The 120,500-nt window shown below is 43.5% G+C and overlaps 1 protein-coding gene across 2 annotated transcripts; it reads right to left on the bottom strand.

Annotated features, from left to right (window-relative positions):
• Nucleotides 1-18,765: 18,765 nt before the first annotated feature.
• On the bottom strand, nucleotides 18,766-114,731 carry C1qtnf7 (C1q and TNF related 7). 2 transcript variants are annotated; one of them, XM_041636542.1, is made up of 3 exons: nucleotides 114,577-114,731; nucleotides 26,031-26,276; nucleotides 18,766-19,710 (listed from the first exon to the last, which is right to left on the bottom strand). In XM_041636542.1, exons 1-3 carry the CDS (start codon nucleotides 114,587-114,589, stop codon nucleotides 19,079-19,081), a joined length of 891 nt encoding a protein of 296 aa, XP_041492476.1. In that variant the 5' UTR covers nucleotides 114,590-114,731; the 3' UTR covers nucleotides 18,766-19,078. The 2 variants fall into 2 exon arrangements, with proteins under 2 accessions (XP_041492476.1, XP_041492477.1); XM_041636543.1 differs by lacking the exon at nucleotides 114,577-114,731 and adding an exon at nucleotides 32,027-32,056.
• Between the last annotated feature and the right edge of the window lie 5,769 nt (nucleotides 114,732-120,500).

Raw genomic sequence — 120,500 nt, 5'->3', positions numbered from 1 at the left:
ATGTCCCCCCACACACAAGGAGAAGGGAAATAGATTTCATTTCTTGGTGAGAGGAATGCCAAAGACTCTGGAGATTTTTGTGTGTAGTTCCACGGTAGGGGCCTTGCCAAGATGGAGCAGGAGAGGTTTGCAATCAGGAGTAATAAAGAATCTAATTAAAGTATATCAGTTTTAAAGTCATTTTTTTTAAGATTAAAGAAAAGTTCATGCCAATTTAAAAATCAAATAAAAGGAAATTTCCTTAACCTATATAACACACTAAAACTGAAATTCGGAGCACTGTAACTAACGTGACTAACTGTGTAAGCATTAAAGCATTGAATCTGTGGCCATAAGTTATGTTACTGGTGTACAGGACCTGGGTCAGGTTTTTCCAAGCTCCTGGTGTCTTATTCAAGCATAAAATAAATGGGTGCATTGGTTGCAGAGTAGTAGAGAAACCTTATTTGAAGCAAAGCAGTAATATATGTTAAAAAGGAATACGCTGTCAAGACTGACAGCAGATCACAGGGGTAAATACATTCAAGGGCCCCATTGACTGCTTAGGGCTTATTTTCATGGGGTTCAGGAGAAAGAAGGGGTTTGGTTACTAGGAGTTTAGTTTGGACAGATGGTTCTCTATTTTGATTGACAGGTTTGGATTATCTAGGCTTTTGCTCACTGTGTATGTCCCTTCCCACGTGCATCTGATTTTAATAATATTCACACCCAAGCATGCATAGGTATGAGATGGTAAATAGAGGATTTTCTCTAAAAGCCCTCTTTGAGGATACAGTCTGCTTTAGTATACATGCACCCCAAAGTCAGATGGTCACATTGCCTGTCTTCCCAGATTGTGTTCCAGGAGGTATTTGAGTAGCGGTAGAGTGCCATCAAATGGCTAAGGGAAGTACCTTATTTCCATTGCTTAAAGCAGGCAAAGGTGCTGCTCAATGCAAATAGGGGATCCTAGGTTGCTAACAGGTTGCTAGGCGCATTGTTTAGAGAAGCGTGTGCATAAAGCCCAACCCAAGAGGTTGCTAAGGTCTTCCCTGTGCTGTCTGCCTCAGTGACAGCCACCGACCTACCACCAATGTCCAGCAGACTCACTCTCCAGAGTAACACTCTCCAAAGAAGAGATACAAATTACAAAACACACAATGAGAAGAGAATTAAGTTCATCACTCTGATGCTGATTAACTTTTGGAGTATGGTCTCTCTGGGCTTTTAAACTAAACCAGCTCTTTAGAGAACGTCTCCTCAGAATAGTTCTCCTGGTTGCTGTGAGAAAATACCTTTATTATTCACCTAACAGTTCCAGGTTGCAGTCCATTGTTTCGGGGAATCCAAGGTCACAGGAACCTAAAACAGCTAGTCACATCCCATCTATAACAAAGGCAGAGAGACATGCATGCACCATGCTTACCTGCTCACTTGTGCTCAGTTTGATTGATTTCTCACTCTGTAGCACTTAGGGGATACCTGGTTAGGGAATGGTACTGCCCACAGTGGACTGGGTCTTCCCACATCAGTGAATTCAACTGAGGCAATCCCCCACAGACATGCCTACAGACCAACTCAAACCAGACAGTTCCTCACTGAGACTCGCTTCTCCAGTGATTCTAGGCTATGTCAAGGTGACAATTAAAGCTATCCATCACAGTATAAAACCAGGAGGAGGTGCTCAGGATATTTGAGTCCAGCCTGGTCTACATGAGACATAGAGACTTTTCTGCTTTCTTCTCTTTTCTTTCTCAGACACAATGTAGCCTTATTTAGGTCAGTGTAGGCTCAGATATCCTCACCTGGGCATGGACAACACAATTTCCTCTTCAGATGGTGGTGTCGTTTGCACATGGGCCTTTGAACTTTACAATACTGATGTTTTGTATTCATTCGTCCCCACAAGCGAGAAATGCATCATAATGGGAAACATGTTACTAAGATGGGGTGCAGGTTGAAAGCGGAAGAATTACCTTCGGGTTATAAATTCTGTTAAACTGTGTTCTTCAACTGTAAGTTTATGTTTTCCAATTTACTGAATTTTATAGTTCTTCCCTTGAAATATAGCTCAGATGCCAGCAAGTTGGAACCTCTTGTTTCTATGGTCAATGGAGAGAAACGCTTCCTGACTCAGATCTATTGGCTGTGTGGCCTGTTTTTATTGTGTAGATATCAAAGCATTTAATTTCCTTTCTGCAGCTCTGTGATTCTCAACCTGTTTTGAATTACAAGGCTTTCCAGTCATTTGCTTCATTTCACAACCTTCTCCCTTCCCCAGAGAACTGTCAGAACTACTGAGAATCAAACCCCTTAGATTTGTTTTTTTTCTGAGACTTGGGCTGGGCTTGACAGAAGGGGAGAAACTGCTGCCCACGTATGAATGTTGAACTTAACGACTATTTTTTTTTCCTGAAAAGGTTAATTCCTGCAATTTTCAAAACATTCTCATCAGCTGTTTCCTTTACACCCATCTCTTTGGTACCAGATCAGTACACGCATAGGACCACAACTTTCATTTCCCACCGGTAGCTTGAAGACATGCTTGCCCTTTCTGCAGGACACCCAGTGTCTTCTTGAAGGCTCTTTGCACCTTGAATTGTTTGTTTATCTGGAGGGGCTTATTTGGTTCAAAAGGATCACCCTTTGCTAAAGGTCAATGAAGAAGAGCAGCATCTGGCTGGAGAGTCTGGAGGCAGGCGTGCTAATGACACCCTGTGAATAGAAACCGGGGGTTGGTGCTGAACAGCCTACAGTGGATAGGACAGTCCCTCGCTTGCAGCTTCAGTACTGAAAGCAATTATCTGACCCCACACGTCAGCAGTGCTGGCTGACAACTCTTTCTCCAGTGCGGCTTACCGTAGCATGACCACTTCTGCTTCCAGCATTGAGAGTGGTTAGACCTCGGCCCTAGGCTGCAGTGCCCACATCACTTCAGGTCTCCCAAGTCCCTAGGTCACAACATCCTTTTTTCTCATGTCAGAATTCTTTCTATGGTATCAAGCATCTGTTTGGCTGATCTGGCTCATCATGGGCCACCCAGGTAGTCTCTGAGGTCCTGATGATGCCCATCAACCCAGAGGCCAGTCTCTGGTTCTCCTGTCTCCTCAGGAGGTTCCTGACATCCTTTGCATACTTCCTCAGCATGTGTCAAGGACAACATAAGTCCTTGGATATTTGGGGAGTAATAATTATGTCACAGACAATTCTGTGATGTCTCAATTTCCTCAAGTATCTGGGCATACAACATAGTCAAGATAGTTGCTTGAAGGAATCTTTATTAAAACAAGATCATATCCAATGACACTAGGGGATTAGTAGGCAGAGGAATGGCGGAGAAGCCCTCTTGATTTAAAAAATGTGTCCCAGTTTTCTGAGCATTCTGATCTATTTATTGTTTTCTCATGTCCTGTGATGCTACTAACTGTATTGTATTTTTTCCCAGGGTGCCAAAGTCCTAAAATGTTCAAGAATCAGGCTAGAGTTGGTTTAAGAAGGGTCTCTTACTGTTTCTAGAACTTTGCTGTTGCAACCACAGCTCCTTGTGAGGCAAAGTGCTCGTAGACTTCCATACTTTGGGCCCTAAACCGACATATAGTGTAAGTACACGGAAGAATCCACACTTCCTGATTTCTGTTAAGCTGGGAAGTTGAGTTGAACACCCTTAGGTGGGGATACATGTGAGGTCCATGTGAGTTACACACACACCTCTGATGAAGATCCTGATGATACTATTGAAAACCATGGCAGATTTTGAGGAACTGGCCAGCAGGCACAGAGCTGGGCTAAAAGGCACCTGTCAGTTTTTATCTGTTTGTTTTCTAGATAGACATTTGGGCAGAAGGCGGCAAAGTATTAACTACCAATCTCTGTGTAGCAGTATGCTCCCTTGGGCTTGAATTCCAAAAGGAGTATCCTTGAGATGGTTTCTCAAAGGAAGAGGAAAATATAGGCACTGTTATATGTTACCCATCCAGGAGTAGATAGTCATGGAGTCCTAGACAGCTTCGTGTGGGTAGGCAGAGCTAACTAATGGACTTCTAGATTCATAATATCTAGCTGTAAGCTATTAACTCTCTGTGCTATAATTCCTCTCTTTCATTTGAGACTTCAACAAAATCTTTTCAGCATCGTCCCATCTGTGAGTTGGGAGAATTACAGGAAGTGTTTGGACCATGGTCAAGGAAGGGCAGTTTCAAGCATCGGAGTGCATGCGTGTGTGAAGATGACTGAAATCCTCATGGGCAAGCTGGTTCCTAAATAATATAAATGTGGTGGCGGCGGCATGAGATTTCACCCTCGTTTATAGAGTTTCTATCTCTCCGTCGATAACCTGGGTTATCTTAGCATGGCATCGCGAGTTCACTCATCCATTCTTCAGGATACTGGTGGAGCCACACCATTGGAGTGCTCTCCTAACTCAAGCCTGCTCTAATGCTGGGAAGGAGTTACATCGGAAACCAGGCTTCCTTCTCTACCCCTCTTGTTTGTTCCAAGTACACTGCAGTTGCCATGTTATTTGTCTTCCCCCAGGCTCTCATGACTCGGGGAATTTCCTGGCATAGCGTTGAACACTCCATGAAAATACTGGATGGTGAAGAAACAAATCAATTCATGATAAAAAATAAATCCTCATTAGGCCCTTATTTGAGAATATAATCCCATGACTGAAAGTCTGAAAAATAATATGCACTTAGGTGTGTTGACCTGGAGAGATATGAAGGTTATCTCCAGTAGGAGGGGGTCCCTGGGACAAGTGTGGGGTCTTTAGCAGATGGTAGCTTTTGAGATAACACTGCTCTAGCTTCAAGACTAAGATCTTCTATTTGATAATTTAATGAAAAAATAGTTTTTTAAATTTTTGAATTAAAGTTTATCTGTGCACCTGCCAGTCCTCCCACCTGACGTTTATTTCGTACTTGGTCTGTGTCAGATAGGATGTAAAGTATTGGAGATTTAAAGGGGACTCAGATAAAACCTGGTTTACCATCGAGCAGATGCTGAGGCCTTTCTCCACCTTTATCTGATCATGTTTTGTGGTAAGTCACTCTGAAATTGTGATGCTGTCACTATTAATTATTTCTTAATTGTAGTAATTTCAGGGAAAGTGCCTTTTAGACGTGTGCCAGGCGGTGGGAGAGAAGAACCAAACGTAAGTCAGAAGACCTTGACTCCAGTCCCTTGTGAGAGACTGTCGGTTAACACCCCGCCCACGGTCTGGTGTAGGCAGAGAAAGATGAGCTACAGAGTTTATGGAATCTAAGAAACCGCGTTCTGCAGTCATGTAGTTACCCTTACCAGCCACTAGAGGACAGCACGTTAAAAAGTAAACCAGCCACATTCCATTCTATTCCCCTCAAAGTAAACCTTGAAGTGAAAGCAAAATAACCGTTTTTTTTTCTTTTAAATTCCTTTTAGGTTAGAAAGAAACATTCCCAAAGAAACAGAGATATCTTTTTTAAAATATATATACATATATATGTATATGTATGTATATATATGTGTGTATATACATATATATGTATATATGTGTATATGTGTGTGTATAATATATTATATATATTATATACACATTATATATATATATATATAATGTGTGTGTGTGTGTGTGTGTATGTGCCCTGTACACCTAAATGCCAGAATAGAACATCAGATCCTATTACAGATGGTTGTGAGCCACCATGTGGTTGCTGAGGATTGAACTCAGGACCTCTGGAAGAGCATCTGTGCTCTTAACCACTAAGCCATCTCTTCAGCCCGAAATGGGGTTATCTTTGACATGGTGGAGCCTTAGATTTGACTTCTTTCTACTCCTTTTGCTGGCCAGGTGCTCTTGTAGAGTGCTCACTGTGGTTGACTCCAGTCTCCATGTGAAAGCCAAACAGAAGGTACAGTCCTTGCCGCTGGGGGACTTAGGCTGTCTTTACATCTGATGCATTTACATCTGAGTGATGGAGTGGAGACGGATTGAAAATGACTCCCGTAGAGCCAATTTCTAACTTCTTTAGCCCATCACTGAGAGTCAAAGGGTAACTGGTATTCAGAAGAGCCGTTTTCTCATTAGATGCAATGCAAAACCCATCATTCCTCCCACCCCCTCACCTGGGATGCTACCACTTAAAAAAACCAAGGATCTAGGGGGCTTGAGAGATGGCTCAGTTGTTGAGAGTGCCTGATATTCCTCCAGAGGACCAGAATTTGGTTCCAAGCATCCATAATGGGATCCTTACAACTCCAGATCCAAGGGAGTAACTCCAGCAACAACCTCTGTGGGCAACTTCACACACATGGAATTCACACACACACACACATACACACACACACACACACACACATAGCACACACACAGCACACAAATACACACAGTACGACAGCACATACATGCACACACAGCACACACACAGGGCACACAGCACACAAATACACACAGTACACAAACACATAATGCACACACACAACATTAACTCTCCCAAACAGTGCAGGCTGCAATATTTAAGAAATCCTAGCTGAGATGTTCTGTATAGCTCTGGGGCTCTACATATACATACATACATACACACATACATGCATACATACATACATACATACATACAACATACACACACATATATGAAGTTGGTGTGAAAGATTAAGTGATTTTTTTTTTTTTAGAAGAAACTTTTAGCAGTTGCCTCCAGGTCTAGGTCCCATTTGCCCTCATCTAGCTTCTGAGAGGACAAAGGTCTCCTTCCCCTCAGGTCAAGCTCATAGCCCACAGGACACACCACCCTTGCAGGTGACTCTTTAAACATAGCTCATTCTGAACAGCAACCCGAAACCAAGTGATGCTGGACTCTTGCCCCTTTGCCAATGGCAGAGAGGACTCCGACTCTCTCCATTGGAAGGAGCCATTGAAAGGCAGAGTCACTGGCAACTTAGAGTCAGAACCTGGAGTGGAATTTCTTTATTATTATTATTGGTGTGTATGTGTGCTGTGTTTCTGTGTGTGTGTTGTGTTGTGTGTGTGCTGTGCTGTGTATTTTCTGTGTTTGTGTGTGCTGTGCTGTGCTATGTTTGTGTGTGTGCTGTGTTTGTGTGTATACTGTACTGTGTGTATGGTATGTGTGTGTGTTGTGCTGTGTGTGTGCTGTGTTTGTGTGTATACTGTACTGTGTGTATGGTATGTGTGTGTGTTGTGCTGTGTGTGTGCTGTGTTTGTGTGTATGTATGTTATACTGTGTGTGCTGTGTTTGTGTGTGCTGTGTTGTACTGTGTGTGTGCTGTGTTTGTGTGAATATGCTGTGCTGTGTTTGTGTGTATGTATTGTGTTGTGTGTATGTACGTGTTGTGTTTGTGTGTGTGTGCTGTGTTTATGTGTATGTATGTTGTACTGTGTGTGTGTTGTGTTTGTGTGTGTGCTGTGCTGTGTGTGTGTTAGCCCAGTCCCCACTGGCTGCTTTTTGGGGTAAACATCAGTCACCACTGGCTCTCCTAACACAAGTATTTCCTGAACCTCCTAAATAAACTACTTACACGCTGATCCTTGCCTCAAGCTCTGGGTTTAGGAGAAATTAGTGAAAATGGTCGCTTTAACATACATCAACACATTTGGTCCTTGGAAGGAGTAACTGTGAAATTTTGAGCCTACAACTGTGATGTCTGCCCAGTGAGTTCACATATGAAAAGACAGTCACATCCTGTTTACCCTTAGTTAAAGAATGTGAGTACCTTGTCCAAAAGTCACACGATGATGGCTGAAATTTCATCTATGTTTCTACGCAGTTCCTCCTGCGTCCTTCTAATCCCACTAACTTTGGGAGCTTGAAAATTCTCTTGGGGCTGGGGACACACCTCAGTGGGCAAACGACTTGCAGCACAATCACAAGAATGAGAGTTGAATTCCTAGAACCTGTGTAAACGCGAGGTGTGACACTGCCTGCCTGTGTCCCCAGAGCTTGGGAAGGGAGCACCGGGGACAAGTGGGTCCCAGAGATTTGCTGGCCAGCCAGCCTAGCCGAAAATGAGAGGTCTAGGCACAGTGGGAAACTCTATCTCAAAAGGTAAGGTGGTGAGAAATTGAGGAAGAAACCCATGTCAACCCACAGACTCCACCTCCACACCGGCATGGACAGGTTTACCTGCACCATGGAACAAACACTCATCACACATAGTTTTTTATGTAAAATTATGACTTCTTATTAGATGTTATATGCACCGAGCTCCCGCAGGGTACCTGTATTCCCATTCTATCTTTGCAGGTGAGATCTAGGAGAATACCGTGATTAGATTAGGCAAAGAATAATACTGGACACCCAGGAAAATAATTGGAGGTAACGTAAGCTGAATGATTACCGTTGTGGAATCTGAAATCCACAATGAGTTTCTTGAGTTTTTGTTGGGAATCCTAAGGGGAGCTGGGTGGGCAGTGACTTCCTGTACCTGAATCTTGATGTACAAATGCATATTCCATGGGTCCTGAGCATCTCTCACTCCAGCCTTCTTATTATTTGGCAGTAGTCTGACCCCCAAGAGTGCTCTTAAGCTACACCTCTGGTTTTGAACACAGTAAAACCTGGATGTTTTCTAGAAAGCCTTTGCAATTCCCTATGATCGTCCCAGCGTGATTTCCTCATCAACAGCTGAGGTGCTGTGGGGCTGGGTGGGTTAGATGAGACAGCCTTTACTTGTCCAGTTCAGCCACAGAGCACAAAGAGTCTTGAGAAAGACGTTGGTAACCTTCATTCAGCTTCATTCAGCTACAACTTCCCTCCCCCTGTAGAGTTTATGGTTTTTCTGCCCCTACAGCTCTCAGAGCTCTTTTCCTGGGATTTTGATGAGACTGGGCAGGCTTTTATTTTTAGAAATTCTACCATCCCCACGATGGCAGTGGAGCGCAGCCACAGACTCTCTCTTCCTGCCGTGGCTCGGCTCGTAAACCCTTTGCCATCTGACAAACGCATTGGTTCTGAGTTCTAAGTGACTTCATGCTATGGCTAACCCGCTGGGTTTATGGTTCCGGACCAATAAAAAGAAAAAAAAAGAATAAGATGATGCCAACTCAAGGCTAATTTTCTTTTCCGTTCAAGTTAGAGTGGGATAATTTTAAAAAGACACTTACAAACGCAAATTTTGTGGCCTTCTTCTTTCTTTGAAGAATCCCCTGGGGGTAGAAATCCAGATATGTCATCAGGAAGTTTTAAGGTGATGTCATTTCACACTTTAAGGCACGGTTTAAGGAGTTTGTTTTCTTCTCCTCCTCAGAGCGTTTCCTCTGCAGTTCTTTGGAAGTAAAAGAGCTTGCAATTACCTTTCGTCCCAGCAATTTATGCAAAAGTATTATATAAGAGAAATGAAGCGGTTTTATTATAATACATTGAAAATAAAGGTTGGAAGGCAGAAATAGAGCTTTTGGATTACTTACTTTCATACAGGCTTTCTCTATGTGCATAAGCTTATTTTAGCATGGGATAATTACGGAATATATCACCCAGTAGCCATTGCTCTGTTAACGTTTCACGATCACCCGTGGTGCTGATGCTTTTCCATCCTCCTTTTAACACCTGTCCCCCACTGGAGGACTCACAGTGCATTTAATACTTGTTCTATCTTCAGACACACAGGCTGTTTCTCACATTTTCATTTGACAGGTTTTGCTGTTGTAAGACTCCACAATTAAACCTTTGCAAATATTAATGACGTTTTTGGGGGTAAGTTCTTAGAAACAGGAAGCTTTGCAGTTTGTGTATTTTAGACAAAAATAATCTGTCTGTAGTGACAGGGAATTGGGGTGAAAGCAGTTTTCTTGTTGCTGCTTAGACAGTTTCAGGGTGGGTCTCTTCTACTGGAGAACTGATGCCCAACCGTGCGAATATGCCTATAAAAATGCCACTTAGGAGTGGGTTACAGGCTAACAGGAAGACCGTGGGTACCCAGCAGTCTTCATCATCATGCCAGCATTGTGGAGAATCGATTCTTAACTGGGGGCGGTTTCTTACCACTCAGGGACATTTGGCTGAAAGACCCTACAGACCCCCTCCTCAAAACCCGCAGCTAGCATGCTCCCGGAGGAACGTCCTGTTTGTTTTAAACAAATCTCCGGATCAGCAGCCAGCCTGCTCCCGTTAGAACATCCCAGGTGCCTGAGAGAACAGGAGATAGAGATAGGAAGACTGCAAGGCAAGATGTCAATAAGATAGGATGTCAACAAAGCAGGTTAGCTATAAGATAGGAACAGGATGATTGTTGCCAGGCATCCATGCTGAGAGAGGAAACCTTTCATGCCCCCCGCCGCATTCCGATAACCACGCTTTTGCTTCTGTAAACTTGCTTCTTGCTGACACCCATGCTGAGAGGGGAAACCATTCATGCCCCCACCTCATTCCAGTCGATCGATAACCACGCTTTTGCTTCTGTAAACTTGCTTTTTGCTCTTCCCTATAAAAAGCCCGCCCTCCAGTTGGCAGGTGCGCAAATCTTCCGAGAGATCTTGCTGCCCACAGGTACCTGTGTCTACTCAATAAACCTCTTGCGATTTGCATCCGTGCGGTCTCGGCCTGTTCCTTGGCGTTGGGGAGGTCTCCTCCCGAAAAGAGGTCCTCGTCGAGGGTCTTTCATTGGCAATGTATGGAGACACTGCTGATTGTTATGACTAAGGAGATGCTCTGCCATCTCTATGGGTAGAAACTGGAGGCTGTTGCTAGGTGTCCTATGATGTGCAGAATATCCCCTCACAACAGCAATGATCTATCTCAGAACCATCAGTGCCAAGGTTGAGAAACTCCAACACAGGGAAAAGAACATGTCCTTAGCATGGCAATGAAAATTTCCTAAGGTTTTTCTTCCCAAATGATACTTCACTTCTATAATACACTTGATGTGTCTTGGATCTGATTGTCAAATGCCATCGGGTGCACTCTGTAGAAAGAACATTCCTATCTGCTCCTTTCTTCTGTCAGGAATAAATCTGAGAAGAGCATACAAATGTATGCTTGCTCTAGATGGGGCTGTCTTGTGAGAGAATTCGAAATACGTGTCTTTTTACAGCTATAATGATAAAATGTCACTAAGCACTTTTCTAGATGCTCCTTGGCAGAGCTAGATAACAACTCCAAGGGTCTACACAGGGATTAGGGCCCAGTCTTGGTTCTTTGCATAGAAAAAAAAGAGGTGTTAGGTTGATTCCCCTAGAGTTTTCAGAGCAGTGTGGTCTGGCCACACTGAGGGTTTTAGTCATGAAGGAGCCAGTCCCAAAGGCAACAGATCTGCATTCTGGCCAAGCAGAGGATATTCAAGCTTACTATGGTCAAAAAACAGGAGTGAGGATGAACGATTCCCCCCAAGAATCACGACATGCCTGTGAAACTACAGTAAAGCAAAGCACTGGGGAGGTGGAGTTGGCAAGTGTGCGGGCTGGTGACAGCACCGGAGCATGCAGGCCAATGGTCAGGAGTTAGAACCTCGGTCACTAAGGTCTGGCAGAGGGCACATTGTTGAGCCTTGGATTTCCTGTCTCTGACGGATGAGGAAGGTCATATATGTGCTCTGGGAAGCTACAATTCTCCCTCTACTTCAGTGATTCTCGATCTTCTTAATGCTGCTACCCCTTAATACAGTTCCTCAAGTTGGGGTGACCTCAAACCATTTGGTGTGGGAGGTCCTTCTGTCTATGTGCTGCTTTTATTGGTTAATGAATAAAGAAACTGCCTTGGCCTGTTGATAGGGCAGAACTTAGGTAGGCGGGGAAGATGGAACTGAGTGCTGGTAGGAAGAAGGCAGAGTCAGAGAGATGCCATGGAGCTACCAGAGACAGACACAGAACTTGCCGGTAAGCCACAACCACATGGTGATACACAGATTAGTAGAATGGGTTAAATTAAGATGGAAAAGTTAGCCAATAAGAACCTAGAGCTAATGGGCCAAACAGTGATTTAATGGATACAGTTTCTGTGTGATTATTTCGGGGCTAAGCAGCTGGGACAAACAAGTGCCCCCCTACAACTATTCATCTATTTTTGTTGCTACCTCATAACTAATTTTGATAACATAAATATTTTATATGTAGGATATCTGACATGCCACCCCTGTGAAAAGGTCGCTTGACCTACATGTTGAGAACCTCTGGTCTACTGCTTGTTGCTGCTGTGACTTTAAAACAGGCTTTCCAGAGGGGATACTGGCAAAGTTTTCTGTCTCCATAAGAGCTGTAACTCAACATGCTCATACAAATTCCTGGTAAGTAGAGCTGAATTGCTTTTGGGGCTTGAGGGCTGCTGATTGCATATTATGGGCAGCCTTGGGCAACAGTGGATGGGGTGTCTGCTCACTGCAGGGCATTTTAGGAACTTTGGAGTTGGGAGTGATCTAATTGTGATGGATGGCCACTCACTCTAACTCACTCTCCTGACTTCTCTGCCCATTCTTTACCTCTCACAGTTCTACAGTGTTGAGGAGGCACATTTCTGCAGACCATGTCACTCAGAATCCTTTGTCTCCTGGAGTTGTTGAGTTGATCAATGGGGACACAAGCGAGAGATGGGGAACAGAAGAATAGATGGAAAGATTCTTGCTCCCAGTTTCTGTGTGGTTGTTGTATACCTCCTGTAGCATGGTCCCTCTTCCAAATATTCAATGTTTTGCATGCTCAGCTCAGTGATACTTTTGTCTTTCAGTCCCTTCCAGGCTTCTGAGGTGCCTGGTATTGCTTAGGCTGAAACCTCAAGGATGTTACCTGATTCTTTTCACTCGGCCTGCACCTCTGAATACAATTCTCTCATTCAAGACTCCATAGAGAAATACTTCAGACTGAGCCCTGCAGCTTCCTGCTTGGTATCCAATTAACATGTTCAGCACTGTTGCCTACATAGTCCAGATGTGGTGATATCTTGTTTGTACTCTAACAAATAAAGCTTGCCTGAAGATCAGGGAGTAGAGATAGTCACTAGTTAATCAAAGAGGTGTGGAGGTCTGTACAGACAGACAGGAAGTGATATGGATAGGTGAAGAGAGAAATATAAGGCAGGAGGAGACAGTCACTCAGTCCCTTTTCAGGCTGGGGATTTCATAGAGGTAAGAACTCTAGTGGCTGGCTGTTCTGTTTCTCTGATCTTTCAGCTTTCACCCCCTAATATCTGACTCCAAATTTTTATTTTTAAGACCAATTAAAATTCATGCTACATCCAGATGAGGATGACAGTTACCCTGGAGCTAGATATGGTAGTTTGAATGTAATTGGTCCCCATAATCCCCCAAAAAGTGGCACTATTAGAAGGTATGGCTTTGTTGAAGTAGCTATGGCCTTGTTGTAGGAAGTGTGTCACTCTTGAGGTGAACTTGGAGGTCTCCTTTGTTTAAACTTCGCTCAGTATCACAGTTGACTTCCTGTTGTCTGCAAGATGTAGGACTCTCAGCTACTACTCCAGCACCCCCTCTGCCTGCACACTGTCATGCTCCCCATCATGATGATAATGGACTGGACCTCTGAAATTGGAAGCAAGTCACCCCAATTAAATGTTTCCTTTAAAGTCAGGACCACGAGGGGTGCACCCACCCACTGTGACAATGGAACTGATCTATTGGGAGCTCACCAAGGCCAGCGGGACTGGGACTGAATAAGCATGGGATGAAACTGAATTTTCTGAACATGGCAGACAATGAAGGCTGATGAGAAGCCAAGGACAATGGCAGTAGGTTTTGATCCTAATACATGAACTGGCTTTGTGGGAGCCTAGCCTGTTTGGATGCTCACCCTCCTGGACCTGGATAGAAGTGGGAGGACCTTGGACTTCCCACAGGGCAGGGAATCTGTACTGCTCTTCATTCTCAAGAGGGAGAGGGAATGGAGGGGGGGGAGGGGGAGAGGGGGAGGGGAGTGAGGGGAGGGGGCAATGTGTGGGAGGAGGGAGAGGGAAATGGGAAATGGGGAGGAGGCGGAATTCTTTTTCTCAACAACTAACAAAATAAAAAAAAAAAGAAGTCAGAGATGTTGGGATGCTGCCTCAAGGGACGTTGACCTCATGCATTCTCAGGCACCAACTGCCTAATGTGTCCTTGTCATTTTCCCTCTTTTAATGATGGATGTGGGTGTGGTACTCAGTTTTCTCTAGGAGTTAGAACATATGTCACTAACATCCCCCCCCCTCATAAAATGAGGTATATATTACAAACACCCAGTATGACACCATCTACAAAGGGTACATTCAGTAAGTGGTTACAGTTGGTATCTGTAGGCAGTTGTTTGCTTTTTCTGGCCAGCCAGCATGGTAGTTCCTGACCTAGGCTGGTTCTTCAGTGCTGGTGTTATGTTCTCCAAGGAACAAACTGAATTTACTGGTCCTTCTGATTCTATAAAGAGATTTTTAAAAATACTCTCTTGATTCTTTGGGAATCACCTCCCAGTTCCTCCATATCCTCCCCTCATCCCTTCATCATCTTCTCCCAAAGAACCCCCCAAATCAATTAAAAATAAACAAAACAAACAAACAACAAACAAACGAAACCCTACCTTGTTCCTCTATTTTTTCAACACCTCTTAATTCATCTTAGTGACATTAGGTACTGCAGTGTGACACACAGCATACCCTTTGTCCAATCAGCCCCACCCAAAAAATGTTCATTGCTATGAGTTATTGGTTTGGTTCAAGGCCTCAGGCACACCATCACTAGACCCTCACCAAAACTCCTCTCGGATAGCCTGCTGCTGCCCCGAATCATGGGGCACCTGCAGCTCTCATTCTATAGGACCCGTCCCTTCAGGTGCTTCAGCGGGCCACAGACGGGTTAGATGTTAGGGTGAGCTAACCCAAGGCCTAGGATGTGGGTCTGGGTGGTAGCTGAACTGGTCAGTCTGGGCCGCTGGGACCACCCACCTCAGGCGAGGGGCAGAACCAGCTATCGTAGGCCCTTGCCAGCTTTCCCATACCTGTGGTGAGGGCTGGGGCCACCTCTCCTTGAGTGCTGGGGAGCAGCTCTCCCTTGAGGGCAGGGCCAGCTCTCCTCCTGCAGTCCAGTGAGAGGCAGGGCCAGATCCAGAGCCAGTGAGGGGGTGGTACTGGTTCTGCATGGCCCTCAGATTTCAACATAACATGGTTGTTATGACCCCCTGTGGCAACATGGGCCGTGGACATCACTGCAGACCTCAGCTGTAGCAGGAACACAGATCCAGACATGACCCTTGGCCCACATTCAGCTCTGACCTGGACATTAACATGGCCCTGGTGGCAGTATAGGCCACCCAAATCAGTATGGCCCTGGTGGCAGCAAGGCCCTGAGACACCAACGTGGTCTCAGGTGACTGTTCAGACTCTTGGCATCACACAGCCCTTGGTGGTAACAGGAGCTATGGACAGCAGCTCAGACCCTGTTTACTGCTTGGCCATGAACCCAGACACGGTCCGAGGCAGCAGTAGGGGCCCAGATGACAACATGACCCCATGTGGCAGTGCAGGCCATCCAGATCGGCATGACCTCGGCGGTAGCATGGCCCTTAGACACTTCCATGGTCACAGGATATGCCCTAGATCCTGAACATCTGTAGGCTATGGCAACATCTGTGCCTGTCTGTGCTAAGGACTATGTGCAGGTCCCTGCTCCTACCCCAGACAGGGGCCATGTTGATGTCCATGGCCTGCGGTGTCATCAAAGGCCACATGATTAACCTGGGCTTACTCTGCACATATGATTTATTCCACATATTTCTGATCCTCTCAGTCCCCTTGTTTCTCCATTTGTACAATGAGGGCATAGTTGCTGTCAGGACTGTCTTAGTCCAACGGGGCTTCTCTAACAAAGACCCCAAACAAAGTACCTATTAACAACCAGATTTATTTCTTACACATCTGAAGCCAGCGATGTCCAAGGTCAGTTGCTGACAGATCCAATGTCTGCTGAGGGCTCATTACATTCTAGAATGAGGAAGTATATAAAGTAGCAATGTGTCTTGATAATGAGGAAGTATATAAAGTAGCAATGTGTCTTGATACGTTCTCATTACAAGGTATCCTTACCAAGAATGATAGGAATGAGCCATGGATTGTTTTTAGAAACAAGCCAGTCTTCTCCTTCTTTACAAAAATATCCACAGATGTAGAAAAATGATGCCCAAGAGTTTTTTAAGGACTAAAAGACAAAAGTATTTCCTGAAAGTTTTTTTTTATTTTATCATTTTAATATGAAATCTGCTTTTCATTTCCCCCAGCGGATGTCTAACCCTCATCATCACCCTGCTGATAATTTAAAAATAAATTCATCTTGGGCAGAAGACCAATGAAGGAAAACTACTTTAAAAATCTACTTGAAATAGATTCTGTAATGAAGAACCGCTTAAAAGACAAGGTTGAAAAAATGCTTCGCTAGGGTGGGACTATGCTTAGCGGGTAGAATGCTTGCCCGGCATACACGAAGCCCTGGGTTTATCCCCTGTGCCACCTGCGCTGGGCAGGGTGCTGCATGCTGTAATTGCAACACTTGGGAAGTAGTGACTCAGGTGTTCAACTTTATCTTCAGCTGTTTAACAAGACCTTGCTCAAAGCTGCATCAGTAGACCACAGCCAGATTAAAGTTTTAACTATATAACAACCTGTGGGTCAAGACAGTCTGCATAGTATCTCCATTTCGATTTCTCCATCAAGTTCATCTGCTATCAAGTAAGCTATGTTTTATTGCCTATTTCTGTATAAGTACTGCACGCTGATTGTGACACTGGAGAATCCTTCCTGCCTATTTCTGTTGGCTGGTTTGTACACTATATTTCCTGGGTTTCTAGCAGTGGCTGTTATCTACGGACCAGTGACTATCTCAAACTAACCGTTTCTTCTTCTTCTTCTTCTTCTTCTTCTTCTTCTTCTTCTTCTTCTTCCTCTTCCTCCTCCTCCTCTTCCTCCTCCTCCTCCTCCTCCTTCTTCTTCTTGTCTATTCTTGATGCTGTTAGCCCTCGGGCCTATGAATTAACTCAGGAGAGAAAGAAGTAGACAGATTTCAGCAGGCAGAATACAATGGACTCAAGGTAGGAGTAGAAAACTGACTTCATACACACAGGTCATGTGATCATCACGTCACCTTTGATGAAGCTAGTGCCCCACTTTGATACCTCTTCCATAAATACAGTACCCATCCTGGGACTGATCCACTGATTTCTCTTCCTGACCTCAGTTCTCATTTTATCCATCCACATTGCTACAAGTCTGTGTGATTATTCCCCATGTGGGCCACTCCAAATCCTTTTGTCATTTAAGATATGCTGGGCAAAAATTTCTTCCGCTCTCTTCTATCACCTCAGAACTTGGAAATAAACATGGAACACTTCACATATTTTAGCATGCCCGTGTCCAGAGCACAGGGACTTGTGCATGGGTGTGTGGATGTGCATGTAATGTCTTCTCTTCTTAGGAATCTGATGCTTGAGACGAGACTACGTTCACTTTGGGGTTCTCTCATTGTCACAGACCACAGTATGGTGCTTCATGTATAGCGACTAAAATACCTAATGAGCAGGGAGAAGGATGCATGGAAAACATAGGGAGGGAAAGCAAAGAGTATATCATTACTGTAGACCTAAGGAGTGGTACACAAGACAGAACCAGGGCTGAGATTGAGCCTGGAATCTCAGTGGACAGCAAGTGCCAACAAGGAAGTGAGAGGCTTGGAAGACTACCAGTTTGTTCTGACGCTCAGCCTCCCTCCTCCCTGTCCATTCTCCACTCTGGCTCATTCATAAGTCTGGGGACGTGTGTGTTTGCTGCATTCTAAACCTGGGTAGTCTGAAGAAACCCGTTTTGTACTTAGGTTAAAGCATTGGGTTAATGCCTATCTCTCTCCGGTCATTACTCCTCTTTCCCTTCTCAGGCTTCCCCTATTTCTCACCCATTCTCAACTGAAATAACAATGGCATGTTAGGTGGGACAAGGAGAGTGCAGAGGCAGATCCTTTCTTTCCTCTGCATCAGTTGTACCCATAGAACATACCATATTTCTATTTAGAGTCTTCCTGTGTGTGACGCCTTTGGCTCCCAACCTCAGAAGTCATTGGGTCCTGTGCATCCGTAGCATTGAATCAGTCCGTTTGCTATGGTGCTCATAACATACAACAGGGGCAGAGTGCTCACCACACGCTAGCCTGCCGGAAATAAGGCAGTAACTGTCCCTGATCCCTCGGGTCTGATCAGCACTTAGTGTCTGTCCTGAACTTAGTGTCCCCTCCACACAGTCTCAATAAAGAGCTGCCGAGGGCTGCCTTGATAATAGTCAGTAAAGTGCATGCTTTGTAAGCCTGAGGGCCTGAGTTTGAGCCCTCAGAACCCATGTAAAAAGAAGCCAGGTGTGGTGGCATGTGCTTGTAATCCTTGAGCTGGAGAGATGAGAACAGAGAGTCTTTGGGGCTCACTAACCAGCCAGGCTACCCAGATTAAGTGAGCTCCAGGTTCAGTGAACTCTCTGGCTCAAAGAAAAAGTGGAAGGTGATTGAGGAATGACAGCTGATGTTGTCTTATGGCTTATACACACATGCAGGCATGTGCACGCATGCGCGCGCACACACACGGATGCACACGAACGCATGCACACACACATATACACACATATACACACACTCACATGCACGTGCACACACATGCATGCATACACACACAGAGTTGGTGAGTGTACATAAAAAATCATAAAGAAATAAAGAGACTTATCACTCCGTTTTAAATTTGTTAGAAAATTCTTAGCATCTCTTACTTTTCTTTGACTCTTAAGAATTGTCAAAGAATTCGTCTATAATGTTATGGTTATCTTGAATAACGAACAAAATTTTATGAGTTTTATGAATGTTTAATGAGGCAGTGTCACTACCAGCTGGTTGGATCTCCAAGGGCATTCAAATTTGTTAATATTATCTTTAAATTCTTAAATATTTGCCATCATTACTTTCAAGGGGTTCATGTCTGGGGTTATTTTATATCGTTCATTTTGTTGTGATTTCAGCTGGTCGGTGGTTTGTCTTAGTTTGATAAATTCTGCCGGAGCTGTCTGTAAAAGGAGTTTTTGAATCCTTTTGTCCCTTGCTCCACCTTCCAGCACCCCCAGATTAACTCAAAATGTAAGCCACTGTGGTATTCATATTACCACAGTCAGGTCTGTAGTCCGGGTCACAGTTCATCATCTTCTGATAAAGAATCTAGGTAATCTGTGTCAACATAGAGGAGAAATCCAGAGAATAAGCTGTCTGCCCAGCCTGGGTCTGAGAAGAGGCCGTTCTGGTCATTGAAGAAGATCTCCAGCCAGACCTCATCTTCTGGCTGCAGGTAGATGACTGTGGACCCTGAAGCCACGTCATGGTTCCCTGTGTTGGCATCAAAGGTCCTTATTCGGTACTGCCCATTGTGTACCAGCCCAATTGCTAGATGCTTATTGGCCAAAGTGATATCGTAAGAAAAGTAATAGATCCCTGGGAAAGCACAAATGAACTTCCCCGTGGCAGGGTTGTAGTGTTCCCCCTCATTGAAGAGGACCTTGTTAAATATGATGGGGATCCTTTCTTCTGGGTAGCTGGTTGTGATGCCAACTGAAAAGGCCGATTTAAGCACAATGCTTCCACATCTGCATACTCCAGGCAGCCCTGGGTCCCCTTGATCTCCTCGGTCTCCCTTTGGCCCAGGAGGCCCTGCTGGGCCGACTTCTCCTTTCTCACCCTCTGGTCCCATGGGTCCTTTCTTCCCAGTCTCTCCTTGGTCTCCTTTTTCACCAGCAAGGCCCAGGGGTCCAGTTTTACCTTTTAGACCTTTAAAAACAGTTAATAGATAAATCAATAGTTCTTCTAGAGAGTCACAAACAACATGCCTACATGCCCTAATCATATCTTTTCGGCTGACTATCAATAGCTTCCTGCTAATTAAAAAGCCTTTTTAAAAAAAAATCACTGATATACTAAAAATGAAAATAGAAAAACTTCACATAGATTTTTCTCCAGTATTTGAGATGTCAACTAGACTCTGATTAATTAAACTAATAAGCTATTATTTTGAAGACAAATTACCTGGTGCTTATTAGCCATATCCAGGCACTTGTCACTATGAAAAGACTTCAGGAAGCTTGCTGGTATTTTTCCCAGAGTGAGTACCGAGAAGAGACAGAACCAGATGCTTTGGAGACATCTTAGTCTTTGTCTTATTCTATCCCTGTTAGTGTTAATAATAAAATAATTAATCAAAATCAAATTCACTATTTATCATCTATTTAAATGTTTTATTTTCATGCATTAACTTATTTAAATCTCACAACAACTTAAAAACCAAGAATTATTAGCTTCATTGCAGATGAAGAAACTGAATCAGGAGAACAGAGCTACTGAGTGATGGAGCTGTGATCTACACAGCTGCCTGTCCAACTCTGGAGCCTGAGCACCCATCCTCTAGGGAAATGCATTGTGTTGATCCTGTAAACCTCAAGTAAACCTGGAACGTTGGGGCACCATGTGCTACTATAACTAAAAAATGTTGACTGCTTTCATGACTCTACAGTCCTGCTTTTTCAGGAGGAAACTGAGTCCTGAGGAGGCCAAGGGACTTGACGATGTATCAGGATTAGGAGGACCCGAAGCTTTCCCAGCCTCACGGTGTCTTTCTCCGCTCGGTCTAAATGCCTCTTACCTTGCTGCTGGCTCTGCCACTTAAGGTCTCACTTTCGACTTGTCTCCTAACCTCTCTGGGTCCCCTTACATATAGAAAAAACAATGGATGTGAAAGAATTCCAACCAAGTCTAAGCCACTGTATAGGATTATTTTCTGCATGTCCAAAGCTTTACATCTGCAGGCTAACTACAGGGAAAAAATGATCTGGATTAAAAGCCATCAGCAAAAGTGACTTTTTTCTTTTATAAAACAGTAATAATTAGTATAATAAAAAGTTTTAATTCTGCAATCAAACCCATGTCATAAATAGTACTGAGACAATAGTATTTCTATCCAAAGTATCCAAACAGTGGGTCTCCAGTTGTATATTTTTTTGTCATTCAGGAAACTGTACTGTTAAAACATGCTTTCGCTTGTAACCATGACTTTTTCTCGGGGACTCTTATTGAGCTATGCCATTTATCTTGCTGGTACGTTGATATCAATTATTGGAGTGCTGTATATACTTCAGGTTAAATGTGATAACTCTATTCTTTTTCCCTGTTAATTGACAAAATGAACAAAGGCCTATCTTGGTAATGTAAAGTTTAGGAGAATTAAAGCTTTACGCTGAAACTGTCAAGCACAGTGCTTTAATCCTCATGAAAAGGCTGTTTACCAATTCATGATGCAGGGAGGTTATTGTCAACAAACGTCCCCGCTATTGGTGAGACAAAATCAGCACTCTTATCCACTACAGTTGTATCCCCTTAATGCAGAGGGTCCTGTTAAGTTAAAACTCTACTGGATGAAGCAGAACACAGCTGACAGGAGTTTCTGAGCTCCTACACTGCTTGGTTCTCTGGGGGTAGAAATGGAACATAAACTTTCTTTTGTTTTTCTTGAGTCAAAGACTACAAAGTCTGAAATTTGTATTTGGGCTTCAACAGTAGCTTAAACTAATCTTCACCATTGTTCCTCAATACAATAATAAAATCATTTGTGTGTCAGTAAAAATTTTAATCATAGGATTTTGTTACAAATTCAAATCATGCTGCTTATAAGATTTCAGGTTAGTTCCTCCCTTTCTGGCTTCAAGGGCTCCATTTGTAATACAGAGACATTAGATATAAGTCTACGCCAACTCAGTGGGCGGCACAGTCAACAGTGACTCAGCATGTCTGAGATAGAACCCACTTCAGCTGTGGGCTGGGTAGTGAATCTGATGAAGGGGTAAGGTCCTTTTGGCTTAGAGCCTGTGGTGGGATTCTCCACTGTATGCTGTGAACACCAATGGTTAAGAAAGAAATTATCTTGGCCTTTGATAGGGCAAAAGAGTAGAGCTAGGCAGGGAAAACTAAACTGAATGCTGGGAAGAAGACAGAGTTGGGAGAAGCCATAGAGCTGCCACCAGAGAAAGACATGTTGAGACTTTGCCAGTAAGCCACTGCCATGTGGTGATGCACAGATTAATAGAAATGGGTTAAATAAATATATAAGAGATAGCCAATAATAAGAGAGAACTAATAGGCCAATCAGTAATTTAATTAATAAAGTTTCTGTGTGATTATTTAAGGAATCTGGGTGGCCAGGAAATAAACAAGCAGCCTTCCTACTACAAGAACCCACTTCAGCTGTGGACGGGGCAGTGAATCTGAAGAAGGAGTGAGATCCTCCTGGCTTAGGCTTCCCATTTGCATTCACTGAAATGTATTATAAATATGAGGAATTCTTTACAACCTCAGTGCTTAAATTTTCTATTGTAATACATATTTAATACCCCAAATTGTCAGCTATACTAGTCATGGAGTATATATAATAATAAAAATAATATATAGGACCTCTTTTTTTATATGGAGAATTTTCCCATCTACTAGGAGATTATACTCTCAGGAGAATAATTCATTATGCATTAAGGATTAAACTCTGTGGACGCATTGAAGCTTGACCATATAGTTACTTTTCAGTTCTCCCTCAAAGAGAAAAATCTACTTAGATTTTCTCTTTAGAATTATTTTATCCTTCCTTTCATCCACGCATCTTCTGTCTAGTCTTCCTTCCTTCCTTCTTTCCTTCCTTCCTTCCTTATGTGATAGTGGCTCAGTGTGATCGACTTATGCATACTAAAATCTTTATAATAAACTGGAATGAAAAGAGCTTCTTGAGGGCTTGACAGATGGATCCACTGTTACAGATTAGACTCACAACCAAAAAATATAACAACAACACTTTGTGGGATAGTTCCAGAAATATTTGAATGAGCATGCATTTGGATTTAATTGAATGTGATTAATATATTATGATGATTGCTACAGAGCAGTGAGATATGTTTTAGCGGAGAATTTATAATTTGGTGTAATAATCTTTTCATTTCTAGTTTAGGGTAACAGAGTTGGAAGAAGAATACAATTAGTTTTGCTTGGACTTGGTGAGGTGAAGGCAATATGGTATCCAAGGAGGGTGCAGGAATGAAAAGACCTGGTGCTGTCACTGGAGAGGGAGCACTGGGCAGCACTTCCCAGGCTTTAACCCATTTGCCAGCCACTTTCCAAATGTGGTTTCTGAGTAATGTCTGCATCCTTTCACAATGACAGGTCTGTCTTTCCTCTCTGAGCCATATTTAGACTTAGGTGTGTCTGTTGGATTTACATAATCTTCAGTTGGAAAAGTCTCTTTGTTTTTTGAATCCCAATAGTTTCATTTGTAGCATTATTTTATTGTATGTTATGGTTACTGCAGATTAGAATGGTGGATGTTAACATAAACAAGTTCCCAACACATTGTCAGTATCTGGAGCTACTACAAAGCTGTACTTAGATGGTCCTTTCCCTTCACTCCCTGACAAATGCGAGTGTTTCCAGTGACTAGAACAGGTTCTCAAGCAGCTGTGTCCCCGGGGCCAGCGTGCAATGTCTAGAGCAGTGGTTCTCTGTAGTGAGATTTTGTTTGTGATCTAACAAGTAAAGCTTGCCTGAAGATCAGAGGGCAGAACTAAGCCCCTTAGAGGCCAGGGAGTGGTGACACACACCTTTAATACCAGGACTCGGGAGAGAGAGGCAGAGGAATCTCTGTTAGTTCAAGCCCATTCTGGGCTACACGCAATTGAATCTGTCTAGAAGAGAAACAGCTCACACAAAGGTGATCCCAGTACTTGGGATCACACACCTTTAATCTCAGAACTAGGGAGGTGGAGACAGGAATGATATGACTGTGTGGAGAAAGGAATATAAGGCGGGAGGAGACAGGAGCTCGGTGCAGTCTGAGGTTTTGGTGGAGATGCAGTTTGAGGATGCAGACAGAGGATGCAGTCTGAGGAAAGGATTGCACATTTGGTCTGAGCATTGGTAGAGGTAAGAACTCTCTAGCGGCTGGCTGCTCTGCTTCTCTGATCTTCAGCATTAACCCCTATACCTCACTCTGAGTTTTTATTAAGGACAATTAGAATTGGTGCTATGGTTCTTGACCTACCTAATGCTGCAACCCTTTTTAATACAGTTCCTCACATTGTGGTGACCCTCAGCCATAAAATTATTTTTGTTGCTATTCCATAATTAAAAATTTTGCCACTGTTATGAATCATAATGCAAATATCTGATATGCATGATATCTGATATTAGACCCCCGTGAAAGGGTCGCTTGATTTCCAAAGCAGTTGCAATGCACAGGATGAGAACCAATGGTCTAGAGCCATTTGTGGTTGCTACAGCTGGGAAAGGTGTGCCACTGATATCCGGCGACACGCTGTCAAACACCATACCTAAAACTTCACCCTACCATGACAACTATGCAGCACTACATGGCGTTAGTGTGGAGTCTGAAAACTAGTCTCCACAAATGAGAGTTGCTAGCTAGAGGCACACAAAAATGTTTCTGAGCAAACAGTGCACAGATACGTAGAGGGATGAATAGACTGATGTATGCAGGACTATCCCTAACCTCATAGAGCTAAAACTGTAGCATTTAAGGACATTAAATCCTATCTGAAATAGCAGTGGAACTACCTTATGGTTATATTAATCATTTTTGTTTACTCTGTGACTTTGAGTGGCCACAGACTTATCTTTGGCCTGTGCATCACAATTTAATAAGTAACAATATGTGACATTTACAAGTACTTAGCACAAGCAGTTATTCTACAGGACATTCTGTATATATGACTACCCTTAAACTTCACAATGGCCCTTACTGTTGCCAACTTTCAAACGAGGCTCAAAGACGCTATTTGCCCGAGGATGCTAAGTAAAGTAACTGAAAGAGCCAAGATTTGAGTCTGTTTTTCTGGTGCCAACGCTTGTGTGATAAACCACTACTTTCTTTCTTCCAGACACAGCAAGCTTCAAGGGTCGGTCACAGAGAACAATAATCTGTGTGCCATAGAATTGTAAGAATATTTGTAATCGTGGCTCAGGGATAATTTATAGTCACATGAGCTACCTTATAGACAGTTGCCTTGGAACAACTACATTTAAACTCCAAATTCAAAGTTTACCTGACATTGAATCTTTACATAAGGTTCTTTATTATTGAACAATGCTCACACATCTGACAGCTCTCGGTTTGCCCCATGTGTTCTGCATGGAGCATTTGGAAATGACACTTAGCCAATAATCGGGATATATACTGTGGCCCTATCTCTCAGAACCCCAGTAAATCAGGTGTGGTGATCGGGTAGAGGTATATTTCTTAGATCTATGCATTTTTTCCCTTCTTGTCTTTTGTCTCACTTGTACACGAAAGAGAGCATTTTCAAAGATGGATTTCAAATTCCTGCCTCTTGTGGAGTTAACACAGCCTCTGGAGAATTTCAGTTTGGTTTTCTCTGAAGGACTGGGGGGTCTGGCAAGCTTCCCAGGCTGACTTATCTGTAAGATGGGAAGCCTGAAGATGACGGAGGACGAGAGGACAAGTGTACTCTCGCGGAGAGCGATGCAACAGGACAGGTGGGAGAGTGCCGCGTGAGGAAAGGCTGGCTATGTGACACCGCTGTCCTTCTAGCTGTCTGCATGCAATAATAGAGAAGAGCTTGAGGAATACTTGTTTAGAACATTAGCTCTGTGCAGGGTGGGAAACTGAGTTTCTGAATCCCAATTCTTTCTCTGCTTTGGCCCATCTCTTTGTTTATTAAAACCTCCACGCTTTCAGCTGTTGTCCGGCCATCGGGCATCAGTTGTTGGGAGTCCAGCTCCAGCAGTTATGCACAGTGCATGCCCATCTGTGTCCCTCTCCTGCAGTGCCTTTAACCAGGCTCAGGTTTCTTACCTTCCCAATGTTACAGTGTACACCCAAGAGAGTTGTCACTGCAGCCAGCTAAGGCTGGAAAGAGCTAAAGAGCATTTGAAGCATGATCAGGGAAAAGGACATTGTTAAGATCACGGAACGTGAAGCAGAGGATTGATTGCTTGAAGGGGCAGTTTCCACAGAGAAGAAGCAACAAAGGGAGGAGTCTGAGGAAGGGTGGAGGGGGTGTTTGCAGAACCTCATGGTTCCTTACCTGCCGTGCCCTTTTCTCCTTTCTCTCCTTTCCTGCCATCTCTACCATCCCTTCCAGGAAGGCCGATGCGACCATGGGGCCCAGGGGAGCCATTTGCTCCAGGAGGGCCTGGGGGACCCGGTAAGCCGGGAATGCTGCAGATGTACCTTGGAGAGTAGCTCTCTCCCTTGGCCTGATTGCCCCGAGGTTGTCCACTCGCACAGATGGCAAGACTTGTCACGTAGAGCAGGACAATCATTGTGGGCTCTAGAAGAGAAGGACAGACATCAGTGCACTCTCCAGGGAGGGGCCTTGGCACAACGGAGTTGGTGTGAACTGAAGACTGGGCGTGTGCACCAGCCTCCTCCAAATCTGATTTTCCTTGCGTCTAGAACCCTGCTTTTCCTCTCAAGATGTAAAGATCTGTCAATTTGTTATTGACACGGAATCCTCAGTGCCTAATACGGAGACTGATAGAGATGAAGGATGAAAACATTCTAAACGCGCCTCTTTGCTGCATTTATTCTGCAAGAATGCATGGATTTAGCGCAAAGACCTTTGCTTTTTGTGTGCTATGAAGCACTCAAAGCACTCAAAATGACTCAGATAAACGCCAGCACTGCTGCCACTACTCAGCAATAATTGTTCTTTATTGTTTAGTATATACATATCTCCAGTCTTCCTGTGGGCGTCTGTGCTGTGGAGCAAAGTGACAGTGTGCCAATCCTGTGATTCAGGACTTTGTTCTTCACTTAACATTGATGTAAGCTCTCAGAGGACCAATTATCTGTAGCATTAATTATTTTCTTTCTCTCTCCTCTCTTGCATGTATAGACGTGGCTTGCAGAGCTGCGCCAACGTACACTCGCTGGGAATAATCCTCCTCGTCTTTGCATGCATCCGTCAGGTTCTTAGGATTCATGGGAGAAAAGAAACAGTTTCGGAAAAACCACGTTTTCACTTGTTAATCATGTGTAATGCCAATTAGTGGTAATTACAGCACTGTGCAGGTCCTGGGGGAGTCTGACACGTTAATTTAAAATCCTCAAGATATGATGCCTCTGTGTCCCATAAGCTGTTAGCACTAGGGGTCAATTAAAGAGCTGGGTGAACTTAAACTGTGCATAGCGCCACGTGCACCGTGGAAAGCAGATCCAGGTCTCTTTGCGTCTAACCCAATAGGACTTGGCGTCTTGCTCCACAGAGCCTGGATGCAGAGTGTAACGGAGGATTTATTAGTATGACATTCTGGTGTGCAGGCTAAACACGTGATGTGGGGTGGTGACATAAGCTGGGGAGACCTGATTTTTCAGACTATGCCATCCTTAGGGATGAGCAGTTTCTTCAATGAGAGAATGCACACACGTGTTTCTGTGGGTTGTGAACATGAATCGTCTTTGGATGGCTGGGCCTGTGTTTTCGTACAGAATCTTCATAGTGCTTGATCTGGATAATTCTCACGGAAGGAGGATAATAATAAAATATGGGAAAAGTGATCAGATGTTATTTTTGATTGCCACCCCAGGAAATTTAAAAGGCACACTACTTTTACGGTACCCATGGGGAGAATGCAACCTCTTGGAATTATACCCCAAATTTTTGCCCCACCTCAGGATTAATAACCTAAGAAATATGCTTGAGATTTTGGAATAATCTCAAGTCTTAGAGATCTTATCACAAAAAATGTTTAAGCAATGTTTTCAGTGTTACTAGACCCTCCTATCAAAGGATGAAAATGCATTTGCCGTGTTCTATGGACTGGACCTGCCATACACTATTATATCAGGCTGTGTTCTGCTACATAATGAAATACCTGAGGCAAGAGCCTCACAAGGGAAAGAGGTTTATTTAGTTAGTGTAACACCCGATTTTGTGTTACACCCTCGGTACAGTTCCCGCGCCACTGTACCAAACGCGAGTCCAGCAAGGGCCTGGAGATTGAAAAGAACACACAGAGAGACAAGGGTCATTCAAAAGGAGATCAGCCGAACGCCTGCCCTGCCCGTTTATTCAGCATTGGGGGAGTCCTTATCTACCTAACTGCAGCACAAGGATCTCCGCCCAGGCAGGTGGGAAATTACCATATTAACAATGGAGTAAATGCCCTGCAGCTAACCACCAGGTGGGGTAGGGAGAGCACAGAAACACACAGGAAGCTTAGTTAGCTGATCATAAACTGTCCCCGCGAATGCACCCCAGGAATAAGGGAGACCAGGGCCCTACAAGTTAGCAGTCTGGAGGCTGAAACTCCAAAGACCAAAATTGCCAAATGGCATAGGCTCTCTCAAAGGTCAATGTGAGTGCATCTTACTGTGGCAGGTAGTATCAAGGTAGGAGAGAGAGGGGGACAGGAAGCAGGACAAAGGAGAGTACCTATTTCGTGACTTTGCTCTGGGCTCCACCCCTTAGTTTTCCCATTGCCTCTCAAAACCACCACAGTGGGATCAAGCCTCTAACGTGGGAATCATTGTGTTAAATCACACCCCAAACAGGACAAGTTCCTAGTGTTCCACTAGGATCAAACCACTGATCCTAGTGTTCAAATGGGATTAAGTTACTTTCTGATATTCCCTGGAGTTCTGATAGCAATATGAGCCCTTCAGGGGACTTCATGAAGAGGGACTGGAAAGATGCTAAGAGCCAAGGGACCTGGAGGGCTGCTGCAAAAGAGTTTCAGCTGGATGTGGCAGGGATGCTGCTTCCATAAACTCCCAACACCTCTAGCTGCCTGCCAAGACCTCCACAACAGCACACCAAACAACATCCCAGTGTGGTTGGGATAAGGCTCACAGTATCCCCTGCTCCCCTCAGTGGGGAAGCTATGATTCCCCATGGAGAAAATCAGTTTTCTGAAGATACAGGCCCCATGTTGTTTAAACTCTGATGTTCAGCCCTAAACTCCTGTATGTACAGACACACTAATACATACATACACACACACACACACATATAAATTTTCTATCTCTATATAATATTCAATTATCTCTATATGAGAGAGGGAGGGGGGAGAGAAAACATGAATTGGAAAATGAGATGTGGGGGTCATGGCAGGATTTGGAATGGCTATGATCAAAATGTATTGTACTTGTGCAAAATTTTCTTTTAGAAAAACAAGACATGAACTATTTTGAAAAAAACACAGATAAAAAATAATAGAAGGAGCATTTTATGCACAATCTTTGGTATCATTAAACTGGATGCACTGATTAAAGTATCAGTTCCGCGAGTTCCAGGACAGGCTCCAAAGCCACAGAGAAACCCTGTCTCGAAAATCCAAAAAAAAAAAAAAAAAGTATCAGTTCCTCTTTGTAGAACACACTTGAGGAGGCTCAGGAGGAGGAGGCTCAGGAGGAGGAGGCTCAGGAGTAGGAGGCTCTAGAGGAGGAGGCTCAGGAGGAGGAGGCTCAGGAGGAGGAGGCTCTAGAGAAGGAGGCTCTGGAGGAGGAGGCTCAAGAGGAGGAGGCTCAGGAGGAGGAGGAGGCTCAGGAGGAGGAGGATCAGGAGGAGGGTTTAAACCATATGCATACAGAGTACCAATGACTTAAGACTGAGGTCAAGAGGTATTTCTGGGAAAGACTTAAGAATATTGGGAGAAAAAGAGCTTTGGGAAGTCCGGGCACCGGTGGTGGTGTGAAAGTCCTCATGGGAATGCTATGAAAAAGGAATGGGCTGGGATCTGGTTAGTGGTAGACAAAGGTAGCAGGTCATTTGGAATGTGCTTGGAAGTTTGACATGGGTGCTATAAACAAAACCCAGATCTTCTGAAAGAGCAGCAAGTACGCCTAAGTAATGAGCCATCTCTCCAGCTCCTGTTTTTACATACATTTAAAAATTTGTATTAATAAAACCTTTTATAAAGTCTAATTTATTATGCTTAGAATATTTCCCACACTTCAAGTTACTAAATATAATTTTATATTTATTTCAATTCTCACATTTTATCTTATCACCTATAAAGAATTGCTCCACCAGACTTTTCCTGATTAAAGACGTCGAGGCAGCAATACAATTGCATATTTCCAGCATCATTTCCCGAACAACTCATTCTCATCAACTGCCCAGAATTTAATGCATCACACGGAATTTGGTTGTTTTGACTGAGAATAAACCACATGAGTCAAAACTTTACATTATAATGACTTTGGACAGCTTGGAAAGACATAATTTGCACAGCATAAAACTAATCAAAGTATACGGCTCAGAACACATGATAAGCCAACCTTAGGATATGTTTAAAATCCTCAGGAGAAAACATCTCCATTAGCAGTCTCCTCTCTTGCAATATGCTCTCAAGCATTGGCTTGAATTATGTAAATTTATGTAGAATATGTACCGGCATGTATTTTATTTCCACTTTTATGCTTCTTTGGACTTAGAAAATCAAAGCTTTGGATATAATGCTAATCTCAGACAGGCCTTGAATGCTGAATGTAAAAGGCTTTCTACCCTAACTTTTTCTTTAGGGATAGCAAAGTGACAGATCTTTTTAGATCTTAAAACATACATTTAAAAACATATGTATATTCTAGACTTTTCATGTAAATATGTATTCTGAATCTTTAAGGGAGGATGTAGCATTTTATTTATTTATTTATTTATTTATTTTTTATTTCATAGAATCCTTTCTTGCCAAACTAGCCATAAGAAACACTTGGGGAAGCATTGATTAAGTCAATGCAAAGACTGAGCCTTTAGAAAATATATGTGTAGCTAGAGTACATATATATTCTTAGTAAATAGCGTGATTGTTGTTCTAAGACTAGAAGATGTTATTCATGAGAACACAAATGCTGGAGAACACTTCAAAGACTCAAACATGGTGAAGTAGGCCCACTTCTGGGAGCATACCACAAAGAATTAAACACAGGGACTCACACTGATATTTGTATCCTCATGTTCACGGCAACAGCACTCACAGCTGCTGAAAGGGGCAACCTGAGTGTTCACTAACAGATAAACTGTAACAAGCCTATGCAACAGCTTGAAAAATCACAAGACATGTTGATGAATGCCACAACACGGATGGGCTTTCAAGGCTTTATGCTCACAAAAGACTCAAGTCAGAAAAACAACAGATCCTATAATACTCCTTTCATTCAACTCGCCTAGACAAGTCAGAGTCATACAGAGACAAAATTTTTAAAATTCACAGAATGGCACAGCTAGGATTTGAACTGACATCTTGTCGCAAGCACTGAGTGTTCGTCTATTACCTCATGACAGAAGACTGGATTTGATTAATTCAAGTTCAAAATACGCTTTGCCTGGAAATCATTAGGAAGAGGAGAGGTTATTGAGGAGGGCCAAAATGTGACCTCTCCTTGGCTTCTGAGGTAGGCATTGCTCAATATCAGAATCTGTTCTTCTAGCTCCACTGGGAGGGACTATGTGCTAGGGACAGGAACCCCAGTTTCTTCTCTGATGAGCCCCCTTGCTTCATGCAGCTCCCATTTTCCTACGTGGAACTGATTTTCTGATTTAAATGAAATCACTTCTCCTGGACCTCTGCAGGTCCCTTCAAGGCCACACAACTGGTTTTTATAGTATTTGCTTGTTCATTTTCATATCAAAACGTAAACTTCCTATTGCTGACATATATGACAGGCTGAGCTACAGCAGAGGCTCAACAATTTGAATGAGAAAATACATGTTTATTAGGATTTTGTACAACAGCTCATGATTTATAGTCTTGGCTCCTTTGTGTAAAGCACTATGATGGAAGAACAGTGAAAAAAGAAACCTGGATATTTGCAAAATTCTTATAATCTATAGACTAACCCCTAGTTCATATCACCCACTCAACGACCCCTTTGTGATGGGTCACAAGGCAGCCAAGGGCCAGAGACCATTGTCCAAGGCCAAGAAGCCAGTGCCTGATAGATTCAGAGCTAGGTCTTTACTTCCTGGACCCTTCCTAAAGAGCTACCTGCTTACTGAGCTAAAGACTCCATCATAACGGAGATGGGCCATGATCTCTACATTTGCCAAAGTTCTGAAAAAGAGAATAAACACCGTACCGTGCTCTGGGAGGGCGGGTTGCTGCAGGATCCCCAATGTACAAAAGTCAGGATCTTTCCTAAGAGCTCAGTGAGAAACTTGCTTTGGTACCAGACAGAATAGCAGGTCCAAATTCTCAAAGATTTCCAAATAGTTGCGCTAAAAATAATCTTCTCGCTTAGTCCCAAAGAGCCAGAGGCCCTGGAAGTCATTCATCCAGCGAGGCTCAACTCAGGGATCAGTTAAAATTATGGTTTTGTTTGGGACCAGCTGTAAGTGCCGGCTTTTCTTGACTGGTACGTTTGGAAGCTTACCATCTCTCTTGCTGTGGCCTCTTTTAAAGATTTGCTTATTTAATTTTTTTTCCTCTTTTCACTGATTTTCCAATAGGATGGTTCCGGGAAAGAAATTACTCACTGACTGGAAATTGGTTATTAGCTTAGAGAAAAGTATCATTTACTACGTGGGGGCTTTTAGGTGGGGACCAAGAAGCATCATCCTCACTCTTGGCAAACATGGCAGGAAGCAGGCCTTTCATTCTCTGTATTGCAAATGAGAGGGCTATGAGCACAGTATTGATGTTTTCTTTGTTCTTAGCTGAATAGACAAATGATTGCATGTGTCGGGAGATGGATATATAGGCTCCACTGTTGCTTGACAACATTTCCTAACAAGTCCAAAGGTATGGTGTATCTCTAAAGCCCAAGCAGTTCACTGTTACAGCAATCAGCATCCTTGTTGCCATCTGACATGTCTTTCTTATATCTCCTTGGCAACAGCCATCTGTAATACATGATGTCAGTTATGGAAATCAGGTGATTTAAAAAAAAAAGACTCATTTTATCCTCCTAATTCTTCCCAACAGTAAGAATTCTAATTGAAACAGGTTTTCATTTTTGTTTTCTGTTATGTTTCCCTAGAGTCTTGGAATTGAATACTGATCGCAGATTTGACCAAAACCAGGAATGGATCTTCATTCTGATGAGATTTACATTACGTCTAAGTACCCGTCCTCCAGGCTGGAGGGTAGATCCTTTAAATTTGTTGACTTTCAGAACTTGAACACCATCATGGCATGTACAAAGTCTTAAACATCAGACAGCTAATTTATTTTCTAAATCAGTGTCGACTCCTCCAAAGAGTCTCTAGTTTTACTTCTCAGCCTCAAATAAAATGCTCGTGCTTCATTATTTCTGGGTTGTCTTACGATTCTTGACACGCACTAATAAAGTGCATCAAGTTTCAGCCATGGAAAGCTTAATTTTAGGTGGTGCAGCTTCATAATTGATTAATTAATTATTCTGTTTTTTATGACGACTTCTTTGATGTTTTTTCCTCACTGGAATAGAATGATCTCTGAGGTTAACACACAGTAATGTGTGCATTAAATGATGTTCCATGTGGTATTTTCACACGTCTACATCTTTCTCTGATCAAATCCAGTTGTTGTTTTTCCATCTTCCCGATACTACAGAACTCAGCCTGTATTAGCTGCTGCTACTCTATACTGTGTTTACTGTCATGTAGCCCTGGTTGTCCGGAAACTCACTCTGTAGACCAGCCTGGCTTTGAACTCACAAATATTGGCCTGTCTGTCTTCCAAGTGCTAGGATTAAAGGCATGCACCAATATACCCTGGCTGTAAACCAAATATTTGTAAACAAAATATGTTCACCATATTTTATGTGCAAATATTTCTCATGTATTTAAAGGATCATAGTATTTTATGCCGTTTAATATTTGATTTTTGCCCTTTCTAAAATCACTTTTCATTTCACATAATTTAACACAATCTGTCTTCCTTGAACTTTTCTCTCCAGAGAAATGAATGTTTGGAATACCTTCTTAACATGCTCAGAGCTCAGATGTAGACAATACTTTTAGTTCTATTTCATGCAGTTATTTTCACACTTATTTCAGAAGCACTGGTAAAAAGTTATGGGAAGAAAACAGGCTGAAGGGAGCCTTGGCTTAGATTAACACCTCAGATTCCATTTTTATTGGCTACTTGCCTCAAGGCCAAGGTCTTACTGTGGTTTTTTTCCCCCCTAAACTTATAATTTTCTCTCTCAGTTCATACTATTACTTTCTTAAAGTTTTGATTTACTTTTCAAATTAATTCAGTTCAACTCATTCAAATCCATCCAGTGTTGAGAGAACATCAAAAGCATTCTGGTAACCCAAGCTCTCAAAAAAGAGAAAAATGAAGTCCATAACTGTAGTTGCTACAATTTCCTCCAGTCGCCAATTTGAAGCTACAGCATGACATTCACAAAATACAAAATTGGTAAGTTGCGTGCAGAAGGTGGTTCATTATACCACTGGACACACACAAATGTACACACATACACGTTATTTTGCTAGTAACAGAATTGCTTTTAAAAGATGGTTCCAGATGATAGTTATTGAGCAGATGACAAGCATTAGGTCTTTCAATCCTCACTATATCCTCTTGTTTTTCTTTAAGTACCACAGGGATCCTGATCCGTAGTTAACATGTCCCAACATGGTACCTATTTTCTTCCTAGGATGTGGCTAACTGTATGAAACCACGTTTCTGCACCCAACAGTTTACAGAGTTGTGGGCCTCACAAATTTGTTCTTTTCCTCCTCTCCCCAGGAACACTGAGCTTGAAATCAAATCTTGTTATTCTAGCCTTAGAGTTTTGCTTATATTTCTTGTCCGAATGACCCAAATCCTCTCCAGCCCCTTTCTCCATCTGTTTATCTTCATCTTCCTTATCACTCTCTCCACCAGAATCTCTCTATGATACTTTCAAACATTTATGAGACTCTCTCTTGAAGTCTCCTAACATGTTATTCAGACGTTTCTATGAATCCTACTTCTGTGGTTCTACACCAGATCTACTAAACTAGCATATCAATGGATAAGGATAAGATATTTTCTTCAAAGGTCTCTGGGTGATTCTGATGGGTAGCCTGGCATTGGGAACTTTCAGCTGTCACTCAACTTATTCTCTGAATCACAGCTTCGTCTTGTCCTCATACTCTCTGGTAGTCAGGGGCTGAACGCTTGGCTTTCAGCAAACACAGAGAATGCCTATAGAGTCAAAATTGAATGGAGAAGACAGCCATCCATCCAAGAGTTCCAGAACTATGCTTGACAGGACCTTAAGGATGCCCATCATCCCCATCATCCTGGAATTCCAGTTGAGAACCAAAGACAGAAAAAAATGGACCATTACTGCCTAAGTACCTCCTGAAAGCTGACTGAAAATCAGAAGTTTCTGCCATCCTCTCTCATCTATTTTCAATGTATGATTGACAAGAAGCCAAAGGAAATCACTGGACAGATTAGGGGGAGCCAGCAGGAAGAGGGCTGCTGCTGGTTCCTTCTTCATATTGGGTGATACCTGAACAGTAGCTGAGAAGCTGGCAGGGGTCTCCTCAGAGAGAGCACGAAGTTCTTCTCCCAGCCTGGGAGTCTTCCTTGATTCCAGACACTAAACATTTAGAAGATGAAGGTTGCTTTAGAAGAGAGGGCAGAGCAGGCCTAGCTATGCAGAGGGTAGTATTCCAGGGCGTGAAAGCACTGAGAAGTTAGATGGAGCTAGACTACCTACACTAGGTCTTTGGCTACAATGGGGAGTTTCCCCAGGACATAGACACTGAGCTGGTCCGGTGACCTCACTGGACATCAGTTTGGAAGTAAATTGTCCATATCGGGATGTTGTGAAGAATGGGGTTCCAAGGATATCTTTGGTGACCTGCTAAAGTACTTCACTTAACAGAGTCAACATTTAAATACATGGGGCAGGTAGCAGGAGTGTGTATAAGTGCCACTTAGGTAATCTGATCATTTTCTTCTAACTCTCTTCTCTTCTGAGCTGACTGTAGAGGTGCCAATAGTGGGAAGGACTTGTGACAGGAACCAGGTGGTGGAAGAGCATTCCATATTGAATTGAAGCTATGAAGAAAGACCAGGTTTTGTATTGGGTTGAAATAGATGTTTTTACAATTAGTATTTGAAGGTGAATCAAACAGACTGACTGAAATGTTCATGTGGTTAATATTAGCAGGAAGCTGAAGAATTTGCTTGTTAGATCAAGAAAAGGCAGGCAGGGTTCAAACAATGAGTGGGAGAAAGATGAGCTTGTTTCTTATTTATTTTGTGTGAAGAACAGAATTTTAATCAATTCATAAACTTTGGAGAGCGTTCAGAAAGCACAGAGAAGGGATCGCCCGGTGTTTGTGAAACACAGGTAACACATTTGAGTGTATGGACCAAAGGATCTCGTTCTAAGGGAATGAGATGATCTAAATATGAAACAGGAGTAGGAGAAGCAGGAAAACACTGCCAGACTGAGAAAACACTACATATGAGTGTCTGGTGCAAAAGAAGATGAATACGAAGAGCCAATGAGCATGGTGGTGATCCTGGACCATGTAGGCTCTGCTCACATGGAAGGTTCTGCTTCTTATCTTGGGTTAGGTAGAAGTTCCTGAAGGGCAGTGAGCAGGCACTAGGGGAGGATTGCTGACTTTCCTTCCATGCTGCTGATGAAGAAGGCAGAGCCCGTGGCTGTGCCACTCTCTGGCTTTATAAAGTGACCTAAAATAATGAAAGGTGTCAGCTGGCTTTGAGCTGGACCTACTTTCATTGTAGGGAAGAGTAGGTTCAGAGGAGTAAAGCGGTTTTTGAAAAGGCAACACCCTGGGTCAGCAAAGGAACAAGTGTAATTGCCCCCTCCTATGTACTACGCATTGCCCTATGTTCTGAGCATACAGGTTTGAGAGGAAAAAGCGAAGACCAGGCTTGAATCCAGTGGGGGTTTTTATATATAAAAATTCCTGTATTTAAATTTTGAAAGTGTTTGTATGTAAATCTCTTGCAGGAATGGAGAAAACTATTGGGAGCCGCAATACAATACAAGTGAGAAAACCAGCTTCTACTTTGAAAGGATTTGCAGGCAAGTATGGGAAGCCAGATTTTTGTGCCTTAAGTTTTACCAGCTATAGATCCAGGTGAAACATGTACACCTACAAAAGGGAGTCTTGAAAAAATATTCCTCTCTCTCCCTCTTTCTCACTGTGTGTGTGTGTGTGTGTGTGTGTGTGTGTGTGTGTGTGTGTGTGTGTGTGGTGTAAGCATATATGTGCAGGTGCACAAAGAGACCAGAATAGGGTGGTGGATCTTCTTGGGCTGGAATTGCAGGTGATTAGGAGCCACCCAGACACAGGTGTTAGGAATTAAACTCTGGTTTTCTGCAAGAGCACCAAGTACTCTTACTTACTGAGTCATCTTTCCAGTCCCTCACAGAGCACCTTTAAATAATAATCCTGATTTATTCATTCTTGCACCACCCATATACAGCCAAAGACTAGAGTTCAGAAATTCTCAATACATGTTTACTGAGTTAACAGCCAATTCTAATAAAATGTGATAATACAACAGAAAAACTGGTTGGTTTCTGGACAACCACTGATAAGCATGGGTCAAGAATCAAAGAAATAATTTCTTGCCGGGCGATGGTGGCGCACGCCTTTAATCCCAGCACTCGGAAGGCAGAGGCAGGCGGATCTCTGCGAGTTCGAGACCAGCCTGGTCTACAGAGCTAGTTCCAGGACAGGCTCCAAAGCCACAGAGAAACCCTGTCTCGAAAAAACAAAAAACAAACAAACAAAAAAGAAATAATTTCTTTTTTTGCTATAAAACTGCCTGTTATCTCTCACCTGATGCTTCTGCACTGTGTTCTCCATCTTGGCAAGAGTTTTCTTACTGTGACACAATGGTCTTGTACCTTGTAAAGATTTGTCACTTGTATTGGTTTAATAGAATGCTGATTGGCCAGTAGCCAGGCAGGAAGTATAGATGGGTGACCAGAACAGGAGAATTCTGGGAAGAGGAAAGACTCAGTCTGCAGTTGTTACTCAGACCAAGAGGAAGCAAGATGAGAATGCCTCACTGATAAAAGATACCAAGCCACATGGCTAACACAGACAAGAATTACAGGCTAATTAGTTACTAAGAAGCCTGAGCTAATAGGGCCAATCAGTTTATAATTAATGTAAGCCTCTGTGTGTTTCTTTGGGACTGGAGGCTGTGGGACAGGGTAGGACAGAAACCTCGGTCAACATTTTCCTTCAAGTCTGTGGCTAAAGTGAAGCTAATAATAAATTAACAATATCACTTGCCTGTTTAAAAACTATTCTAATGATTAAATACACTCCATCCCTTTTGACTCAAAGAAAATGCAAATCAATGATGGCAAAGAACACACGGTGGGCAAAGGTATTGAGTATATAACATTTGGTAGGCATCTACCTACGTTATAAGTGGGTTTAGAACTTGCTAGGCAATGGCAGTGCTGATGTTCTGGTTGAAACCAGGTACTTGATTTGAAAACATTTTGACTGGAACTTCAGTTACATTCTAGGGGGAAAAGTCATTCACAGTGAGGCCGACAGCAGCCATGTGTGACAATGAAGGCGACAGCTTTCTTGTATTGAGGGCTTGTTAGGTGCCAGGCGCTGGACCCAGGACATGCCCTTTGTTTATTTTCCTAAAAGCTGGATTTTTGTATCTCATTTCAACCTTCATGAGGACAAGGAAAGAGGACAGGAAGCTGCCCAAGAGTAAGCCACAAGTGAATATTATAATCCCCATTGCACATCCACGTAAGCTGTAGCTTCAGGGGGGTAAGTGTTGGAGCCCAGATGAAGAGCTGAGCTTCAAGGGAAACATCTTCCAGTCCCAAGTTTCCATCGTAATTGCCTCTCCATGTCCAGCTAGATGGTGGGTGGGACACAGGCAGCCAAGAAACGCTTCTGGGATTTTCATTCTGGCCATGGCTCCATGGGTAGATTCTAGGTGAGGTAAAGAGGAGGAGTTCCTCCCAGGCCAGCAGGGCAAGTCTGGCTTCATTCAGAATGACACCTGTGGCCAAGGCCCCCAATGAAGGAAATACGAGATGCTAGAAGGGATGAGGGACCTGGGATCTCACCTCAGGCTGTAGGAGGAAACGAGGAAACCGGCAGCTCCTGGCAGCCAGCTAACAAAAGCCTTCAGCTCATTAAGAATAAAAAGGAATTGGTTCCAGAGCTTCTCATTATGCAAACCTGGCCAAGGGAAAGGGAAAGAACCAGAAGTGCAAATGGAAGGGGGATTGCTTTCCACCACGTAGGTGGCATTGGGTGCAATGTGAGACCCACCTTGCTCTTGGTCCCCCCCAAAATGCACGGGCAGCCAGAAGTCTGCTTACACCTCCAACTGAGAGAGGGGCAGCTCCTCTGCTTGTGGAAAAGCACAGTCGCTGCATTGCCCATAGGTGGCGTCCAGGAAAATACATTTGTGGGCCAGGATAGGGCCTGTCTGAAGGGCTTCAATGGGGTACTGCGTATTGACTGGGATCCCAGTTTGAAGACATCTAGTAACACCTGCTTATGCAGCACTGTCTTTATCCCCACCATAGTCAGTCTTGACCACTTAGAGAAGTAAAAAGTAGGTTGTATTATCATTTTACTGCCAGTGTAGAAACAGGCTTCAAATGAGAGAAACAGTCCAAAGCCTTGCAGCCGTGTAGAGATAAACATGGCCTGGAAAAACAGGCTTTTCAGACCCCGCCCTCTAGCTTAAAATGGGAGCAGTGATGACTTGAGATACTTCACGAGAAGCGGCTCATGCTGTGTACGGCACACAATGGTGCTGGGTAAACTTTAAACGGTGACTATTGCACTGCAGTTTTGGCTGCTGGCCTTGGATAAGTGCTATCATCTGCATGCGTGTCTTCTGTCTGTCTTTCCCCCACACTTCTGAAAATCGTTCAGAGGCCCTTCTTCAGCTCCAGGAGAGTCACTCAGTGATCCTGCCTAACAGTGAGAATTTTATGACAGTATGTATAAAAGCAATAACCACATAGGTGATGCTTTATGCTTACTATTTAATAATTATAATAATATTAATAAAAGTCTATTGAACTCATTTCTTTCCATACATTTCAGGTCTATTCAAATGTTTTGGCACTTTTAAATGTCTCTTCCAGTAGTGGGAGACACATGGTCCCTGCTTGGCCTTCTGCTAAAAACCCGTGAGGCCTCTTGGCACTGGGGCCTATGAGTAGCAGCCAAGGGCAGTGTCAAGAGCTGCCATAGACCCAACAAAGGCACTTTTAGAAGAGTGTGGTATCTCTTGCAAGAACTACCCCTTTATCCAAAACAATGTCCTCACAGACTATGTCATGTGGGGAGATCTGGGAAACCCCACAAGCACTCACCGTGTGCCAGGGAGGATTGGGTATCACAGACCGACAGAGACAAACAGTGACATGTTCTCCTGGAGTCTGAGTTAGCAGACTCTCCAGGCCTTCTCTCTGCTCATGGACATTTCACTGTGGCAGTAGCTAGAGTAAGTCATTGTTGTCAGCCTTGGACCTTAGGGAAAAAAGTCAGGTTATGGCGCTATCTTCTGGAAACAGTATTCTTGTCTATAAAGTTAAATTTTTAAAATGCCCAAATCATTGTGTATGTGCATGTGTGTTTGTGTGTGTGTGCGTATATGTAGTGCAAGTGCGTTTGTGTGTGTGTGTGTGTGTGTGTGTGTGTGTGTGTGATGTTCATCATTTAGAGGACTAAAGTTACGTGGTTTTTAGGGAAACTGATGCCACTGGAGATAATCCTATTAGCTGAATTGAGCTAGTGTCTGAAAGGTAAATACGTGTTTTCTCTCTTTTGTGATCCTAGATCTTATATAGATGCATAAAATCATGCATGTATCTGTGACATGTAAGCAGAAGGGAAACTGTCTCAGAGGACAGAGGGGACTAATATGGATGGAGGGAAAAAGGAGTTACTCGTGACCTGGAAGCCACCAGATGTGGGTGTTGGGAACTGAACTCTAGTCCTCTGGAAGAGCAGTATCTGTTCCTAACCACTGAGCAATCTCTGTAACTGCCACTTGAAAAACTTTTAATCCATGCTAGGGATCCAACCCAGGGTCTCACAAAGGCAAGCACTCTACCACTGACTTTAAGCCAGAAGCATTCCTCTATGTCCCTACTAGGGGTAAGGTATGCATGGCTTTGAACACTCCACCTGGGACCTAGATGTGTGCTTTAATCTCCCCAAGAGATACTTCTTAATTTCTTGAGACCTGAAGGACCATTGTGAGGTGTCTAGGAAGATGGGGTTTGGTTGGGGTGGAATGGTCGCTCAAGGTAGAACTTGAATAAGAGCTTGATACTAAATCAAGGCAACCAACTAGGAAGTTTGGCAAGAATGAGGGGAAACTGGAGAGACCAGAAGGGATTGGATGCAGGAGAGATACTGTGGTGCATGGACATGATGGCTGGAACCGAATCTTTATGCATCAGAAGGCTGTAGGGCTTGGGCTGGATCTTAGGGACAATAAGAAATCAACAGAGTATACCTGGAAGAAAGGAGACCTCATAGCACATTATAATCATGTCATGGGCTGCTATCTGGTGTAGGAGTTGGAAGAAGCAGGGATGAGGGGAAGAGAGCTCTTGGTAGTTAGCACTCTTAGGCAAGGATGGGCAACAAAATTATGCAACTACCAGCTATGCTTCAAAAGTAACAGGATCATTTCAGGCCACTTGGAGATTTGGCTCAAATCTACACGTGTGTGTGTGTGTGTGTGTGTGTGTGTGTGCGCGCGCGCGTGCACTTTACTCTTAATAATTCCTACTAATATTTTACAAAGTTTTTGAATACAGATATACATATATTGCCTTTTACCCCAACACTTTACAGATGCAGCATAATTGTCATAAGAAATTGATCACATTTATTTTAAATACATTCCTCTTAATGAAAATTTATAGAAAGGCAAGGTACAAAAATATAAAACTACTTACAGTTCTATTTTTCAGAATACTTCCATTGTCATTTTGTATTACTTTTGTGTATTTTTGCTCTGTGTGTGTGTGTGTGTGTGTGTTCATTAAACTTTTGCCATCACTGGTACACTGTGTTTGGCTTCTCTTTAATCTAACAGTACATCACAAGGATTCTTTCCTATTAGGTTTTGGAGCCAAACAATATCCATAAAGTCGTCATTTTATAATTTATTTAATATTCTTTTCAATGATTGCGCAATGAGGCTGTTTCCATCTTTCCTATCCTGAATGAGATTGCAGGGACTGTTTTTGTGCCCAAGCCTTCATCCATATTTAGGATTATTTCTTTGGGAGTGTTTCCCAGAACTGGAATTACTGGGTCAAAAGGTTTGCATGTTTTATGTCTATCTTGGTACACGCTGCCAAATGGCGTTGCAAATGGCTGTGTGAATTTACACTGCCCCATTCCTGCATAAAAGCAAAGCCTCGGGAACTGTAAGCCCCGTCCCCCTCCCCACCCCCCCCCAACTAGGCGTTCTTGTCCCCAAAGCACTGACAAAGCTGTAGCGTAATTTGGAAACTACTACTGCAATGACACCGATCCCCACTGTGGGGACATCCAGCCTTGTTCCCCAGTACTCTGGCAATTGTGCCATGTCTGGATTAGCATCTCATAGGTCATTTGTCTTGAATGCCCCAAGTGCCACACAACCTCAGGAGAGGACAGACCCTGTTCATTCGCAACCTTATACAGCTGTCACCATACCTGGCTCATGGCAGGTGTGTAGGAAGAATTGGACATGGGTGAGGATAACACTTTCTGCCCAGGGTAATGGTTCTCAACCTTCCTAATGCCGGGACCTTCTAATACAGTTATTTATGTTGTGGTGACCTCCCAACCATAAAACTATTTTTGCTTCTACTTCATAACTGTAATTTTGCTACTGTTATGAATCATAATATGAATATTTTCCGATGATTTTAGGTGACCCCCTAAGGGACATCACCATCTCATTCTTTCCACAGATTGGCACTGGCAGGATCCCATTTAGCTTTGTGCTGGAACATAGCAGCCACCCTCTGGTGAGGCCATGTCTCAAGGGCACCAGAACACTTCAGTCTGTGACTTTTTATATGCTTTTGTTTTTAATAAAAAACATTTATTTAAAAGGCCCCAAATTAGTTATTTATTTAAATCATGTGCATGTGTGTGAGACTGAGCGAGTGCAGGTGCCCGTGGAGACCAGAGGCGCTGGATACTGGTGGAGCTGAAGCTACAGCAGGTGATGAGTTGCCTGATATGGTATGCTAGGAATTGGACTCCACTCCTCTGCAAGAGCAGTAAGTGCTCTTCACTGCTGAGCCGCCTCTCAAAGCAAGAACCCCATACCCTTCCTTGTGGTCAAGAGGTCACGTGACTGCTGGGTAGCCTCAAGAGTCTAATGTCATGTCCTTCCCACAACGACGGACTTCATCTCCTCTGGAACTGGAGGCAAAAAATCAACTCTTTCTCCTTTATGTTGTTTTTACAGAGGGCTTTATCACAGCAGCAGCAGCAGCAGCAGCAGCAGCAGCAGCAGCAGCAGCAGCAGCAGCAGCAAAGAAACCAATATCATCATGTACTGTGAAGTCGCTGTGCAGGGCTGTGTTTTGTTTATCCATGTAGATATCATCGACCATACTGCACTTCAAATTCATGTGGCATAATTTCTACCCCATATACATATCCCTTGTATAGATGAATAAACAAAGCATAGCATGGCACAGCACAGCACAGCCTAGCCTAGCATAGCACAGCACAGCACAGCCTAGCCTAGCCTAGCATAGCACAGCACAGCACAGCCTAGCCTAGCCTAGCATAGCATAGCCTACCCTAGCCTAGCATAGCATACCATAGCCTAACATAGCCTAGCCTAGCCTAGCCTAGCCTAGCATAGCATAGCATAGCATAGCCTAACAAGGGCAGCTGCATTCAATACAGTCACGTGACAATGTAATGGTAGAGCTGTGACTCAGATTCAAGTGTGCCAGTGATGACCCTGTGTGTGAGCATCTTTACCTCCCTCCAGGCTTAAATATTATGGAAGCCAGGGCCTTGTTTACAGCGCTACAGAGTTGAAACCCGTTCACAAGGCAATAGGCAGCAGGTAGGTATGTGAACCTTGAGTTAGTATGTTTGTTTCATAGAGTATGAGTGCATCATAGAAAGGGATGAGCTACTGGCATATGCTGTAACAAGGATAAGTCTTAAAAACATGTTGCTCAGTGAACGTTACAATGGGACCCATGCTGCGTGAGTCCACATTTATATGATTTATCCAGAATAGGGAAGTCCAGAGTGAGAGAAAGCTGATTGAGAGTTGGATGGAGTGGAGCATAGAGGTGCTTACTGCTTCATAGGTGAGGGTCTTGTGCTGGGAGGGTGACCATGTGTTAATGGAGAGACTGCTGTACCACGTTGCTAATATATAAAATGCCCCATAAAATGTTTTTCCTGACATGTGACTCACTTAGCAAGATGATGAATGATTAAGAATACATAGGAACGAAACACTCCAGCTTCAGGTTAAAGATTTTCTAAGGATCAGGAAATGGGTACAAGGTGGACCATTTTCAGCTAAACCTGTAACCTCCAGTCTCTCCTTATCTGCTCCTTTCTTCTCTTCTCTTCTCCTGCCCTCACTCCCCCTCCCTTCCTCTCCCCTTCTTCTCTTTCATCTTTTTCCTCTTTCCTCCCCCATCCTCTCCCTTCCTATTTTCCCTTCACTTCCTGTCCCCCCCTTTTTTTTTCTGTTCCTATTTTATCTTTTTGATTGTTTTTATTTTTTTTCCCTGAGACAAGTTCTTGCTCTGGAGTCCAGGGCAGCCTTGAACTTACGCTTTGGCTTTCTGAATTCTATAATTATAGATAGGTGCCACCATTCCTGACTCAAAATCAAGCAATTTTAGCAATCTAAAGACCAAGAGTCTGAAAATGGATATTTATACTCTTAGAATTTCATCTGAAGGACACAACAGAAGTGGCGTAGAGAAAGTTGTAAACACAGGTGCGTTGACCACAGTGAAACCATGCTTAGTTTTTCACTGTTGTAAAGTATTTCTGCTGCAATAAGAGGTTAAGTTAAAGGAACATTAACAAAAGAGCTATTTTTCAAGTATCAAAATTATATTCTTAGGACATTTAATGACAAAAACAAATAATTATAATAAGCCATTAAAGGAAAAACATTGGTTGCTAAGGAGTTTGGAGCATTCATCCTGGTCTAAAAATACACGTGTGGGAGACATAAGGCTGAGACAGGCCATGACAGAATGTTAGTGTGCCTCTGTTGCCATATGATAGCTGAGGTCTAGCTTCTACTTTCACTTCAACTGTGCTTATCAAGTTTCCTGCAAGGGACAATAAACACACTCCTTTTAGCCTTAGCAACACATCAGTAGATGTAACATAAAATGAGGACCAACGGTACCTACTCAGTCGACAACACCCTGAAAATATTTTCAAAAAAAAAACACAACATGAACACAGCAAAATTCTTCAGTATATTTGCCTAGTGCTTTTCCTCTTCTTTACTTGCCCCTAACCACCCCCTCGCTTTGATTCTTAAATGTACAGTTTTATTGCCTTTTCTGGTTCAAGTCCAAATTCCCTCCTCCCATCCTTTCTCATTGAGGAATTTGAAAGCATGGAGTCTTGGATCACAGGCCTCTTGGCCCGGCCAAGAGTCCGGACTTGTTTTGTGAAGAGCTGTATTTGTTCAGTTGAGCAAGTGTGAAACAATGCTTTCAGCATGTCAGTTCATCTTCCTGGCCCAAGTGATGTAAGGCTTCTTTTGCTCATGTTTTACGATGTTGTTTGGTTTTAAGGCACTGGCCTCTGCTCTCTGTCAAGGAGGAATGAATCTGGAGCATGGAAGGCATGTTGACTTGGATCCCAAGCCCGGCTTGTTTTTTAATTATCAGTTGGGACCGCTTGATCGCTATGGCTAAAATGCTTTGCAAGTTCACAAAAGTATTTATGTTAGTAGAAAAAAAAAATAGAGCACTAGACAAAGTGACGGGTGCCTTCTTTTCCTAAAGAAGTCTTGGTGGAATGGTTTAGCCATGGCGGTAAGACCATCATTGCTCATCACACTGGGGAGAGACAAGGGTTCTAAATTTAGGGCACAGGCTACAAAATCTAAAGGAGGCAAAACGAAAGGATTTTCTAGATGAGCTGGGGGACTTCAGGCTGATTTATAACAGCTGGGATGTGGGCAGACTTCTCTTCCGATCGCTCCAGAGTTCAAGTTAATACTACACTCAACCAAGGCACGGTAGGACATTCCTTGGCTTTAATCAAGCTTTGGTACCATGAGATGTTGTGGGACAAAGCTTATACTACAGTGTTCAGCACAAAACTAAACACACACACACACACACACACACACACACACACACACACCAAGAACACATGCATGCAACTTTATAAGGGGAAAAATAAAAACAAGATAGTTTTGCTTATAGAAGACAAAGAAGGGAAGAAATACATAATACAATAGTACTTGTATTTCATTATGGTTCTGAGGCCCGTGTCCGCCAAGCAAAGACAGTGTTAACTGTCCTTGCAAGCCGAGAGCCAGAACTAAACACCAAGTAAATGAGTAAATGCCCATACAACATTACCGGCACATGAACACACTGTGTCTTTCTGACTCATTTTTGTTAGCTACAGGTATATTTGAGAGAATGAAACCAAAACAGAGAGACATTCATTGTGATTAATCTCAGCTGTCAATTTGTTAAGATCTGGAATTACCTGGGAGTTGGGTCACTGGAGATGGCTGTTCAGGATTATCTTTATTGTGTAAATTGAGGAGGGAGGGCCTTCCCAGGGTGGCACCATGCTTTTGTTGGGGTGTTTTATAACAGCAACCGGAAAGGAAGCTGAGATGCCCACTTTGCAGAGATGCCCACTTTTGCCCACATTAGGTTTGTGGCTTTGCAGCTTGTCACACTGAGAAGAGAGGCCAGTCTTCTCTGCCTCCTTATGTCTACCCACAGAGCAAACAACCAGGTGCATCTTTCGAATTCTGCTAAGATGGCACAGTGTTATACTGTTCCACCATCTTAAATAAATAATCTCTCCCCTTTCACCTTTGAAGCATTTCCATTCGAGACTAGCAGCTAAAAACTCAGCACGCAGGTTGGAAACCAGCTTTTAAAAAGTGAATGCAGGCTCTGGATTAGGTCTGGTGGGATTTTCCAAAGAAATTATGCATGCACTTGGCTGTATTGATGCTTGTTTTGGCTGTTGCGGAGTTTTTTTTTTTTCTTCCCCCTGAGCATTTGTTCACTTTTAGCATCCCTCCTCCCCATGATGCAATGGTTGTGCTTGTTTGCATCGGTTATTTCTGGGACAAAGGAGTGTTTCTGATTTCTTACATAAACGTTTACTTAGTGCCTCCTCTGAGCCTCTCCTACACGCATAGCTGGCTTAGCAACAGGTGACATCCTTTCCTTTGTGGGGAGGCAACGAAAGACAAGAGCAGTTGTCCGGAGATGATTGGCAAGCTGACATTTGCAGTAGATCTCCAGTTTCCGTGGCTTTGTATATTTCTTATGAATCTTCTATCTCCACCTTCTGAGGGCCAGGACTACAGGCTTATACCACCCTATCCAGTTCCTTGATGTGTTTGAAAAGTGTTAGTTTTGATAAAATTTGGTGTCTGTTTCCCCGGCAGGGCGGATAATGCCTAGGCTTTGGAGTTAAAGCTGTGTGGGTCCTAGTCACAGGCCTGACCCAACCCCACAAGAGTCACTGAATGAATCAGAGTTCAGGATTGATTGTCCCTGTTTTGGGGACAAGGATGCTTCAGCCTTGCTTGGGTTGTTATGACAATATAATAACAAGTCAAGGTAAATGACACACGCGGAACTATCAAGGGCTTGAATGCTGAGAGGGTTAACTCATACCCATTAAATGCGTTCTCTGTCCTCTGCTTCTGGCTCTGATGGAAGGGTTAGGGTCCTAACTGTGGCTGTTTTCCTCACCCACAGCCTCTCCAGGAAAGTGGTTCTACAGGGACACTCTGTCTTTTCAGGTTGTTCTTTTAGCTATATTTGTTCCCAAGCTCTGATAAGCCAAATTAACAATCCCTCAAAGCTGTGTGCCAAAAGATGTCTTCATTCTAACACACAGCCCTGGTGAATATGTAATTTTATGGCAAAGGGGTCTTCACAGATGCGCCTGTGGAACGGATCGTGGAAAGGGTGGTCATCTTGGATTGGCTGAATGGGCAGAGCGATGTGAACATGGGGTTCCTGGTAAGAGGGAGTAGTAGGTAAGAGTGTGATGTGAAGATGGGTATAGGGAAGGGAAGAGAGGAGCAATGCTGCATTGTCATCTCTGAAGATGCGGAAAGAGCCATGTACCAAGGAGTGCAGCAGCCCCCAGAGGACAGAGCAGATAAGACATTGCCTTCTTCCCCAGAGCTTTCAGCAGGGCCATAGTCCTGAGAACCTATTAAGCATTTCACAATGAGTATTCTGCTTTAAGCCACTAAATTTGTAAATTCTTTTTGAAGATAGGTAGGGTTAAGGCTGGACTAGAACTCATAATGGTGCCCAGGTTGAAATTAAACTTGCTATAATTTTTTTGCCCCAGTCTCTCAAGTCTTGAGATTACAGGAGTGAGCCACTGCACCGGGCTTAACTTGTGACAGCAGAGACCAAAAACCAATATGCCAGATGAAACCTAGAGACTAGGAAACCCTGCCTGAGCTATAGGGAGCAGTAGGAATATACTCTCCAGGGCTCCTTAGGAAGTTTGCTTTGTGCATGTGTGTGTATGTGCAGTCCTAGAGATCCAACTCAGGCCCTCAAGAGTTTTAGGCAAACATTCTACCACTGAGCTGCACCCCTTGGCCAAGGTACATAACGAATACCAACAGTCATCAATGTAAGGGAGTTCTTATTGAAATGGATTTGCCATTTCCCTGGAATAATGGAAGTTGAATGAACACTTGCTACTAATGCATGGGTAAAGATTGCTAAATAAAATAAAAATCAAACAGCACCAGGAGCTAATTTTGGAAGTTCACATATTCATTAGCACTGTGAAGAGTTTTTTTCAGTGGGCTCCAATGGCAGGGTGTTGTCCTTCCTGTTCACACATGGAATGAGAGATGTAATTTGGATGACAGGGAGTGATGGCTTCCCAAACTCTGCTTTTTTGTGTTGGTGATAACCACTGATAAGAAGTCTTAGCAGCCAGATAAAGTGCTGACCTTTGAACCTCTGTGTGTCTTTGGCAGATTTCAAGCTGCCTTGTAGTTGCTCTGTGAAACCTACTGGCCTGGTAGTTCTGAAGATCAAAGAGGAAGTAGATTCACATGAAATATTTGCCATCCATTCTGTTCCTTAGTGTAATCTTTTAATCTCCAAAAAGACTTATTCTTCTATGCAAATGTAGACTTAGGGGTTAATTCTTAATTACCTATACACACAAATGTTTATTGCACCGCTATTGAAAAATAGCAGGGAAACTTTGGAATAAATAAATGTTAGATAATTGGTGGTTGTTGCTCACTGGAGTATTATGCAACTAGTCAAAAGTGTTGATTAAAATGACTGACACAATAAGGAAAAGCTTTGCCATATAATGTTATGGGGAAAGGCACGAACAAGGTTGCTTGCATGGTGATTTTGATGATTATAACTCACATATAAATAGAAAATATAGTGAAGTACCAATATTCACTCTGTTAAAGCAGCAGAATTATAAATTGTTGTTTTCCCATTTCTTTATTTTCCACATATTTAGCAATCTAGTTTTTTTACAACTCTAAGGAAAAATTAACTAAATGAAAACACACAAAACAGTAAGTCAAAACTTCAAAATCATGTGGAAGGTATTCAGGAAAATTATGAATGTGCACACTTAGAACTCTAAATGAAAATGCCCAGAGCTCTCTAATTTCCTTGACAGGTTGTGAGGACAGGAAAGCCGGGGAAGGAATCCTACCATAAGCACTTAGCATGGCGTGTGGAAACTGTTCTGGTGCGTCAGCTGTCCATCTTTCAGCAGACCGATTTGGTTTCATGAGGCATGAAAGAGTTTAGCATCCCCAAAGGGTTCTTTTCTGATCATTTTAACAACCTCTTTTCTAGTATAAGGAGGGGAGGATGTCATATCTATGACTTACCAAGTGTTTGCTGTGTGCCATGCTGTGTGAGCCATGCAGGGTGAGCCATGCAGTGTGAGCCATGCAGGGTATGCCATGCTGTGTGAGCCATGCAGGGTATGCCATGCTGTGTGAGCCATGCAGGGTGTGCCATGCTGTGTGAGCCATGCAGTGTGAGCCATGCTGTGTGAGCCATGCAGGGTGAGCTATGCAGTGTGTGCCATGCAGGGTGTGCCATGCTGTGTGAGCTATGCAGGGTGTGCCATGCATTGTCAGCCATGCAGTGTGTGTTATGTTGTGTGAACCATGCAGTGTGTGTCATGTTGTGTGTACCATGCTCAGGTACATGCACATCCTCCTAACTGGAATTTATACCCTGTTTTCTGGGTGTTATGGTTTCAATCTGGAGTGATCTTGATAGGATAACATTTTGATTGTTTACTCCCCAGATGGCATTGCCATTTTTGAAGATTGTGGAAACTTTAGGGGGCAGGACCTTGTAAGAGAGTCTATGCCACTGGTCACTGTCCGTGGAGGTATGTCAACCCTGGCTGCTTTCTGCTTCACCATTTACACCCTGGCTGGCTGCTGTGATGTGACCAGCCTCTGTGATGAGAAGAGGAACTAATATGGAAATCTTATTCCAGGAGCAAATCCTTGCCGTGATAAAGATGACCAAATGGTATGTAAGCCTTTGGAGCTGCTTCCAAAGCTGGGGAAGGTGTGAGAAACTACATTTTAGATGATATAGTCTAGGAAAGCACTAGTGTGATATGGGAATGATTTCTTATTAATAAAGAAACTGCCTAGGCCCATTTGATAGGCCAACCCTTAGGTAGGCGGAGAAAACAGCACAGAATGCTGGGAGAAAGAAGCTGAGTCAAGGATTCGCCATGATTATCACTCCCGACACAGCCTGGTAAGCCACCTCGTGGGCTACACAGATTATTAGAAATGGGTTAGGTCAATATGTAAGAGCTAACCAATAAGAGGCTGGAACTAATGGGCCAGGCAGTGTTTAAAAGAATACAGTTTCCATGTAATTATTTAGGGTAAAGCTAGCCGTGCTGGCTGCCGGGTGCCGGGAAAGTAGCCCACCGCTCCTAACACAACACTAGTGTGCTGTAAGAAGAGCTCAATGGGCCTTTTATATGAGAGCTTGGGATGCCCATAGAGGAATGGGTAGGTTGTACTTACAGGGTTTCAGTAATAACAGGACTCTATCAGTATTCTTGGATGCTTCCCGCTTTGCTTTTCCTTTCCTGATTGGCTACCATCAGGTGGCCTATAGTAACCTCACTGTTCTGCTACCATGGATGGAGTCACTCCTCCATCCTCACTGTTGATGGATGTTGATGGACCATATTATTTAAATCTGAGACAGAATAAGCCTCTGCTTCCGTAAGTTGATTCTGTCAGCGATTTTATCACAGGGATGAGAGAAGGGGTGGCTATGGTGCATCTTGTTTCACAGATTTTATAGATGAGATGCCTAGGAAAGTGAGGAAAGCATGCATGAGTTCGTGGCCCTGCCTAACCGAGGAACGGTGGCAGGTTCTGCAGCTCACTGTCTCATGCAGGAACTCTGACTGAGCGGACACCATATTCTAGTCCAGTGTAGATTTCGTGCAATGCCCTATTATCGAGAGGGCCTACAGGTCTCCCCAGATTCATAGCTTCCCATCATGGCTGTGCACATACACAGGAATTTTTTTTAAAAAAATCTATGTCATAAAAGCATATCCGGTCAGTATGCCTCTTTCCTTCACCTCATCTCTTGTTTTCCACGTTTTAACTCAAAGAATGCCACTGCAAACGGGAGCAGTAAATAGATACAGATAGATAGCAGGAACCTACTCAGGATTTAGAGACTTAGACTTTCCTAAGTTTTCCCAGCAAGGAGGGGTTTTTTGTTTGCTTTATTTTTTTTTTTTTAACAAGTCTCCCAGGGAATTTAGACCCAGAGCCTGGCACTGAAAACTCCGTGCCAGTGATGTCCCAGGGGCTAAAATAAACAGACAAGAATCAACCCCTTTCCATTCCCTTGAACACTATTTTCGGTGTATACAGACATTTAGGGATAGAGACATTCGGTTAAAGGAGAGAATTTTTTTTTTTTTTTAATTTTGTCAGATTTAACAGCTTTAGAGTTGTACGTTTTAACCAGAGTGACACTGAAGGTTGGTCTGGAAAGTCTGCCCGGGAGGAACATAAGAGAGGGCCTGGACATCTCGGTGGACTTGGGCTGTTGGAATCAGTTGTTGGAGACCGGGTGGTGTAAAAAGCAGACAGGTGTCTCATGAAACTAAAAGTCCAAGATCAAGGTGCAGGAAAGTTTTGTTTCCTTGTAAGGGATCACTGTTTGTGTTTTAGATAGGTAGGTCTTCCGTGGGGGTGAGGGGGAAGGAGAAGGAGGGAGGAGAGAAGTGCAAGCAATGAGCTTGTCTTATGGAGTCACTAATTCTATCACTACGACCCCACCCCCAGGACCCCATCTAATCCTAACATCTCCCCATCTTCAGGAAAGTTGGTGCTTTAGCATAAAGCCTGAGGAAAACACAAACATTTGATCCACAACGTTGTTCCTTTGGGAGCTATGAAGTAATTGTCCAGCTCAGTGGAAACAAAATGCCTCCAAGGGGAGCCTAAAATCTTCTTTGGTGTTGAGGTGAAGGAAAGCTGGTGACCGAACAGAAGGGCTTCTAACTCAGGAGCTCTCCTCCCCATTCTACAAGATCAGCTTTTTTAAAAACCTGTACCTGTTTGTGCTTCCTTCCTGTTTTGCTAGCAATTCATCTTCAGATTTCATGTTTGTCTGTCATTGCTCTTTTTCTTTCGCAGGATCGAATCCACCTAGTGTCTCATTTGATTTCATCTCTGATTCAGACTTGGAGTCAAAGCAATGGGTCAAGAACAGCAGCCTGGTGAAATGTCTGGCCCAGGACTTAGCCGCCTGATTAGGAATCAGGGTCTTCCGCGAGCACAGATACAAGGGCTGACACTGTGAAGGAGAACCAACTATAGCGCAGGGACACAAGCAAGGCTTGGGGGTCAAGCAGAGCAGGCTGTCTACTCTCTGCAGGACATTAGAGAGGTGCTCAGCCTCTTTGAACTTTGGGTTATATCTCTAAAAGAGATAAATTATATCTAATTTGCAGTAACTTTTGAGGATGAGAGACTTTGACACTGGGCATAAACTCCAAGGGGCATTCTGACTATAGTCGTCATTTCCTATGTCTGCACTATGCTCTTGTTGCTCACAGTAGAGGCTGTTCAGGTCTCATGGTGGTTGTACTGGTAGTGATACCATCACAGCCTTCATAACCCATGCCTGGCTGAGCCTCTTCAGCGTTTGTGTATTCCTGGACCAAGACTTAGAAGCAGCCCTGATGCTACAGGGAAAGGTTCTGAGAGCTGGGATTACACTGGAGAGACAGACTTCAGCATATGGACCTGAATTCGGTTGTCTAAATTTGGGGGAAATCTTGCTCAATTAAAGCATTAACTAACGAAAACTATATAGATAAGAAGAGGAAGATGACAGAAGCCAGCTGTCGCCAGTTCACCCCTAAACAACCTGGTTTTCATTTGGGGAGCTGCAGCTGGAAAGACGTCTATTCTCGCTAGCAAGTATCACTTTTCCATGCTCTGTCCTCCTTTACTGATCTCATGGTTCTTCATAAAACATAATTGCAGCATAATTTAAAATTCTATCAAATGAGCATGTTGGAATTGTTTTCACTGCTTCCTGTTTTGGGATGTTCAGTTGTTTTGAATTTTTGACTTTTTACCAATAACGTTGCAATGAGCATCCCTCTAGAGAAATTTCCAATTAGGAAGCTGGCAGCTGGCAGCTCTCATGCTCAATCCCACCCTTTTCCCTCTAACTTCCCTTGCTCCTTAGTCTTCCTAGATGGACTGCAAGCTTCTTTGAGGGCAGTGAGCACCCATAGGTTCGTTCTTTCCGCTTTCTCTTCTGGAGTGCCCAGGCCTGTGGAGATCCAGCTGTGTGTTTCTACTCGGTTACCCCTCATTTGTATGCCTGTTACTGGTTCTGCTTCATGTTTTCCATCTGGGTTCTTAGCTCTGCTCTTTCGTTCATACATCTGGTATCTGAAAGCAGAGATCCAGGTGGAGGCAAAGCCGTGGAAAATGCAACACATGAAAGCTTTGCCTTCAGAGAGTGGCCTCCCAGATTGATAACAGACAGAAAGGGAGCAGCAGACTGACGCTTTTAAACATGAGAAATTCTGCAAAGTCTAGACAGCTGCTTTGGCAGCACCAAGAGGGAAGAGGATGAACAGCTAGTGTATATATGGTGGGGTGGGGTAGGGAACAGGCTTTTTTGAATGGAAATCTAAGAGGTGACATTTGAGTCAGGCAAAGGTGCCACTCATGGACATTGGGATGTGAGGTCTCTGAAGAAACTTAGCCCTGAAGGTCACAGGGCAGGAATGATCAAAGCAGGAAGGAGAGAGAGAAACAGAGGAGAGAACCAGGACGAGCATGTCAGAAAATGCAGGGGCTGGATGGGGACCGGGTTGTACATGTCTTCAAGGACCTGGGAAAAGTTTAATTTTTATTAGAAATTTGATGGGATCATTTTGAATGAAGCAAGAGAGGACCTCATCCTGGGTTTTATTTTTAAGAAACCACTCTGCTCAATTTTATCTTGAACATTCAACTGAAGAGTTACTTTACCTGCTAAAACACCTGCTAGAAGATTTGTAGACCAGGATGGTTTTGAACTCATAGACATTTGTCTGCCTCTGGGATTAAAGGTATGCATCAATACACCCAGCTAGTCCAGATCTCTTTTTGTGATACATCCTGATACGGCATTCACTTCTTCCTCTCTCTTTGTTGCCTGAATCCTGAGTTTGTTGAACAATGACATTTGGCTGTCTGTATCCTTCCTTTTCAAAATCCTTTCTAGGAGACCAGATGATATCCACCAGACCAAAGTCTGGCCTAGAAGGGTAGGATCAAACAGCTCATGGCGAGTTCTGGGGGGCCTTGGTTTTCCTAATGAAAAGACAGAGATCTGCGTGGCAGACCCCCCTCTCCTCCTCTGCTTGCCTCTGACACAGAGTTCCGAAGGGCATAGGCACTCTGCTATCACCTGATGATAAGCAAGCACATGAGACACGACGTTTGAAGGCACACAACTGGAAGAGAGAGGCAGCCCAGCTCCCTGGAGGCTTTAATGTGCATCTGAACCCATGTGGTGACCACTCACCCTGTTTCATGAAATAACGCCAGTGCCAATTAGTATCAGTGTCTGCTACTCAGGCTAACATTCTTAGTTGGCACACATAACTATTTCCTTGGGTCATTCAATGGAATTCTGAACACCTCAGTATGTATTAAAATTGACATGATTGATGACCTCAATTTAAAGCACTGTGTGTTGTGGAATTGGGGCTCTTGACCTCAGATGCATTGGGGATATGTCATTAAAATGGCAGCCGATGTAAAAATGGTTTCCACAGACGCCCTCTGCCAGAGATGCGCCATGCTGAAGACTCCAGGGCAGATAATTGGGATTTCTCTTTCTCTCAGTTTGGTTTACCATGATCTTGATTCCCATTAAGAATCAAATGACACTACTATAGCCAGCCCTGCTCCAACCTTGCCACTTTAAAGTTCCAAACACACATCAAAGATCAAAGAATGTACAGTTTAAGTGATCCTGATCATGGACTCATGAAAGCGTTTTTGGATTTGCTCGTCGGCTTTTCCACGGAGCTTTCTGCTCCTACTCTTCCTATCACACCCTCTCTGAACTATATACTCTATAAACTAGCATGATCAAAGCCTGCTGCATTGTAGACACTCTATGAAATCCTTTGTGGGCATTATCAGTACCCTGCATATAATCTCTACCATGATTTAATCACTAGAATTTATTTTCCTGATGAAAATCAAGACCCAAAAAAGTTAAGTGACTCCCCCAATATATCCAATTAAGAGTTAGTACCTAGTGGATTAGTTACTTCTTTTTAAATCACTGTGATCATATCCCTGATAGAAGCATCGAAAGGAATGGCATATTTATTTTGGTTCATAATTTGAAAAGATACAGTCCCATAATATTAAAAAAAATTAAGGTAGAATTCAAGGCAGTGGGATAATTCAATTATCTACATTTTGGTGAGCAGGAAACAGGAAGCTTAGGCTAGATTTGGATCTGGCCCATAACCCTCAAGCCAAGTTCGTGCAACCCAGTGTCTTCCAGTTATGACGCATGAGCAGAAGCTTCCACAGCCTCCCAAAACAGGAATACGCACTGGAGACCAATTATTCAAACACATGGGCCCATGGAGGACATATCAGATCCAATCCACACCACATCAATGTCTGGTTCCACATTGATTTCTGCTCTCGTGAGATCTTTGGGCACCAGACTTTGTATGAATTCTAGTAGATGGCTTTCTGCTTCCATGGATTTCTTCAAGGGAGCTGCTCACAGTTTGTGTTTATACCATTGGAGGCTCCTTTACAGGGTCTTTGAAAGGATACATTTACCATGCCCCCCCCCCCCCCCCCAACCAACTGGTGAACTTGACTGTATTTAGAAGCCTGGCTTGTGCAGAAATTGAGATGAGATAGTCGTGTCTTCAGAACAAGGGGAAAAACAGATGGAAAAGAAGGCAAAAATGGAGATATCCATGCTCTAAGACCCTTTGAGTGTTGACAGCCACCAGAAGCTAAAGAATCAACTTACTCATTCCCAAGCTCCTGTATAAACTCTAAGTACTTCCCTCCTGCCCTGACGATCCCTCCATTCCTGCAGGAGAGTGTTTTCTCCTTGCTGTGTACACTAACAAGCACCGATAATAATAAACTAATGATCATGATCTGTTGAGGTCAGACTCCCGTCTCTTTCCTCCTCTTTCTTCTGCACTCTAAAATCTAACAGTTCAAGTCTCTCTAAGAGTCCAAGAGGAAACTAACATCACTCAAACTGGGAGTTAGGACTTCTGGCTTCAAGAACTTTATTGTGAACATTGTTACAGCAGCAACAGGGTACCAAAAAGCATGCCTGAACATGTTGGAGGATGAGGTTAAGTGAGAAAGTCATTTGGAGCTTGGAATGAGAAGCATTAAACTAAATGTTTGGTTCATCATAGTGAGGAAGGACAGGGGAGGCCAGACACATTTCTCCTGGAAAAACAAGCTGCTGCTTCTACCTAGGGTTTCATGAAGCATGTAGCCAGTAATGGTGGCTTTCAGGGATGAATCTTATAAGTAGCAATGTATTTACGCCAGTGGGACTGTGCTCATTATATTTGTAGAAAATGTAACTGCTTACAAAAGTTTTATAATTTTAGAAATGAATATAGAAGGGGGTGAAAAAAGAAACAAAACAAACTTAGAAATCCGTTGCCAACATTTGTGGGTATTGATATAGATCCTCTTTAGGCACATACTTCGTCAGAAGCCTTGGTGGAGATGATGTTATGAAGAGGTTCATACTGTGCACACACCACTTTATAAAAATGATTGCCACTAAGTCTACTTGAATCTACCAGAAGAATAAAGAAGTAAGAATCAAACATAAGAAATTACTAACCTTCAGGTAAGTATTTATGTATAACAAGAGATACCGATTTCTCAGACTGTTCTCTGTTTAAGGCAGAATTTCATCAATATTTTAAAGATTTATTTCATTTTATGTGTTTGCCTACATGTATGTGCCAGAACTGATCAGAAGAGGCATCAGATCCCCTGGGACCAGAATTAGAGATAGTGGCAAACCACCCTTATGGGTGCGGGGAAATGGAATCTGTGTCGTTTAGTAGGGTGACAAGTGCTCTTTACTGTCAAGTCATCTCTCCTGTCACCAAATTTCACTTTTAAAAATTATACGTTTCATCTTTAACTAATATTTGCTTGTCTCCGTGGAAGGAGACTATGCATATTTTCTCTCCCGTATACCAGCTTCCCATTTTTGTATAATTGCATTATTAATTTTCCATTTCCTAGAATCATAGCATTCTCCTCTGTTCTGTGAACTAGTTCCCATCATTGTTCAGTCTTGACTCCGTGTTTGGAAGAAAGCAACACTCACTCTTGTTTTTTTATGGCGACTTTTCAGTTGCTGAGTGTTTAATTTTGGTTCACGTTTTGTTGTGCTGGGGTTTCATTATCACACACTTTCAAGAAAGCCCTTTGCAGTTTGTCTTCATCTTATTTTTCTTTTGGCCATTTCTGTTTCTTAAGACTGACAAAAGCGGGGCTGGAGAGATGGCTCAGTGGTTAAGAGCATTGCCTGCTTTTCCAAAGGTCCTGAGTTCAATTCCCAGCAACCACATGGTGGCTCACAACCATCTGCAATGAGATCTGGCGCCCTCTTCTGGCCTGCAGGCATATACGCAGACAGAATATTATATACATAATAAATAAATAATAATAAATTAAAAAAAAAGACTGACAAAAGCTAACCTCTGTTCTGCACAGTGGCCAGTCACTTAAGATAGAATGAGCGTTTTTGCTTTGTTTTGTTTTGTTTTGTTTTTGTCATTTGCCTTCTATATTTATTTCTTGTAATGTCCTTGCCAGATTCTTTGGCATTGCTCATACAAGAACAGATGAATTTTGTTATTTTACCAGCAGGTGTGTGTGTGTGTGTGTGTGTGTGTGTGTGTGTGTGTGTGTGTTAGAGGCATGGCTCACCAGGGTCCAGTTAGGTTTGTGATCTTTCTCTGCCCTTTCTATCCAACCTTCCTGGGTAAAATGTCCCACTCAGGTTTGTTGAGAACATCAGAGAAGCGCACAAAGAATCCCTTAGAAATACAGCCTGTGTTGTCATGTGAGGATCCTGACTCCCCACTTTCTTCATCCCTTTCTGTCTCAAGTATCCCATCAGAGATACTTCATGAACAACATAAGCCCACATACTTTCTCGGTTCCCTCTTAGTTATCAGCCACTCCCTTCCCCATTACTGGTCTGCAATTTGGAAATGGATTTTTATTGAAATATTCTGCGGCTGTGCTGTGTAGTTTCACTGCCAGTTCTCCCCTCTCTGAGGCACACAGAAGGGTCACCCTCCCTCATGCATGAGACCTATGTCTGGCCTGGCTTGCTGGAGGTAAGGGGTTGCTTAGGTAAGGGGATGTGACCAGAAGAAGCCTGAGTCATTGACATCTTCCGCTCCTTCATCAGTGAACTCTTGACCTTGTGCCATAATGGTGACAGTGGAGGGTGTAAAGACAGCCAGTCCCTGATTGCCAGTGATCACTTCAGAGCCCAGCTGCTTCACCGTGAGAATGTAACAATCACAAACCTTGTTTATTGGAAGCCACTGAATTTTTAAATTTTTAAATTTGCTTTCTACCTTTAAGCAAAGCAACCCAAGCCAATGGTTTCTATAGCAAACACAAGGAAGCCAGAGAATGAGGTAGCCATGAGAGATTGCTAGGCGAGGCTCAGAGGAGAGCATTTGTCATGCATCTAGGATGGACCTGCTCCAATCGTATCATCCAATACTGGAAGGAAGTGGAGAAGATCCAGTTAGGGTCTCAGGTTGCAGAGAGTTTCAGAGTTCTTGTCTTCACCAGAAAAGAAGCCAATACCTTTCTGCTCCTCTCTGCTTCCTTGACTGCAAATATATCTTCTTGAGCACCGACCGAATGCTGTTGACAGTGTTATTTCCCACCCTGAGCAAATGTGGCCACTTTATGATAGATTACAGTGATCATCTATATCTCCCCAAGAGTCGTAGGAACTGCTTGCCGTCCCCTTCTGTTGCGATTTATAGTCTATAAATGTTTCTCCTCTTCTCAGTCAAGTTTTTTAAAAAAATCTCTTTACAATAAAAGAAATGTGAATGCAATCCAAGACATTCTGTGTTTTTGAGAGACCGTTGGGCCTAGTAACAATGGGAGCTGTCAGCGTTGGTCTCACATTCTTCAAATATAGCTTGCACGTTAGAGCCTCAGAGTTGTTCCGTTCAGAACCACGCCAGGTGATCTGAAACTCTGTCCTGTCACTCACTAGAGGCATGGCCTTAGAAAACCACGTGAGCTTCATCACCCATAATAACATGAAAATGCAGTAGCAGTCTTAACCCTATGGGGCTAATGGCACGGACAGATGAGCTAGCCAGAGTTCAGGGGTGGGGCCTGATCTCAGGCCTCAGTCTAAATGACCTGAAATCACCTTGTAAACTTTGAGAGTGATCCCTCAGTCCACTCTCTTGGCCACTCAGTATTGATGCACCTGGTCTTCTGCAGGACTGTTCCGTTTAGAGTTATAGAAGGTAACAAGGGGACAGTCCAACTGAACTATCGGAGGGAAGGATAGGAGAGTCGCTTCTGAGATGTTGTAGCTGGTGCTGTGGCTGACATGAGTCTTTACATGGGGATCCTCGGATGTGAACTGTACATGTATTGCTGTTATTATCCCCATTATAGGCAAGGGGAAGCCAAGCCCCAAGTTCAGGATGGAAATGACCCAAAGCATGGGGTCACAGAATTGGAATAAGTACTCTCGGGTCACCTGGGGTCATTTGCCTTTTCACGTTTTCAATATTGCTGATCTGACTAGAGAAGGCACCTACTCTGGGATAGACATACATAAGAAATAACAAAAGGCTTACCCAGGGCCATTTCCTCTCTGTGCAAACCAACCAACCCAGAGCCCTTTCCTTAGGTCACCCACGGGCATCTCTTCTGCTGAATTTGGCCAAGGTAAGCCAATACTCTTGTTTTTTTTTTTTTTTTCAATTCATGTATTATTTATTTTCTTTGTACTTTTAATTTTTTTATTTAAATTTATTTATTTATTAAGGATTTCTGCCTCGTCCCCACAACCGCTTCCCATTTCCCTCCCCCTCCCCCGATCAAGTCCCCCTCCCTCATCTGCTCGAAGAGCAATCAGGGTTCCCTGACCTGTGGGAAGCCCAAGGACTGCCCACCTCTATCCAGGTCTCGTAAGGTGAGCATCCAAACTGCCTAGGCTCCCACAAAGCCAGTACGTGCAGTAGGATCAAAAACCCACTGCAATTGTTCTTGAATTCTCAGTATTCCTCATTGTTTTCAATCATCCCAAGGCTAGCTAGTCAGCTCAGAGCAGTTCTGTGCTCCTGAGCTTGCTGTGATTATTCTAGCTTCCCAACCATTTTCCTGCCTTCGCTCTAAGTTCCACAAGAAAAGCTCTGCTTCACCCTTCTGCCCTCCTGGTCCTGTCTCCTCAACAATGTGCGCTTCAGTGTGATGCCATGTGTCCCCTATTCCAGTGAATGAGAGCAGCTACATTGTTACATCTGCACTAAGCAGTGGGGGCGGTCATTCTACATACTAAAATCATTTGAGGAGACAGCTCTGCCCCAGTCTTTCTGTAAAAACTGATGAGGTGTTCAACTTGCTATTAGTCACTAGAATTTTCTGGTACATGGATGGCTTACCTAAGGCACCTAGGACTGATGTCTCCGGTCAAAAGATGTCATAGCCAGGATTTATGGTTCAAGATAGTCTGGAATTCATCATCTCTAGTGTGATCCCCAAGTATGAAGAGTGCATAGTCTCGTTTAACTTGGGTCCAGTATGTAGTTTATACTTTTGAAAGCAATAGAATGTATTTCTCATGGAAGTCCAGTGTCCCTCTGTGCAGAAGTTGTCCTTTGAACCCTGCTCTTCAGATTTCCCCCGTCAGCTGCCTCATGAGCACATTCTTTCACTCTGTACACCCGTGAGATAGATTTGTTTTTAAGATGGCATTCTCTCAAGCCTGCTTTCTGTGACTTGCTTCTGTGCTCAGAAACACGTGCTGTCTGTCTGTCTCTGATCTGATTATTTAGCTCAATTGGAAGAGTTTATCCAGACATTTTCACTCCTGATGAGTAGTTAGGTTGCCTTTCATTAAGAAAATCACTAATTAATCTTGCACAGCAAACTGTTTTGTTGCCCAAGCTACTCTTAAATTCCCAAGCCTCCTGCTTCAGCCTGCAGAGTGTGTGGCAGTATGGGTATAAGACATAGTGCCTCGTTTGGTTGTCTGGAATGTGTCAGCTTCTTATTTTTGAAGCTGTGTTCTGTGGCCTTGGGTTCTCTTCTGACACAGTCACATCAGCTCAAGGAAATCTCTGAATTTATTTGCTTTTCTCAAACATCCCTGCCTCAGGGCCTTTTTGTGAGGCTTTCCCTCTGCCTTGGGAGTTTATGGCTTATAGCCTCTCAGGATAGGTTTCTCACCTCCTTCAGAGCCTTGTGGATATTCCACCATCCCCACGCCCTTCCCTCGCCCTTAGAGGAAATGAACCCTCCACCTGTCCATTTATTCCACGTCACTTTTTGGCTGGTGTAGTTCTTCTCCGATGTAGGGAACAGCTACCCGCTGACTCTCTCACCTCAGCAGAGGGTAAGGTCCGTGTGACCGAGTTACTGTCTTACTCAGTGCTATGTGCATGTCCAGGAAAGTCCCAGCACATAGTAGGCTCTCAACAAGCATGCACTGCCCGAGTGCATTACCTGTCCTTGTGGCAATGCTTCCAGGTCCTCAACTCATCACAGCTTACCGTGTAGAGTGAGTGCCTTTGCCACCTTTTAAATGAGAAGAAATAGGCCCAAAGAAGACAGTGGCCTTTCTCCAGATTACACAGCAAGAAGACTACCCAGAGTGGTAGTCTCAAGACCACCGATCCTCAGAATTCCCAGAGGATCCCATAGGATCAGAGATGCGTAGGTCACAGACACTAGTTACATTAGCAGAACAGAACAAACTCCTCTTTTGGGGTGCTGTCAACTGCCTTCTTATGAGTACCTATTCCTTTGCGTTTTGTTTTTCCCTAAATCCCACATTCAACCCAAACTAACATCCTACTTCATTCAAAAGCCCTTCCTGGCTTATATGTCACCATTATTGTTCAATAGGCATATTTATGTATGTTATCTCATTTGGTCTTAAACAGCACTTGGGCCTGTGAGACTTGATAAAAAGTTATCATACCCCCACAGAGACAGAGAACAGACTGACAGGAATTGGGGGGGCCCATGAAACTGTCTTCTACCATGCATTGGTCTCTATGGTTCTGGGTGAAAGGCATTGCCTTGTGTCAATTGCGTGGCACGCTCTTCTGGGAGAGCCTGTCCCATTTTTCCTAGTGACTTTTCCTTTACTTTTTCTTAGAACATAGGCTCATCGGGGTCTCTTCTGCAGCAGCTCCAGGCTACTCTATTTTTGGGAGTTCATGTGTGACAACCCATTGAGGTTCAGCCCTGGGGTTCTACTGAAGCTTAGGAGCTAGTAGTTTTCTCTACTGAGGTGGCTGAACTGTAAGGCTATAGACCTGGAATTGTGGGTGAATCTCTCCTTTGACCACCAAGAATGGCCTGGATGACAATGATACTATCCCAGAGACAACAGACCCAAGAATTCTGGAACAATAGTGCCCTGAGTATGTGTACTGAGGGCTTGGGCTCACACCAGCGCCTGCCGTCAGGTCCACCCACATTAGAGCCCTAGCACTAAAAACTCCTACTGTTGTCTCGCTCTGAGGAGTTTTGAGTTGGGTGTTCTATTTCTTTCAAAAGAAAGCCATTAACTGAAGGATTTCCTGATATACCCCTAAGAAAGTGGTCGTGGGTATGAGTTATTTTTTTTTTCTCTCTGTTTTCCAGAGAGTGCTGGGCATTGATTCTGTGGTCATAAATGCTTGCCAACTCCTCAATCATAATTTCAGTCGAAGATTTGCCAGGCGGTTTTGATCCATTACTTAAATATCCTGACATGTTAGAGAAATACTTATTTTCTTGAGATGCCCAGGGAAGTTTAGAATGACTTTTGTGTGGGGTTCTGCTTAGCTTCCTTTGCTTCCCACTGAGACCGTCTCTAGTTCATGTAGATCTGAGATGGACAAAGTCGTGGTTCTTTAGTACTGTTTTTTTTTTCCTGTCCTTTTCTAAGAATGCTCACCATGTAAGTGTGCAGATGTAATCTCACTGGAAGGTGGAATTTCTCTCCCTTCTCTAATGTGTCAGATTCCTTCGTGCTTGTGAAAATAGTCCTCAGGAGAGGATATATGGGGCTTAGAGACGTCGCTGACGTCATGGTTTGTTTTATAGACTCCTTTGGCTAAGCTTTAGTCCCCAGCCATTCATCAGACACTCATCTGGGTCTTACTAGGAAGACATCTCATTCATATGATTACATTCCACGATCTGTTGACTTTGCATCAAGTTTCAGCATTCAATCATTTGAAAGGAATTAAGAATAGAGCTGTGGCCTGGACTCCCTGATAAAGGAGAAATTCTGCTCGTTATCTGCCACGCCAGACTCTGCCTGATGTTTCTAGTCAGTTCCCCTCTCTCAATGGGAGACTTCTAGCCAGGGCCCACATTCACAGAACCAAAGTCTTTACAATGAGTCTCTCAACATCTGTCTCCTGCTGGCTTCACGCTTCTGCTTGAGTGATCCTATATACAACACAGGAATTGCTGGCAGAGCAGACACCCGGGTTATGTGGCAGCAGAAGAAAGTCTGTAATCTATCTTTATAATTCCAGAGGAGTTATGGCACACCAGTAAGCCCGGTGGTCCTAGTGTGCTAGGTGACACATGGTTCTCTCCATGACATGTCCCTGTCTCACTTACCCTCCTCAGCAGCCTTACATATTAGGACGAGAGATTATCAATGTGTCTGTCAAAGTACTATGACAGCAGAGAGTACTCTGGACATTTATGGGTGTTCCACGCAAGACTCAGCATCCCCCTGCTTCTAACCCTCCATTGGTGGGAGTGAAGAGAAACGGGACCTGCCATAGTTCTTGTGGGCTTGGCTTCACTCCTTCCTCTCATGCACAGGCTCACTGGCAGGCCTAACCATGAGACAACAGGGAGTTTAATCACAGCTTGAACCTAATTTGTGCCCTTCATATATATCCAGGCCATTGCTGGGCTAGTGGAGTTTCCTATTTTATGGCCATTTCTTTACTTCTTTCACCTTCCTTCCTTCCTTCTTTCCCCTTCCTTCTTTCCATCCTTTCTTTTTCTTCCTGAGACAGAGTTTTCTTTATTTGTATAGCCCTGGATGTTCTAGAACTTGCTTTGTAGACGGGGCTGACCTCCCACTCACAGAGCTCGGCCTACCTCTGCCTCCTGAGCAATAGGATTAAAGGTGTGCGCCACCACTGCCTGGCTTATGACCGCTTTCTTGAGGACACGATAGCCATCACCAGAATCAGCCCCCGTGTTCTCCTCTTCACTCTGAATATCCTCTGCCTCCTGATTGTGTCCTTAGGAGCATCCTCGTCTTCTGCAGCCCACTTGTGGGGTGACATTTTAATCCATGTCACTGTTCACTGAATGAAGCAAGTGACCTCTTTTCTCTTTCTTGCCATCTTCAGACTGTTCATCCTCCAGTGTTGAATCTCATGTAATTCATATGTACAACTCACTGTCCATCCTGAGAGAAGTCGTCCCCTGATCCCTGTTTCCCCTCATGACTTGTAGAATTCAGCCCTTTGTCACGTGCCCTTCTCTCTAATATTACTGGTTTTCATGATTTCAGTGTCATACTTGTCTGTATGTCCTGGTCTCCAAGTTCCAAGGTTTTCTTCTAATGATCCTATCTTTCATTCAGTTGTAGGCTTACAGTCACGTGATCATGTCTTTGAACTTTTCCTTACCAACTGCTCTCTTTACGCATTAAAGCTCAAGATTTTCTTCTCTGTCTTCCACAAACTTCCTCTTCTGGAGAGGATCACTTAGATGTGTTTGTAGATATAGTGGTGTGGATAGTAACATACTATACTATAATGTATATGTATTTATATACATAGTAGTATTTTTAGAAATAGTGTATAAATGATACATGGAGTAGCACATTGCATCTATTTCCTCTTTATATATGCACAAATTATAATTTCTTCTTCTGTATTTAATTTGGCTGGCCCAGTGCATAGAGAGAACTCCTTGAGTAACCCACTTCTGCTTACCATTTAGCTTCAGTCCCCCCATTTTCTCTTCGCTTGGCCCCATCTGGTTTCTGCCCCACTGTCCCACTGGTACTGTTGTTGACAAAATCACCAGTGGGACAGATCACAGAACATCCGTGTCTGAGTCTATGGTCAGTTCCCAGGCCCTGGGACTTGACTGCTGCCCTTCCTCCCCTCACTCTCCTCAGCAGCTATTCCTCCTTAGTCCCTTTCCCACTTTCTCTTTCTTTTCTCTGCCCTTAGGTCTCTTCACTTCACTGACTACACCCCACTTGTTCCTGTAACCCCAGTTAATCACAGGGCAGGGAAGATCCACTTCCAGCCCAGCCCTCCATTCCAAATGCCATATTCACATCTACTCATCCACTAACTGTCCCCATGTGTTTCTCCAGCAGGCATTCACACATACAGTATATGGCCCTTGGTCTTCCTCCACCTGGGGCCCATATTGCCTAACTTTTTTTTATAAGTAATTTTTTAAAAAGATTTATTTATTATGTATACAACATTCTGCCTCCATGTATGCCTGCAGGCCAGAAGAGGGCGCCAGGTCTCATTACAGATGGTTGTGAGCCACCATGTGGTTGCTGGGAATTGAACTCAGGTCCTCTGGAAGAGCAGTCAGTGCTCTTAACCACTGAGCCATCTCTCCAGCCCTTGCCTAACTTTTTAGATGCTTATGCTAAGCACTTCATAAACCTTTTGTTTCCCCCGTTTTGAAGATCTGGCAGTAACCATCCTTTCCAGTCTCTTTAAATATTATCTCAAGTGTCTCTCCATTTCTACTGTTGCCTCCCCTGTCTTTTTCGATGTTGTTTCCTGCTTAAGTAGCCTTCCTGCTTGTGCCAGTGGAGAAGCCACAGGACAGAGAGCAATCCTCTAGTATCTCCAGTGACTTCCCTCGGCTAATGCTGCAAGCTTAGAATGAGGACTGTCCGAGGTTAGCTTCTCCTTATCTTGGGTTTTCTTATTCCATGTCTCTCTTCTCTGGTCCTTCACCTCTGAGCAGGCTGTCTGTACTGCTCCTCAAGCGTGCTATGTAGCTTCCTCCTGCAGGATATCTGCACTCTCCTCTTCCTGCACAGTTTTGCCTGATGTGTCTATCTATTTCATTCGATGTCGTATAGCTATGTGGACATCAGCTATTATACGCTGCTGCTTCTCTCGTGTATATAGTCAAATTTCATGTTCCCTGTGAAGCTTTTCTAACTGCTCCTCATCTGATTCCAAACCCAGTCACTCTTCACCCCCGTTTTCCTCCTCCCTCCTCACTGCACAGATCATTATCTAGCATGTTTCATACTTGACTCATTTTATTTGCATCATTTTATTTTTCCTTAAAAAGGAAGCTCTTCAAAGTTTGATATTTTTGTTCTTTCTGTGACTGAGTCTAGTGTGCATCAGAGCCATGCATTTCCTGACTAGAATAAAGAATGAAGAACTGCAGATGATATTCTTCAACATCTGACTGCCGCACTACCCTTGACCTCAGCACTAAATTTTCTACTAGATAGCTTCATGTCAGGCCCCACACATGATCTTAGGAAGCCACATGCACAGGAGTAAGGTGCAGCTAGTGGGGACATCACTTTTCTGAACCCTGCTGAAGAGGTCTTACCATGCACAGATAGAGTTCCCCATCTGTCAAGACTACAGATGACCCCCTTCTTCTTCCTTCTGACCTCAGGTCTCTACTTTGGCCACAGACCTCTAAGTAGAACCTCTGAATACTGAGTCAGCCAGGGATGGGACTCCCTTCCTGTTGTCTGTGAAAAAGCTTTCTCGTTGAGGGGAAGGCATGTCCAAGGAGAAAGAGAACAAATGGCGCCAAACCCTGCTCTCCAGCTCTGGCTTTGAAAACGACTTTCTGGCATTTGAGCTTTGCTGATGGTGAAATGAGATACACAAATAGAAAGGTCCTTAGTCACATGAATTTCATTTTACCAGCACGCTATGTCACAGTATGCCAGTCCTCGAACAGAGCTCTCAGGAGAACACATGAGCTGTACGTCCTATGGCTACCCTTCTTTAACGTAGGACACTTCAATTTGGGTTTGTGGAATCTCATCTATAAACACGCTGTTGAAATTGCCCAGCCAGTCTGCTGAGCATGAGGATGATGGAGCCACCACGCTCAGCTTCCTCATAGTCTTGTTCTCCGAACAGCAGGCAGATTAGACTTTTAGATTCTAGCTGGAGTTCATCCATCATTCTCCTGCTCCAAACCCTACAACAGCTTCCCAGCTCCTCACAGGTGAAGGTCAAAGCTCTTCAAGAGGACAGGTGACCGTCTACCACTTCCTTCTGACCTCAAGTCTCTGCCTGTCTCAGGCAAACAGACTCTCTGGTGCCTTTGCTGTCCTTGAGTTAAGCATAAGCAAGGCCGGTGGTGTCTTCTCTCTTACCATGACTCCTGGGCCTAGAGCACCACGGCTGCCCCTAGAGTGCCCCGTGACATGCCAATGGTACCCTCTGTGAGCCCATCGAACAGGACCCTACTTCAAGGTCCTCTCATCTTGGTGCTTTTTTGTTGCTTTGTATGGTTTTATCTCCATCTCAGCTGGACTGTAAGGGCCAGGAGAAAGAGATTTTGTTGTTGGCTGTTATCCCAGATCTGTCCTAGATGACCACAAGAGTGCTTGTCCAGGCATGTCCCAAGTATTTAATACTGAGTCTCTGTGTATATACTAGTCTCGTGGGTCATGAGGAGTTCTTAAAGGCAAGCCAAAGAGGCCCATCCTTGCTTATAAGGAAGAAGAGAGAAGGGGAAAAAAGGCGGAGTGGAGGTGGGTGGAGGAGAGAACACAAATTAGTTCAAGAAACCTCAAGCTCCTGACCGTTGTTCACACAAGAACATCCTCCTCCCGGGGTCCTTGAAAAACTGGCTGAACTGGACTGAACAGAACAGTCTAGCCACAATCTCGTTTTCTTGCCTTCCCGGTTGGCTGAAGGGTTAGGAATGAAGGAATGAAGCGAAGGAGACTCTCTTGGAGGTCACTACCTGCTGAGTTCTGTCCATCAGCTGCCTGGGAACTTCCCGAAACAACCCTATGATTTCAACTAATCAAAGGAAGACAGTGTAAATCTGAAACATTTGAAGCCAACAACCTGATTGAGCTCACGCTTATTAAAATCTTCAAAGGCTGAACATGAAAATAGCCCCTGTTTTAGATTATCTCCTTCCCACATGGCATGTCTGGAACCGTTTTATAGCATTGAGTACCAAAGCTAAAGATCTCAGGTTTTTTTTTTTTCTACTTGCACCTCTTGCTGGCCAGGCTCCAGGACTCTCTAAGCCCGTGGGTCACAAAAGGATACCCTTGGTCAGAAAGCTCCCTTGATCCTCTCTGTATTTGAGCCAAGTCGTTTTCAAAAGGAAGCCCAGTTTAGAGTAATTGTAACTAAAAGTTTAAGAAAGCTCATGCGTTTCTCTTAGAAGACAAAACATGTGGGTGGCGGCCCAGGCTATTTTTATGGGAAGCATTTTGTAGATAAACATTTGGTATAAATCTCAGCCTTTCAAGGGAGGTGGGGTTGCAATTTTCTCTTCTAGAGCAGAATTTGTGGCACACCCCAGCGGGTTCTCTCAGTGCACAAGGAGGCAGCTCTCTCTCCTAATCTTAAGCAGTGACTGGGATTCCAGCCTCCCAAGGAAAACACACTGTTGTGTCGTTATAGCCCCCTCCTCCTGCAATGATACTTTCTCCTTAGCTGCATCTCTCAGACTCAGGAGACACAGGGATCAGTCAGAACCTGAGTGCTCAATACCAAATGCTCTCTCTCTGGATGTCCGTTTGTACATGTGAGTGTGTATATGCCTATGTACACTCATAGGTGTGCACACAGAGGCCAGAAATCATACGTAGCATTTTCTTCTATTATGTATTGCTCTCTACTTCTGGGGCATGGGGATTTGGGCAGGGTCTCTCCCTGAACCCCATAGTTTACCATTTAGGTTAGACTAGCTGCTCAGCTAGTCACAGCAATTCTCTTGTCTCTGCGCCCCCAACCCTGGAGTAAGACATGCATACCACCATCTGTGGCTCTTAAGTGCACGCTAAGGATCCAGACTCAGGGTCCTGAGGCTTGCACAAGAAACATTTTATTCCAGGCGCCATCTCCCCAGCCACCCACATACCCAGATCCCCTGGAACCATTCATGTCTCCTCTTTCTCTGATCTCTCCAGATTCTACTACTGGTGATTGTTTCCAGTTTATACAAGCGTTATAGTATCTTCCATCCTGAAGCAATACTAACTTGGCTCCCTTGATCATCTCTAGCCACTGCATACACCTGTCTTTCCAAAAAAGACATGGGCCCGACATGGTAAAAGCAGCCCCCAGAACAGGAAGGGGTAAAGAAAGCAATCCAGCTCTTTTTAAGGATGCTGCAGAGCTCGCTACAAGAATGCGTCTAGATGTACCTGCTCAACAATTTCTGCCTTCAGAGTAGCATGGTTTGGAGATGGTTTCCACCTCCACCTTCTGATGGAATATTGATAATGACTATTTCCAAGCACTATCAATCTGAAGGCATACAGCTTTAAAATAGCTTCCAGATTTCCTTGGTTTCTAGAATGTTCTAGCTAAGGCAAACTAGAAACTGGAGCTAGATGTGAGGGATGCAGGGTGTGTGATCCCTGAGAGAGGAGTGGCCAGTGAGGTTCTAAGTCATTTCTGTTGTCCTCTAGTGACGGTCTGACGGAGAAAGTTCAGTCGGGCAGTACGAGCAGCATTTTCAGGAAAACCATTCAGCATTGCCTTGTGCCTCTGCAAACTAGGAGCCGGGTGACTCTGCCTGGAGACCAGCTCTCTCTACAGCTCTGCCTCAGAGTTCTCTTGGCTAATGAAGATGACCAGATTTGGGGACGCAGGGACTTGAGTCATTTATGTAGATGCTAGATGTCAAGAGAGACCCTGGGGACCATGGTTTGCCTCTGCATAGAAGTTATTGTTACCTTGGTTTGTGTTCCCGGGTGGGCTCAGCACCGACACCAAGAGGTTGTGAGAGGAGAGCATGTCATTTGGTTGTTGATGTTTCTTGAGAGGCCTGAGGAGTGATGTACTTCTGCCAGGGATTTTGTTTCTTTGGTCCATTTGGGAGGTGCTAATGGTCTGCTTATTTTATTTTATTTTTTGTCAGTTTGCTGACAGTGGGCTGCTTAATCTGGACAAGGACTCAACTAAAATCCAGGAAGACTATGGCAAAGCAAGATCATGGATGAGAAGAGAACAGAGACAGAGAAGGATGAAAAAAGACCTCCTGCAAGAAAGCTTGTCCATAAACAGAAGATGAGAAAGCAAAGGAGAATATGAGAGGGGTACGGAACTAATCATGAGGGACAGCTTGGTGCACACAGTACTCTAGCAAGGTGGGAAGCACCAACATAAAGTTTGGATGAAACCGTGCCTTGTTTTGTATGTGTGTATTAATATCAATAATTATAAACAGGCATATTATATCAGTAATTTTCATAGCAACCAGGAGAGATGTGTGAGACACATGATGTTCATTCTTTGTTAGAGATAGGAACGGAGTCAATAAGGTCATATGGTCCCTCACCAGAGGCAGAGTTCGTGAGAACTCCTCATGACTTTTGAGCACGACTCAAATGTTTTCACCTTGCCATCTTGCAGAGCTCGGCTGCTAGGTAGGATTTGGGGTTTGTTTATCTGCTTTTCTTTTAAATTCTGCAGCCGTGACATGAGGTGATAAACTGCCAGCATCCATCTTTGACTGGAGGTATTCGAGTGACAAGGGAGATAATTAAAACGGAGGGAAAGCCAATTGGAAAGCCGGCTTTGTGGGTTAGGACGAGGACAACGTATTGCAATAGTCCAGTGCCTCCGTGAGGGCTTTATTTCACATCCCAAAACACAGAGCAAATTGCCCAAATGCGAGGAATTAGATCCCTTGGTAACAAACATTGAAGTCACTTTTAAAAATGTCACCAAATGACTCTGTTGACTCTGTTTTGTAACAAGGCAGAGGCAGACGGCACTTTGAAGCGGATGATGCATCTTGGAAAAACAAAATTGCTTAGGCATTTTTGTCTGGTTTGCTAAGATAGAGTGCTGATGCCCTAAATGAAAGGAGCTTGGCGTGCACTCAGCCAAAAGCCTGGGTACCACAAAGTGGGTTTGCTCCCTTTTCTTGTAAAGAGGAGGCTCTGACTGTTAGCTCTGAGGTAGGTTTCCCAAAGGTTCACAGACTTGCAAAATAAAAAAAAAAAAAAAAAACTCAAAGCAAGCAAGGGGCAGAAAGTTCCCACTTCCTGCGTGCCTGCTATGCACTTCACGTTTTTCATGAGAATTATACGACTTGTTTAATTCTTTGTGAAGATTGCCTTTTCTTTAAACTTTTACCTTTATTTTTTTGTTTGTAGACAGGGTCTCATATAGTCTAGGCTGGCCTCCATTCCCTTTGTAGCTAAGGATAACCCTGACCTTATGAGATTCCTGTCTCTACGCCTCACCACTGAAATTACAGTGTAGACCGCCACTCCTGGTTTAGGCATCTTGGAGAATGGAATCCAGGCCCATACCTAGTGATCTGGGATTAAGACCTTGGCCGGACACCCTAGATCTTCCAATGTCATCTACTCCAGCTAAAATTATGACACTGTCTTTATTGCTTATCCTAGAACCATTCTTCGTGTGTGGAAAAATTGTTAAATGTTCAAATAAACACAGAAAGTAAATATTGACATAACATCTCATTTTTGTGCCAAATTCCAAATTTACTATTTTGAGACATAGGAATTTATAACATATTTTAATAAATACTCATTCAAAACCAATATTCAAAGCATATTTCACTTGCTTTTTTTCTATATCAAAGACTGTAGTACAAAACACGCAGACTTCCAAATTATTTTGTCGTTGGGGGTAGCCGTATGCCATACATTATTCAGCAGACAATTTGCACAGTCATGTTCTGAAAGAGGGTTTCTTTTTTTTTCTTTTTTAAAGATTTGTTTATTATGTATGAAGTGTTCTGCCTTTATGCAGAAGAGGGCACCAGATCTCATTATAGATGGTTGTGAGCCACCATGGGCTGGGAATTGAACTCAGGACTTCTGCAAGAGCAGCCAGTGCTCTCTCTTAACCTCTGAGCCATCTTTCCAGCCCCTGAAAGAAAGTTCCTTATTCCAAAGTATAAGGCAAAGTCAGACAAGGAATTAGCTTCTTCTTTCCTGAATGGAATAGGAAATCAACACTGGAGGCGCAGCAACTATATTGCCCCTGTGAAAATGAAAGTCACATGATGACATTTATGGGGCAAGAACTTTCAAGGGCATTGGTTTCCTGATGGCATCTTGAGCAGCGGCACCCTGGATCACCTGCATTTGAGTTTATTGTTATATAATGACATAAAGCCCCTTGTTGCTAAAGGAACTGGGTTTATGATACAGGCAAAGACAATTCTAACCAATGCCCATAGTAAAAGTATAAGAGAATCCTAGTTTTCTAGCATAGCTCTACGCTCATGCCAGTTTTTGTCTGGATTTTTGTTTCCAAAATATTGGGAGTTTGACAAGACAGTCCTCAGGATGGTGCTTGTTTTGCTGGGCATAGACTAGAGCAGAGTGGGGTCCCCATCCTGGTGGTAGGAAGACAGTCCACAGAGTCTTGGTCCAAGCGACTATCATCCTTCCAGACAATCTGGGAGAGAGGGAGTGGGAGCGAGTGCACACTGCACTGTATGTGACCCTCCGTTTGCATTGCACGGATACAGATGTGACCTTTTGAGAGTGAGAAAGGAACCGGGGGGGCTCGTTTTGTCTATGTTTTGTACCTTGGGGATGGACCACACTGAAGCCGCAGCGGACATATATGATAACCAATGTGGTTTTAATAGACCTCCAAAGAAGACACTTCCGCAGTCTCTCCCCTCAAGAGACTATATCAACACTGAAAACCTTGCAGTACATTCTTGTTTTACTTAAACAGACATGTAATTCATATGGGAAAAACAAGCACCCTCTTTGTCCAGGGCTGAGTGAGAAGTTAGTGGACTAGCCGTGGAAGTCCTAGGTTAAACTGGAGTTCTGTTACTCACTAGTTCACGCTAGCTGGTAAACTTTATTCGGGCGCCACTCAAACAAGCTTTAGAGTACAATAGCTGCCTCCCATCCTCCAAGGCCATAGGAAAGAGCTAATTAGGATACGCTGCTGGGGGATATTGTAAAAATCATGCTTTGTAATAGTACCAAGTCCTCTCGCCTACCCCACAGCAGCTCGCCATTCATCTCACCCCGAAGCTGCCAAAGTGTCTCACTTGCGTAGTTTCCTGCCCCATGGGCCAATGAACTCCAACCCCCTAATCCCATCCTCTTCCCTCGTGTCTTGCTGCCCCTTGAGTCTTAGCTTTGAAACTTGTTTCTAAAACAAATATTTGAAATATGTTTTGCAATTTGGGAAGAAGGCAGTTGTTAGAAAGTGAGCCAAATTAGACAACAAAATGAGCCTCTGCATAAAAATCAGCCCGTGCATCTGTTCTCATCTGGGCTGTGGATCCATAAGTCAAAATTATATTCTGGAAACAATCGCAAAAGGCAGCAGCTAGACAAGAGTTTGCATCCGTACAGCTAAAAATACCCTGGCTGCAACTGTCTGGATAATTAAGAGACAAAGACTCATCTGGGGTATGTTCTCTGCGTGGGCATCATCTCTTTGGGTAGGTGCTGTCTCAGTCAGACCTAAGAGGAAATATCCCAGGCCACTTTGGAAGAGCTGTCCACATGACACTTGGCCAGTAAGGACGGATTGGCTGATTGCCCTCAATGCTGCATGCTAACGTCGTTAACGTATGTACCATTTCAGACTTGAAGCCACACAGAAAGTCACCATGGAGCCACACAATCCATCCTATTCCAAAGTTTGCCATGTCCTGGCTCCATCTTCTCTAACGAATTCATCCCTAAAAATGGTGATGATTAAGGCTTTTGAAAGATAGATGATTATTTAATCTTCATTTAGGACCTCCTAATGTAGCTCAGATGAGGAAGAACATTATTTAAAAACCCAGAAAATAGAACAAGGAAGCAGACAACTACAGTAGGAGATTGGCTCAGGGGCTTTTTTCCTTCTTTATGAATATGTACTCCTAACATGATTCTAAGAAAGAAAAAGTAAACTCCAAAACAGGGCTCCAAGGCTAAAACCCTGTAGATTTATCATAGCTCTGCAGCTCATAGGCAATGCATAAATCAGGCCTAAGAAGCGTTTTGCTGGAACTGAAGAGACAGGTTAGGTAGCAGAGTATCTGCCTGGAAAGATGGAGAACCCATGTAAAATTACCTAACTTCAAGGTCAGTGCTGGAGAGGCAGGGACAGGCATACTTCTAGCTAGCCAGCCTACCATGCTCGGCAAGTTCCAGGTTAAAGGGACACTTCATCTTTAATAATAATAATAATAATAATAGTAGTAGTAGTAGTAGTAGTAGTAGTAGTAGTAGTAGTACTAATAAAGGTGGACAGAGCCCGTGGAACACCTGAGATGGTCTCTTGCCCTTCAGGCATGTACACATGTGTACCTGTACACACATAAATATGTATAAGATAGTCACTACTTTTTAAAGGGTTTCAGTGACTTTGCTGTTACGTGCTTAGTCTGCTGCTGAACCCTGGATCTGGTTCTGTGTGTTTCCTTATGACTTAAATCTGTGCAAAATGCATCTTCATCAGCAATGAGTCCCTAAACACCTTAGCCTAAATGTGTCCCTTCCCTGGCACCTGCTCTTCCTTCTGTCCATTAATTTATTTTGTTCTTGGCATAGTCTGTGTAGGGATGTTTGGGTTTATGATTCTTTTGTCTGCCACTTCCTCTAAAGCCCAGAGTCCACAAGAGCAGGCACCTTGGTTCTTGCCCTGTTACGTCTCGAGTAATGACTGGCACATGTTGCATGTTCATTAGATGCCAGGGGTCAAGTTGAACCAGGACTGAAGCAGCAAGGGGTCGAGTTAGTGCACATAACAGCTGGGATGAGCCCTTTATGTCTGTTACACAAACACAGAGATAAGTGATGTGCTTGGAGTCTTGAAGTTGACAAGTGATGAAGAGAGAATTATTTCCTTTTGATCCCTGACATGGTTCCATGGTTCCTGTTCTTCTCTACCTCTAAGACCCCTTTCTCAGACATGAAGTTCCCAGCTTTCGAGCATGTGTTTGGCCTTGCTCCCTGTTGGTGTTCACAGGCTTGTGCTTATGTAGCCAGCAGAGGCAGCAACTCAAACACATTTTACTCAGCACATTAAAGAGATAAAAGCATTTAAAGCAAACCTCTCACAATATAGATACCATATATGACTTCTCATTTGTTGAGAAGTTTATTGGTTGATTTTTAAAATTTTTATTTATTTTATTTTACGTGCATGAGTGTTTTACCTACATGTATGTCTGTGCAGCATGTGCATGCAGAGCCTGCAGAATCCAGAAGTAGGCATCAGATCCCTTGGAACTGGAGTTATAGACAGTTGTGAGTGGCCATGTGGGTGCTGGGAATCGAACAGGGTCCTATAGAAGAGCAACCAGTGCTCTTAACCACGGAGCCCTCTCTGCAGTCCGTTAACTGAGTGTTTAAAATTGCACTGATCTGTAATAAATGAAAAGCTCGAGAGAAGCAATCTCTCTGCTGTTTGCTGAAACCTGAGCCAGCAATTGTGACTGGTGGCCAAAGCTCAAATGGTCACAGGGCTTAGAAAGTGACTCACACTGAAAGAGGGGGACCTCACTGGACATAAATGAGACAGTAAGTAACCCTGATTTACTACTCACTCTGACGACAGTCCGTGACACAAACTGTGTGGGTAGAAAACGGTCGATCTCTTGTCCCGAAGAGAATTCTACACAACCTTCGCCCCCTTCCTTCCCATCACGTACTACAGAGCTGGTTGAGCATGGTAACTGATGAACTCTGAGGTACAACTGAATTATCTGGAGGATTTGCTAACAGGGAGTCGAAGACACCTGCATTTGCAAATGAAGTACTGCCCCAAGAATGTTTCTAACCTTGTTGACAGCAACTGAGCAGCCCTGGCAGGCTCCTTCTTTACTTTTGGGACTGACACAGCACTGACAACCTGACCAGTTTGGCAAGAGCAGAAAAGAATGTGGAGTCAATGAAAGCACACAGGATGCAGAATTAGAAAACCTTCTTGGATCCTATCCCTGTTCACAAGGAGCTGTGTGGTGTTGAGCCAGCTGCTCACGTGACCCTCACTAGGTTTAATCTTCTCACACGTACACAAGAACAATAAATACCTGTAATATGAACTCTCATCCTTACTTGAACGCTGCTGATGTATTATACAGAGGAGACGGAGGTGCAGGGGCATTATGTAAGCACACACTCACACAGAAGCCTGTTTGTTTCATCCCCAGCCCTTCAGCTCCAAATCCTGTTTTCCTTGGGAGCTGTCAACCTTCATCACAGAGCAGGTGAAAGGTGGTCAGGTCATGGAGTAAAACACCCTACATGCCCACTAATATTTCCCCTTGCACACAATGAATTCATCTTCCACTGTCTTATGATACAGTCCAGCACACATCTTAAACGGCAAGCACCAAGCACCTTTAGTCTGTATAATGGAAGCTAGCTTGAGCTGTGCTCTGGCCACAAACACACTTATCTTAGCAGGGTTGGTAGTTGCGGCTCCTTTCTGTCAGAGTAGTAGGCGACAACATCTATTTAGGTGAAGGTGAAAGGTTAGCGATCACCTCAAGTTCAGAGTCAATATGGTTTGTGCACTAGAGTTATGCACGCGAACTGGATGGTTGGGAATCCTTGATAACTTGTAGAATCTCATTGACATTTATATCTTTTAAGAGTATGTTGACAATTGCTGATTTACTAAGAACGAGACCATTCTTTTTTTTTTAAATATTTATTTATTATGTATACAATATTCTGTCTGTGTGTATATCTGCAGGCCAGAAGAGGGCACCAGACCTCATTACAGATGGTTGTGAGCCACCATGTGGTTGCTGGGAATTGAACTCAGGACCTTTAGAAGAGCAGGCAATGCTCTTAACCATTGAGCCATCTCTCCAGCCCCCAAACGAGACCATTCTTATCATCATCGTCATCATCATCATTGAATGCTGTCATGTGAACCCAAGAAAAGAGATTTTATCAGCCAGCATTAAGGGTGCTTATTCTTGTTAATTTGGGAACATTTCAGAGAGTCCGGAGCATACACTTTAGTCAAGGGTGTGGAAACTTAGTAATTTAAATGAAAACACTTTGGGAAATACAGTCCGATGATGAGGTAGGCAGTGAGATCTTGGGACGCATGTCCCATATAGCCATCAAACCACAATGAAGACCCATGACCCATCTCATGACAGAAAATTTGCAAAAAAAGATTTCCTTGAAGTTTGTTATGCTCTCTCCGTAATTCCAAAATCACAAACCACAATTCAATTTAAAACACTGGTGAAAGATATGCATATTGACACAGCTCATCACTTATGAAAACATACAATCTATTCTTGAAATTGCTATTAACAAGACTCCATCCTTCACCCTATGACTATGCTCTTGTCCTGCATGATGCCCACAGTTCCACAGAGTGGATCATTTGTTTAATCATAAAACAGACCGTAAATAAATCAACACTCTTCACAAAAAAGAAGTCAAGCACAGGATCTCTCCACTACAAAGAACTCTGTGAGGAGCAGTGTTGGCCTGGAGGTTTTCTTTCTCCTCCACTAGAATCTTACAGCCAATGGAAGGAAGCATCTTCACCCTGGGCTCAGCAGGAGCAAACTCACAGACAAGCCTGCCATTCGCAACAGCAGCGAGGTCAGAGGGCTGCTTTGGCTTGCCCTGATTGTAGCTGGGCTATTCTCGCAGCGAGTGCAGTGAATGCTGATCTGTAGCTAGGAGGAATATAAGTCTGGGGCTTTTCAAAACAAACCCAGACAAAGCTGAGGCCGACTTTCCCTTTCCCTCTTTAGTTTGGCACACATGTCCCCCAGAAATGTTTTATTGATGAAGGCCCAAGTCAGTAAACACCCCCAAGCATCAGAGAAGCACAGCAAGAGTGCAAGACAATGGAAGCCAAGCATCTTCTGCAGGGTGAAAATAGCCTGGAGATGTCTGTGTGGATGGGGAAAGGGGAGAGGGCTGTTTACTTACAGTGCTTGCAAGAACTTCCAACAGCTGGATGCTTGGAACTCTGCATAAATGTGGACTTGAGCTCAAAGCGCCTTTCCTTTTGGAAGCATAAAGCTCTCACATACTTGTGTGTGTGTGTGTGTGTGTGTGTGTGTGTGTCTGTGTGTGTCTTCAGATTGGTACTTGCTTTCCTGATTTGCTTTCAAAAGTGTACTCCCAGGCTTCAAAGAGTGGTGGAGAGGGGGAACCAGCAAGGTCAGGGCATCCAACGGCACAGGGTCTCTGCAGGATGCCTGGTTGTTAGAAGGAGGTTCACAAACAAACAAAATATCCTTTTTTTTTTTTTTTTTTAAATCTACTGGCTTGTTTCCCAAATCATGTTTGGGAAAAGGATGCTGAGTCTTGATAAGATCTAAAGTTCAAGTTGAACGTCTCCGTTTCACATGTGGGACATCAAGGTTCCCTGACAGATCTAAGGCTGACTGCTATTGTTTCTTAATTGCTGCTAGAAAGAATGTTTGTGGCAGCCATCAATGTCATCGCCTTCAGTTGGCCGTGGAAAGATGTGAAGGCTGGGGTTTGCAAAACTCCGCAAGGATCACACAGGAGGTAGAAGAACTGGAGTTAAGCACCCCCCCCCCCCCCCGTCAGCCCCAATTATCTTTTGGTACCAATGGGAGGCAGAGGCAGATGCAGAGTTTTGATACATGTGTTTTGGCCTTTAGGAAATGTATCACCGGATAAGGGTCTTTCTGTCTCCGAGTTCTGCTCTGGCAGCTGTAAGATGGGATGGTAACACTAGAGGCCTTCTCTTGGGTGGATGGAGGAAGTGCTTTATCAAGGATGTAATTGTGGGGTGAAATGGGATTTCAACACCACAGCCCCACTCTCAGGCCTCTGTTCTTCTTTTCTTTCTCATCATCTTTTTTGAAGAAGGCTCTGAGCCCCTTTTAGGTGGAAAGGTTGAGTTTTGGTCAGTGAATGGGACAAGGCATAAGAGAAAGCATGGCATAACCTGTCTAGACATTTGCTCACAGAGAATATTGGATATGGAAAGAGAAAATTCAAGACTAAGCCACAACCTAGAATACTTATCATCAAAGGGAAGTCTCGGGGCCACATTACTATTCCAACCCTGATTCCCCACTGGGAATACGATTCGTTTTACTGGGGTGAAGACCTTGAGGGGGTGAATAAGTCACAGAAATGGAGTCCACTCTAGTGAGGTTAGTGACCTTATGGAAAGACCTGGAAGGACCTTTTTTACTCTTCTTCTGAATGACCACACAACATTGGACTTCTCAGGAAGATGCAGGCGAGAGCTAATCAGCAAAGGCTGGGTCCTTACCAGATGCTGAACTGCCCTTCATTTTGATCTTGGGCTTACCAGTTTCCAGGTCTGTGAGGAATAAATTGCTTAAAAATTACCTGGTCTGTGGCATTTTCCTATAGCTCCACTACTGAATTAAAACAACAATCTTTTCCAGCATCGAATATGGAGAAAATCTAGTTAACGGCCTGGAGCACTTCTACTTCCCTCTCCATCCATCTGTGACATTGGTCCACACCCCTGGTGCCAGGATGCCGTGGTTCTGTCCGGACTTCTCTTTCTCTAAGGTGTGAATTTTCTTCTTTCTCTGTCATCCACCTTATTGCCTCTGCATGATCGCCACATTTGGTTTCCTTTGATGGATTCCAAACTGTCTTCCCATTTCCCTTCATCCTTACAGCAGCCACAGATGCCAGACAAAGGGAAATCAGCTCTGCTATTGGATATGTGCACAGCCCAGGTCTAACCCAGACAAAGGGAAATCGGCTCTGCTATTGGATATATGCACAGCCCAGGTCTAACCCAGACAAAGGGAGACCTGCTCTCCTATTGAAAACGCGCATAGCCCAGGTCTAACTCACATTTAATTACACCAATGACTTTCATTGCCCTTCCATAAACTCATTTTCTAAATGTCATTTCAGTGAAGACCTGCGTCTTCCCTTTGGCAAGAACAGTTTTCTAATTAAACCTTGTCTTAGGGAACTCAACCTGACACGTGAATCTTGGGAGTATCTAACCCAGTCTGAGTGAGGCTGGAGAGACAGTGAGAACAGAGCTGATATTGAGGATGCCAACTTGTGCCCTTCTCACTGAATCCTTGAAACAGCTTTGAGAAGTTGGTAGAAGTCACAGAGATAGTAAGTGACAAAGCCAGCTGTCTCCCGCCATGGCCAGAGCCCTGATCTTCTGATGGGAACGCTTCCTTCGTTCATATTTCGGCACTTGTAATCCTCAGTTCTGACTCTCTTGTCCTCAGTAGTCCCCAGTTCAGTCTATCTGAGAGGAGACAGTTGCTCATAGTACCCGCAGAAGCAAAGGAACTCGGAGGGCAGCCCTGGGGCTCCTACATGCTCCTACAGAGCTGAGGGTGACAGCTCTGGACACTGCCCAGGTCTCCCTGCTTCCTTTGTCACAATTAGCTCAAACCCTGATCCCATGCTCCTTCTTTTTGGCTTTTTTCTTTGATTACCCCCCACTATTATTTTTCACTTTATCTTATAGCATCTGTATTTCTCTTTCATGAAGTTTCCCCCTTTCTAAAACTTTGTAAACGTGCTTCAGCACGATTGCAATTGTGAAAGCACGTATGTACTTCCAAGAAAAATTGCATAATGTCTGTCTGCCTTACTGGTTGCAAGCTCCCTGAAGGCAGAGATGTAGTCCTGCGAAAGATTTCTCCGTCCATTATACGGACACACGAGGGTCTGTGAGGGGAAAGGAGGGTTGAATAGAGGCCAGCTAACAAAGAAGATAAACAGTGGAAAGGTACTAAGGGTTCACAGATATACCCGTCAGAACAATAATGGATCCACTTTGTTAAGTTCTGTGTACCCCTTAATGGATTCTTCAGATCCTGCTTTGCATAGGCTTGCTAGTTTGGCTACCCAGGGATATATTCTTTAGTGTGAAGAAAGATGACAGAGGACCAGATCTTTAACCTCCTCTCTGGCATTCCGGTCAAAGAAGCTGGTTTATTGCTCCTTAGTTCTCTAAGCATAGTTTTATCTGATGGACTTCGGGGAAAATGGATTATAGCAGTGAAAGTGTCACACATAGAAAATATTTTATTAATATCCAATATTTAGTGTCTAGATAACCAACAAGAAAACACATGTTGAATTGTTTTGTAAACTGAAAAAATTCTTTAAAATATTTTTGTTATAAATTCTTTTGGATGAAGATAACCGGATTATTAGACTAACAAGTTATTCTTAGAAATTGAATTACTTATGTAATTCTTTAATTTGTAATCTGAAAAGGCTGATTAATTTTATTCTGATCTCGCTTCAAAGCCTAAATCACGAACTCTTGGAATCTTAAGAATCAATGAATTGGAATAGGTTTCCAACTGGATGCTGTCACTCCTGATTGGTTCCCACCCTACCTCCATTTCTTATTTTTGCCTCCTGCTCCTCTACCCCTCCTCTTCTTCTACTCTCTTTCTTCCTCTTTCTCCTTCCTTCTCTCCCTCCTTTTCCCCTTTCCTTTCCCCTTTCTCCAGGAATAGAGGGTCAAAGCAGAATCCCCAGTACCCAGTCAGTAAGAGGTTCATAAGCATGTGAGGACAGAAGAAATATAGAAGACCGTATTTGTCATGGCAGTTGCCAACCCAGACAATTCTGTCAGCTCCTCTGACATTCAGGGAGCTTCAGTGTAGGATTCTTTTATGGAACACCTTAGTGTGGGAGCCCAGTTCCTGTGTGGCTCCCGGTTTACAACAAAGCGACATCATTTCTCTGCAGCCGTTGTTCCACAACCCCTTCAATAAAATGTCTTATTTAGAACGAGTTACATACTCCTGGGAAGCAACAGAAACAAAAACATTAAACACCAGCAAAGAAACTAAGCTAACTTCCCTACTGATGATGTCTTCTGGCAATAGCGAAACTTGAATCAGATTTGAGCATAACGATTAATGGGACTGTAGCAATTCACTTGTGTGCTGTGCCGTTCAATAGAATTTAATGCATGCATAAAGTCTCTGTTCTTTTAATATATTTTTAAGTCTTCGATTTCTTGTTTTAAATCCCTTCCTAGAGTGATACTTATTTCTCCGACTGGATGCTAATTGACAGGATTAATGGTTTCTGGGCATATCTCAGAGTTCAAGCCTTTTACTCATCTTGTTACTTATATCCAATTGTGTTTGTTTATTTTCTCAAATAAAATATTGCTCATTAATATTTTTCATCTCTAGCTCTTAATTTTCTTTGTCTGGGCATCATCGTATTATATGCAAACGGACAGAGCAGCAGAGTTCAGCATTTGTTGGCCTTTAGCTTCTCCATACCTAAGTCACATGTGAAGGTTTGAAGACACTTGTCTTTTCCAAAGCCCATGCTGAACATCTATAGCTCTTGCAGCAAGGTTGGGAAGGGAAAGCCTGTAAGAAGTGGTTATGGCATAAGAAAGAGCTAGCATGCTTCTCATCAAACTATACGAGGTACCTCCTTTAGTCTGGATCCCCCTACATCAGACTACTCATCCCTGTGACTTCTGCTGCATAAAGGGCAGGGTGATTCTCCAACAAGATGTGGCCATTGGTACTTTCCTATAGAATCAAAAGGAACTTATTTTTCTTATAAGCGACTTGCTTTTAGCTATTTTGCCATAGAAATAGAAAATGAAGAAAGACAACATCCTAACCAGAGGAGACCAAAAATGTGATTCTATGGCCATCATTCCTAAATATTTATAGCTGACAAGGTAGGAAGCAAAAGTAACAGATCTGGTTACTGAGTTAGAGAAGGCAAAATTATTACTAAGGTTATAAAGTAAAGTTTATGTTTAATGAAAGAACCGTTTGGGGGGATAAAACCCAAAGCTTTACATAAGCACACTATCGCAATCTAATCTAAGCAAATTTAAAAAGAGCCATTAGAAACAGTACATGTTTGGGAAGAAGTAAAGATGATCTCACAGTTATTTGGTATAACTGTATTAACCGAAACTAGGTATACAAAACAGTTATATATAACAAGAAAACAGAAACTGTTAAACACTAATAAGTAGCATCTAAAATCCAAAATGCTTCTGGGTTCTCTAGAGAAGGATATTAACATTTTCTTGTCTGCTTTTCTGTTTTGTTTTGCTTCTATTTTTCCCACTGAACCTAATCAGCTCACCTTGTGTGCAGAGACTCACGAAGTCTTTGCTTTCTCTTCTCGTTTTTCCCTCTGAGTATTTGGTCACATGTGATTCTTTGACCCTTTTGAATTGGTACACATTTCCTTTCAAAGTATCCTGTTTGTAGAGGGGAAACCATGAACCTAACGTATTTATTTATTTATTTATTTATTTATTTATTTATTTATTAGTTCACTTTACTTTCCCCAGTGCAGTATAAGAACCTGAAATCATGTGATTCAGAAGGTGATCTTGGCTGCACATTTATGATGTGGTTGGCTTTTCAAGGATAAATAAGTAGACTCCTCCCAGAAGAACTATGTAAACCTTCTCTATTTCAACCAGTGGGCTTAAGAGGAGAATCATGACCAACACTGGAATGTGCTAGCACCGTTCACAGACTCTTCTGGAAACATTTTAACTAATCTTCACTGTTGTACTAGGATAAAATTTAGGTCACTTCTACAAAATCTGAAGTTTACCAAAGGGCAGAAACAAGAGGGAAACCAGGTTGGTATGGTTAAAGCCATTTCTCAATGCCACCCAAGACCCCTGGTTTGCTTGTACGTTACATCATATTTCTTTCTCATTAGAGTTCAGAAAGCTTAGGTTTTAAAAATTAGCCCAGACCATCTGGACTCGGATAGGATGATGCCCCAGTGAGCTGCCTTGGCTGGCTCAGCTCAGTCTGTGTAATTAAACACAGGCAGACGATGGGGAGGGAATGAATGGTGCGGTGGTACTAGGTAAGGACAAAAGTCATGTGAAAATTGTTGAAAACTATATCCAACGGGGGCATTCGAATTTGGAGTTAATTTGCATAAGTCTATGTCAGTCTCATTACTATTATTTTAAATATTTATTTACTGGTCTTTTGTGTGTATGTGTGTGTATGTATGTGTGTGAGTATACATATACCATGGAAAGTGAACACAAATTAAATGATAACTAATTGATTGAGCTAGTTTTCTCTTTCTGTTGTGTGTATTCAGGGGATTTGAACCCAGGTCCTCAGGCTTGGTGGCAAGTGCCTTTACCTGCTAAGCCATCTTACTGGCCCCGCGTATTCTTAAGACTATAATTTGGAAAGCTTTTTTCTCCACTTATAGCTCTTCTTTCAAAGATTGTAAATTTCCTTGTCTCTAATGTTAATATTTTGATAAAAAAATTCAAAGAAAGACTTAGCTTCAAAGCAGAGTTGGTGTGGTTTGTGACCAAAAAGCACTTCCTGGTTTACTTCATAAATGATGACTCAAAACTAAGAGGGTGACGAGTCCCAACATTTTCCTTTACTGATAATTTGTTTCTCTGTCAACAGTAAAACCAAGACACCATTAACAAGCTGGTCCCAAGTCCTTCCAGTTCCCAATCTCCCCATCTCAAATTCTCAATATCCTGTCTTCTTTCCTTATTCCTCATCTTCATCTCAACATAATAACCACATCATGCCAGCATCCCCAGCCACTGCTCAATATCCTGTCTTCTTTCCTCATTCCTCATCTTCATCTCAACATAATAACCACATCATGTCAGCATCCCCAGCCACTGCTCACATGCTCTTCTCTTAACAACAATTAGCTCCTACTTACTTCGCAGATTATATGAGATTCGTGTGTTTATTGAGGCCTGGCTTGTTTTACAAACAACACATAACAGCTACTTTGGGGAGTGCAAACAAAATGCAAATCACAGGTTGTTTGAAAGGTAAACGTGACACCAAAAGTAAAACGCAAGAAATGATTTGCCTAGGGCTGAGAGAGGTTCTCCAGAGCGTGGTCTCCATTGATAAAAAAAACCAGGGATCTCCTAGGCAAATTAGGCAAAGTTGGTTATTTGATCTGTGCGTCAAGCCGTAAATCTTGTGTGTATGCCGCTGCCTCTGAGCCTTGCACACACATCCCTGTAATGCAAGGCCATGTTCAGTGAGGCAGGACCTCCTGTCTTTGTGGGACCTCCTTTTCTGTGTGGCTGCCTTGTGCAGTGTCCATGGCTCCTACAGCCTCGCCCGCAAGGTGAGCAGGTCAAGCAGGTTGAGCCATAGAGAACACACGTGATACATCTGGCAACAAAGGTCAATGGCATGCATAACTCAAGAAAGACAGTCCATGAAAACATGTCTTTTCAACCACTGGCCATCTTCTCCACAGTGTGAAGTCTACAGACATAGAGGAAGGAGGGGATGCACACACACACACACACACACACACACACACACACACACACGTATATACACCCAGACATAAAAAGGTACAAACAGATACAGATAAAAACACATACAGATGCACACACAGATACATGCTCACATGGGCACACACTGAGACACACATGCACACACACTCATTCATAGGAACACACAGAGGCACACACAGACAAACAGAGGTGCACACATAGGCACACACAAACACACATGGGAGGGAGGAGATCTTGCCATGCTTGAAGCTAAGACTATCCACTGCATGAAATAAAGCATTCCCATTTCTCTGTAAGCTACTTTGAGTCAGGTACCCGTCGTGTGCAACCCAAAGAGTTGGAACCAACAGACAGACACGAGTTCTTCCCCCCTGGATTCAATCCAGTGAGAGATGTGCATGATGAACCATGTGAAATCACTAACTTCCTACTTCCTATAATACAGATTGCATTTTGCTCAATGGAAATATTACTATTTTCCTTTTACACACAATGAAACAACTGGGGCAGTAAGTAATGGGTCCAAACTTACACATTTATTTCATGGAAGTCCTGGGGAACCAAACCAATTATAATTCTAGGCACATAAGTAAATTTCCAACGTTTATACTGTTGAAAAACAATCTCTTGAGCTATCCTAGTTAGCATTAGATTTTGACATAAACCCCATGTGCAAGCAGAGCTGATGCCAAACACCTGCTGTTTGCTTCCAAAATCCCCGTTTCACTGGATGTTCCATAGAAAGGAGACAGATACGTCAGTGTAAAGATAGAACGTGATATCCTGCTCTGCTGTGAATTTACATTTCGTTCAGTGAGGAAGCTTGAGGCAATGCTGTCAGGCTGCCAAACTCACTTTGGGGTTCACTGACAATCAGGAGCAGCCCCACAGAGGAGGGGTTCTTCACCACATCTACTGGCAGCACAGAAACACTCCAGCTGGTTCCTGAAACTTGAGCCTACCTTTTGCCCGAGAAGCATCTCTGTTCTGTAATAGTGTTTTCCCATGCTATAAAAGTCAGAGGGATTCTGGGATGTTTGTGGGTCATTGTTTCTTCAGTGTATTTTTATGTGAGGTTATTACAACTCAGGAGGGCTTGTTAATTTTAATTCAAACTAGAAAGATAACACATCTTGTTGTAGTACAGATAATACTGTGGAATTATTACTCTTGAATCAGGCTTGGTGTCCTAGGCCTATAACTTCAGCCACTGAAAAGAATGAGACAGGAGGATCATACTTCAATGCCAGCCTGGACTACTTAGTGAGACCCAGTCTCAAAATAAACGGTCAAAAGGGATCTAGGGATGTAGATCAGTAGTAGACCTCTTGCCTAGCATGTGTGAGGCTGTGGGTTAAGTCCCTAGTATTACACACTCACACACACACATGCATATTTGCACACATGTGTGTACATGCATGTGTGCACCTTTGGCATAACATGTTGCACATCTATGTTCCTTGGCTACATGGTAGTTCAATTTTCAGCTGTTGCTGTTATCATACTGTGGTCGAATGAACAATTCTAAAATTTTACAAGCTCGTAACTTTTCTTTTCTCACCTATTGGAGGTGTGAAACTTGCCCAGGATTACATGTCTGGTAAATGATGGTGAAGCTGAGATTCACTTATTCAATGACTATGGTTATATCCCAGAAAGTGTTAAGCATAATGAATAGGTTAATAAACCACCAGTACCAAGGCTACTGCTATGTTAGCTGAGCATGAATAAAATATCCCAAGAGTTCTAGAATCAACCAAAAGAGACAACCAGGAGGCAGAAGAGATTTGACTGGCTCAGTATATCAGCAGTGCTCTGCTTGTGTGGTTTAGGGGATAAGGGCACCATCAGCCAGAACTGGATCACAGTTGTAGCTGGATAGTAACAGATTAATTAGATGGAGAATATATGAAGCCATTCCCAGTGGAAAGCAGCGTGATATCTCTGAGAGAGAGAGACCAAAGAGAAAGGACCATTTGCAGTCATCTTTGGAATGTCTATGTTGAGCCAGTCAGCCATTGTCTTGTGTAAACATCCAAAGAACAATCCCATAAGAGAAGCACATCTTCCTCTACGTTTTACATTTCTCAGGATTCACTTTCAGGATGCTTAATGTGAGCAGAGTGCTCTTTCTCTTCAGAACTGTTCTAAATTGTACCTATCAGACCTTCAGTGAGTAGCGGTTTCCCAGATGTTGCTCAACTCCTATTTCTTTCTTCTTTCTTTACCCCAGAGCTCTTCTTTAGGGAGGCAGTATAATCAGCTCATCCACGTTTTCTCAGACTCCAGCCGAGGCCATGCGACCCACCCACTAGGGAGAATGGTGCACGAGCAGAAGTTGATGGATGAGATTGTTGGAAAAGAAGTAAGACAAAGTCTGTATTGCCTGCTCAGATTTGATAGTATCTAGTTTGTCATTGATTCAAAATAAAGTCATGACATTGAAGTAACAGAAAGTTGCTACGGAGAAAGACATGCGGGAAGGTAGAGGTCTGTGGCGTTTCCCTCACAAATCATGTATTGTAGCCCTAGCTTTCAATGTGATGGCTGAAGATAGGACTTTGTGAGGTTATTAAGTCAAGAGGATGGAATTCTCATGAAAGAGGTTAGTGCCCTTTATAAGAGACCTGAGTACTATAATCTCTCCCTCTCTGCCAGGAGAGAGCATTTCAAGAATGAAGGATGAATATGGCCAATCAGTGGAGATGAGATTTGCCTGTCCATAGGTCATTTACTATTAAATCTTCAAATCTGATCAGTAAATATTTGTTAAGTCACCCAGTCAATGGTGTCTTGATATAAGAGGTCAAACCAAGTCAGCACTGCACCGACTCTTGACTGCCTATCCACACACGTCTTTCTAAGTGAGAAAGTCTTTTGACCAGACGACAGAGGTTGATTTCTTTCTCCTGAAGTCAGATACACTCCCTCACTGACCGGTCCCTGCTTCAAGTTTTCATCCTAGACTCATTAAGCAATAATTTCAGAGCTGAGTATAATACTTCACTGTTGCAAAGGATTTGGCTTCTTTGTGAACAAATTCTCTGGAGTAGTTCATTTTTCTTTGTAGATGAGGCATCATTTGGCTACAGTGTAGCAAAATTCTGCTCCAATAACCCAGCAATTAAACCCAGCCCCTCCCCCACTCTGCAGTACACAGTCACAGCTTGCAGAGATAGCTCCACCTGGCTGAAGGACTAGCCTGTGCCTGGGCTTGCTCTTGCCAACCATGGGAACATCAGACAAAACGGGAAACCCAGAGCTTCAAATAAACAAAGAACACTCAAAGAAGAGATAGAGCCCAAGGGTTCCCGTGACTGCTTTAAGCATTTTGGTTGCCAGTCCTGTAACTTGATGAGTGAAGTTTAGTAGGAAACACACACACACACACACACACACACACACACACACACACACACACACACAAATTTCAAGGCAAGAAATCCATGTTCCAATTTCTCCTAAATTTCTTGCTGGCTAAATTTTAGACAAGGATTCTTATCTTCCCTGGTTTCAGCTGTCTACATTGCAACATGGTAAGATGATGATGATGATGACGATGATGATGATGATGATAAAACCTCACTCAGAGCTGGTGGGAGGAGTAGGCATGGTGTTGCACGTGAAAGCAATCTGCAAACACTAAATTTGTGCACACTTGTGTGGCTATTCCGAGGCAGAAGGCAGGCCACATATGAACTTGCATGAAGCTTGTGCCGATGCCATCTGGCGTCCACCCACACTCTGGGGGTGTGAGCTGCGCCACTGGAGGATATACTGGCTGTAAATACTCTGTTAAGGGTCAGTAATGAAGACCTTTTAGAGTTGTAATTCTTCTTATAAACACAGGTGCCAATTACTAATGAGGTCATCGGGTTAAGATAACAGCAAGAAAATGATCAGCTTCTGATAGTTATCATTGTAAACATGGTAAATTCCATAGATTTGATCTTTAAGTTAATTGGAAGAACCATTCCCACAAACCTGAGGCCAGAACTTTTGTGTCGTTGTTACTGCACACCCGACAGTTGGTGGGATGACATGGCTTGGGTACACGGATCAGCAATAAGGGAAGTCAGGGCTTGACCAGGTTTAGAACCAACTGGGATCAGAAGTTAGCTCACTGGTCGTTCCCAGGAGGAGACTCTTTGTGATCTAAAGTTAAGGAGACACAGGTCTATTTATCTGGGCTGAGAGGGGACGTGGACTTTCTCTGCCTTGAAGGACCTCCATGTCACACGATTCTTAGTAACAAGTACAGCACATTGCTATGTGGCTTGCACCATGGTAGGAGCACCATGAAATGTGGCTGCTGTGTTCATTCTCAAGGGACAAATGAGAAGATGGAGGATATTTTTCAAAGCCACCCCGCTGTGCGGGACTCAGGCAGCCTGGCTCCCATTCCCTGTATCACCATGCTGCCGCTGTCCCTTGAGCGGAGATAAATAGGCAGCGCACATGGCAGACAGCTGGGCTGTGAATCTCAGGAGCTCAAGTGTTCGTGGATTTTCTTGGGAGAAGACTGAAGAACTGCGGAGGATCTATCTTTTGGGCTTTGGGGGGAACTAAATGTAACTATTCATACACAGCGATGTCTCTTTCTAGTCTAATGTGAGATTTAGGGATTTGGGAAGACATCTGGAATTTATTTATGCCATTTAGGCTTTGTAATTCAATATTAAATTCTTATAATAAAACACAGTAGACCATATTTGTGATTCTGACTATGCTGGGCATGTGTTTGCAAACTGAACTTTAATGTCTGGCTTTGAGGGGCCAGGGTCATTCTCTCAAAAGGGAAAAGCACATATCTGGAATTACTTTTATTGTTTGTAGACATGGCAATGAAAGGGACTATATTTCAGGGTATTTCTCCCCAGATAATGTTGTAAACAATGTAAATGATTGGCCTAGCCATGATTATAGCACAAAGATAGGAAAATCCTGTTGTACAGTCCTGGTCCTGGGGAGACATAGCCTTAGATTAGACACACAATCTTGGGTTGGCATTGCCTTCTTGCTATTACTCATGTAATTGAAAACAGTTTCTTCAAGCTGCATTGCTTTTTGTTTGTATGTGTGTATGGTATGCGTGTTAGCATGTGTGTTGCTTTACGTGTGTGGGTATAGAAGTTCATGTGTTCATGTAGAGGCAAGAGGCTGATGTTGGGTGTCTTTTTTGATTGTTCTTTACTTTTATTGGATGGGGCAGGGTTTTTTGCTGAGACTAGAGATTACCAAATTGGCTGGTCTGGTTAGGTAGTTTGTCATGGGATCCTCTTTCTCTGCCTCAAGAGCCCCGAGATTATAGGTAGCTTTCATACCTACTCACTTTTAAAATGTGGGTGTTGGGGAGCAGAGTCTGGTTCTCATACCTCAGTGACAAAAATTTTATTTAGAACACCCGTGAAAATTTCTTGACCTTTCTTTAGTTCTTTCTTTCTTTCTTTCTTTCTTTTTTTCTTTCTTGAGCTGGGCTTTCTCTGTGTATGGCTGTACTGGAACTCACACTGTAGACCAGGCTGGTCTCAGTCTCACAGAGATCACCTGCATCTGCCTCCTGAGTGCTGGGTTAAAGGCATGTGCCACTACTGCCTGGCTTTACCGTATTCTATAGGAGACAATCATCAGAAGGTGTCCGATGGCCAGCAGGGGTATGAAGTCGGGGATCTGGGTGTTGTGTTGGGATAAAAATAAAAATGCTAATGTAAGGAGAAGCTGAAGTCACCAGCAGTCTTAATCCCATGCCAGGGAACAGTTCTTTATTCTGAGAGGAATAGTCAACTAACAAAGGGTTACCTTTTCTTATTATAAATGAAGTTTCTTACTGAAGAAAACAAGAAGCACAGGTAATACTTTAGATAGACAAGCTACAGAAAATGCATGGCATGGATATGCAAGGTCTCCCACCAGCTCAGGGACTGAAGGTGTCAAACCCAGCTGGGGTGCTACTTCAACAGATGGCTAATAGAAGGGGTGGAGCCTAGCTGGAGGAAGCAGGTCCCTGAACCACGCCCCTGGACGATGTCTCCAGTCCCTTTCTTGTCTCTCTGTCACACCCTGTCACTCAGCTGCTCTGCTGCATCAGTTCAGGCCCACAGCAATGGAGCCTGTCTACTATGGACTGGATGGAGCCTATGACAATGAATCTTCACTCTCTGAACATTTTCTTTGAAGTATTTGTCTCAGTGATAAAAGGTGTTACTACAGAGAACTACTGCTAACCTCTGGGGGAATATTTCTCTTTATATATTTTGAATAGATGGCTATTTTAGTTAAAATGTAATCAGATTGTATCCAGTCTTTTATATAGTTCTCTATGATTCTACAGATATCTATGTAACTTGATGAAGACTTTCTGACATTGTCATCTTTAATGGCTGCATAGTATATAGCGGTCATACAGATGTGGCACATTTTTCTTTAGAATTAAAAGTTTTGATGTCTTAATTGTACCCATATGTTGGAGTAATAAAAATCTCCATAATGAGCATCCTTGTGGTGAAATTACTTTTGGTGCGTGTATATGATTGCTTCATCAGGATATTTTAAATCACATACTTATTTTTAGTACGTGTGTGTGTGTATGTGCTTGTGTGTTTGCAGAGATGCACACATGCCATGGTGCATTTGTGAAAAGCAGTAGACAACTTGTGAGAGTGTTCTCTCCTTCTACCACGTGAGTCCTAAGAACTGAACTCAGGTAGCCAGACTTGGGAGCAGGCACCATTGCTCCCTGGATCGCCTCACTAGTGCCCTTTAGGGTAAATTAGGAGACACGAAAAGATTTGGTCTAAAAAGTTGATTCATGCGTGTAGAGAAGTCTGCCCAGAAAAGTTCTTTGCATTAATTGCCTTGCCCAGAGTTTGGTGTTAATCATGTTATTCTCTAGCCTGAGCAGGAGGTGGCTATAAGTTTTGACTGATTAGAACATGCCCCCAAAGCTACTGAGATGTAGAAATTGGAGAGGTTGTGAGGAACAATCAGAGAGCAGGGTGCTGAAGGTGGGAAGCTGTAGTTTTGGAAGTGGGAACTGGCAGCATCTTCAAATGCCTGAAAGGGCGCTGCTGTAGAATATGATTTTAAGATGTGCTGCATCTGTTTATGCTGTAGAATATGTGTTTAATGATGCAAAGATGGGTTGCATTCTTTTATATTGTATTTGTTTACTTCTCTGAAGCTGTGTTACTGTTCCTGTCTAAAACACCCGATTGGCCTAATAAAGAGCTGAGAGGCCAAGAGCAAAGCAAGGCAAGAATAGGTGGGGCTGCCAGGCAGAGAGAATAAATAGAGGAGAAATTTTGGAGAAAAAAGACCTAGGAGCAAGAAAACAACCAGAGGAGGGTGTGAGGGGCTGCAACCCAGCCACACAGCCAGCCATGGAGTCGGAGTGAAAGTAAGGTACACAGAAGAAAAGAAAAAAGCCCTGGGGGCAGAAGTTTAATGGGATAATTGAAATTAAGGAAATCTGGCTAGAAATAAACCAAGATAAGGGTGGGTATTTATAAGTAATACAAGTCTCTGATTGTGATTTATTTGGGAGTTGGGTGGCAGGCCCCCAAAAGAGTAAAAAAAAAAAAAAAGAAAGAGTAATAAGACAACCAACACGGTGCTCTGTGGAAGGAGGGTTACCACATTCTGTGTCATTCCCAAGCACAGAACTAAGCTGAGTTTGTAGCAGTTCCAGAGAGTCTGATTTACATGGTCTGGAGGACAGTATGCTAAATGAAATAAGCCAGAAGCAGAAAGACAAACGCTGCATGTTCTCACTCGCATGCAGAGGACGGAACACTGACGACGTGAGGTAGAGATTAGAATGGTGACTAATGGGAGCTGGGAAGGGTGGAGGAGACGTGGGGGGCTGGGTAGAGGGCACTGGCTAAATGGTGAAACCTTCAGGTTGGAGAATTACATTCCAGTAGTCTATAGATCATTGGGGTACTGTAGTTAATCGTTAATCATGTTTCAAAAAAACTGTAAAAGAAAGTTCCGAATGTCCCCAACACAAAGCAACAATAAGTGTTTGAAGTAGTGTATCTGCCGGTGACTCTATGATCAATGTGTCTTGTATACCTATTTGAAAATTTAAAATTGCCACCCACTATTCCTCATCCTCCCCTGGCCAGTATACATGACTATCAGATTATCATGAGTCAATTAAAAGTAGAAAAGGCAGGGCTGGGGATGTGGTTCAGGTGGTAACATGTTTACCCAGCGTTAGGACGGCCTGGGTTCTATCCTGAGCACATCAGCTGGGTGTGGAGGCACATGCCTGCAGTCCCACCGTGAAGGAGGTAGAAACAGGAGAATCCAAAGTTCAAGGTCGTCCTCAGCCGAGGATGTAAGTTCTCAAAATAAAATGAACCTAGGTAAAATCCATGCTAAAAATAAATTTAAGATTCAGTTAAAGAGTCTGCCTTCGTTGGAAAAATATTTTCTTAATTTAATGCTGAAATATGCAAATGGTTATGTGGTATCTTGGAAAGGTTTAAAGATTTGAGATCTTCATCTTTTCGAAGTAAAATATAACTTTGCAAGGGTCCTGTGTTTCCATTTGATACATGGTCCTCTTTAGCCTAACACTGGTAGGCCTCAGATAGAAGCCTACTAGGGACTTCATCACAGACCTGCTGGGCGGGGTTATAGTGGATGATTTTACATAGACAACCACTCCGCATCTGTCACAGATGCTGAATCTTCAAATTCACCCTTGGTTAACAAATCTGTAATTCCCACAAGGATGCTCATGGTGCTTTGCTAGTTATTTTATTTGCAAGTGTGCTTGGCTGAGGCAAAAGATGAAGACATTTTGTCTTCTGTCCTCACCTGCCTGTTGTAATGACTGTTCTTCTTCCTCCCCGCCTCCAGTGAATTTAGTGTTAAATGTATTACGTTTCTTTTACTTTATAGTTCTGTTATTTAAAATGGAGGGGCAAGAGCAAGAGCTAAATGGTTAAGAGCACTGGCTGCTCTTACAGAGGACCTGAGTTCAATTCCCAGCACCTATATAACAGCTCACAAATGTCTGTAACTTTAATCCCAAGACCCGACACTCTCTTCTGGTTTCTAAGGGCACTGTATACACATGGTACACAGACATACGTGCATGCAAACCCTCATACATGTAAAATAATAATAAATAAAACCATCACAGAAATGAAACAAACGGCTTGCTATCAATATTTCTAAGTGCGGGAAGGCTGTGTGTTACAGAGGAAACTATCTTAGGTGAACTTTGCTCATGCACAAGATACAGTGCTCTTGGCATGAAGTTCAATGTTATTGATTCAACAGGGCATGGAAAAGGTGATCTAAACATAAACACAGCCAAGACAAGGTTTTATAACGAGCAGTTGCTAAAGCTGCGGTGAAGGCTCTTAGGAACAATGTCCTAGACCTCTTGGCAGAGGAGCTCATCGGCATCTCAGGGCTCCCGCTCAACACCGCTGGTGATTGTGCATCCTTCACTACCGTAGGCCATGAGAACGGACTGTATCTAACAGTGTGTTAAGTGTGTCGTTTGTAGATAGGCCTCATGATTCACAGACTCCACAGTTGCCAGATCACCAGTTGGCAATGGTTTAAAAGACTTACGGGCTACTTTTGCCCATAGAAAGGAACTCTCAAAGCCTGAATACCTGCTGTAGCCTCAGAGCTCTGGTTACTCAGATTGCTCAAATGGGAGCCACTGCAATCCTTTTCCAAGGATAGACGATTCCTGTCAGTCCTGCCAGACCTTTGACAGATGAGGCCAAAGCTGAGGTTGTTGGAGCAGAGGACATTGGGACTTCTGGAATGGGGGAGGCACTGCCAGCCTATATCTACCCCTACCTGGACAGGGGTGGGACCATCACCTGGCCTCTCAGCTTTGTGCACAGTGACCAACCTTTTTTCTTCCTTTGCCTTCAGGGTCTGCTTGCTTGGCCTTACCATGCAGCTGGAGGGTGTTCCTGGGGAAGAGTCATTCTTTGGCAGGGATGGAAGCCTGTTCTGGCTAGACCCCTGGGCCTAGAAATCAGACCCTGTGATGATTGGCCATGAAGAGTTCTCACCCAGGTGCCAGGGACTCTGCCAAGGTTTTCAGAAGTTTGAATGATAACCTGTAAATTATCTTCAATGCTGAAACTTATTTTTCAATTCCACAATTCAGTTTCTTACACTAACATTGCTTTTGACAGTCTAGTTTTGTCTGTAGGTGGGTTTATTGTAGGCATGGGGCTGTGATAGAGCACTTTCTTAGAGGTGTCTGAGACTGGCTTGCTTGGAGGCAGGAAGGGGCTGGGATACCATGTGCCCCACAATGCCCTACAGAGGTCTATGTCAGGAAGAATCATGCACTACTCAAAGTTGGTTACATCAATCTGTTTTGACTCATTTCTACCCACTATATCATCAGAGATCCCTTCTCCCTCAGTCTCACCTCTAGGGCCAACAACATAGTATAGGCCTGGTACAGAATTAAAACATGAGACCCCGTATTTGAAAAACCGCAGAAATCTTTCTTCTTTGTTCCCTGGTCTCTCTCAGTTGGTCTAGGTGTTTTCAAATCATTCCATGTGACTCCCTTGTGCATGAGGATGTATGTGAGGATACTGACTAAGACAAGCAGCTGGTGACCTCTGAGTTCTCAGGAATCCCACCAGACTCATTAGCTTTTCCTGCCTGGCTTTGTCCATATTGAGTTCAGATCCTGCTCACTCCTATGTCAACTCCCTGGTTTGAGTAAGATGCTGTTATAGCTTCAGGCTCCCTGGACCCTTGTGTTTCTATTGCTGTTCAGAGATGAGCATACTTGCCCAAGGTCATAAGGCTAAGAGTGAACTCAGGTTCAATTCTTGTCCACTAGCATAGCCTTCTTGAAATTTTATAACCTTTAAACAGTGTGAAAGAACTTTGAGGCCTAACTAGGATGTTTCCAATCTCTAGATTGCTGGAATAACAAACTGAATCCAATGGGGCCTCGTGTGCAGGCATGAGCCGTCAGAGGGTAAGGCAGAATGTCTGCAGAAAGCCGTTCCTCAAGGACCAGCAGCGTTGGAGTGAGGCTTCACATATTGTTTCTGCACGGGGACCCATAATTTAAAGCTATGTCCTACTGCGTTGGAGAAGAGCTCTCATTTTTCCTTCACTCTGTTTTTCCCTCACCACCATCTCTCTGCTTGCCGAGGCCCATATGTGTGTTGCGCGGGGCCTCCTGTATTGCGTGTTCTCCCCTGGAAGACTTTCTGGCATCCACTCAATGTACTGATGACATTTCCACATCAAAGGCCTAGGGGATTTAGACCCTTCAGCAGGAGACACATTAGGCCGAGCTCAGGCCATTGACTCATCGGCAGCACTTCCTTGCACCGAGGGCAGAGAACAGCAGAGCTGACTGGACACCCCGAGCCTCACACAGTTCTGACCTCCAGAGTGCTCTGGCATGATGAGGGAAGGCGTCCATCTGGCCGCAGACTGCCGTCTCTCACACTCTGCTCCCCATATGTCTTTCCCTCACACCAAAACCTTTGATGACTTCCCATTCCCTTCAGAAGAAAGTCAGAATCACCTCTCCTTCATTTCCATCCTTTCCCAATCCAAATCCTTGTCTAATCTCTTGCTTTCATCTTGCTATTTTTCTTCCAGAACATTCCTTTCTGACTAAACAGAGCTACTTGGCCCTCATAGAAGATAGCATGGACAAGCCTCTCCTTCCTTGTTGCTGATGATACGTGGGTTTTCTCGTTCTCTTACAACCTGGTCCACCCTTTTCTTCTGTGGCAATCGTGCCCCATTTTCCCTAGTTGCAAAGTGGGTCTTTTTTATAGATTTATTTATTTATTATATATACTGTATTCTGCACCAGACCTCATTACAGATGGTTGTGAGCCACCATGTGGTTGCTGGGAATTGAACTCAGGACCTTTGGAAGAACAGGCAATGCTCCTAACCTCTGAGCCATCTCTCCAGCCCCCCACAAAGTGGGTCTTGACAGTGACTAAGTGCATGCATCAGTCTTCCACAAAAACTCCCATCACAACCAACTGTTGACACCTGCTGTCCTGGCTGCCCCCGGCTGTGAATACTGCGATGTATCCTATGAGAGCTTTATAATCGTGGGAGACTTTGGCCTCCAGAGTCAGGGTTTAGAGACTCATCGAACAGTTTCTGTCCTGGTTGCTGTTACCTTCCAAGATGTATTCATCCATGGACTCAAACACATTTTGAACAACTAGAGACGTCTGGCTCAATCTCAAGCATATATTGGTATATTGGTTGTGTTGTATATTTTTTCCAATCTCCCACAGCTTGTCTTTCAGTAAGAGGGCAATAACAACCAACTGGGCACTGAACTAGTATTTTCCCCCAGAATTAGCCCCTCATAGTTGGCAGGAGAGAGGAAAAGTAGGTATTGGCTGACAACTTTTGCAATAAACTGTGGTTTTCTGGACAGCAGCCATGGACAAATTGCCATAAACTCCCTGGACTAATTTGGTCTGAGACTCGTTTTCTATCTGAGTTGGTTGTATTTATGGGTATGTGACATGTCTTCTTTCAAATTCTCACTAGAATAAATTTTGAAAAAAAAACATGGAAATGTGAGCTGAAAAAAAATGCTTAGCTAATCTGTGCTTTATTGGACATTTTGGCATTTTTTTTCTATCTGAACTGAACAGTCAAAGTTATAGCCTTATTAAGATTTATTCTCAAGGAAACTAAATTTATCCTGGAATGAAGTTACAAGTCAGTTTCCCCCTTTCAATGTAACATTAAAGTGTTTTTCTTTTTATTAGAGCAATATGAAGTGCCATTTACTCCTTCAAGGGGATATTGCATCAGCCTTTCTTCTGGGGAGGAAGTGGCATTTTGCTCATTTCCCTCTCATTGCAAAGAAGAACTCCTACTAATCTCGGCATTGTGCAGACCGAAGGAGAGCATCTCACTGTCGTGCAGTATCCAGCTATTTGGAGCGAATGTTATGTTTTTATTAGGGTTAATTCTCTTCAGAGTTAATAGACCAGAAATCAAAGCCCCGTGGCTCACAGACACCTGGAGGCATTAGGAGGAGATGGGGGCTTGCAAATGGACACTAATCAGTTTTCAGAGCAATCAAAGGACACGGAGACTGGCTTTCCTCAAGAGGAGATGGCCAAATGAGCTGGCACACATGATGCTTTGGCAGGCAGAAGTCAGCAAGGACTCCTTGTTCGGGGAGTAGAAGGAGCAGATGGCGGAGATGAATGGTGTTTGGCACATTCAGCTCTATCCAACCCCGACTGCCCAAGCTGAGGGAGCAACATTTCCTGATTAGTGACAGTTATGGGCAATTCCTATTCTGGCTGCTCCTCCATCACCATCCTAGGCATCTGTGTCAATGAGAGTGAAGACCCCACACCCCTCCACTTCTCTCTGAAATGATTTGGACCTGAAGAGATGACTACAGACTTGGTGATTATCTTCTCCTTCATTCAGAGATTCTGGTGTCTGTCAGATTCTTTAGGGCACAGTTATCATGTTTTTGCAGATTATGAAATGAACACATAGCTTTGCAGGAATGAAGGCTGGGCTTTACATCCAGAGTATCAGGGTCAAAACCAGTGGGTTTGAGAGGGCCATAGCGACCCAGGCTTGCGTCTTAGTTTGGCTTCTACTGACTTCAGGCAAATTCTTGTTCTCAATGAGTTCTGTTGACTCATCTGAATTGTTTTCTTTCTGTGTTAAATGGAGGGTAGGCCTTTTGTGGGAAGCTTGTGATGATAAAGGAGAGGTAATGAAGTGGCTATGCTTGAGCAGTTTCACAAACAGCAATTAAAGAGAAATCTATGATGAGGTGTGACATGGGGACCCACGTGGTCAAGAGACTCTGCTACATCTAGTGGATGTAAGCAAACAGCTTCTCACTATTTAAAAAATATCTCGTAAACTTAACGTGATTTGGTTTGATTTACTCTGGCTCAAATATGCTTAGGTCTGACATATTCTAAAAGTCAGTTGCATTCCAAAACCAGATTCTGTTGCTTTTGCTAATTCCTCAAGCCTCCTTCCTTCCTGCCCACCATGCTGGTTAAAGAATTAGACTGTCTATGCTGTAGACATAGAAGTCCCCACACGTGCCTTCCATGACTTCTCTTTCTTCAGCGTTCCTGGAGGGGTCCAGCTGTGGTTAAAGAACAGTAGGTGTCCTTGAGTCAAGGCCTTGGGAACTCAACAGCTACACCATTGTCTGTCACTTTTTGTAAGTTGGTGATTCTTCACAAAGACTGCACGCGGAAGTCATGGGGGAGCGCTACAAAACTATACACACCTTGGGTCCACCCTCAGAGCCCTGACGGTTGTGGGGTGTGGGGATAGCCTGCACATAAGGGGTTTCTGAGGCTCCCTCTCTATGAGTTAAGGCACACCCAGCTTTGAGACCACCTGAAATGCCCGTATCCTTCAGTTACACAGTATTGTTACCCGCTGCTTGCCAAGGGTTTATCTTCTAGTCTGTTCCCAGTGGTGGAGACAGGATTTTAACAGTAGCTATGATTTATTTATACATCCCCTTACTATTTCACCGAAACCCTGCTACTGGTGGTATCTGTCTGGACTGAGTGTTTGCAGGCCCTTGGCATCTTGTTAAAGAATCGAAGAAGCATACACAATTAATTCGTGCACTATTGAGGGGTTTCAGTCAGAAGTGAAGTGAAAGTACAGACAGAACAAATAGCAAGGGAACTTAAAGCTCAAATATGTACTCAAAGCCTCTGATGACTGCCAGGGGTGTCTTTGTGTGGCTCCAGACGGAAGAGTTACTGCTGGGGGCAGAATATGGGTGATTTCCGTGTTGATTGATAGATTTGCTTTATGTAAGCCATTGGACATGTTTTTCCAAAGATGCATCTAATTTTAATCTTGTGTAATTATGCGTATGTAATCATATGCCAATTTTGCATAGGCCTACGATGGTAAACAGGTTTTTTTTTTTTTCCTCCCTAAATGTTTATTTTGAGGATAGAGTTTTCCTTCCTGCACAAGCAGCAGTCTTGGCTGGATTGGCCCACTGCCCTTAGCTTCAAGATCTGTTTTGCTAAGTGTTTTGGGGGGCTCTAGGTTGCCGTGAGTGGTTTGCTCTGGGGAAGGGAGGAATGTAGCTCAACGCAGATAGAGTCCTGGGTGGCTAGGGCACTGTTGGGGAGAGCAATGTGTGCCTGTGGCTCAAGCCAAGTTGTGGCTGGGTTGCTAGTCACCCCTGTGCTTACCTGCTGTAGCCATATAGTGAGTCTGATGTATACCCCATCTTCACATTTTACAAAGAGATGCAAAGTAAAAATTAACTCACCAATGATACCACCTAGGAAATGAAAGCCACCCTTCACGTTGATGGCCTTTTGGATTAAATACCACTATCAGTAAAGCTTGCAAGTCCCACTGGAATAAAAAATTCAGCTTGAATGGGTCCCAGAGGGAGACCGATAGACTAGAAACGAGGAAGGATGAAGCTCAGGGTGACCATGGATTAAAATGGAAGAGAATTCAGAAGAACTGCCCTTCCCTCTTTCCTTTATCTGATTCTTCCCTCCTGAAGCCAGCCCCTGCAGCTGGAACCTGCTCACCAGCAGAAGCCAATGAGCCAAGAATTGCAAGTCTCCTTTCCCAACACCATAGCAACAGCATCAACATAAATTGTCCTCACCAGAAGCCTTGTGTTTACTATGGAGAACAACCGTCTAAACAGGGTTTGCGCGAGGCTCCAACACGGTGACAATCTGGATGTTCAGCAAGAGATTAATGGATTGCTGAAAACAGAGCGAAGAAATGGGGGAAAACATGTGCTCCGAAAGCAGGGCTGAGTCAAGGCAAAAGGAGAATTCATTTCCTCTCCTTTGGCCCTTCACCCTCCACACACCAGAGAATACATGCTTGGGCTGCCAGGAAGCGAGATTTCACGCTCAATCATTCTAACTAGACTGGTTCTTTCGGTTCACATATTTTATTTCTTCTCCCTGTCATGGCTCTGATTTTGTGTTTCCATTTCAGTTGTTTATTCTGCACATGTCTTCCCCCGTTGCCTAAAATCACATACAACTGGTATTTATGGAATTTTTGCTAAAATCCGGGTCCTGTGCGAGGAACCTCGGTTATCTAGGGACACAGACATTGCAGGAGATAAAAAGCACAAATAAGAATGAAGAGACCAACTTCGGACTAGAGAAGTGCGCGGAGAAGCTGCCTGAAGGAAACGGGAAAAGAGCGGACTTGGAGAGAAAAGAGTGGGAACAGCAAGAGAAAGTGGGACAAGAGGGGGAATTGGAAACCAGAGGTTGAAAGGCTGGCAGGGTTCAGAGAAGAGAGCTGGAAGAAAGCCTTGCTGAAGCAGCCGTCTGAGTCAAGGACCTGGTTAAGGGCTAGAAAATGCCAGAAGCAAAGACCTGATTTTGAGATCTCTATTTTGTTTACAGCCCTCTTAAGATATTCACCTTTGCAGGGCAAGTTCGGGACCTAGGACATTAGCCTAATGAGACCTGCAGGCACCCGGCTCTTAGAAACAATTAGCATTTCCTTTGTTGGTCAACAATCACAGACTCTCAGTAGGGATGTCTCCAGGCCTGATTTCCATCAGACCTGACACCCCCCTTGCCCCTAGCCCGGATGCTATATAACAGCTTCTGAGGAATAATAAACTGCGTTTGATCAGAAATACTGTCTTGGCCTCATTTCTCATGTCTCTTGTGCCTTTCCATTCCTCTTCCTCCTCTAGGTTTACCAGGGACCACCGTTCGTATCCCGCTGGCCGGGATAAGAAAGGAGGGAGATGAAGGTGCGGTTGAGTCACCGCAGAAGAACGAATGGTCATGAAAACTGAAATTGCCACGAGAAGATGATCATCACTGTCTCCTCCACTGTCTGCCTCTGCGGGAGTGGGCAGTGAATTCACATGGATCCCGTTGAGTTGCAAGACAAAGGGTGTGAAAATACAGCTCCATCGGCCAACATATTATGTATTCATTTATGTAGCTGCTGCTTTCAATTGATGTAAGGCTTCGGGTCTCACAGGGGCAGCTGTGTAGTGTGAACTTTATAACGGTGTTGCGGAATAGAAAGGGAGTTTGTGGGCTACTGGCGCTTTCCTGTTGCATGAGTGTACCCTGCGCCATCTTCTGTAGCTGGGAACATCTGCATATGTGATATGCTGAATCAGGGCACGCTGCTGAGTAGCAGATGCTCCTGGGATTTCCCACAGGAAAACAGTTTTAAAATACTTCTATATGGTTGCCAGCTGAGCCATATGAAAGTTCTGTTTCTGTAGGTCAAACATGTTACAATTACTTGTGCGTATGTGCATTCGTGTGTATTTGTTTCTCAGTGTGTCGTTGTGCGCATGTGTGTGGGGCCATTCATGTTGTTCCTCAGGAGTACCCACCTTGCTTTCTGAAACAGATTGTTCTGCTGGTCTGAAACTCACTCACCTACTAGGCTAGCCTGACAGGCCAATGCGCCCAAGAATCTGCTTCAGTTACCTTCTTCGGGCCTGGTTTACAAGCATTTGCCACCACGTTTGTTTTTTCCTGTGAGTTGTGGAATTGGACTCAGGTCCTCATGCTTGCTCATCAAGCACTTTGCTGAATGAGCCATCTCCCCTGCCCAGGAAAATTTTATTAAAAAATTTAGACATAAAGGTTTCATTAAACATTAATACCAGCGGAGGTGCTTAGTCTTGCCGCAACTTAATATGCCATGCTTTATTGACACCCATGGGAGGCCTGCCCCTTTCTGAATAGACACAGAGGAGCTGATTGAAGAAGGAGGCAGAGAGGAGGGGAGGGAGAGATGGGAGGAGGGGAGGGAGGGGAAATGTGGTCGGGATATAAAATAAATAAGTAAATTAAAAAATATAATAAAAGACCTGAACATCTGGCTCTTAGGCCATATTTTCCTTGGACATCATCCCCAGAGCACGTGGACTGTGCCTGCTTCAGTTAGAGCACTCAGTCCTCAGTCTCTGGGGTCTTCCCAGTACATGTGCATTTGTGTGTGGTTACTGCTTGTTTACTCTTGTAGATCTATGCCTATGACTGCTGACTCAAGGTATTTTCCAGAAATATGCTAATGTCTTATTACTAGTGTATTTTTGAGAAATGGTTATATTTTCTTTCATAGACAGAAGCATCAGGGAAGGCGTGTTGAATTGTATATGCAAATAGCAAGCACAAATTATCCCAAATCAGACATACATATACCCCATTCTTTATGGAGATTAACAGTCTAAAAACCACTTCAAAACCTCACAGAGCAATGGCCTGTGTATATTATGGGTTTTTAAAACTATACATACATATTTTTAATAATGTTTTAATTAGGTACAGTAAGAGATTAAGAGGATTTATAGCAATCGACAATGTAGAACAATTAAATTGTAATAAAAGTTTGCACTTTGGGATCAGTATTAAGTAAACTAGGATTACTTGGAGTTATACACTGTGAAGTGAGAACACTCAGTTTGACCGCTGGAAAGGCTACTAAATGACTAGCGGGTGGGTAATATATACAGAGTGGATACTCTGGACAAGGACCAATCGGCGTTCCAGGAAAGGAGAGTACAAAATTCCGTGAGGTTTTACATACCTCTGAATGGTTTATGAATTAAAACCTAAGAATCATGCGCTTATGGAAGTTTCCATGACTGCTGAATGGGGCTGGCCTACAATGAAGCCATAGAAAGTGAGACAGACTGTGGATAAAAGCGATATGACATGATGGCAGCTAGCCAAGGCTAGCCCCCCTAGAATGTGCTTGTCATTTTGCCCTCACAACAGCATGGAAGTACAGTCAGCTTGGCTGAAATTGTCTTCCTTGACATCTCTACACTCACACCAGTCTCTTCTCTGCATCCCTGGTGTGCTTGCTTTCCCCTTGCTTGTAGTTTGTTTGTATTCATTAAATTAAATGCTAATTTGTCCAAAGAGAATATATGAACCATTAGCAAGGGGGCCAAGGTGAAATGATCCAGCTTGTCTAAAGAACGAGGCTCCGCCAGTAACTCATCTGTGGTTTACCTTCCAGTCTACACACTTTTTCTTGCATAGTGGGCCAGGGGGATAGGTAGATATTGGCTCCATTTTCAAGGAGGAACAGTGGCTCAGATGGGTCACCATCACAGCGTCACAGAGCAAGGGAAAGTCAGTGCTGAGGCTGCCATACCAAAAGATCATAACCCCAGATTCTTAATTTATGATTAATAATTTGTTAATTAGGAAAAGAAAAAACCAATTCGAATATGGATGAAAGCAAGGTTTGTTAGAACCATTTTAAGAAACAGAATGTTTTAGTTGAATTTTTTACTGGCGGTCTTGTTGGTGCAAATTTAGCATTAATAGAAGAAGGACCTTTGTGTCACAGAGCTTAACAGCTCCCCTGGACTGTAGGTGCCAGACAATAACCTAAGTGGTGGTTAGGGTCACCGCAAGAAACATCTGGCTTTCCACGTAATCTTGCTCTCTTTTGCTCGCTCAAAATCAGGGATGAGATTCCTTTGTTTTTCCGGGGGGAAAGCCTTCAGGTAGCCTCTGTTCTTCAGGAGTTAGAGACGGAGGGTTTGATTTGGTGTGTATACTGATTACCAATCTGACAGGATCTGAGATCATCTGGGGATAAGCATACAGGGACTCTTGTGAGGAACGCTCTTGGCTAGGATAACTGAGTTCAGAAGACACACTCCTAAAGTAGGCCCCATTCTCTGGATTTGGGTCCTTAACTGAGGAAAAGAGAGGAAGCTCTCTGGGCATAAGCAATCATGACTCCCCTTCCCAACGGTAGATACAACAGGAGCTGCTGCTTCAAGCCCTAGCTGTCTTGGCTTCCCAGCTGTGACTGCCTGTAAGACTAAAGAAACTCCTCCTCCTTAAGGTGCTTTAGTCAGGATATTGGTGTCATAGTAACAGGAAAAATAGGAACTATGACGGGAGAGTGGAGGTCATTTGGAACCTGGGGTCAGGCTAGATTCCATGTCAAGGGAGAACACACATACATCCTTAGTGTATCCAAGCACAGGGAGACATTCTTTCCATAAATAGAGACACTGGAGTGGTGGGAAAGACAGGCAGAGGAGAGAGGACTTTCTCTTGCTGTGTAAGAAGGCAGAATAGGGACAGTCTTAAGCCCTCGGTAAAATGGCAGATTCTGATAAAATGACCTTTCTAATCATTTGTGCAGTTTCACAGAAGGGGTGATTTTATTAGGTATCAGAATTTGTTTCTGCTGCTATTAAAGCTTAGTAAAGTCTGTATCTTGGATGGAGTTTAAAAGTCCATTCGGATAGCATTAACTCTTGACTGCAGGGGCACTGAGTATTCCAGGACCTTGTAGGTAAATTCCTTTAAGAAACAAGGGCTTTACATTCTATCTTCAGACTACATTGGGATCATATGACCCTGCAGTTCTTTGGGTTGATAGGATTCGTTAACGGAAGTGGACTTGCATTCCTCAGACCCCAGGTAGTCAAGGGCCGCTTTAGGGACAGAGGGCTGGCTACTCAAAAGTCTGGGATTTCTAGAGGAGAGTGGAAGGCAGGGAGGTGACAAGTGAGTGCTCAAGGGAGAGATGCTTAAAGCTCCTGCTGCAATGCCCTTTGTTCTATGCCGGGATGCAAGTGACGAACACTAACTTCTGTAGCCTGGGGAATCTCAGACCAAAAAGCCCTTATCTAGGAAGGGCCATGATGGTGATTGGTCTTATTTGAGAAATCAGCATGTCATGAGTGCATCCACGCAAGGGAACTCACCACAAGGAAGCCCTGTGCTAAGGGCATCGGTACACTCAAGACCTGGAGTCCCCTGACTAATTCCTCCCATTAAGCTCCGCCTCCCAATACTGTTGCATGGAATTTCAGTTTCCAGTCCCTACTGTTGGGAAACACACTGCAAACATAGCCTTCCCTAAACCCACACCCAGAAGCACGCTCTTTATTGTAGAGGGAACAAAGACAGAGCAGTGATTCTGGAAGGTGATTACTTAATGCCTCCGTAAACAAGTTCACGCCAGACCAGGTTAATGTTAAACTAGAGTTCAGAATGGAATGAAATAGAAATCACTTCATAAAGTCTTATACAAATAAATTAATGTAGAAAAACCACAACACTCTAAAAAAAGAAAAGTGCCCTAATTTAAGAGGATAAGCTGTTTGGAGGATGTTGGCCATTAGCAAGCAAATAGTGTTTTAATGACTGCTCTTGAGTTTTGTCTGAGACCATCTGGCAGCAATGTGTTTCAGGACGACAGGATCAGCTCTGGCTTTGCGTTACTGGTAAGATGCAGAGGTTCAGAACTTCACGGGTTTGGTGCTGCTCTGTAGTTAGTTATTCGTGAGTTGGGGGTCACTTTCTTCTCCTGAGTCAGAGGCAGACGAGAGAGGAATGGACAAGAGTTTGCTCTCTTTACTAACTCTGCATTGGACAATATCCTTTACCTTGTTGCCTTCTTTTCAACAGGACTGGATCCTCTGTCTGCCACCACACAGGTGAACTACGAGACTGGGTAATAAGCTGCTTTGGGTGCATCTTACCAAATAACATAAGCTCCATAGTGACAGAAGATCTCCGCTGAACATGTATTTTAAGGACTGGAGAGATGGCTCAGTGGTTAGGAACACTGACTGTTTTCTAGAGTATTGGGGTTCCATTTCTAGCACCCACATAGCAGCTTACAACTATCTGAAACTCCAGTACCAGGGGGCCCAATGACCTCTTTTGGTTCCTGAGGCCCTAGGCATGCACTTGGTGCACAGACATACAACCGGGTAATACATTTAACAAAATAATAATCATTCCATCTTAATTGGAGGTAGCCAGTTATAACATGCGTGCAAACGCCTACTCCATGGGCTGGAGAGATGACTGACTTGGTACTGTGCCTGCCATGCAAAACACCAGGACCCGAGTTCAACGTCCAGTCCCCATCCATGCTTTCAAATCTGGAAATGGACACTGAGTGAGCACTGTGGCATGCTCTTGGAATCCCAAAGCTGAAGAGGCTGAAGCAGATCATGGGGTTTAGTGGCCACTTAGTCCAACCTACTTTCACAGACAAAGAAAAGGTGGGTGTCTCCTGAAGAACAATTTCCACATTGTCTGGCTTCCATATGCATATTCATATGGATGCAAACAACACACACACACACACACACACATATGTGCACGTGCACACGTATGCTACCTCAAGGTCTTTAGGCAACTTTCTCTTGCCTAAAAATAAGGATAATATGGTCATAGTAGGTACACAGTGCTGGCAGTGTGGCAGGCGCATAACCACAGGAGCCTGCTAATATGAACATACTAGATACTTCTTCTGGTAGAAGCTTATAACTTCGGAGAATTTGCTTTGTTAATTAGTGGGGTACACATTTCCTGGGTGGCTATTTTCTACCTTGCAGGAAGACAATGGAACATCCTAAGCTGTTCATTTCTGTGCTGTTTGCCATCTCCACCCGGTGTTTCAAGGGTGTTGGCGGACCCTATGTACCTCCTTGTTTCAGGAAAAGAGAAAATTCTGCCTTTCTTTTTAGAGAGTTCCAGTTTCACAAGGACAACACCAAGCAATATTCCAAGCTGCAAAGGGAAAAGCCCATGTGTCTCCAACCCCACACAGAGAACTCCAGACAACTGAGTAAAGCTGGGAGCCTGGGAGCGAGAGAGGTGGTCCTCCCCAGGGAAGGGCACACCACTTAGTGTTCAGTGCCAGATGGTCAGCCTTGAAACATAATACAAGTAATGGTATATAAACACAACAGGTTGGATTTAGGAATATGTAGGTACATACAAATACATATACTCATACAACAACAGTTAATGAAAAAAGAGGTCATGAATTTGAAGGAGAGTGAGGAGCAGATGGGGGGACTTGGAGGGAGGAAAGGGAAAGGAAAATAGGTAATTAAAATCTCAACGCCGGGCGGTGGTGGCGCACGCCTTTAATCCCAGCACTTGGGAGGCAGAGGCAGGCGGATCTCTGTGAGTTCGAGACCAGCCTGGTCTACAAGAGCTAGTTCCAGGACAGGCTCCAAAACCACAGAGAAACCCTGTCTCGAAAAACCAAAAAAAAAAAAAAAAAAATCTCAACATCAAGATAAAAAAGACAAAAAAATCATTAAAAAGAGATTCCCAGCTTCCATGTATTTGTGTGGGAGGGGAAAATGAAGGGCTTTCGTGAGACATTTTCCCAGACCTGGCAGACTTGGGTTGAAGAATCTATGAGAAATCAATATGTCTATCCAGTACGACTCATATCTCAGAGGCCACAGCTGCCTAGTAATGATCAGATACTGGGCTCTGCCATCTTTTCAGTGATCTCCAGTACATAGCCAGGGTTTGGACATGTAATCCAAACAGAGAAGAGCTGGTGTAACAGGTGTGATTGCTGATCTCCTGAGACCACTGTCTGATCCTGGTGCTGTAGGTGGTAGAGCCGGCAGCACCAGTAATTCCTGCAGCTCAAGCCCTGCTGGCATGGATTCTTGGAATCGGATTTCAGTTGAATTGAAGAAAGTACAGGAATGCGACACTTCTTGCAGCCCTCTGCTCCTAAATTAAGATCTAGGCCTGCTCCGTTTGTAAGGCATTGGGGAATCAAGGGGAATTAACTCCTGATCCCTGAATGCCATCACCTGGGTTGTCGCAGAGGCTCATAAAGCACCCCTGTGGGTAATACCATTCAAAATACTCCGAGAATGTGGTGCAAGCTGCGGTCAGAGTTCTCAGACACAGGGGAGTTTATTTTTGCAAAAGGCAGACAGCCAGGAAGAGGGACTTAAGTTCCTCCGGAAGGGATATATGAACTGAACACCCCCCTCCCCATCATTGCGTGCCAATACCATTATTGTGTAATTGCTTTAGCTGTAAACTCATAAAACTTTTGTAGATCCAAAGGTTGTTTTGGAAATGTGCCTGCTTGATATGAGCTAAGAGTCTGGAACCCAGTGATCGAACAGGGAACAGTATAGTTAATGATTTCCATAAAAGTGCTTAGAATGGTATCTTCCTGAATACGGACTGGGAGGGCTCTCCTGGGTCAGCCAGCCCTTCCCACACTCCTGGTCCACCACACTGGAATTGCGCAGGAGGCCAACATGGGATGTGGATCTGGTGAGGTCTGAGGGTTGCTATCTCAAAGACCAGGTCTGGACTGTGTAGATGGGGCCATGTGAACTCCTCCCCATAACTTCTGCAGCGGGTTAGCGCCTCGCGTCTCGCCTGGACACACCTAGCCTTCCAGCATGGTTCTCTCTCTGCTCTCATCACGTTACTTCTTGTTTGCAATCATTTAATGGTTATTCCAGGAAAGACACCAAACTTTGTGTCATGGCATTCAAGGCTTTTGGGGTTACATCTTCCTAGGTGGTGCTCCCCGCGGCTGCACTTTGTTCTGTCAGGGCTGCCCTCCTGCTGCTCCTCCGTTCTCTCCTGTACTCAGTGTGTCCTCTCTGCCTGGAGTGCTCCACCCACCAGTCCTCACTCGTAAGGATCCTGTGACATGTCACCCAATTTGAGGACTCTTTCCTGGCCAGGGCCAAGGCACCAGATGTACTTCAGCTTGAGATTCCCTCCTCCAGCACTTAGGCTCGGAAAGAGGAGGGGATTTTCTGAGTTTCTCTGCCTCGGTTTTCTCCCGTGAGGAACAAGTCTCCTGCTTCCACCTGTGGGCTGTAAGTTAGGACCGGGCTAGCCCTACTGGGAAGGATGGAGCAGGATTCTCTGCACACACCCGTCATTAAGGAACGGGGCTTACTATTCTGACTATTCGGGTCTTCTTTTTAGAAGTTTCATTCAATTGGACTCTCTCTTACATTTCATGTTACAATTATTGAGTTTTGCATTTCGGATCTCTAGTACACATTTTATTTCCTCTCTTGAGAAGTCCCCGAAGGTGAGATAGCAGTTTCTGCTGACTTAGCACCCACACTCAGCTCCACTGGGTTCTCTGCCAGTAGGTAAAGACGGACTTTTCCAGTCTTTAGTCGCTGACAGCATTTTTAGTTTTTTAGTTTTCTGCCCCCTTTCCATCTAAAAAAGTTGAAAATGGATTTTATAATTCAAGTTTCTTGGACCTGAGAATCTCAGTTGGGTTTCCAGAGTGGGCAGTTTGTGAAGCGGCCAGCGGGAATTGGTACACTTCTAGTAAGTCTTGGGAAACCTCATGGAACTTCAGGACACTTGTTCTCAGCTCACTAACTTTTCAACAGGCATCCATTTTTTTTTTCTTAAAAAAAAAAAACAAGCTTCTTGGTCTAATGACTTTGGAAAGCATTAAGTCTTCATTAGGAGCCACTCACGGAGAGCCAGAGGACTCACTAACCAGGGAAAGGAGCAGAGGTCCTGCAGCAAAAGCAGCTCCGAATTGCTGATGACAGCTGACATTGCCCCGAGACAGGCCCCCGCACAGACCCTCTAAGGCAATCCCCCAGAATGCCCACAGAAAACAGATACATTGCTATTCTAATCTAACCAGTGAAAACCCTGACATTTGAAAGGGTCCAAGTTCATACACCAGGGTGAGGGCTGAGATTGATGTCAGCCATCTACAAAGTTGGAACCAAATGCCCTGTTCCACATTCCCCAAGTCGCCTAACTAAGCAATATATTGAACTATCCTCTGACTAGTAGCCATGAAGCCAGTTGCTTGGAACTTGCTTTGGGAAGCAGTGTAAAATATTTCCCTGTTGGAGAGCTGGGGTGACCTTTTTGCCTCTGTGCTGGGGTGCCCATCCTTTGGTTTTCTCGTGGTAAGGGGCTCAGCCTCCGAAGTCCATTTCAAAGGCTACTCCATAGGGATCTCTCTCTGACTGAAGCCCACTGTGGTACAAGGCAGTTCTTGGTGGTCTCGTGTTGTCTGCACTGCTGCTGACCGTGACATTGCCTTTAAAGCACATTGCTAAAGTGCCCAGCACACAGTGTGACCTCTGGAAAGACTTGCTGAACAACATGGAGTTCTTCTTCTAGCCCTTGGACCTTTGACCCCTAAGCATGACTTGCCAAGTCTAGACAACTGACTTGAGACCCATTCTATAGCCTACAAACTTGGGTAAGCCTGGCTCACACAGAAGCAGGTCAGACAGGTAGCCACAGTCTCCTGGCAGTTCAATAGTTAACATGCTCTTCTCCCCATTCCTGGAAGAGTCTGTTTCTTTCTCCTAGATTCTGTAGCAAGGACACATTGAGGTCTCCTTGGGTATCTCTCATCAAGACCCTTTGGGAGACAGCTCTGACTGGTTGCTTCTAAGGCACTGTCTATGTTTCAACACTCAGCTCACGTGACTAAGCCCCGGATGAGTCAGCTGTCTTAGGGATTTTTGTTAGCTACCCTTATTGCCTTTGATTTCATCTTCACAGTGTGTGTGTGTGTGTGTGTGTGTGTGTGTGTGTGTACACGCGCGCGCATGCATGCTCCTTGGGCTCTGGGGTGGGGCCTGGCAAGTTTGACTTACAGAGATGCCGCCAGCCTCTGTGGGAGCCTGTGATGGGAAACCACGTCATGCCATACTGCGCAGTTTTAGGCCGCACCCATCCCCAGGGCCCACTCAGGCGCCATGCAAGCGCTGGCCATCCAGCTCTCTGGCTGCCTGAGATGAGGTCATGGGTGGGGTACTGGAGACCCCCTCCAGATAGGGTGGGGGTTTCCTCTACTGTCCAGGGGTGGGCCCGAAGGACTGGAAAAGGGGGAGATAGGTTTGCTTGTCTGATCTCCTGCTCCCTAGTAGTGGTCTGTAGGTTAATGTGGATAGCACAGAGGGATAAAAAGAAATTAGGGACAATATGGAATGGAGAAACCTATGGATTGGCAGTCGCGGGCTACTTGCTCCATTAGTAGTTTTGGGTCTAGGGACGTAGCTAACAAATAGTGCTTCTTGACCACCTTGCCAGGAGCTAATAGAGACTCCTCCTTGCTTTTATACAGTAATGCCTTTACTCCGATCTTAATCAACAAGACCTCAAGGCAAGGGAAGCCAGAGCAATTCTTATTATGTAACTAGACTTGACACAGAAGGGAAAAAATAACAAGAAGATAGAGGCTTTCTCAGCTGGAGACAGTGACTGCGGCAGTAGCTCTCATTCTCTCTCAGGCCTAACTGCCTTGATTGCTATGATTTTTACACCGGGGAGAGGATCTTGCACATGGAGGTTACCTAACCTCCTTAGGTTCTAACCACGTAAGCTCAACCAAACCCACAGTTTTCTAACCTCTGCCTGAGAACATACACGCACACGCACACACACACGCACACGCACACACACACACACACACACACACACACACGTGTGTGCTCACGGAACGACGAGTTCTGCTAAGACTCTTAGCCTGCAAGATCCATCTTCTGATCTCAGTGAATATCTAGGGTGCGGTGGGGATTGCACCTGGAATTCTGCCTTGGAAAAACAGGAGCTCACTGATAACAGAGTGTTTCTCCAGGAAACAGAAAGACGCACAGAATGTTCACAAACCTCCACCCCAAGATGCTTCTCAAAAGACCAACACATAGAAAGAAAAAAACCAAAATAACAAAACAAAAAGAAAGAGCTATCCGAAGGCACAGCAGGCAAGTCAGTTACTCTGTGCAGATAACGACACCATCAGCCGGCTATGACTGAAGCTCACAATGTCATGCCATGTTCAACTGTTTTTGTTTTATTTTTCTCCTCCAGGGAGATAAAGTTAATATTAGTAATATATTCTTAGGTTCTTACATGAAACAGTCAAATGGTTTCCTTAACTAGTCCATAAACAGTAAGTCACAGGAACCACGACTGAGAGACATTTTAGAATGTTACCACAGTCTAGGAAGTTTCCCGAGTTCCAAGACTCTCAGCTCTAGGAGCGAATTGTGCATAAACAGATATTGAGATCTTGGCTATGCATTAGCCCACTGCCCGCTGGACAGTCAATGCTCAAAATTTGGGGGTTTCAGAGAACCCCTCCCACCTTTTTTAGAAAAACAGCATTTTCATGCAAAGACGCCTGCCACACCAAGCGGAGAGTCGGAGAGACACTGCTGCTGAGACTCCCCAGCCTCTGATTTACCATTTGTTGACACTCTATCAGCACATCCCCTCATCTCCTTACAAGTAGCTGTCTGTGGTTCTTCCTGCAAATATTTTGATAAAGTCCAAACAGAAGAGGAAAGAGAAAAGCTGTAATAAAAACCATAGCTTACCTCTCCTGGGCATTGCTGGGTTCAGACTTCTCCCCCAAACATGAAACTTCTGTGCTTTGGTTCTCCCATGAAGTTAGAAACCATTAACAAGTATTCAGAGCAGAAATGCGTTTACTACAGGAGCTGCTCCACAACAATGCAGAGAAGTGCGGTGGTGAAAAGCAGAGGAGGTGTGCCGAGCGCGGCGCTCATGCTGTCGGATGAAGTTCTGCAACCGTCTTTCTCAGTTTAAACAGCCTCCCACTCCTTCTCCCAGGCACTTGCCAACTTCTATAATTTAAAGCAACTGCGATCCTTCCCATAATACTCACATTTCAAAGAGTTTGCTATATACACTCGTTAGTCATGAGGAAGAGCAGGCAAGGTTCTTCTGCAAACCCCAGATGGAGGCAGATGCAGAGCGAAGGTCTCAGGTATCCGGAGGATTTTTCTATCCCGCAGCCATGGCTGTTAGCACCATGTGGATTCATATCGCTGTAGCCTTTAGAGTGGGATCTAGAGACCGCCTGGCATCACTTCCCCGATGCAACAAAAGCACTCAGGAAAGTTTACACAGCAAACTTAGGAAAGGGGGCTGATGCAGTGGGATCACATCCCCGTGTCACTTTTACTAACAGGATTGTTTCTCTGTGACTTGCCCTTAATTGTCGCATGCAGTGTTTTCATGAAACAGGGAAATGCTTAAGATGATGTTCTTTATATTGGTCTTTTTTAAGCATCATTCCACATGTGTAGCATAAATCTAGAAAGGACATGTGCTTCGCAAATTATGTCTATTCAATTGAATAAATCTTCTAACATTTTAGCCTGTAATCAGAATAAATCTTCTGGCATTTTAATTGGTGAATGTGTTGTGCATTTTATTATTCATTTCTCCCCACTGACACACACACACACACACACACACACACACACACACACACGGGAATTAAAATTATAGCCAAATTTTAAAGCACTGTTTAAATGTTGATTTAAAAATATTTTATGGTATGCATCAAAATAATTCTTGCTTAGTGCCTAAGTAGCCTGTGCTCAGTAAATACTGAATGGAGTAATGCTTATATTTATATCAATCAACAGTTTTGTCAACTTTGATCTACAAGCACAATCCCCTTCAAAATGATCAATAGGTCACAGTGTGTAGAAATTAAAATAGGTCAATGCATGGCTTTGACAGACAATGAATCACTGTGCAATAGAACCCCCTCAATGAATAGAAAACATCACATAACAAATCAACCATTCAAGAACGATCAGAAACATCGACATGGACACTTTCCATCAAGTATGCTCTCTGCACAGATATAGGCAAAAAAGTCCTGGGATAGAACATCATTATTTCAAAAGCTATCAATCCTTCCCTTGTATTTTAGAGTTCATTCAAATAAGTATTACACAGTAGGCAGCATTTAATTTTTTATAATATATAAATAATAAGTACAAACAGAAATGTAAGTTTTCTATGCTGAGAATCAGAGGAATGATGGGGTCTCCTTTGCTTGGGTTTCTGCCGAGGAGTGGTCTCCAGGCATGGTGCACAATGTGGGGAACTTAACTCACATGCTGGAGCCACATTCCCTGTAGCCCTCAATATGCTGCCTTATTTTTAAAAAGTATAAATATAAAAGTGTAAATGCAAATGTTTCAAAACAATGTATTTGCACATATGCTTAATATAAAGCAGTTATTTGATAAATATTAGTCAGGTGCCTTTCTGTGTATGAGGAATTTAGTAAGTCCTCTTACGATGTTTACCACAGAAGCCAACATGACCATCCTGACCAATGCCAAAATTGGTGATAGACATGGATGATGTTCTATCACAGCTTTAACTCAGTCTCATTGGATGGGAATAGATGAGAGTGAGGGACTGGATACAGGGATGGAAAGGCAACAATCCATGTCCTGAAGTGCAAAGCCTTTGGTGATCTTGATAACAACAGTAACTTGGAAGGCAATGTATGCTAAATAGCTTTATGGTTCTAGAAGAAAGAGATGGGGGAAGACACATGTTATGTGGCAGGCCACTGTTGGCTGCAGTTAGCAAGGTGTTCCGAGGATGAGACCATGGGAAAGACATATGTACGTTATAAACCCCAATGAAAGGAGAAGGGAAGAGCGTGCGGGGACCCTATTTTATGATTTGAAGGAGTCTACCAATATCTTGATGGGCTAAAATGCCTGTTATAAAATTATATTGCTGCATACTCAGCAATGTCTTTCAAAAGTGGAAACAACCTCTTCTACTGACAAGATGTGAAGTGCAGGCTTATGTGAGGGCACACACCCCAATACACACATCTCTGGTCAAGAGAAAAACTGGAATGGGGGGGAATATCAGGAGGAAGTGATGTTTGCAGCAGAGAGCCATGAACATAAGAATTTCCCAGTTGGCAGATTCAAGACTCTCTTTGGCTCATGAATGATCAGGTCCCATACTAGCTGCTTGGATAAACTAGGTATCAGTAATTGCTGCCTCTGATTTCACCCTGTTGTGAATGAGAATTTTTATGGTAGTTATACTATTGCTGCTATAACTTTTGTATGGTGTGTGTGTGTGTGTGTGTGTGTGTGTGTGTGTGAGAGAGAGAGAGAGAGAGAGAGAGAGAGAGAGACAGAGACAGAGAGAGACACAGAGAAACAGAGAGAAAGAAAGACAGAGATGGAGAAAGAGAAAGAGGTAGGAAAGAATTTGCTGATTTTGTTTATAGACTTTTGTTTAAGTGTCTAGATTTCTAGATTAAGACATGGATCAAACAAAATGTATGGAGAGAATTTGATATGCAGGAAGTAAGACCTTTGATCTAAATATAGTCATCAGTCAAAATTCTAGACATATTTAATATATATACATATATGAGGTTGGAGGAAAATATATAACTATGAAGCCATTACCACAATCTAGTAACAAACAATAATAATAAATAGTCATTTTTCAAAAGTTTTTCTTGTCTAATCTGTCATCTATTATATATTATTAACTATCTATTATGTCTATTTTTATATCCATTTTTTATGTCTGACATCTATCTCTCTGTCATCTATCTATCTATCTATCTATCTATCATCTATCTATCTTTAATTTCATTAATTCATTTTATTCTCTTAACAGTCCTGCAAGGGAACACTAATATAATCCTTCTATGGTTGGACAACTTGAAGCACAGAGAGGCCAAGTGATTAGCTCATGGTCACAAACCTAGGAATTTGCACCGAAAGTGTCTGCTTTAACCAGTCCGTCCAAACTCTTGTGTGTTGCTGAGAAGTTTTCTCCAGGGCAAGTGAAGAGAACTTTCCTAGGCCATCCATTTCCTTAGCCTGATTGCTGGTAGATATTTATGATAAGTTCTGTTTTTTTCTGAAAACTTTTCTAAAACACTGCAGGTTGTTTTCACTTGGAAAGCCCACCTGCTCCTCACTGAATGGAATTAGAATGTTCAGATTGTTTCCTTGTATTAAACTTTGTGCTCTGTTTTGATGGTAAACTTTTATCATCCTTGGCTTGCATGGTGCAAGCCAGCCAAGTTTCAAATGTTATTTTGAAACCCAGTGACTTTTCCGGGATGTTCTAATAAATCTCTGCTGAGTTCTATCAATTACACACAATCTGAAGGAACAGGCTGGGAGGGGGTACAGCTCTTGTCAGGGAGCATCATCTTTCCTTTGGGAGACGTTGTCAAGTTTGGAAATCAGAGATGAAACACACGACCTGTGTTTAGAGTGGTAGAGAAAGACCAGTCCCAGTGTCAAGGCGAAGACGCTCAGGTGTGGCCCTTCCTTCATGTCAGACTACGCATAGATGCTGACGTAATGCTCTCTGCTCTCGGGCACTAAGGACACGGAAGGTGCCAGTCATTTCTGGGGTTTGCAGACTGTCACCCTCCCTTTGTGGATTCTGATCTTGGGGAGAGAGGTATGGTTTAAATCTGGAATGACCTCATAAGACTCATTTGCTATGTTTGTCCTCAAGAAAGTACTATAGTGTGGTGGTGGTGGAACCTTTATGGGGTGTAACCTGATGTGAGGGCTTTAGGATTTTGATGGCATGTCTCCATCATGTCCCCCTCCCCGTGGAACTTGGAACCCAGGCCTTCATCTCTCACTTCACTTCTCAACTCTAAAGTGAGCAATTTTGCTGTACGACACGTGCCTGCTATCTTGCCAACCAGACATGGAGGGAAACTTCCAAAACTGTTACCTAAAATAACCTATTCTTTTTTTATAAGTTTATTAACTTATTAAATACTTTAGCTTAGTTTATTAAATATTTTAGCTATTTTGTTATGGTAACAGAAACCTGGCTGTCAGGAAGAACTAATAGAAAAACATTGATTTGTAGACTGTAAGACCACATATTGGGAGGAAGCTCGAGGATGTTCTAACTCACCCCTGCGTTCTACTCAAGATCAGCAGCACAGTCTTGGCAGGTGTCTGCACCATCTCTATTCAACTTTCCCCAGGGAAAGGGACCACCATGTCACAAAGCGTCAGTACATTTCTCCGAGCCACATCAAATATGCCTGCCCTCTTTCCCACACACAAACAACTCTCAAGTAGTCGAAAACAACTCTTTGCCTTTTCTCCCCACCAATACATCTTGCCCTAAGTCTAATGAATCTGGCTTTGCGTCTGTTCTTCAAGAAACATGTTTTCATTTAGGCTGCCAGTTTGCTTGGCTGCCTTCCAGTGAGTCAGTGTCCAGTTAATGGCTAGATGTCTCTTGAGGAGTATGGTACGGTGACCAAAGAATAAACATCTCAGTTACAGGTCACCTTGGCTCTCAGCCTCGAGAAGGCGGCCCTTGTGTCTAGCTCCGGGTATGTGGTCTCCCAGATTCATCACTCTGAGGCGTCCTTCTGCAGAATCACTTCCCTGAGTCAATTATTTGCTGTTTAGAACAGACAGTGCCACCCCACCCTCTGTGGGGCCTGGCTCTCTTCTGACATCTATTGACTTCCACTTCCTGGAAATAGTGCAATCCTTGGCTTTAATATTTCAAGCTAAACCATTTTCCCTTCGATCCAGTCTTCCAGAGTGGCATTGGTGGGTCGTTATCAACACAGTCCTCCCAACTGCTTAGGAGTGTAAACATATACTATTGGCTCCATTTCCTCCTCCTCAAAACACTTCACCACAGATCTCCAATGTCTTTTCTTTGCTGTCTCTCTAAAGCCTTGGGTTCCTTGAATTATTATAATTTTTATTATCCTAGTGTTTTCCTGGGATATGATCTGTGAAGCCAAACTTTGAAATGCTCTATGGTAAGGGACATATGGTAAGATAAATAAATATGGAAATCTCTCCAGGGAGGACACATCAATTAACTCTTTCCAGCACTGACTTCTTCAACAACCTTAGTCACTGAAGGTGCTGACCATGGATTATTTGCTCATCTTGTCCATCCCAGGTTAGGCAGTTCTGGAATTTGCTGAGGCTGACTTATACCCAGAAGCTTTATGGCTGGTACTGAATTTACAGAGTCATTGGTAGCTCTGCCCTTTTGTCTCCTCCATCAGATCATATCCCCCTCAGGCAATTATATAAATCTAAGAAGATTTCAAGGTAGAAATAAGCAAATGTCTCTTCATGACTGTTTATGTAAGTTGCTGATGACCGATTGATTCAGGCTAATCTCATGCCCAGAGTCAGTGTGAAAAAGTCTGCTGAAGATACGGTCTACAATTCTTGTTTTTGTTGTTGGAGCATAGTGAAAAAGTTTAAGTACTCTATAAATAGGTTCATCTGGTTTGTGATTCTGGTGGCTGGAGGGCTCATTTAGCACAGTTTTGGTATCCCATCCTTACCACAGCATGGTAGAGAATCAAAAGAGGGCAGGTTCGTGAAAAGGGATTAGTTCTATTGGATAGGCTTGCTTTCTAAGAACTCATCCTCAAGAGACTTCCCTGGGATCCCATGTGGACTAC

This window comes from Microtus oregoni, unplaced genomic scaffold, assembly GCF_018167655.1.
Source record: "Microtus oregoni isolate MIOR12 unplaced genomic scaffold, Mior012 000049F_ref0000343, whole genome shotgun sequence".
NCBI classification, from domain to species: domain Eukaryota; kingdom Metazoa; phylum Chordata; class Mammalia; order Rodentia; family Cricetidae; genus Microtus; species Microtus oregoni.
Note: the sequence above shows the minus strand (reverse complement) of the source record. Positions and strands in the feature narration are given on the sequence as shown.

Excerpts from the sequence above, each read along its gene's own strand:
- C1qtnf7 (XM_041636542.1), bottom strand. Across the intron at positions 19,711-26,030 it reads AGGAGAAAAGGGCACGGCAG|GTCTAAAAGGTAAAACTGGA; the intron begins GTAAGGAACCAT and ends CTGTTTTTAAAG.